The 144179-nt window shown below is 41.9% G+C and overlaps 2 long non-coding RNA genes across 3 annotated transcripts; both read right to left on the bottom strand.

The window, feature by feature from the left end:
* Positions 1–28073: 28073 nt before the first annotated feature.
* Positions 28074–35507, bottom strand: LOC135443227 (uncharacterized). The gene is made up of 3 exons (XR_010438898.1): positions 34972–35507; positions 28772–28819; positions 28074–28195 (listed from the first exon to the last, which is right to left on the bottom strand). It is a non-coding gene; the product is annotated as an uncharacterized LOC135443227 (long non-coding RNA).
* Positions 35508–64835: 29328 nt separating this feature from the next.
* On the bottom strand, positions 64836–143918 carry LOC135444238 (uncharacterized). 2 transcript variants are annotated; one of them, XR_010439185.1, is made up of 6 exons: positions 143651–143918; positions 126510–126633; positions 78130–78302; positions 73256–73544; positions 71496–72534; positions 64836–70910 (listed from the first exon to the last, which is right to left on the bottom strand). It is a non-coding gene; the product is annotated as an uncharacterized LOC135444238 (long non-coding RNA). The 2 variants fall into 2 exon arrangements; XR_010439184.1 differs by having other exon boundaries at positions 64836–72534.
* Positions 143919–144179: the final 261 nt, after the last annotated feature.

The following is a 144179-nucleotide window of genomic DNA, read 5'->3' as shown; positions in this document are numbered from 1 at the left end:
ACGCAGTAGTATTTTTCAATGATTAAACTGACTTTACCCAAGCCAGTCTCTGCACATCTGTCCACTAGGCTCTTGGCTGTGCTTTGAAGCATGGGGTGGGTTTTTGGAGAGATGTCCCTGCTCACTTCCTCCTTTGCACTGGGAAACCTCCTTTATACATATAAATATAGATATAGATATATAGATACATATATAGGAAGAAGAAAGGAAACTTGCTTCCTCTGTGTCTCAGTGGTGAGTTGGAGGTTTGCTTGCTGGGCCTTATGGAGGGTTAGCAGGCAGTGGGAGGGTGACAGCAAGGCAAAGTGCTTCCTGCATGGTGGTCATCAGCATCTGACAAATGAACGTGAAGGTTTCTAAGGTTTTATCTTGCTTCCATTTGGTTGCATGAAGTGAGATTGCATTTTTACTGCCTACAAAAATTTTTGGTTAATTAATAACTCTGCATTACTTTAAAATCTAATTTTAATTGGAACTTTTATAGAAGCTAAAATAATTTTTCTCCAGTTTTTCCCCATCTTTCCGTCAGTGATGTGAGTAGAAACTCCTCTGTATAATGCTGTACCCTATTCCCACACAGCTGAAAATGGTAGCATGACTCACTGGAGAAGAGGGATAAGCTGCAGTATCCCCCCTGAGGGTCACTGCATTGCTCCTATGCCTAGAATACTTTTGTGTCACTTGGCGTCTTCCCTCTGTTGCAGCTTGACTCCACCCTCTGAAATAGAAATGTTTTCCCTCCTAAGACAACTTGTTCCATTTGAAATCACAGTGTAACTGGAGCAGTGATGGGATTGTGTCCAGAGAAGACTCCTGCTCTCAGGCAGGTCAGGGACAAGGGCCAGAGCCAGCACAAGGACAGGAACAAACCTTCACAGAGCACTCTGAGTACCAAATGTGAGGTGCTCACCTGTGCAGCTGCTCCAGCAATAACATTTCTTCCTTGGGAATGCTGAGACTTTCAAACATAAACTAAAACTCGGTGACACAGTGCCTAAGAAGCAGCTTTGCATCTGACCTACAGCACTCAGAGCCAGGGGAGACTCAGCTATGTATATATAATGTCTTCAAGGGCAAAATATTTGCCTTGGGAAAGGCTCTCTTTTTTCCATCATGTTTGATAGAGGATAAATATAGCTTCCAGCTGTAGCCTTCTTGAGCAAAAGACCATCCTGAACACACAGATGCCTGTGCAGGTGTTTCAATTGATTTTGAAGGGCCAAGGCTTTCCCTCTTTGCCTGTTTAATTTGTCTGGGCAGGACTCCATGCACCCTTGGCACTAATTCAATGAGAAAGAGCAGCGTGCTTCACTAAAAGAGACTTTAGGAGGGTTTTGTCAATGCCAATGTGAAGGCAATTTAAGTTATTTTGACTCAAAAAATGGCGAACAACATTTTCACACACCAGTATGATGGTTTGGGAAAAGTTAGCAGTTTCAGAGTGATTAATAAAAACCCACCTCTCATTTGGATCTTAATTCTTCTGTTACAGGAACTACAGCTTTTGCTGTTAGCTGAAAGTGGCCTGACCTTCAAATAAAATGGCATGCACCTTGGAAGGAGAAATATTCCAGAGACTGTTGATATCGTGGCACCATCTCGACGTGCTTTTCAGGTGTTTGCACATTTCTCTACTGCCAGTTCTGATAAAGACCTTACTCTGAGCAAAATCTGTTCCTTAGCAGCTCTGGGTTATTCAGCAGTTGTCTTGTTCTGTAAGAAATGATGCAGCCCATAACAGTGGACATTGGCTCTGCTCTGGTCATTTTAAATTACTTTTTTTTGGTAAAGAGTTTAGGCTTACTTCTGATAAACTTTTCCAGTTTGGGATTAAAAGGCATTTTTTCAAAGCTTTTCAGTTCCCTAGAATTCTTTGCTTTATTAATGTAACATAATAAATGAAGAAATTCAGGACATCCCTTCTAACACCATCAAAGCATTTAATGAGGAATGAAAGAGGATTTCTTTTGTTTCTACAATTATGACTACTAAAGCAAGCTGTGGTTCTGAACATTATTTGGTTTTTGATAATTTTGTTACTTGAGAGCAGCTTAGACTACTGTGCATACGGTTACAACCCGTTATCGCAGGAGAACATAAGGCAGCGAATGCCACATGAGCAGCAGTCTCATGCAGGCGGGGAGGAAACTGATTTTTGTGGCTAAAGCATTCAATTAGGACATTAAAAATATCTGGCTTATGGGTTTTTTGGTCCTTGGAGCTGTTGTTTAGGGGCGAATCTTCAAAGACATTTAAGCATTCAGTCTCGTGATTAAGAGGGGCATCACTGATTTGATGAGCTTTGTCTTTCTGAAGCTGGTTTCCACCAGGTGATGATGCTTCCTTCATATCCTGTGTATTGCAATTGCAACCTTTGGGCAAAAAGCACTTCCTTTCAGTGTGTGTCATTTTATCAATTGCCAAAATAGAGCCAGGGACCGAATATATGGAGCCTGAGCAAGGATTATACTGTACTGCATGGGTGGGTCTGTGTGTGCATGTATTCATGTGCACACTGTCTCTCCAGTAACCTTTTTTGTGCCTTTCTAGCTTTGTTAGTGTCAAGGTAAAAATGTTTTTCTATCTTTCCTGTCTTCTTAAATGGCTTTCCTGACTTCCCGTTCTTCATTTTTCATCTGATTTAAATCTAAGCTATGAAGGAAGATGAACATCTGACTTGCTGGAGAGCATCACTCCTGTGAATAAGAACTATGTTGAAAGATGTTTCAATTATCCACAGAAACAAGTGCTTTTAAAGCAGTTAGATCTGTTTCCTTACAGATTTGACTTCTGGTTTTGCAATAGATTGCACTGAATAATGTGCAAAGCATACAAAGGGCAAATTGGAGTGCTATGAATATGCTTATGACTATGTGCAATCTACTGTATTATACAACATGAAATTTGTTAAAATGTTAAGACAAAAAATTATTTCAAATCAGGATGACGGAAGTGTCATATGACTATATGGAAAGGCCATGTCTGCATATTTTAATCATAGCTTTTCCCCAGCTTGCTTTTAAAAGGAAATTCTGGAAAATTTTAGGCAATTCCACACAGCCCTTTGGTTTTGATAGAACTGCTATAACAGAATCTGGTTCCATAAATCTTTTCTCAATGAAGTCTTTATAAAACCTTAATTAAAACACACTGTCTCTACTAGTGCAACAGGAAATCAGATAACAAAGCAATGGCACCCAATATGCTCCTCTAGATGAAATAATTTCCTATTTCATTTACAGCCTTAACGAATGCTTCACTTTCTCTTCATTAAGTCCACATGCATCTCTCTTTGTCCTGGAGATAATATAACTGCTGGCACCACAGGCTGTGCTTATGCAATTGTTATTTGTAAGACCATAAAGCACATGACGCAGTGTTATAGGAGCTGCTGTAATGAAATCAACGGCACTGTCACTGTGCTCACGATCATTTACACCACAGACTGATCCAACTGCTGGCAACAAGCAACATCTGCTTTGAAATTCAGAGGCAAGGCCACCAAATTCTTCCAGAATTTCACATCATGAAAGAAGAAGCCAGCAGTCACAATTATTTTATTTCTCCTGTATGTAATATTGGTCCCAGTATTTTAATTACTAGTGGAAGGAGAAAGTATGTCCAGCCCAACTTAAGTCTTAGTAGCCAGTGTACCATGGAAAAAAAAAAAGAAAAAATAGAGCCAAAGTTCATCAATCTGAATAAATTGTCAGCCTTAGTTCTCTTTGTATCCTGATCCTGTTTACACTCAATGTGTTCACATAGCAGTGAAAAGGAGATTTCAATCAACCGTTTATGCAGCTTGTCCAGTTTTCATGCATTCATGTGCGACCTTTTTTTTACTCTGCAGGTACAATTGGTTTCTCAGTGACATATACTTTTTTAACTTTTTCATGCTGAGATGGCATTGAAGTGATGCTGCTTTTGCCCCCAGGAGCCACATCAGGTGACAGGCTCTCGAACCGCAATTTACAGAAATGGTCTCCTGCAGATATTCTGAGGAGGATAAGGATCTCTTGGAGAGTGGAGATACCATCCCTGCCACTTAGAGAGGTGGTGTCTTATGGTTTGTGAGCAATATCAATCTCATGGGCCCTTTAAAGCAATTTCCATTCTTATACATTCTTCACCATTCTCATCTTTATTGTGCTTTTCAGCAGTTCTGCAGGGCTGTGAAGACCCAGGGATTTCTTTCTCAGTAGCAGCCATTTCAGCTTCACTGCTCTTCTGTAAAACTTTGTCTCTCCTCCTGGGAGTCAGCAAAAAGAGCATTTAGCAACCAGGAAGAGCAGCAGGGAAGATAGAGAGGTGAAGTAAAAGGCAGAAGGACCAGCCAAGCCAAGGAGCCAGAGCTTCTGTTCAGGCTGGTCAGAGGGCCAACTCTGAGGTGAGTGACAAAGGCAGAGGTTGATCAGCCTACGGCAAAAAAGAGCTAAATAGCAGCAACACCATTTTCATTAACTGGGGATCTGATCAAAAGCCTGCCTAGTTCAGTGGGAAAAGGCTTTCACTGATATCTGTAAATTTTAAATTTGTCCTCCAAATGTGTTCTATCTTTGGTAATTAAAATATCTTTTGCTGCTTCCTATTCATCTTAGCATCACAGATCCCATGATTATGTTACGGAAGAAGTGGACTTGCTCATGACTAACTGGTGGAATGGTGGCAAGGACACTTCTACTCTAGAATCTGGCCTTTAAAACTTCTATTTCTAGTAAAAGTATGAGGGGAAGAAAAAATCCAGAGTGGTTCTCAATCTCTTGGTGAGCTTCCAGAACAGCATGACACAGCAAATCCCCAGCTCAGTGGCTGCAAAAGAAGTTGTGTTCATTTGGAAACACCATGAAACAGGAGCCCAGAGCTTTATCATTGTCACTCAGTAAGACAAAATGATGAAAGGAACTGCCAGCTTTCATTGTCACTCCACCAATGCATTCCTGCAACTTCCATTTCCTTAACTTTCCTGTTAAGGAAATGGGAGTTTAGCATCCAAGTTCCCTTCTGAGATCTCATGAAATATTTTGTGCATTAAGAAAAAGGATTGCAGAATTGTAGCTATTCACTGCTACATACACAACTATTATTTCTAAACCCCCTGCTAAATCAGGGGTTTAGAAATGACAGCTGACCACCTACATGACCTTCTGCCAAGCAGTTCTATCGGTATTTAATATATTAGATTTTCCCAGCCATGTATGTTCCCTCATTTCTATGTTTCTTCAATCCAAACATCACCAGGAATATTATTTTTAAGGGGCATAATTTGAGACACAAGGTTTACATCCGACTCTAGCCTTCTGTGAGTAGGACCAAACATCAAAGCCCAGATCTGAGTCTCTCCAGCAGCTGTTGCAGTGTCCCAGACTGTGCTCACCCAGGGCTGGAGCTGTGCTCTTGAACCTTGCCCACCAACATCCAGCACATTTTTAATGTCGCTGTGATTCTGAGTAGTAACAATGCTCCCAATTACTAACAATAAAGGGTCAAGAGTGCTTGTTTTGGTGCTCTGTCCACATGCTTTTATGTACCCGGAGTTTTTATGTAGATACTGGCAGAAAGCTGAAGGAAACCCACAGGTCTTTTTCTACAAAGTGAGAAATTACAAAGAATATGTCTAGGGAGTACATAAAAAGAACATAAAATAGAACAAAACTCTATTACCAACAAAACACTGTCCATCTTTGTCCTGACCATAGAGAAGTGAAGCAAATCTCTCTCTTTTCTTCCAGCCATAGATGTTTTCATCATGATCAACAGCTAGCACTTTACAATGTTCAAAGATATAGCTGGGCATGGAACAGCTGGAGAAACCAAGGGAGAAATAGCTGGAGAAGCCAGGACTGCATTGCCATATCCCTGCAGGAGATTCCTATTGCATAAAATATTCCAGCAATCAAGCAGCAATTGCCAACCTGTCGGCCTGAGGGAGAGCCCTGAGAGTGAAAGGCAAGCTCTGCTCTCCTGGAAGCAAAGCTGCAGGTAAATAGGCCCTGCTGATCTGCCACCTGTGGCACTGCTGGGCTTGGTGTGATGCTGAACACAATGAGGTCATGCTTTTAGCTATTCATGGGCACTTTTACCCATATTTTAACATGTTTTTTCTTCCATTCTCCTACTTGTCTAGCCCTCCCTCACAGTAAACTACTGCTGCTTGGTGTATGTCAGAGGGAGCAGTCTGTTTCAATTACCATGGCAGCACTACACCTCTGCTCATAACAAATAGCCACTGTGCTCCTGGCCCCAGGAAAAGGCACTGTAGGGAATTGTGCCTCTGGTTTGCAGGCAACAGTTCAATTTCCTAATTGATTTGCATTATTTAAAATTTCACCTATGCCCTCTCAGTTTTCTCTGCCATCTACAGTCCAAAGAAGGTGTTGATCCTGCTTCTTTATGGATCCCAGCTTTTCAGGAGGTAAAAATGGGGTTTCACATGTTCCAAGATGAATAAGAGCACCCACATTTGGCCCACCTTCATATTAGTCAAACATACTAGCAGTTCACTGGAAGATTGTCTTTGGTGCAAGATGAGTGAAGCCTCACCATAACCTAGGAAGGAGAGAGATCTTCTGACTCCTCTGTGTACAGTCAGAACAGTAAGAGGTGAGGTGACCTGCCCAGGGCAGCAGGGCCAGAAATTGAAAGCCATCTCCTGACTGCCAGGCCCATATCTTTCTGCATGTAGGTCCTCCTTTTATCACCTCAGATTAAATGGTTGAGCACAACAGGTGAGCATGAGCAGAGGTATAAAATAACACAAGCAAATGTCTGTGCTAGGTTTACTGGCATGTGCTCAAATTCACCGTTACCAGATACTCTGTGTTAGGATTTCCCCGGATCACTGGCCATAATTTCCCATGTGCCAGCCTGTAATTTCTGAAAACACTACTTTTGCTTCTATTTTTAAGTCCTCTCTCCTATCATTTTCTTCATGGTTATCAGGGCTGGGTAGTTCTGTAAAAGCTAAGTCAGAGTGGGAGAAAACAGCAGCATAGGAGAAAAACGGCGGTGATGGCAAACTTCAAAAGGTTTGGAGGTTCAGGCGGAGGTTTGAGCTTATCTGAACCTCTTTGGTGTGGAAATTGATACAGAATTTCATGAAAAACCTCTACTTGCTTGTAAGACATCTGGCAGATCAGAGTCTCAGCTGGGTTTGAAATAACTTGAGAATGACCTTTGCTGCACTGTTTCCATATTTTGTCTTCCTGTCCACAGCAAACGAGAAGTGGCAGAAGCACATGATGGGGGTTGGTATGTGGGGCAGGCTCTCAGTCTCCCCATCCTCTGTCCTTTGTTGTCAACATGTTCAAGGGCCCAGCCTGCAAACAACAAAACTCCTAGCCAGCCAAAGTTTCCTTTCTAAGCTTTACAGGAATATGTTTGGAGTTTGGGAGAGGAAGTACACAAAGCTGAATAATTATTTTGTGTGAGCAGACTGATTTGTACAGGGGCCACTGGATCAACTGGAAGTCTCAAAATGCAGAGGTGATATCAGGATAAAAACTAATGTGAAACTTTGCAGCATAAATTCCCCCTGACATACATCCCATGCCACTTCAGAGGAATTGATAGTTTGAATGGATTGTTAAAAGAGTACACATTTTGGGGTCTTGTTTTTATGCATGGCTACAAATTCCTGACACTGTGATTGTTGCCCTTGATATGAAAGTTACATGTTATGATTCAGTGGTTTTAGCTCTCCTAGAAAAAGCTCATTAATCACTGATTTTATATGTGTATAATTATTCTGCGAGAAATCTCAATCCATTTCTTTTAATGTGAGAGTCAATAGTTAGAGGGCTGTCAAGTCTATTCATTATAAAACGCTGTTGTCAAGAGTATATAACCAGGCTGCAAACACTTGTTCTAATCTAAAAAAATTTGCACAGAGTCTGATAAAGGAGGTGGATTTCAATAATGGAAAAAAAAGAAGAGAAAAAATCCATATGGTTGTTTTAAGTTACGTGTCCCTTACTGCAGGAAGTATGAGGCACCCAGCTCTGAAGGCTCAGGGTGAGCACAAAGCTACAGTGCTCCTCTCCTTTCTGCCAGCAGAGGGAAAGAAAAGGCTGCTATTATTCCCTCCTTCCTCAGACACTGCAGATGGTTTGCTGTCCCAGGCAAACAGCAGTGCAGCTCCTGATGCCAAAGTCTGCACTCCAGGCAGAGGCTTCTGTGCCACGAATGCCTGTCCAGACCTCTGTCTTTAATCAAATCAAATCCAGGTCTACTCTCTATTTTGTACAAAAAGTGTCATTTTGACACATGAGCGGTTCCATTAAACAATGCCATAGCTCCTTCTGCTCTGAAACTTTGCAGTAAGGTAACCCAAACCAAGCCCTGTACCAGGTTCTGGCAGGGAGACAGCTGCAGCAGGAAAAGCCATGGATTTGTGCCAGAGCTGGCACTGGAGCCTCCCTTGCTGTTCCTTGTGGATGGTTTGGTTGGAGGAGCCCAGTGTACTTCCCAGATCACTGTCCTCATCTGTCTGGGCAGGCAGCCTGTGGCTGCATGCACAGATAAAACAGGAGCATGAGTTTGGATGGGGAGAGTGCCTCTTTAAAGCATGTTGGTATGTGCATGGATCTGCCTACAATCTGGGCAATTTTCGAAGTCCTCATGACTGTCTCCACAGCTCTGGGGCTTACATTAATTTTCTAGCAGAGGGTTGTGTGTTGCTATGTGGAGAAACTGTTTCTTGGATGGATAAGGAGGCCAGGATGATAAAACATTTGAGTCCCATCCAGCAGTGGGAATATGGAAGAGCTCAGTCCCTAAGCCCTGAACACCTCCACCTCCACTGCCTTGTATGACAGAGACTAGTCATGCTGAAAATAACTTTCCCAATTTAGACAGAGAAGTCTCTGGTGTGTCCCCTTACTTTCAGAAAGTAGGCACAAGAGGAACAAGTCAAGTGAGGGGATAACTCTGCCTTCTCAGCATGCTGCATCTGACAGGTGTGGGGCTGTGTGTGTCTGCTCAGTAACCACAAAAATGGTTTTGTGCAAATCATTAGACATTCCAATACAGCGTTGAGAAGCACCTTTTGCGGAACTGGATGGCTGCAATTGCATGAGCAGTTAATAATAGTATTCTTAAATGGGCAGTGGTTCCAAACAGAGCAATAAAGCACATCAACAAATAGCTAGGGAAACGGCTGCATTTTTGAGCCCCAGCTAGAGACCTAGCTGCATATCCCCGTGGCACACCGTGCTCCAGGAGCTGTGCAAATGGAAAACAGGACAAGGCAGCCCTCTGTAGCAAGGCACTGAATTAAAATCTTCCTGAACGTTTCCTGCTTCTTTCTGTGGATGTTTCTGCTTTATGAAACACAATATGAGGATCAAAATAATTCAGACTCATCCAGGATATCTAAAGGATTGGCTTGGATGCAGCGTCATTACATTAGGTCGTTAATACTATGGGCTATATTAATGCTCCAGAGCTTGAAGACAGTGTTTCTTGGAACTCCAAGATGTGCAGAAAAAGAGGAGGGAGGCCTTCAATGCCTCCTCCAAGTCCTTGGGCTTCACCAAGATAATCAGTGTATAATCACCACAGGCTGTGGCCACAATGTGGATCAGTTTGAGCAATGAGATCAGTGCCTGGGAGAACTGCAGAACCATATAGTCTGGAGAGAAGGGCTTTAGGGAGATCCCACCTCCAGCAGAGCTTGCTGAAGCCAGAGCTGGCTTCTCTGGGATTGTCCAGTCAGGCACTGGAAACCTTCAAGGATAGAGCCTGCACAACCTTTTTTGGATAATCTGCACCAAAGTCTCTCTGTCTCACTGGGGAAAAGTTTCTCCTTACATCCTGTCTGGGTGTACCCTTATTCATCTTTTGGCCACAGTCCTGTTCTATGATCACACATCTCAGTGAAGAGCCTGCTCCCATCTCTTCAATAACATCTTGGCAAGTACTGGCAGCTTGCTAGTAGATTGTGGCTGTTTTTTCTTGTAGCATGACAGAGCCTTGTTTCCTCAACCTTATATCACATAGCACAAAGGATCTTGGTGGCCCTCTGCTTAGTTTATTCTGTTGGTCAACTTCTTTGTGTCTGGGGACACAAAACTGCACAGAATAATTACCATGTAGCCTGACCAGTGCCAGCTATAGAGGAGTGAAATTGAATTGTTACTCACCATTCTAAATTTAAGAAAGTCTAGTAGGAAATATTTTTAGTCCTTTGTGATTTAACATTTAACTCAACCCCAAAATCAGAGCGAAGCCCAAAAGAATCCATGAACTACTTTTTTTTAATTTTTAAATGTTCCTCAAAGCGGTGCTAATAAAAAAATGCTGAAGATGTAAAAAGGGTTCAAAATCCTAGTAGCTCATCGACTGCAATTAAAAAATTCTTATCTTTCATTTCAGCACTGCTGGTTCGTTTGTGCATCAGAGACCGTGGGGCTGAGCAAGCATTGCAGGTAAAGATGTCAGCTCTGAGCTATTTTGGGGAGCAGGCATTCTTGCCTCAGGACATCTGAGGGAAGGCAGCAGCCAGCTCAGAGAGGCATGAAGAAATAGGATGGCCTAGGGATTTCCAGACTAGGACTCTGAAGGGGTTCCTGAGTGCTATGTTGCTAACAGAATTGTGCCTTTCCAAGGGCGATATTAAACACGGTGCTGCTAGGCTTCTAATTCACCTTGATGAGTTGGAAGGTTTCCTTGTGTAGCTGCTGAAGCCTGTCACTGGCACCTAAAACTGCTTCCTCAGGAACGGCTGAGACTGTGGCAGAGTCAGTAATCCCTCACAGACCAGTAGAAATATTAATATATTTTAATACATGTGTATTTGAAAAATGCCACCGGTGAACAGCCAAAGCTGAAAGACTCTGACTTTATTACCCAGACTTTCAGTGAGTTTTTTTCCTTTTAATCCTCCAGGCAATAATTCCCCCATCTCTTTGCTCCTAAAATCAGATTTAATTTTAATTTTTTTGAGAATAAATTGCTGTAAATCTTTGGAGAGTCCTCAGAAATGTGATAGCTGCTGTGTCAGGCATTTTGGTTGAAGACATTCTTCAGCTGAGTTGATGGAAAATAACATATTGCTTGCTTTTATTAACCATTGCCTCATTATTTTTTTTTCCTAAGAGGCTGGAACTATAACTGGTCACAAGTTAGTGTTTCATCTAGGCAGAGATTAAGCCAAAAAAGTGTCAAAAGTAAATAGGTAACCCCCAGGGATAATGCTACCTTAATATTGTTGAAGGATTTGAATGTATTATTTTGCGAGATGGCGTTTTTGTATTTCTTCCCATTCTCACTCCTTTGTTTTGAATGCAGACAGGTTATACGAGCATTTCTGTATCTCACATCAGCTTTCTGAATCTAAAATGAAGCATTTCAAAATTAAAAAAAGGCAAAGTCAGAAAGACTGAGACAGCGAGCAGCCCTCTCAGAGAATGTTGTTTGGAAGTCGTATTATTAGAGATGCTGGAGCTGAGAAAGGAGACTGTGTGCACAAATTCCCTGCGTCACTAAATATGACTTTCAGAACCTCATCATGTCTTCTGTAAAAGCTACCATCCTGTCAAACATTTTTGTAGTTGATCTCTTTGTGGCTGAAACTATAAAGAAAGCTCAAATAAAGTCTCAACTATTTTTGCTATAAAAAAAAGCCACATTCTTTTTCTTTTGTCTCCTTGTTCTAAACCCTGGCTGTACAGCATTTGATCAAGCCTTCAAAAAGACAAAACAAAATTTTCCCTCAGGCGTAGAGCAGTCTTGGGAAGTTTTGGCTCAAGATACAGATATTTCTGCAAAAATGAAAATAAGATCTTGGAAACAAAATCCTACAGCAGCTATAACTTTGCATGGCTATGGTGGCTTTAGTTATATCTAGAAAAGCTGGGGGATTGATAACATTACTGGAAGACTGAAATGGGGCTGGAAGTTGTGATAAAGACAGGGGACCCTGAAGAAGCACAGCTCCTTTTCCACTTCCATGTCAGGATACAGCCATGCAGCAGCAGGCAGGCAGGCAAAAGGATGTGCTTTTGAGTCTTTAGTAGCCTCCCTGGCAAATCCTGTTCCAAAGGGAAATGGCAGAGAGCAAATGCAGCTAGAGTGCTCTTTCTCAAAATCATTCAGGTACAGCTCGCAGTCCTGAATTCTGAGCTGATGTTTAGCCATCAAAAAGATATTTCATACCCATCTCGACCTGTTAGCAGTAGGTAATCAGGCAGCCTAGGCAATCAGCTGTTCTCTGTGTGTGTATGTGAGCCCACACCTCTTCTGGACAGTTACCTGCTAATAATCAGACCTGAACTGACAGCACGAGATCATTAATGGTTATTAAGTTTTTTGTCAACTCTGGCCTGCCTGATTTAAATCAGGGGTTTAGAAATGATAGTTGACCACCTACATGACCTCTGCCAAGCAGTTATATCAGTATTTAATATATCAGATTTTTCCAGCCACATATGTTCCCTCATTTCTATGTTATTCTGACATTATTTTCTCACCATTGTCTACCTATAATTTTCTTCAATAAACTGGCAGAATTACTATATTGCTCTTTACACAATAAACTCAGAATTACTCTGTCAGGCTTGAATATGCATTCTCCAAACAGATATCAAGCATTAAAAATAGCAAGGAGTAATGATAAATAATTGGGATAATCTGAATAAGAGATGGCAAAGAATAATGGAAATAATTTAAGGGGAAAAAATCTATTACCATCAGTAAGAAAAAGTAAAGTTAGAAAATAATTGCAGAACCAGTGCTTAGTATTCTTGAGGGACCCCCAACCCTGAACCCTCATACTAGGAATACACCTGATGTGCTGTTAACATCCGTCTCAGGTAAGGCTGTAGAGATTATATAGTCCACAGGTCAATCTCAAAGGTAATTTTGTTTCATGTTTATAAAATTTTGGAGTCATTCAGGTCTAGAAGCCGGAATGCATGCCTCAAATCTGAGTCACTCCCCTTTTCTCTAAGCTATGACATCTGATCTTTGCTTTTGCAAGAAGCATAACAAAATCTCACTCTTTACCTTTCCATTTTGTGTGGAGGTGTTTGGGTAGTAGTAAACTCATAATTTTTGTCTTTGTGCCAGAAATGGAGCTACAGACATCAGAAAAAGAGATTGTATGTGAGCAGCTCTCAGACACCATTCTGCAATTTTCTCTGTATAGGACATGCAGTGGATGGCATTATTGAAGTCTTGTAACACAGCAAAGCTGTATAATGAAACTTTAATGTCATAGTCTCTCCTCAAACTCTGTACCTTCACACCTTATTAATTTTTTGCCTTTTTTCCTTTGGACCCTCTACAGTTTTTCTAATTAGGTTTTCTGCTACCTAAAGAGGGCTCTCTCTGTGAGTTCCCCTGCCCCAGCATGAGGCAGGTGAGAAAGTCCATCACCCCTCTTCACTATGATCTTCTGGCTTTAGCCATAATTTCAAGCAGTGAACAATTTGCTGTCCAGTTTTGTTCTTCCTGAGTGCCTGACATTGTTTAATTTTTGTTTTTCCTTCTTGAAACCTCTTGCTTTGTGTTGTGTTAGTAGGGTTTAGTGCAGGTTTTGTTTTACATTGGATTTCCTTTTGTTACTTCTCACTTGCAATTCTCTAGATACATATGTATTGCTGTATTTTTGTCCTTTCCCCTCTGTTCCTGAGTGTGCACTTTGCAACATCTTTTGCATTTCTAATGAAGGTATTACTCACAGTCAAAACTGGAAGGAACCCTGTGAACATCTTGCTCCTGCCACCTCATCAGTCTCTCTGCTGCAGTTTTGTGCAGGGCTTCTTATCACTCTCCCTTCTGCTGCTGCTCTTCCTGTAGGCCTTTTTTAAGCAAATTGTTTATGCTCCTTGGTGAACTTTGTGAATGCAAACAAGCCTGTCCTTTCATGCAATGCTTGCTCAAAACTGACTTGGAAAGATTTAAGCATGTGCTTAAGTGTTGCTGAAGGGAGGCTTCTGTTCCTATTTAATTACTTTTATCCCTTACCTTTTGATTCTAGTCTTCTATGTATAAAACATCGATAACTCCCTCTAGAATGGATTCTTTCTTTATCCCACATCACTTGTTGCTCATGTTTCCAATGCCCTCTTGAAGTTTTCTAATAGCTCTTTTTGTACTGCTGGGTCGATTATTTTACTGGAGATTGAAGATAAAAGTGCTGGGCAGTAATTGCCAAGATCATTCTTCCTTCTGTGTAAATCAATACTATATTTGCTTTATTTCCAGCCTTTGGGACTTCCATAGTTCTCCATGACTTTCAAAAATAATTGCCAATGGTTCAGTAACTTAATTGGCTAATTCCCTCATCACCTGAGGATGAGTGCAACCAGACCAGTTGATCTGTATGGTGGATATTCAAAATTTCCAACTGTTCCTGCAAGCTGCACTACATTAATGGCTATTTAGATAGGATTTTCATTACTTCTCAATTGTTAGATCCTTTTTTTTTCTGTTTTATTTGGAAAAAAAAAAATAGGGGTTGATTTGGCCCAGGAAGAAATACTGGTTTTTTATCTTCCTCTCACTTATTAATGAAACTACTTTCTGGCTGGCTTTCCTTTCCCCTACAGGACATTTGTGAAAGCCATTCTTATTCCCCAGTACTGCTTGGGTTAGCATAAATTCAGCTAGATTTCTCCTGTCCTTGTCATTTCTCTTTCCTCCTATTTTCTCCAATTTCTTTTCTATTTGCTGCTGCTCATTTCTGGGTTCTGTTACCTCTGAGCAAAGCAGCTGGCACCGCTGTCACTGACCTATTCCTGCAAATAATTGGAAACATAGCTGGGCCAGAAGGATCCAATCCATTACCAAACTCTCTCCCATTTCCCCCTTGCTGACCTGGTATCCTCTCACACCTGAAATTTTCACTGTCTTTTATTTATCAGCAACGAAAAAGGAATAGCTTTAGGGAGATATTTATGGTTATCTTTCCAAGATACTTCTCTTCCCAAGAGAGATGTAATAGGCAGGTGTCAAGATTAAGCAAGCCCTGTGTTTCTGGTTCCCCTGAGGTCACAGCAGAGACCCTCCCTGGAGGTGGCTGCCCATTTTTGCTGTAATTTGTCACTTCAGCCTCAGCCAGTGTGTGATGTTCGAGCCCAGAGCGCTTTTGTTGTTGTGCCTCTCTCTCATGCACTTGTAAGGGCACTGACTTACATGACCTAGCAGGACTTTTCCATCTTTAACTTTTTAAAATGGTTTACCTTTCACAGCAGCGCTCTCTGACTCTTTTATTTCTTGGTCCTTTCTTTTTCCCAGAGGCTCAGTTTTATATCTCCCAGGTCTCAAAATGTCCTCGCTTTAATAAATGATGGCAGTTTACAAGCTGTGCTTTGGACGCTATTCTTGTTGTGCTTGAAGTATTTCTGAATAGATAATTGTCAAAAACTCTTCCCAGATTTAGGGCAGATTTTTTTTTTCCTGTCATTGTGGCACCAGCTCTCAAATTCATCTCTGCAGCTTTTAGAGTGGGTCACCATGCTGTCCTCAGAGTAATGTAATGTAATGTGGTATGTCAGGCAGCTCACACAACCTGTTTCTTGTTTGAAGCTGCTGCTACCCTAAAAATGAACTGATTTTTAGGAGGAAAATTGTTTATTCTCTTCTTTGATGTTGTTTCATGTTCATATGCCTCTAGTTTACCCATTTTCCTCATGGTGGAGTCTGACTTTTTTGCTCCATTGACCAGATACTTGGACATGAAAACATGCTACCACCTATTGCCTTAGAGAGAGTGCAGAAAACAGGTCTGGAGGAGACCACTATTATTTTCTTTATTAGCTTTTCTACCACAGGCATTTATTCTCATGTTCCTGGCTTCCCACTGATTGTCTATGATACAGTCTTCTGAAAACATATGGATAGGACCTTAGAAACATATTACAGGAAATATTAAAAGTACTATCTTGCTACTAAATTCATAATTATCCTTCTTTTCAGAGTACCTTATAAAGACCAAACATGATACCACAGATGGTGTAGTTGGAAACAAGGTGGTTAATTAAAATTAAAAAAAAAAGAAAAAAAAAGAGAAAAAACAGCAAATAACCCCTCACCATTTAATCTGTACACTGTCTAGATTTTTCTGCTTAACCACTATCACCCTGCTGCTCCAGGAGCCTCATGCTTTCCTCACCATATTTCTGCATAATGCACGTTGTGCATCTTGCTCTGACAGAAGCTGTTCTTGTCCCCAGCTTTCCATGCTCACTCACAGATGTTTCAATTCAGGTTGTTTAAATTCCATCATTACTCGAAAGAGGAAGCTGAGTGTTTCAGGATCCTGGAAAAGGGATGTCAGTGATTGTCCCTGGTCATACTGCCCCATCTCTGCTCTTCAACTCTTTTGTGAGCAGGGCTCTGTTTCCATTAGATGGGCATTTTTGTTGCCCTGAAAAAAAAAGCGGATGAAGTTGGCCTTTTCTTCCTTGCATGATTGAAAATATTTTTATGTGTGAAGGAAATTCATACTAAACCCTAAAAACATTAATGAAGGTCCAGCTTGTTAACACAGTAGGTGACTTGCTGTAGTCAGTGGCAGCATCTTTTTTTTTTAGGCAATTTGCTCGCTGTGACTTTGTTCTTTATTCCCTGCTGTCTTTTAGCATATCAAGAATAGAGTCCCAATTAATATTTGCCACGTTGCCTCACACTCAGCCATCAGTTAGGGCTTGAAAACTCCCCATTCTTTAGGTACTCCCACTTGAAATGCACGAGATGCTGTGGAGGATGGCCAAGGGAAAGGAAGGTCCTCAGAAGCTAACAGCAAAGAGAGAACAAGCAAACACTGGTTTTGGATAAATACCCAGGAGGATGCACACCATTGTCATGGAGGCTGAAGTTTGCCTCCATGTGCAGAGCTGTTGAAGACATCCCTGGCATTTGTTTCTAGTACTGGTGTCTGATGCTAGAATGATGAAAGGATGATGAAAAGATGCAAAGAAATTTTAAAAACAAGCCAAAAAAAGAGGACAATACGAACACAAAGGATGTCATCCTCCAGGAGTTCTGTTATCCAAGAGAAGGCTAGGAGGTGGCTTGAACATGTTCCCTCAATAACCATTTGAGAAGGCTGATAGCAGAGGACTCTTAAATTCAGCACACAGTACAGTAAAGCTGTCCCCTCAGGCATGGGAAGTGATGGCTGGAGCCTGTGTCTCAGTCTTGGCTAGGCTGGTGGCTCACAGGAGGGCTGTGGAGGCCCCAAAGGGACTGCTCCTGGTCACACTGCACCTGGCAGGCAGGTGTGCACCCTCCTGAGGTCATGGTGTGCTGAAGGCAGCAGAGGAGGTGCTGTGTCCTGCCAGCACCAAGCTGGTTATTGACTGCTTTCCCTTAGATGTTGCCATCCGTTTCAAAGTCCCTCCACAACCAACCAAACCTGCAGCTCAGAGGGATGCATTCATTCAACATTTACTCACTGATGCTGGGTCTGTTTGCCTCTCAGTCTATAACACACAGAAGTGTGTCATATTTAATTTTGTCACACTTATGCCCACATTCCTAAATCTTGTAGCTATGGGATGCCTGCAAGATAACAATTCCATACCAGATGTAGGAGTTTTGCTAAGTTTAACGATGAGGCAAAGTGTATAAAATTCAAGAAAAGCAGGCAAGCCCTGGTTGTTCAGACTTTGCTCTAGTCTTGTTATTTAATGAGAAAGTTCCTTTTTAGCTGCTCAGAAATTATTTTCTGCTGCAACACTGTTCAGAAATAATTTCTTACACGTTCTCTCCCACAGCAGGTTATATGGCTGCATTTGTTTTCTGTCTCAGTCTGATTGCAGATCTAAAATATGGTTCTTTGTTCTTTTCAAACAAAGAAAAAGTCCCTCTGAGCAGTATTTGAAGAAAGAGGTCTGTCTTCTTTTAAAGGTGGTTTTGAAATGTTTTCCAGGTTTTGAACTGTATAGGAAATGTTAACAGGAAAGTTCCTTTTGTACTGGCTCTAGAACCTTGGCAGGAGCTTGGGGCTCCTATTAGTCTAGGTAATGAACAATGATAATAGTGATAATGACACTTTTGGATGTTTAAAATATATATTCTGTGACAATGTGCTGGTCAAATGTGACACAATACAGTCTTAATTTTCAAGGTGTATAAAAATGCAGTCTTGAGATGACATGCCAGTCTTAAATAATCTTTCTGCATAATGAGTTAAGAAATTTAGGCTTTTATAAATTTCTGAATTTACTGAATTTATAATTTTGTCTTGGATTTTGGACCCATCAGAAGAGTAACAAATAAGAGCATGCTCCCCAAGAACATAGGACCTGCTAGCATGTAATTTTAGGTGCTTAAAACAGCAGACATTAGAGACAGAGCTTCCCATACTTGAAATTTAATATTTTCTAATTTATCCAAATCATATGCTTGGGATCCTACTTAAACAACCAGAATATGTAGACCTCTGCAGAAACTCTGTCTTCCAGGCCTGGGACAAATATTGTGGTTTTGTTTAAACAGCATGGCAATTTCTGGCATGCACTTACAACAAACCCAATGCATAAACGTCCAATTTTTTTTTTATTTCTTGGCCTAGCAGTTTCAGATATGCCCAGCAGAGAGCTCTTTGTCTCTAAAACTCTCTAAGGAATATGCCCCACAAAACTCCAACATGAAGAAAGCCTGCATGAGATAGGAAAGGCAAGCTATGATATAACCATGTCCCAGATCTGGCTTAAGCCAGCAAAAAGGATCTCCCTGAGTTAGCATGCTCTCACTCCGATCTAGGCTCCATACCTGGGACAATTAGAACTTTACATAGACAGGAGCCACTGAAATCTGGAGTTTCAAGGATAATAAAGGATATTTACTGAAGTCAGATGAAACTCTATCTAGTGAATTCTCTGTTACTAAATTTTCCTTTTCTTGTTGTTTTTCTTTTTTTAATATCACCACAGGGCTCAGGTCTTGGTAATTCACATTTATAAGGAATTCTCATTTTATTTATGGAACACGTTCTGAGGAACACATTCTGAGGAATATCTTGGAACTTTGCTGCAGGGATTCCTTCCTGGCTGCCAATACAAAGCTGCAGGTAATGAAAAATGCCTGGCCAAACTTTCTATAAAAAATGAAATGAAAGAAAAATATTCAAGTTGTGGAACTTTACATGTAAAGTACAACTCTAATCTTAAATATTTCTCCTAATCTCCTCATAATTCCTGGATTTAATTTGCTTAGCTTGCAAAAAAAGGATTAGATGTTTCCCTGCAAATAAACATGAATTATTCACTTCTCTTCTTGCTTATAAGTTGTTCACCTATATTTATGAAGTAATTTGTAGTCTCTAGCAATCTCTAGCTATCTCCTTGGTGGGAAGCCCAACCCAATATTACTCAGCAGATTTTCTGCAGACTTCATCGATCCACTCTTCTTGCCGAGCAGGCCATGAGTGGTCACCTAAATTTCAATGTGTGATCTCATATCACTGAATGGGTAATGGCTGGTTTTGATCGTGTGATAAAGGAAAACTCTTAGGGAAAGACATTTCTCATGTGCAAGCATTCTGGCTCCTAAACACACACAGGATTTGCAAAAAGCAGCTCAAACCTCTCTTAGCATCCACATGCCAAAGCCCAGTCATTCAGAGGCTGCTGTAGAGTAGACAGAAAGCTGCAGGGAGTTGAAAAATTCCCTGAGTTCACTCTCATTGGGCTCTAGCTCTGTTCTCCATTTCTGGCCAAGGAAGAAACCCAGGAGAGAAAATGGAGGCTCAGTCAGTCTCTTTCTGCTTGCTTGCTCTGGAGCTTGTTGGGAAGTGATTCAGCTGAATGCTGCCATGACAATGCTCATTATCAACTTTACACAGTACACTAGCAAGTTAGTTTTCTTATGGAAAACCTTACTTCTCTACTTTTTATCCGTCTCACCCACGGTCTCTGCCTGAAGGCTGTGATTCTCTCTGAAACATATCAGTTTGGTTCCCTGGCCAACTGAGAAAGTTAATTAGCTGTTTTCTGCTTTTCTGTGCTTATGTCTTTCTCTGTGACAGAGTGAACAAATCTGCAGCCGGAATTGGGATGCCTAAGTGATAACATGAGCATCACCATGCTGCCAGCCATCCCTGAAATAATGCTTCTCCACACATAAGCAGGTTGGACACTGAAACATTTGTCTTATTGCCCCCTTGATCCCACCCAAACTTTAAAAGCTGCAGAAGACCCTGGAAAACAGTTCTCCACAGTCTGGAGTCATGCAGAGCTCCCTGTGCACATCCCTGCCATTTTCTGGTGTTGAGGCACTCGCTGTCCCAGCCTGGGCGTGTGTGGGGTTTGATCCTTATTCCAGGAATGCTGCAGCCAAGAAGGCTGAGGAGCAGGATAAGCAGAGAGCAGGTGAGAACAGGAAGGGACTACTAGCCTGATGTGAGGGTTTCATACTCTACTGAGGAGGAACATGAGGAACACATATCTGCCACAGCTGCAGAATTCTGGCAATTTCCAGTGAATTTGTGAAGTTACTAAGAAAAAACAGTAGTTAGCAAAGAACTGAATAGTTTTTCAAGCCTCTGAATTTGCTCAGAATCTGAATTTGATCCCTGCCAACAAAGGTAAAATCTACCTGGTATTAGTGTGGGATGTCATTAATATCTGAGGAGAGTTTAATAACACTAGAACATATTCATAAACTGATCCTTAGAGATTTGTGCTGGCATATCTCTGTCTAACATATCCTTCTGCCTTTCCATTCTAGGCAGGCTCTTCCTCTGTGCTTTGTGAACACATCTTGCAGGTGGCCAACAGCCCCCTTTTTCAGTACCCAGAAGGAAAAACTACACTTGGAAAAGTTTATATTCCAATTCCTGATTTCATGGATTATTCTGAAAGTTGTATTATCTATTCTGCCTGAGTGGCAGCTGTTTCTAAGCCTTGAGGGAGAAATAATAAATATCACTTTCTCTTTTGTAAGAAAGATGATCTTATTCATCTCATCTGGATTTTATTCTGTGCTTTTTATATGTCCTAAAGCACCAAACATAATTTCAGTGCTCCAGAAGTGTTCTGCCCCATGCCTTGGAATCAGCCCACCCCGCCAGGCTTGCCACACATCTGACATTTCAAGAGCATTTTGTTCTTACAATTGTAATTGAGATCTTCAACGTTCCCTAACAGAACACGGCCCACCTTCATCCCCTGTAAAAATGATTGACAGTCCCAGTGATACTCTAGCTGCTCCTCACAACATTCCTGTAGGATGTGTAGTATTCCCATGGAGCAGGTCAGAAATACAAGATTTAAAGCACAAATATTCAAAATGTTCTCATATCAGGCATTCAAGCTGACCTGAGTGTTTCAGTGTCAAAGCTGTTGCATGTGTTCTCTCCATTATTCTCAAACACATGATAGAATGAAAGAGAATGGTGTCACTAATTTTTTCACAGTCATGAACTTATTTGGTTACAATTTACAATGAAAACCATCTCCCAGAGAAGAGCATAGGCCATAAGAGAGCTGAAAGAAAAAAAAAAAAGGTTTGATCTATGTTTTAAAGGTGGGCCACTTGTATGACTGTCCTTGCTGTGCAAGTACACTTGGTTTGTTCTGGTTCCTGATCCTGCCATCAGCTGAGAGAAGTAGGAGTAAGAGATGTCAGCAAGCCCCAGGCTACCCAGCACATCAATATCTGAGTCAAGATGAGAATACAGCTCTTACCTCCTGGGGCTGAGGTTGGACACAACTGCCTCTTCTGTGCTATCAGAAAAGCCCATTAACTGCAACTCGTTTATACCAGGACACACAGATTTAATTCCTTCTTTCTTTTAAGTCCTTTCCAGTTCTGTTACCAAACACTGATTTAAAAATGGACATTTATCTTCCTTGGGCAGAACACTCTCAGGTATTTGCGACCCTCTGAACTTGCTCTCTGTCATGGTTTAGGCCTGGCACAGAGCCAGTGCCCCCATGAGAACACCCTCTCCCCGGTATCTGCTGTCAGATGTGACCAGGAATAAGCAAAGGAGGCTCCTGCTTAGAAATAAAGAAAACTTTATTAACTAAACTACAAGAAAAGAAGAAAAAAAAAAAAAAACATAAGGGAAAAAATGAAAACCTTACAAAAGCATTTTCCTTCTCCCCCCCACCAAATTTCCCAATGCAATACATTCCCCCAAATCACCAACTCTCAGTCCGGCACCACCCTTTAGAATACTCAATCCTCAGTTAATGAAGAGGAGAGGAGTCCTTGCACCATAGGCTTCCCCTGGAAACACGCTGAAACCTTGTGTGCTTCCATGTCACTCGGCACCGCCCGGAAAAAAGTCCTTTTGCCATTTGTAACATCTTCCTTCCATGCCCAGTGCTCTCACCACTGTGCATGGACCGGAACTGCTTCTAGGGCTGTCTTTTAAGGATGCCTTGTCTCACTCCAAAAAGGCACAGTCTCTGCTTTGGGACATCTGTCCCCCCCATTTTTTCCAACCCCCTGGGGCCGAGGGGTCCCCACGATGAACCCTCCTGGTTCTGAGGCACTGCCTCCCCCTAAATGCAGTCTCTGTGTCGCAGGAATAAAAATGGTTCAGTCTATGGCCACAAGAAAAGTCCAGCCAAAAGGCCACTCCAATCATCTCTCCCCCCAATCAAGAGTCTTCTCCACTTCACTCGTGGCCTATTCCTTCTTATCTCATCTCTTATCTCTCTTCTCATTCAGCTTCAGGAGAATCAGCATTTTCAAGGTTTCAATCATGCAGGAAAAGGGTTAAAAATTTCACTCTCTGTCTGTCCCAGAGCTCTGGCACTCCCACGCTGCCCTCCCGGGCACCTTCTCGCTGCACCCTCCCCTTCTCCTCCTGGGCCGGCCGCTATCAAATTCAGACGCCGGCTCTCCTCTCTCTCTCCTGGGGGGGATGGCTGCCCGATGTCTCTTGGGGCTCCTCCACCCTTCCGTCCTCAAGGGCCTCCTCACCCCCCATCTCTGTCCAGGCCCAGGCCTACCACATGGCTGGTAGCATGGCAGCAGCTGGACTGGGGAGGCAGATCCCACCTCTTTGCCTCGAAGTCCCAAGAGAGCTTGCCAGGGCCGCAGCTCTGGTTTTTAACCCCTGTGTGTTCTCAGAGGCGGATCTAATCCTCAGTGGTCGTACCAAATGCCAATCTTAAAATCTGAGCATCCATTGGTGGCCTGATGGTAGTGACCACAGCATCCCAGAAATCTCATTTATGGTCCAACCACCACACTCTCTAACACTGGAAAATGGTAATGCTGGTGAATTGAAGACAATGATAGAGTTTTTATTAGGCAAATATTACCACCAGATTTACCTGCCGACAGTGAAGTCGATTTTAATGGCAAGTGGTATGAACTAGGAGAACTTTGGGGTCTATTTTAATGCTAAAAGCCTGAAGCATGTAGGTTTTTAATTTACAAGCTCCACTTACCATCTACTTATTGGGAGCCTGAGGCTTGCAAATGGGCAAAAATGGATAAAGCAGTTAAAGAGGTGCTGAAGTATTATTAGGTGTGAAGTTCTGAGTGCAATTGCTGCGTGCAATTGCTGCACTGGCTGGGCACAGAGGTGGAGGAGGCAGTCACTGCTAGCTGGTGACAATGTGCTTAGTGGGACACCCACACCTACTTGAGCGTGTGTTATCGGGGAATAGAGGATGGCAGCCTTAGGATTAGAAGCCAGGAGAACCCAGCAGCAATCAGGAAGCCATTCTTAATAAGATTGGGCTTATGTATATTTTACATTTTGTCACTGGTTTCTCTCAGGAAGGCAAACTCAGAGCAGACACACTAGAAATACTGCTGGGCTGCACCAGGTGGCTGAAGCCTTCAGTTGCACCACTGCTGTGAAATGTCAGGTGGGAGGAACTGTGCTCCCCTTTTTCTGCTTGCAAACAGCAGGAAAATTCACTGTCTCTCTCCCTGGGGGTTGGCACGATGTGCAATGAGGGGCAGATCTGCGTGCAGATAGAACATGTTTTGTTTTTCTTTGATCCTGATTTTCCTGGGAGACGTGAAAGAAAAGGGGAGATGGTAGTATGTGTCTAATTTAACAGAAACTATTTGGCTTCTTACATGAAAGGCACTCTTGAAAACAGGAACATCAGTGTAAGGGGGAAGGCAACTTGACAAGAGGGGAGCACTTAAAGTAATGTGATTGCTTCACAGTGAACAGTGAGGTCAGGGTTATGAAGAAGCCCAAACTGTGTCAGAGCTCCTCATTTCAAACTAATGAACCCCTTGATGACAGGAGCTGGAGTTCCTTGACAAAGGGGATGGACTGTTTGCAGCAAAGTGATGTCAGTGTCAGTAGGAGCACCAAGAGGTTAAAGACAGCAATTTAATTCACATGGACAAGCATGTGACACCTTTCTGGTCAGGAGGGTCTACACAAATTCCTCTTCTAGGGTCAAGTTCAACACTTTATCTTCAAACTATCAAGGCCAAACAGAGTTCAGTTTTACATGCTCACGTTGAAGTTCACCTTTTATTCACCAGAAATATCTTGTTTCATGGCTCATAAATATTAAACTAATATAAATGTAACCTCTGTGATCTCAGGGCTGATCACAAGTGAATGAATTTAAGAACTAAAATTTCCATGCTGCAGTCTCTCTCCCTATTGTTAGCACTCTGATAGAGGCTGAACAAAAGCACCAAGAATTGTGGCCAGCTCAAATGCAGAAAGGACTCTCACCTTCATTCCCACCTCCTCCCACCCTGACTACCCACTTAACTATCACAAATACTCCAGCCTGACTTTGTGGGCTTTGAAAATAACAATAAAACCACAAATGTTTCCAATGTGCCATTCACAAATCCATGTCCCATGGTGTGAGGGTATGTAGGTTTCTGTGGCACTGTCATATCAGTGCTGTCATATCAGGTCATATCAGTCAGTCATATCAGGTCATATCAGTGCTGTTGTGTCCTTCTTCACTTATTTGTTGTTGCGCCAGCACAGCCTAGAAGCCACCAGTAACAGAAATATCCAAGGGATTTTCTGCTGTAACTTCTGAGATTAAAAACTTGGCTGGGAAAAAAACAGAAGTCATAAGTCTATTTGCCTCACCTACTTACTGTGTGATTATCTGGAACAGCTTGTGAAATTATTTGGAAACCTAACATGTTTAGCAGGTAGGGATGAAGACTCTCTGTAAGCTTGCCAAAAGCAAGCTTTAATTCTTGGGTTTGATATCAGGGGAGAGCTATACTTCAAGGGGTCTGATGTAAGGGTTTTCTGATGTTTATATTGTGAAATACAACTCAGTCCCATATTTAAAGGAAGAATAAAACAGTCAGAATAAGAAAATCTCTTATGAAAGCCTTAAGGCCAATGGCCAAAATTCAAAAGTTACCCTGACCACTTCTTTGGGTCTCTATATATATAGTTAACTTTGAATCTCTAAAGATCAAATATTTCTGGATGCTTGGATGCTTAATGCCCTCAGCTCCTGCTGTTTCTGTCTCACATTATACAGCACCTAAGAAATGGTAGACGTGCTTCTGAGTATTTCTGCCACCACATATTCAAACTAAAATAGCTGTGTTAGCTCTAAGGCTACTCTTACTCCTCTCACTTCCTTCTTGCCTTGCCTCTTGTGCCAAGTCCCTTCCTCAGTCTTGTCTGCTCTTTGCAGAGGCAGGACACAGATCCTGCTTCTGCTTTAGGTTTCAAATAGGATGTTCATTTAATGCCTAGAGAAGGCCAAAAAGATGGTCTGAGTAGATGAGCAGAGTGATAGAAAGTGAAATTAGCAATAAAAAAATGATTAAAAGTCCATTCTGTAAATCTGCAGTGGCATAAAAAAAGTCCTGGCAGGGGTTGATGATGTCCTTTGCTGGAAATGGTGCCTGGGGCATCATTAGGCTCTCACACTGATGATGACAGATGCAGAAACCAGACAGGGATGGGAGTTTGAGGCAGCTTTGGTCCGTCCTCCAGTCAAGCCACCAAACCTCTCCAGCTGGAAAAGAAGACCTGGTGCTGTAGTTGTGCCTCACATAGGATGTTATCTCCTGTCAAAGAAGGTGAGTGGGGTTGAGTATCTTTCTGAAGCAGGTCAGCTGCTGTGGGTGGCACAGAAATGGGGTGAGAAGGAAAAGTAGATGTCCCAGAAAAGGCATAGGTGAATATGTTGGTACTCCAGTCACAATCAGATTTCACACAGGGAGTAATCCTGAAGTCTGTGTGGAATACCCAGGCTCTCAGAAGATTAGAGCCTCTTCCTGTGCTGTCCTGATGGCCTTTCAGCTTTCCTGGATGAGAACAGTACCAGAAGTCTGACATGACTGGAGGGTCTATTTTTCTTATAAAGCAGAAGGTGAAATCCTGACTGCCCGTACTTATTCAAGAGCTGATGGCACTTTCTGCACAGAGAGAGCAAAGGAGTTTTGCCCTGTGTGAACACATAATGTCCCACTTCAGTTTCCATGGCACTTTGCTGTTCTTGGCCCAAATAATTGTTCAGTTCTTGTACTGAGTAGCAAATGGTTTCAGCTCAGACACAGCGGTATGACAAGGCCTGTGACAAGATGTAGCTTAGTGCTGACTTAACAAAGGACTTGTGTCTCTGAGGAGCCTCCATGGCTGTGGTTTGTATCCAAAGCCTCACAGTATGCTGAGAAAAGCTCCATCAGGCTAGACCTGAAAAGGTACCAGTGTGTCTGAAAGTCAGGGGCTGCAACATGTGATAATGAAATGAGCAATCCAGAGCCTGGAACCCTGCACTGGACACCTGTATGCCTGGGCAGTCCCCTGCTCCTGACTGGGGCTTCCGAGCCAGCATCTGAGCATGTGGCCAGTGCTAAGCAGAGCAGTAACCTGGGCTAGGCATGACTTGTGAGGCAGTAAGAGGGTACTTTCATCCTTCAGGAATGACAGTGTTCTTGGGCCAGAAGCTGCTTCCCTGTGTTTTCCTTGAAACCAATGAGCAGAGGTCCTGGAGGCAAAGTCTAGAGTTGTTTCCCCCAGAGGCAAAAAAAAGTAAGATTTCATTTCCTCATTTGTCTTGAAAGAACCAAATCCACACTAATTAGGAGGTGTAGACTAGAGGTGAGATGTTTTCTCTGTGGGCCTGCCTCACTCTCAGCTGAGGTCTCCTGCTTCCCAGGGCAGTGCTGAGGGGAAGATGGGCTTTGGCCACCTGCTGTCCCTGTCTTCCTCTTGTAGCTTGGTTTGCAAAGAGAGTGATGTCTGAGGATGTGGCATGAGTTAAGCGTGTTCTGAAACCACCTCTCAGATCAGCTGTTTTGTGGATCACAGATAAATGTCCAGTTCCCATGAGCCAGCAATGTGCACTCACAGCCCAGAAAGCCAATGGAATCCTGGGCTGCATCCAAAGCAGCGTGACCAGCAGCGTGAGGGAGGTGTTTCTGCTCTGCTGAGACCCCACCTCCAGTGCTGCATCCAGCTCTGGGGTCCCCAGCACAGGAAGGACACTGACCTGTTGGGGCAGGTGCAGAGGAGGCCACCAAAATTATTGGAGGGATGGAGCACCTCTCCTGTGAGGGAGGGTTAGAGAATTGTGATTGTTCAGCCAGGAAAAGAGAAGGCTTCAGGGTGACCTAATTCTGGCCTTCCAGTATGTGAAGGGAGCCTCCAAGAAAGATAGAGACAGACTATTTGTAAGAGCATCTAGTGACTGAACAAAGGTGAAAGGACTCAGACTAAAAGAGAGTAGGTTTAGATTAGACATTAAGAAAAATAATCTTTAATGTGAGGATCATGAGGTACTGGAACAGGTAGCCCAGAGACACTGTAGGCGCCCCATCCCTAAAAGTGTTTACAGCCAGGCTGGATGGGGCTTTGAGCACCCTGGTCCAGTGGAGGGTGCCCCTGCTCATGGCAGGGGTTTGGAACTGGATGATCTTTCAGGTCCCTCCCAATCAAAACCATTCTATGATTCTATGATCACAGTTGGACACAGATCAAGAGTTAAGCTCAAGGAAGGAGTATTTGCAAAAACTCAGCTCTAGACATCTGAAACACCCGATTGAGAAAGAAATTACACCTTGTAAGTCAGCAGTCTGGGTGCCCCCTGCCCAGACGAGGATTTTTCTAATGGCACCTTTAGATGCAATGCCATGCAGAGAGCTAGTGGTTATCCAGACTTTCAGGATTACCTTGATATGAGGCCTTCTGGTGTCTTTTGAAGCGTTTGCCTTTTCTTTATCACAGAAAGTGATATTTGATGAAAGTGATGGTCCTCATGATCTTTCAATCAAAGCAGCATGCATTACTGTTTAACGAAGCTTGTGACTTGAGTTTCTATAAAATATGGTAAGAGCCTGCATTACAAGATCCAGTAATAGAGGAATTAGCTTATAGTGTACACAGGAGAAAAGCTTTGCTCTGAGACAATTTACAGAGGTTCTGGGAAAGAATTGGCTATAATTTTGCTCTGAAACAATGCTGCTGCTTTTATAGCATTTTTTAATGGCAAGTTCATCCTCAAATGTGTTGTTTTATCATTACTTTTCTATTATTCACAGTGAAAAAATATCACCATAAAAATATTACTTGCTCCAGTACAAAACTTGGTTACTAAGGTTACTAGATGAGATCTGTTTAGAATGATTTACAGCCCCTAAACACACTTTTCTCCCCAACAAGCTGACTGAGAAGAAGAATCTGCCCTAATAAATTAACTATGGTAAATGCAGACTGACCTACAAATTAAGAAATACAAGGTTAAATACAAGCATCGATCAAAGGCAAGAACTATAAATAGATAATGAACTGGAGAAACAATGCCTGCAAAGCAAAAGGCTCCTGGAGTTTTCACGTTTGCTGGCAAATTCTACTTAAGTACCCTGCTCAGCAGAAGAGGAGGATACTGCTTACCTGCATTCAGAGGAAATGTTGTGCAGCAGGAAACCTCATCACATCTACCTAGAATAATTCAAGAAAAAATAAAAAACATTCCCCATGAAACTCTACAGGGAAGTTCTGCTTAACTTCTCCAGGACCAAGGCTACGACCTGACACACAGTATCACTGTCTTTACACAGATTGGAAATTGTTGCTTAGATTGTGCATTTTCTATCACTTGTTTTGCAGTTGGTGAAGTCCAAAGTTATATTTTACAGAGGGGCTACCTCCTATCTTTCAACTTATTGGTAGAACTGAAATCTGAAGAGCAAGTACAGTCACTAACAATGAACCATGGATCATACAGGCAAACAAACATCCCTGTGTGGCACCACAGGTCTATTGCCTCCAGTGCAGTCATGCAGACATTCTGTGAATGAGGATCCAGAGTCACAGGAATGGACTCTCTTCAGGCATGTGTTTGATTTTTGCACTGTTGGCATCCCTGTTCTGAAAGGCAGGTCCTAACTAAAGCTCTCACCTGAAGTGGGATTATTTCTCTGGAGCCCTATGATACACCACCAAAGGTTTTGGGAACACCCTGCTTCATTGAAAGTATGATACCTGCTGGAGGTCCCTGAGCCTTCGTGGTGGTAAATAATGGATAGACAGATGCCCTTAGAGATGCAGGATAGGCCCTAGGGAGGTGAGGAGACTAGGAAATGTTCTCTGCTAATACAGTGCTGTTTTCATGCAGCTGCCTCTGGCAACAGGGAATATTGTAGGTAGCACTGGAGGGGATGTAGGAGCAGATTTAGGACTAGAATGGCACTAGTCAGATGAGAACATTGTCTTTGATAACCAGGGAGGAAAAACTGAAATGGAAAGGATATGGTTTAATTAGGCCACCAGTGTAATAACTCAGCTGGGAGTGCCACTTGGAAGCGTGCTGTAGCAAACAAGCACCTTTTTTTACCCTTAAGCCTTTCTTCTTTGGAAGGCTCTGTCAGCTTTCCCACTGTCAAGGCCCTGAGGAAACAGGAGCAGCATGATTGAGGCTGGAAGAAGCCCCTGGAGATTGTCTAGTGCAATGCTCCATGCTCAGTGCAGCATCAGCTGGACAGGTTGCTCAGGATCAAGCCTGTTAGCAGGATGCTCAAGACTGTGTCCAGTCAGATTTGCATTACCTCCAAGAACACAGACTTCACAGTGTCTTTGGGCAACTTGTCCCAGTATTTTACCAGCTTAACAGTAAAAATGTTTTATTTCTTATGTTTAAATTGAATTTTTAAAAATTTCAATTAATACTCATTGCTTCTTGTACTATCACCAGGCACCACTAAGAGCTTGTCTCCATCTTCTTTACTGCCTCCAATCAGGTATTTATACACAATTATAAGATCTTCCTGGCCATCTCTTTTCCAAGCTGAACAGCCCCTCCTCTCTCAGCCTCTCCTCAGGCCCCACATGGGTTTGCCACAGATTTTACTTTCAATTCCTGGCAACTAAATGTACTTATGAAGGAACAGATTTTGCCCTAGAAGTTTCCCACAAGGTGATGCTGCTAGTTAAATCTATTTCTCCCACACCCCACCTCTCAGACCCAGATCTTAGAGATTTCATTTCCTTGCTGTTATCAGCTAAAGGCACATCTGCTTTCCGATTCACTTTGGATGATTTTTAAATCAAGCTGGTGCTGCACTTGATATTTTGTAATTGGTACACTCTGACTTATCACCTTGGAGAAGTCCTAGCCATGCCCTAAATCCTGATGATTAAGTCAGCCTTTTAATAATATCCCAAATCATTTCTGTACAGGTGTGCAATAATAATTTCATGAGGCAGTTTCTTGGCTGTAGAAAGGTGTAGGAGAGCCTGTCTCGGAGCATATTGCTCTTTTTGATGCCAGCTAAGAACCATTTTGTCATTGAGGCATTGCTGTATGTGGTCTGCCTTCCTATCCCTCCTCTGCCAGCTGCTAACATTCCTTTCTTCTTGTCACTCCATTCTAGCCAATTTGGTGACCTTCCCCAGGAAATCAGCTGTGCCCTGGGCACACCGTGTTATGCTTGTGTACCTGGGCACTGCTCCCTTGGCTTGTTCACAGCATCTTGGAGTGGGATTTGGAAAATCACTGAATGTGCCACAGCTCCTCTGTATGCACGGAGGCAATGGCATCTCATCTCTCCTTGACTTGACACTGTTCTGGATGGCAGAGCTGAGAAGGGAGGGTTTTTCCTTTTATCAGGGGAACAGAGTAAGCTCTCTCTTGCATGCTGCCACAACAGAGTTCATCTCTGAGATAATACTCTGACCCATGAGGAGAGGCTGAGAAGTGTCTCCCTGTGGCATTGTCCATCCAATCCTTCTGTTTTCTGTTACCCATCACCCCACTGTGAAGCTTTCTATCAGCTGGGGAGGGGCACAGAGGCAGGGGGTGAAGGGACAGGCAAAGATACTCTGACTGCTCTTTGGTCTTTCCTGTTGTGGGTGCTGTGGGCCAAGGTTCCATGTAAATCCCTTCCTGTTGAACCCAGCCCTACCTGCCACTGGTCAAGCTGTTTTAGACTAGGACAGCTCTTCTTGAGGAGCCGCTGGAATGATCACAAAGAAACAACAATACAACAAACACAAAATAACAACCCAGCAGGGAAAACAGTAGTCCCACATACTGGAAACCTAAATGTTGTTAAATGTTCCTCCTCTTCTACTCCCAGTCCCAAAATGGCAGTTTAGTGGGAGCAAATTGAGGACTACACGTGATAAATGCCCATACACACACACAGAGACAGCTGAGCTTGTGGCTGGCTCTCGGGATGTGCTTGTTGCTGGCTTGCAGCCTAGGAAAAGCTGGAGGAAGCAGTGACAGCTAACAGGAAGCAGTGCTTTCAGAGCAGGCTATTTGGATGCTGCTCTGGTGCCCTCTCACAAAGGCTTTACTTTTTGCTAATGAAAGATTTTCTGAAGGGGGTAAATCCCTTTCTAAACCTACTCCCACATTCTCATAAATTCACGACAGCTGATGAGCATAATTTGTTTTAATTACTTTGGTCCTTAGATGACATCTCTACCCACGTGTCCTTTGAATTTAAACTACAATAATCAAGAGTGTTACTTGCCTGCATATCAGTCAGCTATCATGTGTTTTAGCTAAGGAATAGCACAGGGGTGCTTGAGGTCACATATTTGTTGAATGAGTTAGGAAACTTATGAACAGGTGTTCAGATAACCTTAATGAATTGTATTACCACAGCACTAATAATTCAGAGCTTTGACTGAAAGAGACAGTTTCTCTAGGCACCGTCAACCTAATCCTCTTTGGTCATGGGACAGAGTGCAACAACCTGCTCCTGCCTCACCCTGAGGAGGGAAAGGAAACCATGGTTGGACAGGTGCATAACCCTTGTGTGGAAACACATGCCCAGATCTCAGTTTGGCTCTGCTGGCAATGGCTTTCTCATCAGCCTAGGTCTAGATAATGGGTCAGCCAAGGAATATCTACCTACTTCCACCTCTCTGTTTTTTTTAGAAAGGGGGGGGTTTTGTGCAGAGTTGCTTTATTCTGGTCAACAGACATTCATCAGCAAAGAGAAGGTCATGTACCTCTGACAGCACAGCCTTGCATCAGTAGAGCAGTGCCCAGCCTTGTTCCTCGCAAAGGGCAAGGTCAGCACAGTAAGAGTGCAGGCTTTGTGCTGTCAGGAGTCAGGAGTCCTGGGATGAGTCCACTTCCATGTCTGGTTCCTTTCTCCTGGCTCATCATGGCGCAGACATGGTCATAACATCTGATCTCTGATAAAAACATGTCAAAATGAGCAGGTGGGAAGATGTCCACCTCTGTTTTCAGGGTGAACCTAAAATGCTGTGTGTAACAAATACAATGGTGAGGAGATATTTAAAACATAAATGTTCTGAGGCAACAAGATATAAAGTCTGGGTCCTGACCAGATATGATGTAAGCAGCACAGGAAGACTCTGTATTAAAAGCAAACCCTTTTTAGCTGAATGATCAGAGAGTACTCATCTTCTGTAGTCTATAAAAGTAAATTTATATACAGGGAAAGCCTCTATAAAGTATAAACAAGATCAAAATGCAGCCTCATTACCAGTTACCCTGGTAAGTGCTGCACTGCACTGAGCTCTACAGGAGAGACTTTCTGAGGAGAAGAAATGAGCCAGCCAAAATATTATCTTCTAGGCTCATAGCCCACTGCTTCCTGTCAGTCACTAGATAAATTCTTCCTCAGGATGATTTTCTTTGCCAAAGGGAGCACAGTGCTGCTGTCTGCGATACACAGTCTCAAAAACACGGGTTTCTGTTTATCGGCTCAAGCTGTACTTGGGCTTCTGTCCCTTCACTTGGGTTATCATGTCTAGTTGCTGGCTTGCAGCTGCAAATCAGGTGCCAGAGGAGAGTCAAATTCGATTTGATGCTGTAATTAATTCTGTAGGAATAAAAATGCTTGCAGGAATACAACAGCTCCTTCTGTCTGTAAGCAGTGATGTTAGGTTCCAGCCAGGCTAAAAATACATCATATTTACTCAAATGTAAAGCGTTGGATTAATTTTCAAGCATATTTGTTAACAGCCAAAAGTCTCTGCCTATCACAGTGGAAAAACACATCCTATATCTGAATGCCCAGGTCCTGCTGAATTCCTTCAAGCCCTGTGAATCAGCATCAAAGGAGGAAATTGGCAGCCACTCTGTGGGGTTTTGTGTCCTTTCTCCAGCTAATGCAGAGGTTCTTTTATCAATGAGCCTAGAGGAACCCAGCAGGATTTGCATTCTCATGATGGGGTGAAGGACCAAGGCATGAGGTCAGGGTGCAAAAAATGGGAAGCATTGGGTGGAAATGTCATAGGAAGGACTGTGGTTTGGAAATACAGGATGATGTGGAAAGAGGAAAAAGAAGGCATAGAAGTGACATATAGGCAAATTATAGCTTATTATTGTAGCTCATTAATTTATCTGTGTTGAATAATGAGCAAAAAATTTCTCACTTTACCCAAATTTTAGGTAAGCTGTTTTTGTATGTATAATATATGTCTAAGAAGCAGAATTTTGTGCTGTTCTCATTCATGAACAGGGTGTGGGATTCTCTTTTTTCAGTTGCTCTTCCAATCATAAGCCAAGGACTAAGGACTGCTTGTCCCTCACACATAAGATGTTGCCATTGGGTCTGCTCTGCTGTTGACTTCACTCTGCTCACATGAGTTAAACAAAGCTGACATGGATCAGGGCATAGAGAGTTTCTTTGTGAGCCTGCCCTAAATCCTGAGTTTCCATTCCCAGTGAAACTGGACTTGTTCACACACTTGAGAAAAGTTCAATACCAAGTAGAGCCCCTTTTCTCTGCAGCCCTCAGCTGCCCAAAATCTGCAGGCCACCCTGCTGAGCCTTGAAAGCAGCAGAGATGCTAAGGACACACACATTGATGTGGCTGTGATATGTGCCATCCACCGAGGGTGAGGAATGCACTGCTCTCCACATGAAGTTTTTAAGGGTAAAATGCTCAGTGTTGATAAGTAAAACAAATAGTAACTGTGTTATCTCAGTCACCCACTGTGTGGAGAATTGCTTGTGATGGTGTCCCATCACTCCACCACTCAGCTTCACCATGCTTTTCAAGATAACCTTGTTTTTTAAAAAACCTAAAAATACTTTTCCTTTAATCTAGTTTGTTTTTTCAGCAATGTAATGTAATCCATGGGTCACTGTATTAGCTTTGACATGAAAAATTCGTGGCTGCAATGCCTTCCTCAAGAAATAGGATAATGTAGATATTTGTCACTGTGAAGGTACTAACATACTGATGATTTTGATTTAAAATGGTGATATTTCAAATACCTCATGTGTTTGAAAAACAGAAGAGAAATGGTGTAGGAAGGAAGCTGCTCTTCTCGAAGAATTGGATGTTTTGCAGGAAAAGCTCCTTTGAATTTAGAATTTAGAAACCTCAGTGCTAACAACAGCTAAAATTTAGCCATGTGCAATCTAATTATTTTTCCTGGGGTCTATGGCTTAGCGACATGCTTAAGATTTGAAGAAAGACAGTAGAGGGAGAAAACCATGCTTTGTTGAGCCATCCCATGATAAAGATGTGCTAAAAAATTAAGTTTTTTCTCATCAGCTACATATAGACTCCATTGCCCTTTCAGCGTGGAAAGTAGAGTCATTAAACAGCACCTTGCTCCATTTTTCTTTTTCACTTTGTTGTGTCAGTTTGTCTTACCTGTACCTGTTATGTGCTGTTTGTACTGCTTTTCTGCTTCCCTGCATCCCTTCTCTTCCATGGATTTTGTCTCTTCTCCTGAAGGGCTCCTCATAAAACTGGAAGTTCAGCATGGAATTGTTCAGGTCACTCATTTAACTTGTTTTCCTCTATAAGTTCTTGCCCACTTTCCCTCAGCATGTCCTGATAAAGACAGCAGCTGTATGGCAAAGGCATCCCGTCTGTTTCATCCTGCTCCAGCCCTGTCCTCATCCCTGACCTCCCCTGTGCTCCACTCCTCTCTGCCCTGTCTCAGTGCTCCTTTCCAGGCTGTCCCTCGCTCCCTGGGGGCATCCAACACCCACTGATTGTTGCAGCACACAATGCCTTCCCTCTTTGGAAGGCAGTTTTAGAGGTCAAAGCCGCTGTAGTTTTTGTGCCCCTGCAGCTCACCAGGGGCAAAGCCCAGCCAAGAGCCCACTGCCAAGGACCTGTGCCAGACAGACCTGGGAGGGGCTGGAGTGGGAGTCCCCTTTCCTTGGAATCTCACCTCTGAAAAGAACTGCCTTTGGTTAAGACTGGACTTTGCCTAGAGAAACAGGGACTGTAAATAACAGCACTCATTGGTAATTTTCCTTGACACACCCAGGTGCAGGGGCCACCTGGATGACCAACATGGATGCAACTTTACTGGGGCTGTTAGTGCCCAGCAGGCACCTGAGAGAGGCTCAGGTTTCTCTGGGAAGGTTTCTCCTGTTGCGTTTTAGCAGAGTTGTGTTTGGCACTCATGTTGAGTTTTGTTGGGTTTTTTTCCAGGAAAAGTGTAAAAAAACCACATTGGTGTATTTTCCTGTGAAATGCTTCTATCCAGCACAGAACAGAATGTCTTCCTATCACTAGGATGTGCCTGGTAACCCCTCCTTGTCAGGGGGTTGTAATGTCAGTGTGGAATGGGAGCAAAAGAGCTGTAATGTTTTATTTTAGTCAGAGCACTCTGCAAGCTTCTGCCACTGCAGGGTCCTGCCTCCAACCTGCCTCATTCTGAGTGCTCCTGGAGTCACACTCCTTGAGCTTGCACCCAGCCCTGGGTCTCTCTGCTCCCTGCATCCTTATTCTTCTTGAACAGAAGTATATTCTGTTCAGGCACCTTGTCTTTGTGTGCTGTCTTACCTCTCTTCTCCTACAATAACTCCAGCTCTTCCCATGCTCCCTTCCTTCTCTGCTCTATTTATCTACATCTGTCCATTCTCATGGCCCCTGCTTCATTGTTCCTCTTTATGCTATAATTAGGATGTCCAGCACAGCTTTAGTTCATTTAATTTAATCATCTTTTATCTTGCTCTTCATTCCTCTTTCTCAGAACCTCACTTCTTTCTGTATTAAGTTAGTTCTTCTTGTTGGTTATTCAGCTGTTAATGAAATGAAATATAATGACCATCTATCAAGATCCATTTTCCATTTACCCATGAAAGTGTTATGATCACTTTTGTTTAAAATGCAGATGGGCCTGAATGGATCTGAGCAAAAACTAAAATGAAAGAAAACTCACCTCAAGGCTTGTTTAAAACTTCATCTGATTCCAAATCTGTATTTCTGTAACTTCACCCCAGGGCTACATTCTGTGCTCTCTTATAATACACGATTTCTTTGGTGTTAGGAGGTCACAGCTCATTTGTCTTACATTACCTGTAGTGCTCGCACAAAGCTGAACTATGTAAGCCTCCATTTACCTCCCTAAAACTGAAAATTAGTCACCTGTAAGCAGTCAGTTGTGCTGATTACAGTGATTACTAAACCAGCCACATCCTTACCTTACTTGATCTGTTTTAGGACTGGAAATGGTTGCATCAACTTCATTTCTGCTACACATTCCTGCGCTCTGTCTCTCTGCCTTTTTTCCTTCTAATTCACATTTGTTTTGAACTGAAAATGAAGCATCACAAATTATCTATAAAATTCAGCTACTAAATATAAGGTACAGACCTTGGGGAAACAAGCTTGCTGAACACAAACAGTTTCTCCTCTCTGGGTTTGGGTTAGAGTACCCAAACCAAAGAGAATCATTATAACTCCTTGATGGAAAGGTTTGCATCCTCCCCTTTGCTCATTTTCCTTCTGATTATTTTCCCCACCCCAGATGCAACGCAATCCATCCATTGCATCCTGGGCAGATCATCACCTTTTAAGGATGACTCCCCGACTACACTTAGTGACAGGTGGAGTCATTTCCTTGCATCTATACATCTGAGAGGCAGAGGAATAAGAGAGATTGGAGTGAGGGCTCCAAACTGCAGGTGTTTGTCTTTTATGTCAGACATGGTAAATATGTGGCACACTCGCTGACGCCCAACGTTTGTGCCAGCTTTGATTCTCTTTGGAAATTTCATATTAAATTACTTGTCAAATGTATAATGGAGAGCTGGTAACTTGTTTCTGAGAGGGCAAGGCTTCTTTATTCTGCCTGCTCTGCCCTGTAGCATCCATGTAATACCATTAAAAATTCCCTTCCTCTAAACTCTGAACAAGAAGAAACTGGACATGTTTAACACATCCTTCCTTCTTTGGCTCCCAATTTTCAGACCAAAAATAAATCTTTTCCCTTATTTAAACTGCAGCTGCAAGTGTATATCAGATCACTGGAACCAAGGGATCCATGATCCCAGTATTCCCATGTTCCCATGTGATTCTGGCTGTCAAAGCTGCTAAGCATGAATGATATTGAGCAGTCCAGGTTTGCAGGTAAACTTTGCCTCTGGCTTTCTTCACTTGAGATTCTGCAAACCCTCTCTGCTTGTAGACCTGTGCCATGAGGAATCTGATTTCCAGCATCTGCTCGAAATGAAATAATTTTTTTTCTTTCCTACATAGCTTTATGTAGAATACCTCCTCAAAAATCACATTCCCCTCTAAGTTTTTTTCCCTGTATTATACCTAGAAATTAATTTGATTAATTAATTGATTGCTCCCTGATTTCTAGGGAGCAATCAATTAATTAATTGATTTGCTGTGATGACAGAAACACTGGGTAATATGGAGTGTGTCTGCTGAGCACTGGCAATTGTGGCACCCTTTCTGTGTCTGTAGGTTCATGGAGGTTGTGTCCCCAGTTCACTTGCTGATGATATTTGTCAGATGACTTGTGGTTATACTTGACAGGTAAATCCTGAGCTCATAGATTTAGATGCCACAACTCATTCCCAAAGATCCTGACTGCTGTAGGCTACAGAGAAACTTTTGTTAGGAGGTGCTGCAGCCTTGGGACATGAGAAAGACTTGGGAACTGTAAAACTGAAGGACTGGGTGTCTGAGCTCTGCTCTGATATTTGTGGCCACAAATATGGCCAGACACAGACATGACGCACGGCTCTCTCTCACTCGGCTCCCGCAGCACACGAAGGAGAGAGAGTGTCTGCGTGGAGGGAGGACAGAGGGCTGGCTGAAGGCTTGCCTCAGGAGCTGTGCTGCCCTTGGCCTGCCCCAGCACACAGGCAGGGTGTCTGCAGCCCAGCTTTGTCCATTTCAGAGGTCACTGCCTGGTCCTGGCACCTTCTCTCGGGGATGTGCTGCAGGGATCAGCCCTGCCCTGCCCTGCAGGAGCAGGACAGGTTCCCAGCAGCTGGCTGAGCCCAGGTCTGTCCCAGCATCTCTCACTGTCCTCCTCGTAGGGCATGGGAGGTACCAGCTCTGCTGTTGGGGAATGCAATTCCCTGATTCTTTCTGTGCTCATCATCAGGGCACAGATTATTTCTGCCTGCAGCTTTAATGAAGGAACGATGTCAAGAGGCAGCAGTAGCAAAGCCAAACCAGCAGCATCACCTTGCAGGTAAGGGCTAAACCAGCTATACTGCCATGCCAGCATTTAGCTAAGCAGCGTCCATTCAGAGTGAAGGCAGTGTGACTGAGCAGCAGGTTCACCATTTAAAGTGAAAATCAACACTTCCCAGCAGTGAGGCAGATCATTAAACATTTTGTTGCATGAGCCAGCATCACTTTTCTAAAAAAAGTGTCAGGGTGTTCAGCCAAATGAGCAATTCAGTTGGCTTAACTTTCCTGACCGCTTTCTAATTTGGTTTTAATGAAGATATAATTAAGAGGTAATGTCAGTAGAGCTGAACATTGTCACACAATAATGGTCTCCTGCTGCTGCATAAATGGTAAATGCAGTAAATAGAGAAGGGAAGCTGGGATGTTTATTTTCAAAGCAGGAGGCATTGATCCTGGGACACTCTTCTGTTTTGATACCTTTATTTCCATTTTGTTAGAAAAATGAGCAGCAGCAGATATAATCCCCTTTGGCCTGCAGCCGCTTCACACGAGTAGGAGGACAACTTTCAAGGTGGCTCTGCTGCAGCTGGGACGTGCTGCTGCTGGATGGTGGCCTATGGGTTAGACTAAAATTCCTCACTTTAACCTGATTGTCCAGTGGTATTCCTGCTGCCAGAGGGAATGCAATTGAGAGCCTCAGTCAGCCAGCACTACAGAATAACTCGGCCATTACAGAGCTGTTTATGAAAGAAAACCACCTTGAGAGACCAGTCCTTTTATTTTTTGACTGGCTGGACTTATGATCTTCGTCTCCTCTAGTGAATAACGTCTGCCTTCCAGCATTGCAATAGCAGAAATAAGGATTTTATGTTCTAGCCCATACCGTTCACCTCCACTGCAATTCAGGCTGCAAAATTATTTCCATTCTGAACTTCAGTTCCCATTTTTCTTTTAAGTTTTCGCAAAACTTCTTTGGGGAGAAATTCTCTTCCAAGGCATTTAAGCCAAGTAATGGCTTTAACAGTTCTTGCATTATGAAGGCTGACAAGATATACTATCTCCTAAAGCTAAGACTGTTTTTTCAAGCAGAAAACTGCATGAAATAACTGCAAATGAGACTTATGCTAAAATATGGATAAGTCTTGGAAGTTAAAACTTCCTGGGAAATTAGTACTTGCTGAAGAGCACTGCCTTTGTTCTGTCTGAAATATTTGGTGTTTTGAATACACAAACTAATGACAATTTTAGAGCACATGGAGTAAATCTTAAATGTTCCAGGACACTTGAGAAATAATACCTCTTATACAGTGCTCTTAATCGATAACTCTCAAGGCATTTCATGCTGATCAGAATAAGGGCTAACCAGATATGGGTTCATTTAAAAAAAAAATCCTGGGTTTTTCCATTCTGAAGTAGAAGCAAATCCAGCCTTTCTAAAATGCTAATAAAAACCAGAGGACAGTTAGCACACCATATGTTAAGCACATCCAAGCTGAGGGGGATTTGCCTTCAAGCCCAGAGTAGGCCTTGCATTTAAATGTGCCCTGACTACTCTGTTGCTTGCAGTCATTTTTCTGCTGTGGTGGGAGATGTTCACACTGACAGGGATGAGCCAGGCTCCACACTTTTGTGACCAAGCAGTTGGCTAGAAGATGGAAACAGCCAAATTTCCAAATCCCCATCTTGGTTCATGCAGCTTTGGTTTGGGTCTGCCATCTTCTATAGGAGGAAATGCTGCCCTTTCTTCTGTTCCAGTGACATGGTAAAGGGGTAAAGGACAGAGGCTCTTCACCTATTTCTCCTTTGTGAATTGCAACTTGTGCCAGCTCCCTGTTGCCTTACATGGAGCACTAAGATGTTGTTTTCCATTTACTCCTCTGCAGCTGAGGTAGAGCACTCTGATGAAATGGGACACCTCCCCCTGGACCAAAGAAACTTGCCTGCCACACAGAAATTGTTATGACATGTATATTCCTAGGGAAGACTTGTTTTGTCATATCACAGCTTTACAGACAGAAAAAATTATTTTACCAACCAGCCCCCAAGTCAGCATCGTAGCATCATCTTCTCAGAGAGGAAAGACAAGATGTCACAAGCATGAAACCTGTAGCAGAGCTGGATGTAAGACATAAGCTCCCAGCGTTTTACACATTCAGCACTTTGCCTTAGACTTGGCTGTGGAGAGCAACTGCAGTATTAACAGCAGTGAGTGTTTTCCCATCCAGTGTTGTGAATCTGGACGGCTGCATGATTTTAAGTGTCAGGGGGCTGCAATTACATTAGGACAACCCAGTCAGAATTTGGTTAGCATTGTGGGAGCAATTTTGTGTCTCTGTAGGCTGTGGCCAAATCACATGCAGGAGTTGTGTTTAGATAAAGTAAACACTTGTCTAGGCAAAGCAAATATTAGGAAGTGGAAGGGATGCAGTGTAATAGGATCACTTTGCCCTAAGCCTGCTTCTGCTGAGACCTGGGAAACCATCAGCTTCCCCATGCAGAGCCACTCCTACAGCAGCTCAATTTACAAGCTCCTGGGAGCAGCGAGAGGCTGTTGTCCAGCTGGAAGACTCTAGTGGGCTACCTATGTTCTTCCAAAAAAAATGGCCTTTACAGCTTACCTATGGTTTCAGGAGCTGAAGGAAATAATGTAGGACTTCCCTGGGCTTTCATGCCTTGGATGCTGCTTGTACCCTTTGATGAGGAAGTCACCCTTCTCCCCAAAACACATCCTCTGGCAGTGCTCCAGAGGGCACCAGGAGCCAGTGCTCTGGACCACCCTTTCACAAGAACATGTGCATGCTTGCCCAGCTGAGAGGGGAGGATGGTGGGTCCAGCAGGAGAAATTTCTGCCTGAGGCACTGTGCAAGCAGCAGGGAGATGTCAGTGTCTGTAACACAGAGGGCACCTGAGGCTCCTCTCCCGCTTTTACTCAGGCCCAAGCAGAGAGGTGACCATGGCACACTGGGGGCAGGTAGGGAGAGCTGCTATGCTGTGGTGCTGGGTGCACCCCAAGAGATCCAGCAGCTCAGAGAGCCGAGGAATTGGCCATAGAAACTGCCTGGGCTGAACTCAGCCAACATGGGGGAAAAACTTTAGACAATGGCAAGGACAGAGGAAGCCCTGCCTGAACAGCAAGGGGTAAGATCTGCCTATCCCTAAACCACTGTGACTTGGGAATATGCTCTCTGCTTCTCCTCAACACCAAAGGGCTGTCACCAAAATGGATGCACTTGTCTGGCTGCTGGAAGTAAATCTGGGGAGGGAAGAGCAAGGAGCACCAATTCCCCCTTGAAAAGGAAACTCTCAGGATTTCCCCTCACCCTGTGGGAGCATTTCACTGTCCAGTAAGCCACACTATAAATTTCACCTATTGGTAGAAATAAAGATGTTTTATGGTTGTCCAGACTAAGCTATGATTGACTTAAAGTCTAACAAATCATTCCTTTAAAGTCTAACAAATCAATCTCCTCCCACTGTCCCCTTAACCACGCTACTCAGAGTGCCAGCTCTTCTTTTAAAGATTACAGGAGAGGGAGGGAACAGCTGTCACCAGCACCTAATGAATGAATGAATGTTGAGCCATCCTATAATTTCCCTCTGCTTGGCTATAAGAACGGGGGAAAACAAGCAGAGCAGAAATCCTCTGGCAAGGAGCAGTCAGAGCTCCTGAGCATCGCATCACACCTGTGCTGTCAGGAACCAGAGCAGTCCCTCTGGAGCAGCTTCTGCCTCAGAAAGGTGTCAGGTACTGAGGGAGGGATGAGGAGTCAGTGGGAGCCTCACCACAAAGGGCTTTTTGTTGAAAGGTGCTGCACAACACTGCACATTGTGGTGGAGGGGACAAGGTGGAGCATTTCCAGTGGGAGATGGTGCATTTGTACAAATCAGAATGCATGCTCTTTTCTCTGTTGGAATATTGTCATTGTCCTTTATTACATTAAAGGGGAACATCTTTATCTCATGGTGATTTGGGTGGGATATGGCATTGCCTAATGTAAAGGGGGACTGTAATATCAAGGAGACAACCGTGAAATAACACATTACACACTGAATTGAACAGCAGGCTCATTTACATTCCTTTAATTTGGAAATATGAACATTCAGAAAAGCTCTTCTCCGCTTGCATTCCCTTATTTGGGAAACATGTAAATTACATTTATGATAATTTAGTATTTAACTGGTACAAGCATCGTGAATTCCAGAAGCAAACATTTTAAAATAGGCAGGAGCTGTGCCAGCCTTCTTTGGAAATGCGTGAGGTAAAAGCCACCTCTGCAGAGGGCTCTGACTGCAGCAATTCCAGCTTCTGGATCCACACTTGCAAATGCTTGTAAAGCAGATGGGACAGTGATGGTGAGGTTGCAGGGCTGGGCCTTTTGTCCCAATCACAGTCCAGGCTTATCACATATGGCAGATGGATTTAATTAATAAAGCTCTTCTGTTGTGTGTAGAGTCATTTTTTGCAGCCTATGGGATTCCAGAATGGCAAATGAAAATGACAGCAGAGGAGCTTTTAGATCAGCCGTGCTCAGATGATGCTGAGAAGCCTCTTCTATGGCAATCCCACTGCTGCATTTTCCAGCCTCTCCTTGGAAACCTTCTGCCAATTGTGAGTCATGTTCAGCTGCTCATCAGTCAGCTCATTCTATTGCATGTGTAATAGCCCTTATTATGAAGTCATTTCTCTCGTATCTAAATGGGATTGTTCCACTTTTAATCCAAAACCCTTCTCCCATCTCTGCTGCAGGGAAGGTCCATCCTGCAGCAGACAAATACAGGTGTTTGTCCCAGAGCTAGCTGGGGCTCCCTCCTGCCCTGTGAATTGCTTTCTGCTGCCCTCCCTCCCACCTGTGGTTCCCTTCACCATTCCTGCTGCCCATCCTCAGGTTTTTTTGTGAAAGGACACTTTTCACTGTCCTTTCTGGAAAGGGAGGCTTCAAAATATGTGCTGTGTTCCAGCCTTACCCAGACTGCAAAATGCTGCATCCATCACTCCCTTTATGTCACATGGCAGATCTCTCTTTATACCCCCTGGGTCAGTGATTACTTTCCTCACAATGGGTACTCTTTTCATTACCTGCTATAACCCCAAGGTATTTTCCTATAATAATATTTTCTAAATATTTGTGTTGATTATTGTTATTTCTCTCCAGGTGCAGTACTGTCACATTCATCAGTATTAAGTAAATTTTATTTTTTAACATCTTCCTATGACTCAGAACATGCTAGGCAATTCTGCAATTGGGATGTTCTGTCCCTTTTCACCTATCCATTTCATATTTTATTGCTTTCAGTGCTAGTAAGTTTAAACACAGCATTGCCTCATATAAACAAAATGACCTGAGAACAGAGAGGAATAAAAATATTTGGAAAACTAATTGGAAGCTAAAATAGAATTAAAAAAACAAACAAAAAAGAAGAATACACTCTTTTCTCATTAAATATAAGCATTGGATTTTAAATTTTTCCCCTTGCCCAAGCTTGAATAAAAAGAAGATGGGAAAAAAAAAAAAAAAAAAGAAAAAAGAAAAACCTAATATTTTCTTTTAAAAAAACGTTGGAACTATTTGCCAGACCTAAACTTTTATGTAACATTTTCATCAGAGTTATGCATCCATTGGGAGCAAAGGTGTTCTGAGTAATTCTGACAGGGGATGTGAGAAGGCAATATCTGCTTTTTTTTCTGCCTGTTTCACAGAAGTGACGGTATAGAAATCATTGCTCTGAAAAAGAGTTCATCCCCTTTCAGGATAGATCTGGAACATTTGCCTGCAGTTAATCAGGAGCCATGGCTCAATGGGATTCCATGTGTCTGCTGTGCAGAGCAGGGACTGAAGCAAGAACATGCTGCAAACTTCAGTCATCAGCCCTCCCCTGAGCAAAGTTTTATTCAAACAAACAAACAAGATCACCATAATAAAAAAAAAGAACCACCCAAAATATATCTGAAAATGATATGAAATGTTTGCATACCTATTTCTTGACATTGTGCATAGCCTTTTATATATTCATAAGCAATTTCCTACACAAACTTGTATAGATCAAGGAGAAAGGACAAGCTGGAGGGAATCCCATCTGTAATAAGAAAGGCCCAGCTAAAGAGAGGTCTAACTGATGAAAAAAGACATTTCTTCTCAGACACCCAATACCATGGACTGAGCTCAGAGGAGGAAATGAGAGTCTCATGCCCATTCCTCAGCAATATGCATTTTTTAAATTAGCTCTCACGCACTGTGCACTGAAGCCCTGCCAGAAGAAGTTCCTGCTATTCCATGGAGGTGTAAGAAGTTTAGGACATGGGCTGTCCACAAGGGGCTGCTGGTACTTCTGAAAATGGCATCAGGTTATGCCTGCTGCTTGGCACTAAAACAGCCCTGATTCTTTCAATGGCCATGCAAAGACATGCCCTGTGAATGGCTGACCCCCACATGCCATTATCAGCTTGTGGCCCATGTTTTAAAGTTTCAACTTTCCTAGTAAGTCTGCCTTGTACTGTGTTGCTTATTCCCATCGGGTTTGAGGAACATTGGTTTAGGTTATCCCTAAAGCAAAGAAGGGTACAGGAGAGGAGCCCAATCAGGATTCTTTGATTACCTGAGATTTGCTCTGACAGATTCATTTTCAGTAATTGTGCCTGCACACCTGATTTAGGGCTCTTCATCAGACAGCAGTGGAAGCTGATTTCTTTGAAAGTAAGTACCCAGCAGCCAAGACCATAACAGATGTTATGGATGGGACAAGTAATTCACTTAGCTCTGTCTCAAAAGCCCTCTTTTCTATACATTTCACCTCAGTATTCTCCTGGGCAATCACTAGCCCTGCTGAATTTGTGGTTCTCATTTAATTCCCTGACATGTTCTTTTTTAAGGCTTTATTTTCAGCTATTGAAGTACAAGAAGTTGCCTGGAGCCTTGCTTTCCAGAAAGGCAACAAGAGACTTCACCCTTGGTAACTAAAAGGGAATGCTTTCCATTTCAGCATGAGCATCTCAGAGAGCCTTTCTGATCCCACTTGCACTTTTCCACAATGTTCTGTGTTTCCAGTGGATGCAAATCCTTTCCTGCTCTGACAGTGGAGGGCACAGCGCTCAAACCAAGCCCTGTCAATAACGTAGCTTACTCTGTCCTGGATTAGGGACAGTGAACACATCCCTCTGCCCTAGGGTTTCTTAATTTACCTTCCATCAGGGGCTCCCCTGGGCAGGGGATGCAGGGAGCCAGGGTCAGGGACAGCCCGAGCAGGAGTAACCCAGGGGACACCAGTGCATCCCCTGTGGGAAAACAGGCCACAGTCACACAGGCTGTGGTCACACAGCCCATGGTCACACAGTCACAGAGCCCATGGTCCCGCAGTGCCTGGTCACACAGTCACAGTCACACAGCCCATGGTCACACAGTCACACAGTCACAGAGCCCATGGTCACGCAGCCCATGGTCACACAGTCACACAGTCACACAGCCCATGGTCACACAGTCACACAGTCACAGAGCCCATGGTCACACAGTTACAGAACCCATGGTCACGCAGCCCATGGCCACATGGTCACACAGCCCATGGTCACACGGTCACACAGTCACACAGCCCATGGTGACACAGCCCATGGTCACAGAGCCCATGGTCACACAGCCCATGGTCACACAGTCACAGAGCCCATGGTCACACAGTCACACAGCCCATGGTGACACAGCCCATAGTCACACAGTCACAGAGCCCATGGTCACACAGCCCATGGTCACACAGTCACAGAGTCCATGGTCACACAATCACACAGCCCATGGTGACACAGCCCATGGTCACAGAGCCCATGGTCACACAGTCACACAGCCCATGGTGACACAGCCCATAGTCACACAGTCACAGAGCCCATGGTCACACAATCACACAGCCCATGGTGACACAATCACACAGCCCATGGTGACACAGCCCATAGTCACACAGTCACACAGCCCATGGTCACACAGTCACACAGCCCATGGTCACACAGCCCATGGTCACACAGTCACCGAGCCCATGGTCACACAATCACACAGCCCATGGTGACACAGCCCATAGTCACACAGTCACAGAGCCCATGGTGACACAGCCCATAGTCACACAGTCACAGAGCCCATGGTCACACAATCACACAGCCCATGGTGACACAATCACACAGCCCATGGTCACAGAGCCCATGGTCACACAATCACACAGCCCATGGTGACACAATCACACAGCCCATGGTGACACAGCCCATAGTCACACAGTCACACAGCCCATGGTCACACAGTCACACAGCCCATGGTCACACAGCCCATGGTCACACAGTCACAGAGCCCATGGTCACACAATCACACAGCCCATGGTCACACAGCCCATAGTCACACAGTCACAGAGCCCATGGTCACACAGCCCATGGTCACACAGTCACACAGCCCACGGTGACACTGCCCAGGGTCACACAGTTTGTGACATCGCTCAGGTTAAGATGCAAGTGCTGCCGATGGCACCTCAGCGAGGCAGGCTGTAAATGCATGTAAAGATGCCATAAACAGGTAATCACTCATTTCATGGCATTGCGTCAGAAATGTTACTGAAATCACTACAAATTATGCCTGCTGTATAATCTTTTTTCCTTTACCTAGTCTATAATTATAGCAGCTCCAAACAAAAAAAATCAAAAACCAAAAATCCAAACAGTATTGGATTTTTCTGTCATGATCCGTGTTTAGGTTTTGGCAGGATTCAATTTTAATTTCAACTTCAATGATAACACCTCATTACCTGTGTTCTTTATTTATAGTTACACACTGCTCATTTAAACTGATGTAAATATTTTTCAACTTGCATCTAGGAAAGTGCTACTATCATTGGTTGAAAGAAAAGCATCTTCTCTCTTTTGAATAGCTGCTGTGATTTCAAAGAGATGGGGTCTACAAATGCATCTACCATCAAAATATTTAGCCCTTAATCTATACAGAATAGAAATGACAAATACATTACAAAACCCTTCCTGACACAGCCCGTCCATTCTCTGTTTTCTAAGAATATTGCACAAGGTGATAACATGAATCACAAATAGCATTCAGCATGAGTTTGAGCAAGCTAAAAAATGTTCTTTTTTTCCTTTGGAGGAGGGAGAAATAAATTGTGTTATTAAAAACAGAGATGAGCTGAGAAAAAAAAATATTGTTTTAAGTATTTTGTGCATTTAGATAGCCCAAGAAGATCCCAGATGGAATATGAGCAAGTGTTAACAGAAAGATCATTAATCAAGAAATACGCCTACTGGAGACAAATCCCACAACAGCTTAGGAAAACAACAGACAAAAAGTTATCCCGTGGTTAGATAAGTAAATGGATGTCAGTGTGGGAGCATTATGGCAGAGAGGAAGCAGCGTGAGACCGTGAGCAGCTAAGGGTTAGGCATTTCATCATTGACTCTCCAGTGCCCCAGGAGTCCTGTCCCAATCAGCTGGTATCCAACCAGGGGAAGAAGCTTCCTCAGTGGAGGCTGCTTGCTAGAGAGCATGACAGTGCCCACCAGGAGGAAACCTCTGCTTTATCCATGAGAAGCGATCCCCGGGACTGCAGGGGCACCTGTGTGGGCACAGACACGAGGTTTCCTCTGACTCCAGTCAGGCTGAAGGAAAGCCATGGGATGCTGGGCATGTCCCACCCAGAGCTGTGACCTCCTGTCCAAGGTTTCCAGGTAGGGAGCTCCTTCCCCACCTTCTTCTCCCCACAAGCAGGGCAGTCCAAAGCACTGTTGCTGGGAACTCCAGTTGTTGCTCAGTAATGCTGAAACCTGCAAAATATTATGCCGAAATTTTCATGCACAAAGGAGAAGGCCTAATTTTGAAAGAATTTATAATAGCATGGAATAATTGGTCCCTACACACAAGAAAGATGGGAGTTATTAGTTCAGGGCTGCAGAGTGGGGGAATAGGAGATGCTGCTGTCTTGATGATTTTTTTTTTTAATTTCTTTTTTTCTGAGTGATTTGGCAGAGCTAGCCAAAAAAAGGCAAGGCTGTAACTGTTTTCTCTCATCACCCTAATAATCCTTAGTGCTCTGAGGAAATTACCACCACTGAGCATTTTGCACAAAGTATTTGTGGAACAGACCTTAAGAATTACTGTCAGTAAGAAAACAACAGATATTAATGAGCATCTTCCTCCAGCTAGTGTACCAGTGGAGAACTTACGAGTCCTAATGTGCACTAAATTTGAAAAGCACTATTTTAATTACATCCCGAAGAGTATTTAGATCTAAAAGAAAATTCCCAGCTAACTAACTAGGGGATCTGAAGAACAATTGTCAGAGCTGAAATGTCCTTGCTTCCCCCCACAAAAGCAACCTAGTCCGTCACTCTCAAAGCTTTTATTCAATACTCCATTGCCAGGAAATGTTTTTAAATTCAGATGAAGGGAACAAAAATAATAGCAATCCTAAATATATCATTAAAAGCTTTATGCAGCAAACAAGACAGACTCTAGGTCACCAGGACCTTAGAGTCCTTGATTTATGCCAGGGATGCAGCCACACAGCAGTACCAGAGAGATTCACAGAATCACAGAATTCACAGAATCACGAGGTTGGAAGAGACCTTCAGGATCATCAAGTCCAGCCCATGGCCCAATACCTCAACTAAATCATGGCACTGAGTGCCATGATGAGTGAGATGACTGCCTCAGGACTTGTGTAACAAGATATTGTATTTTTCCACATGCTGGATGAACAGCTCTATACAAAGTCAGAGGAGAAAACAATCCTCCAAAGCCTCTTCACTTCACAGTTTGGGCAGAGATGCTTCTGTGATGAAGTTCAGTTCTTGGATAGGTCCAAATTAATAGCATTTTTGGTCTACCCTGAAATTTGATGCACCTCACAGAGAGAGGGAGGCTGAGGTTGTGGACTGAGGGAAGCAGACAGGATGCACCAGTTTGCAGAGATGGTTCTCCCAATAACAGGGTCTCCTCTAGCTCTGTGTGCATGCATGAATAAGTACAGATGTGTGTGAAGATTGGGGAAAGCAAACCATGGCTTCTGAACAGGCTCAGTCTCTCAGCACGTCATGTGCTGTGTTTTGACACCAGTTCACCTTTGATGGTTCAATATTGGCAACAAACCTCAGGGAGCATCTGTTTGCCTTGGTAGGTAAATGAGCAGCAGCTGGGAAAAATAGAGTTCATGTGGGGACAGAGGCATTGAAGGGCTTTCTGAGCTATTGATTTTTGCATGTTCTCAAGGGAGCACAATAGGGAAACAGATTTTGTGTCAGCCCTGGTTACCCAGAAATTTCTATATCATGCCATCCAGCCCAATTTATAGATTGACTGAACCTGGTTAACACCACTTAACAACCATCACAAATGGTTTAAGCAAATTATTAAATATTTTAGAAAAATCTGTTCCAAATCCTTGCTGAAGGGTTTGTGAATCTTAGGCTGCTGCACAAAACATTTTGTGTGAATCATAGAATAACTCTAATTGGAAAGGACCCTTAATTGGATAAGGACCATTGAAGTCTAAGTCCTGACCTTGCACAGGACACCCCAAGAATCACACCACATGCCTGAGAGCAGTGTCCAAACACTTCTTGAACTCTGTCAACCTTGGTGCTGTAACCACTCCTCTGGGGAGCCTGTTCCAGTGCCCAGCCACACTCTGAGGGGAAAAAAAAGCCTTTTTCTAATATCCAACCTAAATCTCCCCTGACACAGCTTCAGGCCATTCCCATGGGTCCTGTCACTGGTCACCACAGAGAAGCCATGAATGTCTGCCCCTCCTCTTCTCCTCACAAGGAAATTACAGACTGCATTGGGGTCTCCCTTCAGTCTCCTCCAGGCTGAACAGACCAAGTGACCTCAGCTGCTTCTCATTTGGCTTCCTCTCAAGGTCTTCACCATCCTTGTGGCCCTCCTTTGGATGCTCTCCAATAGTTTAATGTCTTTCTCATATTGTGGCACCCAAAACTGCCCCTAGTTCTGGAGGTGAGGCTGTCCCAGTGCAGAGCAGAGCAGGGCAATCCCCTCCCTTGCCTGGCTGGTGATGCTGTGCCTGATGCCCTCCAGGACACTTGGCCCTCAGCTGCCAGGGCACTGCCGACTCATGGTCAATTTGCCTTTGATCAGGACCCCCACGTCCCTTTCCATGGCACTGCTTCCCAGCATCTCCTTCCCCAGTCTGTCCATGCATCCAGGGTTGCTCCATCCCAGGTGCAGAATCCAGCACTTAACTTTGTTGTACTTCACACAGTTGGTGATTACTCAGTTCTCTGATGCGTCAAGGTCTCTCTGCAGGGTCTCTCTGCCTCTGAGGGAATCAACAGCTGCTCCCAATTTACTTTCATCAGCAAACATGCTTGTTATACTTCCAAGTCCTATGTCCGAGTTTATGGAGATGTTGAAGAGACAACATGTGGAAGACAATGCTCTATCACAGGAGCAAACCAGTGGTGACCATCAGCTGGGATGGCAATTGCCACCTGCATGGCCCAGCTATCCCTTCCTACAGGTGGCTGTTGTTATCAACAGGGTGCAGGGGTTGTCCTTGTCCAGTTTCCCGCTCTGCCCTCAGGTATCCTGAACCATTCAGCTGCCACGTGGACAGAGGACACAGATCACAGCATCTCTTTCCCCATAACCCATAGGTTTTTTGCTCCTGTCCAACCTCATCCTGCACATAAAGGCATTGCAGTTTTACTATAATTTTGCAATAATTCCCATGATGCAGTTCCAAAGCCCCGTATTCCTTGGATTCCTTACATCTTTCCTTGCAAGGACATGCAGGCAGTGCACAGGCTGCACTTGCCTTAGGACTGTAGCTGCTTCTGCACGTGGTGCTGTGCTCATTCCCTGCTGACACTTCTGAACCAAAGGTTCCCTCAAAATACTTCACACGGAGGCGGGGTGTGCAGGATGGCAGCTAATAGCCATTTTCACACAACTGTCTGAGAAATATCTGCACCCAGGGCCAGCTCAAAGCACAGCTCTGCCTTTCAGTGCATCTCTCTCTGCATCTCTCTCACTCTGCTGCTCGCTCAGCTCTAATCATTAGGACCTGATCACTTCAGCAACGATGAATGCATTCACGAGGTCTTTTTTGCATCCTGTTGTTCATGAATCATTGCTCCTGTCACACAATAACTATAATTACTGCTTTTCTAGACCTTTGGCTGATTGTCTTTGCAGAAGAAAAAAACAGAGCCGGCAGAAAAGGGAGGGTGAGAAATCAGACATCTTGGAAATAAAAATAACCTCCTGCTCTTGTTATGAAAGTTGTTCCCTTTAGGTCAGAGCCCATATGCACACACATGTGCACACATTACTTCCACGGTGCCTGGGGTAGTTGGGTAGTTTGTCTAGTTTTAAATTGGCCAAAGTAGATGAAGGGTGGCAGAAGGTTATTTTCAATCTGTTAATGTGTTATGGGAGACTTGCAGCAAGGAAGCGTAGAAGATGGGGAAAGGCAGAGGGAAAATGTGAAACAAGTTTGTTTGAACTGAGGGAGCACATGATGTGAGAATTTCAAAGCTCCTTGTACTAGACTTTTATAGCACCAAATAAAAAGAACTTCCTCCCCTCCCCCCCTGCCTTTTTCTTATTCCCTGAGAGGACATGTCCTTATGTAGAACACAGAAATTGTGGCTTGACTGAGTCTGTGGTAAAGGGACCACCTCACAACTGGACTTTTCCAGAAAGCTTTTGGCTGGTTACATAGCTCAGCATAACAAGAAGTGTCACCACTAATACACCCAGGAGCTATGGATTTTGCATCACACTGTTAGCCTGCCTGACCCTGGGAGATGGTGGGACCTGACCAGACAGGCAATCAGAGGACATCCTCTTCCCTTGGCAGCTGTCAGGTCCCTGCTATTCCCACTCCTTCCCCTATGAAATATCAATTTATTCCTGCTTCTTATGCTTATTCTGTCTTTTTCTCCCTTTTTTTCCTTCACTTTATATAAGAGAATTCTTAGCAATTTCAGACAGGTCCAGCTGTGGTTAATTTGTCATGGAGAAAATAATATCAAGTGGAGCAGTGCTGGGGAAACAAACAGCCCAGTGCAAGGCCTGCCCCTAATTGATTGATGAAAAGAAAATTAGGGCTGCCTCCAGAAACAATTTCCATAGCAATGGGAATAGAGAGGAAGCTGTGCTGCAGATTGTGGGCGACCCACTGCGGCTCTTTGGCCTCTGAATCGCAGCGGCAGCACGGGGCCGGCCAGCGTGCCTGGGACTCCATCCACAGCCCCTCTGGCTGCACCAGGATGGAGTTTGGCTTCCTCCTCCCACTCTGCTCCCCCTCAAAAGAAACAGATGCCATATTTTGTGGGCTTTTCTCTTCCCTTTGGATTTCTTTCAGGAAAATAAAAAAGATTCTGCCTTAGCTTAAGTACTGATTGCTACCACTTCAAATGGACTGACTTCCTTTTATTTTCTTTAACAAAGTCATCCAGGAGACTTCCCAGTAGGAATTTTTCCTCTTCAGGAGGAAAAGTTCTGAAGGTGCCCACAGCAACTGAGGCACAGTGGCAATTGTTAGGATTATGTTCTTCATTTTTTATGGTTAAGTGGTGTACATTAAAATTTACTAATGATATAAGGAATGCCTTTTGTTTGCTTGATTGGAAATATCTTAAGGAAGGCCTGATTTCAGGGAAGGAAGTTCACTGTAGGAGTCTCAGGGTGGGGAAACACAGTCGCCCACATTGCCAACTGGTTTTGAAAACCTTGGTCATGCAAATTTGTGTGTGCCTTTTGTTTGTCAGGCAGGCCACAGAAAGCAAAATCAAGTTCCTGGCAGCTAAATCATGAACAAATGTTACTCTTAATTTGCTGTAGTACAAAAATAACAGTTTACAAATTTTAATAGACCTTAGAGAAAAAACAGCTCAAATAGGGAAAAAAAGCTCCTGGACTTGGAGCTTTAAAAAACAAACAAATCCATTTCCATAGTTGTCCATTGGGCACACCTCTCCCAAGCCTTAGACTTACCAGAGCTTAGTTCCTGCTCTGTAACGGCTCAATCCTGACGGGAATTCAGCACCTGGATAGGAGGAGCCATTTCTCAGAGCGCAGGTGCCATGAGTGGCTTCACCTCTATGTTTTAAAGCCATGCCGTTTTCAAAGCCAGAATGCACACTGCTGCGTTTGGCAACATTTTGGTTGCTGGTTGTGACCATGACAGCACCAGCAGAAAAGACAAGGCTGATGTGATTTTCTGTGTGCTGCCTTTGTCTGGCTCACCTTTTTTCCACAGCCATTCGTGAAGTAAATGGAAAGGCTGTCACTAAACAGCCTCTCTCCTAATGAGTGGCCTCTTTGTTATTGTTGTCAGTACCTGCAGTCTGGAGAACATGTAGAAGAAACTGGCAGAAAGGAAACAGAGAAACAAAGGTCTTTTCCAACCTAAATGATTGTACAATTCTATGATTCTATGACATGTAATGCACCAATTGACCTGAAGATGGATTTCTCTCAAAGCAACATGGAATATTTTTATCTGCCTGCATTTATAGAAATAAATTTTACAGCACTGCTTTTTGGGCAGACAAAAATTAGCAGGCTCTGAGGAGCATCCATATTTCAGCAATTTGTAAAAATTTAAAGTCAGTGTATCAAAGACATGACTTAAGGGACAGCTGGAGGGATAAGAAGTGGAAACAGACCAGTGCTGAGAATGAAGTTGGGCATTGGCAAAAATATCTACTGTTTTGCTAAATACCCTTTCAACAGCATCAGCTTTCTGGGGAAAGCCAGAGTTTTCTATTGAAATGCTATTGAACTAATGTTATGTTTGGAGCATTTTCTGATACTCGGCCTTCTAGTCGGGTAATTAAAATTTCCCACAGAGGGAGAACATGCTCTGTTGTTGTTGCTGTTGTCAATTTTTAGTAAGAAATCTCTCCTTCTCTACCTTCACTGGGGAATGAAAAGTTTGCACTTGATGCAGAGCTAAAGCAAAAGACAAACAAGGAGAATGACAAAATTAGACAAGTCAAAGCACCATGATTTTTTTATCTACTCTTCTGTACTTTTTCTTCTTAGCTTCTTCTCACATTTTTTTACTTTTCAGGGCTCCTCTTTTAGGCTATCAGCTTTTTGTACAGGGATTGCTATTGAGTTTTCACGCAGGCTAGCATGTTGTGGTCTTGATTGGCAGAGGGTTAAGGGTTACAGCGTATGCCAGTCACTGCCAAAAGACAGCTGGAAGGAAAGGTCATCTGGACAGCCCTTTGCTATAGTAAACACTAGAGGAACCCAAACAAGAAGATTGAAGTATTCCAGGCAAAAAAATAAAAAAAAAAGCAAACAAAATTACTCAAAACTGAGTGATTAGAGTGGTTCTTCTGAAAGAGACATAGGCAAGCAACCAGCTGAAAACCATCACAACCAGCACTCCTGCTGTTTGACCATTTGTCAGGCCCTGGAAAGTGTTGTTGCTGAAGGCTGGTAGTTTTGCTACGTGCTGTATTTAGCTCCAGTTTACAGTCTTACGTGCCATCAGCCCCAAGGCAAGCCTAGACATTTGCTGGGTGTACTTGAGCAGTGCTCCTTAGCCTGAGCTCAAGCACTTGTTTTATGACCCTACTAGGTCTGGCTTGGCAAGGCTCTAGTTCTTGCTCACGTGTATTTGTAAGGTAGGCTTGATGCTCAGATGGAAGTGGAATTGTTTCTAGAGAAAACAATAGGGACTAATTGGGTAAGGACAGATCAAGCACGACACTGTAAGCAAGAAACAAGAGCTGATACCACTAGGGTGGCATTTTAAATATATTCTTACATGGTTTATTTACAAAGAATGAAGATAATGCTCCAAGAGATGAAGAACTCCACCTGCTTTAGAGATGTAGCTATAGCAACCTCCACATGATTACATTGCTAATCTGCAGGTGTTGAAGAGGCATAGATAGATGCTGTTGAGTAATTCATCTTCAAATAGATACTTTGATCTGCATAACAGCTTGCATTCATGTCCCAAATATGGATCATTTCCAGTTCTGCAATTCTTTCTTGTAAAAGCAACATTTCTATCCTTTATTTTATAGGAGTCCTAAAGCTTGCCACTGTTATCTAACAAGGTAATCAGCTCCTTTACTCTTCGATGAGGCAGGAGCAGGGGAAAAGAAACCTTTCCATTGCCTAAAATGCCCAAACTTTTTGTTGCATGTTTTTTCCAAGTGACTCCTCAATGGGAACAAAACCAAACAGAAGAAAAAACTTGTTCTACTTTCCTGTATACATGATGTACAGATGAATCACTTGCATCTTCACATTAAAGACAGTCTATTCCACTGCAGACTCTGGAAGTGGTACCAGATCAGGTCATGCTTCATTAGCAGCCCCAACACTGCTAAGAACATCAAGCCAAAGTCTGTCCTGCTTTACTCTCCACAAGATGCCATTGAACTTGGTGGGTTGCCTGGCATGGAAGTCAAGGCAGAATATGGCTCACCATCAAACAGCTCCAAAGGAACCTGGACCTTTGATAAGCAAAATCTGCAATTCACTGATTCAACAAAAGGAAGGAATTAAAGAGCTCCAAGAGAAAAATGACCCTTCATTTTATTCCCCTCCAATCTTCTGGAGCACTCCTGTGAAAGGGTAGTTCAGCCACACACTCATCATATCATGAAAGATGGTTAAGGGCATTTGATGAGGCCTCTAAAGTCTATGTGACATGCCCCTTTCCTCCCCTTTCCTGCTTTTCCTTTTTTCATTCTTTTGCCAAGTGAACATCCCACAGCCCAGTTGTTCCCCTCACTCCCTGAAGCACCTACACTGCCCTGCTTCCTGCCCCCAGTTCATTTTCGGCTTCACAAGTTTCTGCACAACCACCTTATCTATTTACCTCAATGACTATTCTGTGTTAAAGACCAAAAAATTAAAACAGAAAAGCCATTTGAGATTTGCTGCTTGTGGCATTCACATTTTCTGAAAAAAGTCCTTCACCTGGGATTTTTCTCCTGGGAAGCTGAAAAGCCTCAGAGAAAAGGAAAACAATTCATATTGCATTTGCTTCTCCTGTTTTGCTCATGTGGAATGTATTTGGAGATTGTTTACCCACGGGTGACTGTTTCATTGGATTCTCGTGTGAGTTGTTTGACTCATTGGCCAATTGGGGCCAAGCTGTGTCGGGACTCAGGAGGAGTCACAAGTTTTCATTATTAGCTTTTATCATTCAGTAAGTATCCTTTCTGTATTCTTTAGTATAGTATAGTATTCTTTAATACAATGTAGTATCATAAAGAAATCAAATAGCCTTCTGAGAACATGGAGTCAGATGCATAATTCCTGCCTTTGTCGGGGCATTCCCTGCAAATACAATAGCTGGTCAATGTTGATAGCTTGCCTTTCTTATGAAGACCATGCATGTGACATGTGACAGTGAAGGCACAAGACCTGTGGTTCTGTCCACGGGAGCCTGTCTCATCTCTTTCCCAGGATGCAGCTCTTTCAGAAAATGCTCTCTTTTTGATGAATTCAGACTTTCTTCATTCCTCCCCACAGCTCCCACTGCCTTTCTGTTGCCTTTACTCCTGCCTCAATGACCCCCTGTCTCTATCTTGGTGTCCTGCATTTTGTTACAGCCCAGCCCTCTTGCATCCACTGCCCTGGCCATCTGGGCTACCCCTGCCACCAAGAGCCACCAGGCTCCTCCATCTTCCACTCTGGAAGTCATTTCAGACTCTGTCCCTGACTCCTGTGGCTTTTCCTTCGTGCCATCTACCACTGTGTGACCCTGGCTGAGGGGGTTACTCAGCCCTTGCAGGGCTGGGGGTCAGCTGGAGAGGGGAATCACAAAATCTATCTTGGATGATGGGAAGGAGCACATTGTTTTCTTGTTGTGCTGGTCCTGGGTCTCCTGCATGCTGGAGCCTTTTGCACTGAACAGATTGGTCCTGCCTGGTCACCCTCTAGTAACCACACTTCCCACCTCAGGTGGTCAGGATGAAACCACAAACTCCTTCCCAGTATGGCCATGTTAATTATCCACCTCTCTTATCACTTCTTATTAATTAAATTTTCCATTAGTTCTCTGCCTGATATTTATAACAAGTAAACTGGACTATATTTACCTGCATGTTTTCATTTATGTCTGAATTTTTGCATAGTATTGACACTGAACTATGAGAATGTCCCTATTATTCAAATTATTAATATTAATATTAAGAATTTACACACACAAGCTAAAAATATCCTGCATTGACTCATGTGGGCCATTTTTTGTGGACCTTACAACTTAAAAAATGGGTTAACCCTAGTGAAAATTGTTCAATATCTTTCCTAATTAGTAATGTGTCAGCAAATGCATTATTCCAAATAGAGAGCAGAAACAAATGTTGAACAGTTTGGGAGTTTTCTTCATTGTTATTAATGACTGGGCTGTCTTTAGCTAGTAATGAGTCTATGGCATTGATAGTTTTTCGGCTAATATTTATATGTTTTCAAGAAAATCCTTTTTCTAAAACAAAATCTGACCAGCCAGGAAGTTTTTTCTGATGTCTTTATTATCCCTTATCAATTTTCTACACTTCATAAACTCTTATTTATATGGATTTTTATGACTTTCCCCTTTTTTCCATATGTTGCATATTGCTTTTTAATTCATTATTCCTGCCTTCACTCTTCCACTGAAAGAGAATGTACTTTTCAACAATATTATTCAGCTCCTTTACTGTGAAGTAATGGCTTTTTGGCCATTTAATATGTGCTTCTGCCTAACAATTTTTTACACCCAGTTTCACTTGCAACTTTTTTCCCAGTTTGGGAAACTAGTGTCTTTAACTATTGAGTGTATGTGGCACTTGGAGCTACACAGCTTGTCAGGGCAGTGATGGCAGCAATCCCTAGGCAGCCTGTTCTCCCTGTTTCAGCAGGAAATTTTCCTTGCTGAAGGAGGACACCAATCTGCACCAGGACTGGGGCTGCAAAGGGTCTCTTCTCCCTGAAGGACACTATTTTCGTTTCATAGGTGTGTGCAGTTTACGAAGCATTCCCTGACACAGAGACACAGCAGCTTTGCTGTCCCTGGTGTGCCCTGCCTGTCATACCCAAGGCAGCAATGGTGGGGAATGTGCCACCTTCTCCCTCGCAGCCTGTCCCTGCCTAGGCAGGTTTCACCCAGCACTGTGAGCATCATACAGAGCCTCCCAGGTGTTCCAGCAGGCCTCTTACATTGGATTTCTTCCCATCAAGGATTACTTTCATTTTCTCCTGCTTGCTTTCCAAATTCCTCTTAGCTGTGTATAAATGCATGGAAAAGAAGGAGTCTGATGACACAGAGGATGGGAAGGGTCTCTGGTCAGTAGAAATTCCTGACCCACAGAAACTCAGGGGAATGGGAAGCTTGGAGGGAGAAAGAGGCTGGCTCAGAGGTCAGGACAGGGTTGAACTGAACTCTCCTTTTTAATCCTTCACCTTGACTGCAAGACTTATCCTTCCTCCAGAATTGCTTTTGAGCTGTATTGCTCCCAGATGTGCAGAAGTGTTTTTAGTGAGCCCAAATAGCCTCTCAGTTATCTAGCTGAGAGGGAAATGTCATATATTGCTGTAGGAAAATCTTAACTTTCTCTCTGTATGTGCATGCTAGTCCATAGCAGAAATAGTTCCATCTACAAAAACATTATTTTGGGAATCAAAATCAGCACTTTTTCTTGTTTGAATGTGCTATTTTTCACTTTGGTTGGCACTTCAAGTGCAAGGTCATGTGGCAAGTCATTACACAAGCAATGTTTATCTCTGTTTGAAGAAGTCTGTCAAGAATTGATTTGGAAAAGGTTTCAGTAGTGCCTTTTTTTACTTGCCAACAGTTCCATTATTCAAAGGCTATTTATGCAAAATCATTTGTTCTACAGGTATTTTCATTTTAATTGTAGAAAGAAGCCTTGGGGCAGGGGGAAAAGAAAAATGAATATTTTTGAAGCAGGAATAGCAATTTTTAAAATTGTAATGCTAAATTGTGTCACATCCAGTCCCATGGATTCTATTGGAAATTCAGGAAAATGTTTAGGGATCACCTGGGGATCACTTGGGCGATCCTTGGTGTTGAAGCTGGGACAGCATCAACCCAGGTCAATCCAGTCTGTGCACTCACATACACCATGAACACACACACACACCCCTCTGTCTCTGTGTGCATGCACATACACACCAAATGACAACATTTATTTGCCTTCACTATTTTTAGTAGTATTTAAAGCCTTACACAGGTTGCTGCATCTTAGAAATACAGCTTTTAACACCAGCTGGCTTGAGTCTGCTAAGTGTTTTATCCAGCAGATTAGATTACACACCCCAGGGAAGAGAGTGACTTAACCACATTGTACAGCAGGTAAAGTGCTTTGGGGTCTGTGTTGTGTCATTAAGACCAATATGAGGAAGCAGCAAGACTTATCTTAATCTTGCTGATTGCCTCAATTAACACAGTCCCTATAGTGTCCTCCTTGATATCTAATCCCTGCAGTTTCTTGTTCTGTATTTTGCTCTGACAATGTTATCAGATCATTGCTAAGGGTATAAAAGTACATATTAAGTGAGTGAGGATGTGGTAGTTATTTAGAGAAGCCACACGCTTAATTAGCATGGAAATCAAGCAATGAACTATTAAGACTTTCGTGTAAGGCAAGAAATGTACTAGATACTGAGCCTAAAAATAAAAATTTAAAAAAATAAATAAAAGGAAGGAAAAAATGTACAGGAAGAAGGGTAATTATAAGCAGAATTCAAAAGCTATGTCACTCACAACAACCTGTCTACTGCTGGCAAACACTTTCATCATTTGGAAATAACTCACACAGCAACATAAGCAAGCAGCAAAAAAAGGGGGGTTGTCCTCCCACATGTCACACATCCAAGATGTAGTGAAATTATCTCTTACACTCATGGGACTTTGCCTTATTCCTGGGGCAGCCTCTACTCCCAGAGCAGCCCTGAGTGCATTCCTCAGTCATGCAAAGACAAATAAACATGAAGATTCAGATCTAGGGAACTTGATGGAATGATAATCTATATCTTTCCAGCCAATTCTGCAAGTGATGCCGAGCATAAAGATTGCTATGTTAAGGAAAAAAACCAACAACCACCCTAGCTGAGAATAAAAGTCAGTTTAGGAGGCTGACAACCTTGAACTGGCAATGAGTGCTGCTACCAGAAGCAATCCCGTGGCTGAAATTGCTTTCTGCTCTCTCATGTGCCATCTGATGCTCTGGATGGCTTTCAAGCAGTGTCCCAGGGCCAGGATGCTGTGGTGAGTGAGCACAACCATCACAGCAAGAGCACCTGCAGGCCCTTCCCTGGGGCAGCAGGGAGGCAGGCAGCACTCCCTCTCCCTGCAGGTACCCTGCATTGAAACCTCATTTTGACGATTACATCCCCATCAACACAAATGCTTTTCCCTCTGAAGGCTCAAAACAAGAGGATCCAGTTAAGAGATTTTCCTTATTTTTCCTTTTTTCCCCCATGCCATCTTACCCACAGTGTGCAGTATGGGATCATGGTTTGGGGAAGAACAGTGGAGAGTGAAATGTTCATTTCAAACCCTGCATATTTAATCATGTTCATCCCTAAATATTTTATCTGGATCAATCTTTTATATCAGTTCATCACTCACTGGCTCGCTGGGCAGCTGCCATGAAAGAACACTCTGATGGTGAACAACTGCTGCAAAGACTTTTTCCTCCCTTCTTTCCTCTGCCAAAATTTTAAGCAATGCCCACCTCTTTTCTGAGCCAGGAAACCCACTTTGTCTTTTGTATTGCTTTTCCTAACCAAATACCTGACTGTATGTTGCAGTGAGATGCCAGGGCAGCAACAAAAAGAAATATTTCTGGAAGAGAAACAGATCTCTACTAGTGTAGAAATATCCCATCCTTGCAGTTCACAATGCAAACAACACCTCATTTGCATGTCTGCAGTTTAAATGTAAATGGTCTAAGATAAGTCATTGTCAGACCCCTGTAAATATTGATGACTGCTCCAGGACTTGGTTTGTAACCATTTCTTTCTCTTCTGTCACCATCTGAGGGTGACATGTTAGCAGAGATGTGGATGGAGCTTCTGGGAGGGAAAAGAATAGCTTTGCTTAGTGGGTGACAGCAAAAGAAAAGAAGGAAGTTAGGGAGGAAAATTTCCAGATGAATAATGAATTGAGCCAGGTTGGAGACTGGTGAATCTTAATTAGAAATCTGACACATCATCGGCCTCCCGCCTTTGTGCTCGCTGCACTCAAAGGGATGCTTGGTAGCAGCTGCATGTCCCTGTGCTCCCCACCTCTTGGAGACTGCAGTGCCACTGAGGGAGCCTCTTGTGAGACCAGGTGAGCTGCAGCCACCCAGGCTGGGGACAACACTACTGCTTCTCTCAGACAGATGAAGGGACAGAGAATGTGCCGGCAAAAATGGTGGGAAAAGGTGACTCAGTGGCCACCCCACCTCCCTCCTGAGATTATCAGCAGGTCTGGTGAATTGTATTCAGCTTGTCTATTGTGAATAGACCCTGACACTTCTTCTTTCTGCTTTTTTTTTTTTTTTTTCTAATGACAGTTTCAATACTCCTATCTGAGATGTCTTGGTGAAGTGCCTGAAGTTACAAAGGAGGGAGGGAGAACATCAATCTGCATCTGCTCTCTCCTGCAGAGTTGTCATCAGTCATCTTGTCTGGACTAGCAGGTGAGGGACAGTATGAGCCAAAGAGCAGCCCCAGAACAAGGAGATAGGTGAGGTTCCCCCAGACTGTGCTATGAGAAGGTCACGTCCTTGGGCCTCGGTTTCTCCAACTCTAAAATGAGAAAAACACTTATTGTTCCAATTTATTCCATGTCTTAGAGGAAAAGTACTCACTAAGTGCTACGGTTTATTATTCTAATGTTACTGTAAAATCATGATGTCTTTATTGCAAAATGATCTTTAAAACATGAAGCATTAGGATGGTGACTGAAATCATTACTATCAAATTGTTCTGCTTTTGCCCTGTCACATTGATACTTCAAAGTAAAATTGTCCTGTGGGCGTTTGTAAGATTTTATGAGGACAACTTGTCTTTTCAAACCTTATTCAGGAGGGCAAAAAAGTCTCCAGATGTTTTCTTAATGAAAAAGGGCTAAGGTTTCTGCCTGCCTACTTCTGAAGCTGCCCTTTAATATTTAAATTCCCATTCCCACTAATAATTAATGTGATGAACAATCAACAAAATGAGTCTCCAATTGTTCAGAAGAGGTTCAGGCAGATTGTACCCACTCCTTGGTCCCACCCAAGGCTGCTGCTCTCACTGAGACATTGAAGGGGGAATGCCGTGGTGTCCCATCCCTCCCTCTGCCTGCAGAAAGGGACTGAAGGTGTCTCTGCTCTCTGGTGTGAGTGCCTGCTGGCAGGAGCCACGTTTCTCTGCTGCTTTGGGGTGCCTGACACCTAGCACAAAGAAGTCACACTCATGCCACAGCTCTCTTGGGTACCACCACAGCAGAAATACAGTACAAACAAGATAGCACCATGCACTGTGCAGCTGCTGGGCTTGTAGAGTGTCTTGTTCTCCAGAACTGCCCTATTTTCTCTGTCCCACAGGCTATGCTATCACCAGGTTAACAAAGGTCCTGTCCCTCCATCTTCTTCCAGACTGGGCTGCATTACAAAATCATGTTTCCTCTTCTGACAGAAAGTGCAAAGGTGTTTCAGCGGTCTCGGTGAGTGCGCTCTGTTTTGTGGGGACACACAAGGAGCAATCTCTTTCTCCATCAACAGCTCCACTGCAGCAACTTTCTCACTCTCCTTCAACTTGTCACTCCCAGATCTTTCATTTCCTTGCACACATATTTTGTGGATCATGAACATGCTTGTGGATATCTATGGTTGTCCTGTTTTGACCCAATCCACAAGTACCAGGAGGGAAGCTTTCTTCACCTTTTTTTTTTTTTCCCAGCCTAGCTATTTAGCAAAAACTGCTACTGGCAAATGTGTTTATTTGCTTTTTCACTCTCTTTTTTTTCCCCTGCCAGTTCTACTAAATGACCTTGGGATTTGCTAGGCAGTTTCCAAACAATTTTGATCAAATGAAAGTGCCTTCAAATGCCACAAATACAACAATGAATTAAATATGTCTGGAGTTATTTCACTGGCACAGAACAGTTCTTTCTTGCCTACATGATTCAACAGCTTTTTCCCAACACTGTGTATTTGGAATGATCCTGAGCTTGACTCTTCTATCATGTCCAGGAATTGCTGGATGAGTGCTGGTCAGCACAGGCCAAAAGGGGCCACCACAATCTTGTGCTTGTGTATACATGACAGTGTGTCCGTAGCCACATCTTGTTTTCTCAGATGGATGTATCCAATGGGTATGCCTGAAAATCAAACAGAGATGAAATCCAGACAGCAGAGAGCCAGAAATCTACACCAAGCAATCTCCTGACATTGGAGAGCCTGAACACAGGAGACCGCCTCAAAACAAACTTGATTTCATCAGCTCAGGAATGAGTTGGTGGTGATTGTGAATGGGGATGCTCCAGGTCTGTGTGGCTGGCCTGACCCAGGGCCATTTGCTTCCACAGCCCTGCTCATGACTGCTTCAGGAAATGTGTGAGAATGTGCTGCTCCCAGGCCCTCACATCAGAATTTCAAGGTCACTGGTTGTGTCCTTGGCAAAGGAGCCACATCACCATCCTCTCTGTCACACGGTCTGGGACCCAGCCCTAGATGCTGTCACAGAGGTCACAGAATGTGCTGTTCAATAGCAATGATGCAGCTGGTCCTGATTTAAATGGAAAGAGTCTAATGGGCTGCTACCCCACCACCACCCAGAGTGGAAGTGCCTGTGGTCCCCAAAAAGTGCAGCCCAAAGGAACTGCACAAAGCTGGCAGAGGAATCCAGTTTTGAAGTGTGTGAACTATAGAGGACATCCCACATGCAAACCTGGTGACCGCAGCAAGTCACCAAGTACAGGGCAGGAAGACACAAGTACTTCTGTCTTTAATTCTTAGGATTCATGTCTGGCTCTACAATCAGATTTTCAAAGTCCACATGAGCAATTTCAGGTTTTGAGAAGTTGCTTCTGCAGGGTTTCAGAAAACCACCCCTCCCTCCCCCTGCCCCCCCTCCCCTTTTGCATAGGTCTATGATACACAGCAACATCTCTAAATTTAATGTCACAAGTGAAGTCCAGTGAAGGGAAGACCCATACTATGGCTCTGAAGCAGCTATTGAGTGTGACTATTGCCTAGTTTTATGGCAAACAAGTCCATTAGCATTTAAATTGATTCTTAAATATTTTCATAGAAATTCACAGCAATATAAGCCTTAAATCCAGGACTGGTAATATTGTGATTTTTATGTCTAATTTCAGATTTCGTTTTCAGTACGATAGATTGTAATTATAAAGACATGAAATTTCAGAGAGCTGCTTAAAAATGCACAGATTTGTGTTTCACCTTTAATGAGTAAAAGAAAAAAAGGAAAAAAGGAAGTAAGCATTATCCCACATCCCTGTGCAAAACTGTTGCCTAATCCTGATATTCTTGGACATAACTCATACAAGTCTTGTTACAGGGGTTACAAATTAAACACTTAGACTAAAGATGTCTTTTAATTTTGTAAAGGATACAAAATATAAATCTCTAGCACTTGGACAATCCTGTAAACTGAATGACACAGATGTCTGTCAGTGGATACCTATATTCATAGAATCATTAGGGTTGGAAATGACCTCCAAGATCATCGAGTCCAAGATTTGGCTGAAAACCAGCATATCGATTAAACCACATTGTTCCAAACTTGGTGTAAAATACAGGTGAATAAGCTCCATCCAGCCTCTGGACACTTTCAACAGGGCTCAGCCATCATGATGCTCTCCATTTGACAGCACCTGCTCCACCAGTGCCTCTGGGGGAAGATTGCAGGAGGTAAGTCACACTGAAAATATGCTGATATTGATGCTGTGTGGACATAAGCACAGTCTTTCCCTGCTTCAGCAGTGTACTTCAGGCCATTAGTTGCTTTGACGAATTTATCCTCTGGAAAGCATTAAAAAATGTTTCGTATGGGTACAAAAAGGCAGAACTCAGCATAAGCCAAACCTGAGTGGCTTTTCAGTGACCTTTGTGATTGGGAGTATGTTTTCAGTACATTTATTTGACCCTAGTAGTTAATGTCATCCCATGTAAATCCTTAAGAGCTCTGTGATTTTGAGAGGTGGGATTTCTCCAGATGTGGTTTCCATGGCTGAGAACTCTGCTGCCACTTAGGTTGAAATGTGAGAATCTTCAGAGACCAGCAAGTTAACAAAAGGACACTTAGCAATATTGCTCCTCTGCTTGAATCTGAATTTAATTAGCTTGAGGAAGATATAAAGGCTGCTTTTTCAGGTGTGAGCTGCTACAAGACCTGGGGGAAGAGAAAGAAACTATTTAAGGGAAGGAAGTGCTTGTGCTATTGCAGCCACAGCAGGCTGAGTTCACTCAGTCCTGCACTGTTGACAAGTGCTGATAATGTCATATATCAAACACCCCTTCTCAGGCTTCTTTGGGAGCTCTAATGTGGAAACAATTTTAGGTGATGAAGTACCACAACACTGACAATCCCACATCTTCAGTATTGCATTAAAAATAGAAATAATTAAAATAAAAATTTTAAAAAGTTGAAAAATATCCTGGTTGAGTATTACTGAAGACATCTGGTTTGGGTGTAAAAAAGGTTAAGTCAAGCTCTACATGTTTCTTATCCATGTAACAAACATTGCTGCAGGGAGTGTAAGGGTGGAGAGAAATTTCTGTCACCAGATTTTATTTTACTGAGCTAAATCTTCAATACAAAGGGTGTGTTTCTCTTCACCAATAAAAGTTTGACTGTGAACTGAATGTCAACAGTTCAGCAGAGTGCATTTCACTAAGTGCTAAAATCACTTCTTTGCCAAGGGCATGTATCTGTTGATTAAAACATCAGGCTACTTGCACTGTGTTTGATACTGTACCACAGGGGACACCACACATTTCCCCTCCCACAATTCTACAAAACACACTGAACTTGTAAAAATCACATTTTAACACCTCACAAAGTTATGTGAAGAAACAAGTATAAATCAAGAACTTACAATCAAATCATCTTGATGTGATTTAAACTCAAGGTTACACCCAGGTGTTCCAGGCCATTCGATGCAATCAATGACTCTGAACCTTTGGAAAGGAGCTGATCCAAATGGGCCTATGAACCTTGCATCTTTGACTATCTATCTTGTTTATGATAAAATAGAATTCATTTATTTCCATGAACCTAATCCAAACTTCAGTATAGCCAACAGAAACCTCTCCACTGACTCCAAAACCAAAACCTATCACATTACATCCCTCCCGCCCCAAAAAAAAAAATCCAAACAAAACAAATCAAACGCATGATGGATTGTTCTGTCTCCACAAAGTACAAAGTGGCTTCACTTTTAATGCTCACACTTCAGCTCTAACTCCCAAAGCTGTCTGTTTTGTGCTTGTTGTGGAATGTCATATTTATTAAATCATTTTTCATAGGTGTGCCAGGGCAACAATGTAAAAAAACCACCAAGTTTAAGTTTATGAAAAACTGACACCACAGTTCTGGTTCTATGCTCAGGGCTTCATACAGACTGGTGCAGGGACCAAGAGATTCCACATTCCTTCCATGATTTTAACCAGGGTCAGATTAGGTCTTTCACTTTGAGAAGTCCTTTGTCAAAGAGTTCCTAAAATCAGACAGCTGAGGTCTTTCAGCACTAACTTTTTCCTCATCCAGAGATGTCTGACACTGGTTGGAGAACACTTCCTTCTCTCGCAGCCCATGAGAGGGCTGGGAAACAATTAAATGCGTCAGAAGGAAAACTTATGGAGGTGCTTGTGCACCCCAAACTAAGATGAAGTGGTCCCCTTCCTAAACATAGCCAGAATGATTTGACCATAAAAGAGCTGCTACTATCTACCTAAATGATCTTGCAAATATCTCTCTCTTTCAGTGACTACATCCTTTTATATCTTATATAGCTGGTGAACCAAACACATAAACCTTTTCTCCTGATAGCCCATTAGGTATGCTTTTGAGGTACAACCTCAGTAATTACTTCCTTCCAATGTAATTGTATTTTAATTACACATTTAAGGCCAAATTCTTTCTTCATCTATCCCAACTAAAACTCTCTGAAACCTTATTAATTTTAATTAAGTTGGAGTTGATGCAAAATTTCTAAGTGCTCAATTTTGCATTAAAAGTTTCAAATTCATTTAAACATGGATTTAATTTCCACAAGCATTTCAATTGGAAATGTGCTCCTGCATTTAGTCTTTCAGAGCAATAACATGAAATATATGAAACATAAAGTCCTTTCCAACAGATGATATTAGGACATAGCTCACCTTTAAATATTTCCTCATTTGCTGCAGCTACCTGAGGGATGTTTGCTACAGACTCAAACAGGATTTCTCTCTTATTAACATCAGTATCAGTGCTGTTCCAAAGGGATGAGCTGCAGCTGGAGATAAACTGTCCCTTTCTGAGAGGTGGGACAGAGTTTATGTCATCAGCCAGTGCAGTAAACACAAAAAGACACTCTGGGAATGGAGCAGATGAACTGCCAGAAGGGACTTGAGCCACTGAGAGCTCAAAAAGCCAGTTTGAAGTGTTTACATGAGCAGGGAATTGATACGTGTAGTTGGCCATGAAAGAGTGAGAAAACATGGAAGTAAAACTTTTCACTGTCTCACTGCACTAAAAGGACAAGAAGTGGCTTGAGAGAGTCACTTATTATTTTCAAAATAATACATGGAGCAATTGAACCATCAAGAAAGTTATTTGAAGACCTGACCTGGACACAATAAGACTGTAGAGGGACTCAGTAATTGTGCTCAAAACCAAAAATAAAAATATGAGGCAATTGAGCCTTATGTTTCAGATGTAAGATCTCTGACACTACACATATCTTTGGAGACATTATGGAGCCCCTGATTAAAAACAAGAGCTGCTTGTGGGATTCCAGAGTGCAAGCGAAATTATTGAGAGAAACAGATCCAGCCCTGGAGAGATCAGCCAGCATCACAAAGAGGTCACTGCTGAGCTCTCAGACAAGTGTAACACATGTCACTGGGCCTCCAAAGCTCTCAGGTGAGGCGAGGGTTGTGCCCAGCAATGTCTCTGGAATACAGCAAGCCAGATGTGCTGCACAGAGAACCACACAGAAGGGCTGTTTGCAAAACCTTTACAGCCCAGAAGGGAGGCTCTGGCATCACTACAGCCCACAGTGGGCACTGCAGGGTGTGCCTGTGCTGACTCCCAGCATCTCTCTCAGGGAGCCACCCAGTAGCTCCAGCAGAGGTCTGATATTCTTCACACAACATACCCCAAACATGTGGGAGACAGGCTTGCCTGAGCAGAGCCATGGAGCATATCCTCTGGCCAAGCATGACTGCCCACAGCAAACACTGTCAGACAGGGAAAACAGTGAACTGGCAGGGAGATAGCCCAGCCAAATCCCTGGGGGGAGGGAATGAAAAGCGCGGACAGGTCTGTTTGCTTTCAATAACAGGAACGTGTTCAGCCACCCCAGCTCATTGCCCCAGCTCCACAGAGACCAGCTTCCTCAGAAGCTTTCCAGGCTTTTGGGAGGCCTAAGTGCAAAGGGGGTGAGGCTACAGGCTTTGATGTGGAAAAAACAGTGGTGAAAAGTGATTTGAGTCTGAATAATGGAAGAAAAGACTGCCTAAGAGAAATTCCTGGGAGAGAAGTTAAAAAAAGCAGGAGACAGAGCTGGATGTGAGTAAGACAGAAGACATTACAGTCATGTTGGATATGACATACTGCATAAAATAGTGTGTGACAACAGGTCAGAAGCTTGGTGTGAGTCTCAGGGCTACATCTGTAATTGCCAATTGTGTACAAAAGTCCCATGACACAGAGGAAAGCAGGGTTGTATGGATGTCTGTCTGACCCTTCTGTACCCTCTCCACTTTCAGTTCATACACAGAGAGAATGTGACACTCCCAGGCCCAGAGGGTCAGGGCAGCCTCTTACCAGCCTCAGCACCAGCTTCACATGAATCCTTCATGTCAAAATCACTAGGATTGTCATTTTGAAAGCATTATAGACAGATACGGGGCACAGGAAGCCTGAGAGATTAGAGACTGAAGTTGGAGAAAGCCCTGGAGATGTTTGTTGTGTGTGGTGTCATTTATTGCTATAACCCATGGCATCAGCCAGATGTTACAAGCTCTGCAGTGTGAAAGAGCCCCAGCACCTGATGCCACCCCCAAGCCCAGGAGGAGGTTACAAAGGCATTCAGCTTGCGAGCTCTTGAGCAGACAGGAAGCTCTGCTAGTCAAGACCTCCTATCTGAGACTGTACAGCACCTGCCATACCAGATCACCACAGCCTCAAAAAATCATCTCTTTTCCTCAGAAAAGGGCAGCCAGGAGCAGTCACACTAGGAGAGAACAGCACCAGATGCTACAGGCAGGGCAAAGCCAGAACTGAAAGATCTCCCACCATGAAACAGCAGAGCTGCAGATGAGTCAGGAAAGAACTGGAGGTCAAAACAGTGCAGGGTGGGGCTCTCTTGATTTAGTGGACTGTGAACAATTAAATAGGTATATTTCATCACTGCTTGTTTCATGCAAATGTTTGCTGTTAGTGTGTGTTGTTTGTGCAATGGAGAAAGGTAGGATGCGCTGGCACAGGACAGCTGGACCTATCCTTGTTATACAGCTTACCTACTGACACTGCTGAAAGCTGGTCCCTGGTAGGCACTGCCTGATGGCTGAGAAGAGTGGCTACAGCATCATCCACAGCTGCAATGCCTCTGAAAAGAGCTGTTTTCCAACAAGGTGTTTGTTTCATTTTTACAAGCAAGAAAGGCTTTTTGGCTCTTGCTCAGCGTGTGTTACCTGACATGCCAGGCATTCCCAGAAGCCATGAGGAGAGTCAGGCAGTGAGGAACTGCTCTGTGTACTGAGCTGAACTTGCTTGCTCGTTTTTCCAAGTCTTGGCAGACAGGTAAATTTTTTAAAGGTACTTGTTTCTAAATACAACGTGTAACTCGTTTTGCTGCAGTCTATCCATCTAGTGTTCTGTGCTTGTGGGTACAAAGTCACCAGTACCAGTTAACATGATTGAGAATTAAAAAGGAAATACGTGTTTTTCTATCAGAGACAGAATGTTTGAAGTTAAAAGATTTCAAGGTATCCTGCAGTTTTGAAGCTCACTGTTCCTTGCCTGCTGAAATAAAACAAAGTGGAGCTAAATGATACATAATTGAAAATGCACAAACACAGAGAGAGAGACAAAAAGAGAGAAAACTAACTGGAAGCAATCTCCCAAACAAGTTACTTGATCTTGGCCAACAGAACCTGCAGTTTCAAGCCATTTAGGCACTCAGGAAAATTTGCTCTGGATATGAAACACATTTACTCAGCACCCATCAATTCTGTGCTGCAGCCAGCCCTGGGGAAAGAGAGGTCTCTCGGCGGCTGCAGCCAGCACTCTGGGCAGCTTCCAGCCCTCCTCTCCAGCCAACAGTAAATAAAAGCATAATGAAATAAGAACAGCTAATGCTAAAGCCCTAGAGCTGATGCTGGAACGAGGAGCGTGAGACCGGAGAATTGCAAGCAGACTCTCCTCACTACTGCAAAGCACTTGCAGCCCAGACACACCCCAAGCCAGGCTGATTTTCTGTGTGTTCAGTAGCTTTGAGAGGGTCCTCTCCTCCATTAATTCATTCAGCCTTCTCTCAGACTGTCCTACCGATTGGTGTTTTCTACACAGGCAGCCACACCAAGGAAAAAGAGAATCAATACTCACTTTGGTCACGGCCTCTCCAGTCCTCAGCCATTCCCACATGCGTCCTTGTGTTAACAACCACATGTAAGGGATAGGAATGAGATCAGCAGCTGCCAGCACGGCCCTGTGCCACAGAAATTTCCAAATAATGTTCTTTCTCTGTCTCTTAGAAGCACATAAAGCAGCTGATACTTCTGCCCTTTTGTTACACCTTTTTCTGTGCATGCAATTCATCTGGCAAATGTATATCGAAGTAAATGTAAGAAAACAAAATAAAATTAAAACCTTACAAATGAGCTCAAAAAACCAAATCAGTGTGAAAACTGGTTTCCTGAAATTTTGTTCCATGCACATAGTATGTGTTAGTATTTAGTAACATGCAGAAATTAGATGTGTGATTTAAGCCTTCTAAGTCTTTATGTTAGCTTTTCCCTCGGCAAAATTAAAGTCTCTGTGGAAGAAGCATGGCATGAAAGAACTAAGAATTGTGATGACAAGATGGTCAGGATCATTGACATTTTCCTTCCATATTTTAATTGATAGAATTAGGTAAACACCTTTCCTAAAAGAATGAACCCAAATTGAATTCAGTTGAGTTACTGAGCGAAAGAATGAATTATTTTCTTAATTTCCCTTAGGAAAGAAAAGTCTCTGCATTACTCGTACATGCCATCAAATTAAAATGGTGTGAAGGAGTACAAGTTACTCAGAAATGAAATGTTGTGGAGTAAATGAAAGGCAAATGTTAAAAATCCTCCTCTGAGCAGCCAAGAAGAAAATTCCTTCATGATACATGTAGGTGACATAATCTTGGGACAGCCTTTCCGTAGGTGTGGGCCTTCTTTGCATGTTCCCCAGGAGAAATCTGCACATCATTTGTCAAAATGGCTGTAGATTTATGTCTTTGTTTTCTTAGAAATATGAATCTTTGTATATTCATTGATTTTCAGTCTAGAATTAAACTTTACAATTGTGTTGTACATCAGTCCTTATAGGCTTGCCACAGACTTTCAAGCTCTTTCCTAAGTTCCTGTTTTCTAGCTGAATTGAAGCATGTCTTCTGCAATTAAAAAAAAAAAAGGGCAAAAATCAAGCATTGATTAAAACACACCAGGTGTTAGAAAACTGTCAGACAGAATCTGATTCCTGGTCTAAGTTGTCTCATGGTTTTGCTCGTGTGGTTCATTGGTCCCTGGGCATCTGTGTACTCCTTCTAATGCAATTATGAAATGTGATTGAGGAAATGAAGTTCTTCGTCTCTACATAGCAATTGACCAAGTGTAAAATATTCTTGAAACTTACATTTCCATTGAAAGAAGTTGGAGAATCTATACATTTTAAAAATTACTTACCTAGTATCTAAAAGTGCCCAGACTAGACCCTTCAGAGAAAGATGCAAGCAGTTTCACATTGCATAGTTATAAAGTAAGGTGTCAGAAAGGGATATTGTTCCTATCCCAACCTCTCATGTAGTTTGTTTATGACTTGAAATACAAGTTTATTTCACTTACTTTTGGAGACAACTTTTATTCCAGGCTGTAAATCAGGGTGGCTTATTGGAAAACACTAGATTAGCCATCAGTTTTTTAAACTCCAGCACTGACAGTATCTGACATCACTTTCTTCAGAATTATCCTTCAAAAAACTATTCATTCCAGCCCATAGTCATGTGTAAGCTGGAAACATTACATAAATATATTGCTTCATAGGTACAAGAAAGTTTCTGTGTGTAAAAAGAAGTCAATATTTGCCCAGTTTTCATACTGATATCCCAGCCTTACCTGATGAGTCAAAGATAGGATGTGTCATGCTGGAAGCTGCCTCCACAGGCACTGGGGAGAAGAGGCTGAGCTGTGACACAGTTTCAAATGCACTTTGGTGGGCTTTTAATCAGACATCTGTGTGGGGACCTCAACAACTTCCCTTCTCCTCCTTTGTCTGAGGTCCAGTCACTTTTGGTTTTTATCTTTGTACTGGCATGTTTCACTTCTGGGTATGAGACAACTCATTCTCCTCATGTCCTTACTCCTGGTGACATTATTAGGCATGCTGGTGAGGCCCAGGCCCAGCCTTTGGGAGGGAAACAAAAATTAAAGGTAAAATAGATTTTTAAGTAGGAAGCACTTTTCCCATGTTGAAGAGCCACAACAGTTCCAAAATGAGAAGGCATATTTTTAGTGATTAGCTGCAGTTAATCCTAAGAATGCTTTAGGCTTTGTAATAAGTCAAACACAATATCCTCTCCTCCATGGAGAAGTGAGTCGTGGGGTTTCAGAGTGGGAGAACAAAAGGATTACAAATGAGGTATTTGCAATAATTCCTCCACAGCGGCTATACACGCTACATAATATTTCCCCCTAAACCAGAAATCTGCCTTGAATAAAAGGAAGAAAATGACATTAGGAGAAAGAAGTCATATCTACAAACTGCATGTAAATCAGAAGTTCATTAGGGGAGTATGCAGAGAAGCTTTTGGAATGTAATTTTGCTACCAACTAGTTTTCACAAGAGTGAAGTAAGGCTTTCAAAAGCATCATTGCCCTAAGTAATTCAAATTACCTGCCCTACCTGATACTATCTCTTCCCACAGAGATTACAAAGCACTTAAATTTTTACCCACTTTGTTACAGAAATCCCCATGGAAGATTTCAATCCATTTGCAAGCACTGCTGTGAGAAGAAAAGAAAAGATATCAGAAGTTTTCAAAATGACCGCCAGCACACCTAGAGTTAAAAGCTTCTTACAAGCATTGTCTCTGTATTATGAAGTTCTTTGTTCAGAAATTTACCACTGTGTCACACAAAACCACCCCACTCAGGACCAAAACTCAGTCTACAAGAGTTCAGCTAAGAAACAATAATTCCTGGTGCTTTGTCCCCTTCTTTTTTCTAACACTGAAATAGAAAAGATCCTACGTGTTCTACTCTTTCCAAGAATGAGTGTACTCCTATTATTCAGAATATTACTTTAAAACATAAAGGCGTGGGCTTATAGATGAGATTGCTGACGATGTTTGATGCGTCAGGTGATCTCTGCAGCGCGGGTGGCCATAGATAGCTCATCCCTCATTCAGAGGCATGCACCCTCTTCTAGGACATCTCCTGGTTTTTAGCCGTCCAAAGCCTTGCTTTTATTTAGGCTGACCTCCCTCTGGCACCCACAGGGGTGTGTTATAGCAGGGGTCATTAGGGAAGGTATTGCTCGGTTTCTGTCCCTCCCCATGGCAAGCAAGATCCACACTTTGCAGTGTGCAAATGTACTCTGTACAGACACAAAACTGCTGGGACATCTTATCCCTCTCACAGCCCAGAGGGGAATTGAGGAGTGTGGCTGTGCTTTATTCTGGCTTGCCACGGAGCTGTGCCAGACTCAGGGGCTTGCAGAGTTTTCCAGCAAGGTCGCCCCTCAGGGGTGCTGAAAGAGTGTGGGACTGGGACAGGTGAGAGCTGGCCTGGCTTCAATCAAAACCATTTCTAGCAAGGGTTTTGTACTGACATATGAGGGGCTCACTATATTCTGCTTTGTGTGCTAAAGTTGGAGCAACTCCAAACTAAAAAAAAAATTTAAAAGAAGATGAAGAGGAGGAAGACTGTGTGGAATAAAAAAGCCCAAAGAATTAAACTTCCTGTAAGTGCTACTGCCTGCTGTGCTTTAAAACCCACAGGTGCAAATCCAGGATTCTTTGAACCAGGAGAGCTTTGCCTTGAGCTTTGGTGTACCTACGCTTCCAGGTAAGGCCACTTCTTTGCTGTCTTTACAGGTCCTGCAGCTTGGCATGCTTGCAAATTTCCTGCAGGTCACAGCAGCTGCATGAGGAACATGTGCCATCCTGAACAGAGCAGGAGGGAAGGTGCAGCAGGGAAGTTTGCCAGAAAATGGTCCAGTGGAAGGTGTCCCGCCCATGGAACCAGATGATGTCCATGGGTGTTGGAATTGAATAGTCTTTAAGGGGTCTCCCAGCCTAAGCCATTCTACCATTCTATAAAAAGACACCATTGTGGTAAAGTGGGTAATGTTGTATTATTGTGTCTGGCTCCTTCCTGTCCTAGCTGCACCTTGCTGCCTGCATGAGCACACAGCTAAATCAAAGCTAACTATGCAACTCCCCAGCAGCAGACCAGCAGACAAGGTGACATAATTGGGGTCTCCTGGTGGCTGAAAGACTTCTGAGAGAGCAACTTGCTCACCAGCTTCTCTGGGGCTGGGTCATGACGGAGTTTCTCAATGCAAAACATGGCCTTCAGAAAGACCTGGAGCTTCTGAAAATGGCTGTGTTGTATCAATAACTGAGGGAATCACAGAGCTAGAGGGCAAATACACAAATCCCTTAAGATATAGCATCCATGAAAAAAAAAAAAAAAGAAAGAAAGCAAGAAAGTAAAACAATTTTAGTGTTCTTTCAGCACTGCCTCTTGCATTTACTCCAGCACACTATATTTGGTATGGCTGTTTCTGTAGGAGAGCTAGTCTCTGACAAGTTCTCATGTAGAAGTACCAAACCTCCAGGGAGTTTAAGGCAGCTTTTATTTAGATCCACGCTTTGTTATGATACCAAGTTTAGCCTCAGTCATGCTGCTTACTGATATTCCAGTGTCTGTGGCTGCTCACAAGCTCAGGGTCCACATTTCTTGGGTTTCATTGATTTCACAGCATCACTGCCCATGCAAAACTCTGCTCCTGTTAATCCAAATCTTTCACTGTAGCTCAGATGCCTGGAGATGGAGAGAGGGTGGTGGCAATGACAGCATGCAATGTGCACTGATGGGGACAGGAACATTGTGTAGCTGTCAGCACAAAGAAAGGGAGGCTCATCTTGCTGCAGCAATATTTGGGACAGAAGGCTGGAAGATCAATTTAACTCCTTTGATGTGTCATATCTTGCTAGTAAAGGTTTAAATGCTATTTCTGTCTGCCACATTGATTTTCATTATCATGGATCCTCTTCCTGAGGTAAAGAATTTCTCTCACAGAAGTTTCCTAAACCTGTTTAGCTTGTGGTGATGTTATGTTTTAAATTACAACACAAATACCTGCATGCGTATATGCACCAGCTCTTATTATTCATAAGAAATCTGTTTATGGCACTGTGTAATTTTAGTATTCCATGACAGCAGCATTTAAATTATGTTTTTTCTTAAAAAAAAAAAGGAAAAAGAAAACAAATCATAATTCATCCAGCTTGCAAGTACAACATCCTGTCTGTTTGCCCCTCTTCCATTAATCTGGAGACTGGGAGGCATTAAGTGACGCAAGACCTTTGAATCTGCCCCCTCAGAAAGTCTGACAGCTCAGAAGACTGTACGTTCTCCATTATTGTTCCAAAATATCAGCTTGCACACTCCAAAACTATTTAAGAAATACTGATTTAATCATATACTCCCCCACATTTTTGCAACTGCCATCACTACTGTGGGTGTTAATATGCTGAGTGGGACAATTGTGGTGTTTTGCTGCTCTAAAGAAATTTTTTTTCCTCATAAATTCCAGGAATGGGTTCTTTCTGCTGTTTTAGCTACTTCATGTAACAAATAACCTTTGCAATAGGAGAATTTGGCTCATCATGCAGATTTGTGTTCTTTATAAGTGGAAAATAATAGCAGACAGTGTTCCTCCTGTGTCACTGCTTTTATTCCAGTCAAGATTGATAAAATATTTCTTGGAGAGAAACACACAAATCAGTCTGCATGGGAACCCTGACGATGATGATGACAATGACAATGATGACGATGATGATGAAGAAGATGATGATAAGCACAAGTTTGGGGCTGACATTTTGGTGCAGTGCAGTTCCTTCCCTATGGCACTTGGGATTTGGCAGGTGAGGCTTGATAGGAGACCAGTGAAAGTCCTTAAGGCTGAGATGAAAACCCTGCATGGTGTTTCTGCTGGAAGAGCTGGAAGAGCCTGAGTGTTCCCAGAATAGTACAGTTCCTCTAACATAGCTACAAGCAACACATCAAGCTCCAAAGAGATTCTTTTTTTAGGCTTGGATCTAAGGAGGTGGGGAGGGGACGAACAGTAGAAGGCTGACAATGACAAGCAGGCATTCATTTGAAGGAAAGTAATACATCTACTAAACTCTTAAAGACTAACAGCATAAAGCCTTGTCAATCCCATCACTTTCCCCAAATATAATAATGTCAGGATTTTGGTGTTCTTAGGGAAAAAAAGAAACAGCATAATGTTTAAGACTATAACGTAGCATTTTGCAGCCTTATAGTAATAACAAATGCAACACAATCTGAAAATATATAAAATAAGATCACTTTTTTTGCCTTTTTTATGGGCTGAGGTGTTGCAGTCACTCCTGCATAGTCATATACATCAGGCATGTGGTAGCATATGGAGGCCCTGGCAGTGTAAAAAAGCCACTGGATTTTGCAATAATTGCACTGTAACTTTATGAAATGTCCCATACAATTAGCATCCTACAACATACTTATTGTTTTGTATAGTCACATGATTTAATGCCTCTGGACAGCATTTTTGAAGGGATTATTTGAGTGTTCATGTTTTCCACTGCTCCTTGAAGAGCTCACCTTCCTAAGCAGTCTGGTGAATGCAGTTCAGCATGTCCCAGATCCTCCATGGAAAGAAAGGAAAGATCTTGTGGTTAGACCCAGACATTTCATTTTCTTAGGCATCACTTACTTACTCTCTAGACAGCTTGGTTCTCTGGCTTACAGCTGTGGGTTTCCCTGCTGTCTTGGTCGTGTGCAGAAAATACAATCCAATTACTTCTTCCATGTGGAGAAGATGCAGAGAGTCAGCAGTGATAGATAGATCCCTGCAGGGCAGAAAGACCCATCCTCTGAAAAATAATGAACCCTGTAGCAAAGGAAAAAGACAAAGAAAAAAAAAGCTTGGAAAAACACAGCTTACAACTGAAGACCCCACGGCCCTGAGTGAACTGAAGTTGAAAGTTCATGTAGTTTTGAATCATTGCTTGAGGCTCTCTTTAGAGTCAAAGGGATCTCACTTCACACACACTGGTTACACATTTAATCCTGCTTTAGCAGCTGCAATCAAGTCAAAAGTTTTTACTGTTTGGGAGGGTTTTGAGTGAAAGCTGATACCTCGTGTGGTGAGAGAGAACTTTCTTCAATTCCACAGACCTGAAATAATCAGTGCCACAGTGTGAGCTCCACTTCATTCTGATGCAGTGTAGGCCAAAACCTCTTTCCTAGTCCTGGATATTCTTCACAGAGGTGTGAGCCTGAACATTCCTGAAGCAAACACTGGCATTATCAATCACAGCAGCGCCTGAACAAGTGATCTGATTTAAAGAGTGATGAAATGGAAACTGTTGGTGCTTTTTCACCTCTGAACATCAGACAGTATGTTCACAGCTTTCTCTGGATGGAGGCATTTGATATTAGCCACTGTTTTGCAATTTTCCCTCTCTTCCATTAAGAAAGTAGGTGCAAAAACCTGGGTACCACTATTGGTTGCAATAAAAAGCAGTAAATACTCATTCATCACTGCTACACCAAGATCACATTAATTATAAACACAGGTAATGGGCTGTCTTTGATGTCATTGCATTCATTATTAGAATTTCTTTACCTAGTGTGGAAATCAGTATATTTGGGGATCTTCTTAATGGAAACAGTTCATTTGGATATGTATAAAATGGTTGATCTTGCAAAACAATGTCTGACTATATATTACTGAACTTCTCCCTCCTCCCCAAAACAAATTTTGCTAGTTATGTTTGTGGGGAAAAAAAATCATTCATTGTGTGGCAGAACACAGCTTGGAAAACCTTCCCAATGCTCGTTGCCAAACTTATAGATACGGTGATGTTCACTTTCTCTGCTTGCCCAGAACCCTGAACAGACACTATAAATTCAAGGACCCTCTCCATAGTGCATGTGCACTGGTGTAAATCACAAGCAGCAGCACACACTGTGCCCTCAGCAAAGCCTGGGCTGGGTGATGGCAGCCTTGCCCCCACAGAGGAGCAACTGCATCTGCAGATGGTTTCAGAGAAATCAGAAGGTGGCAGAAGAATAAGACTCTGTGACTGTGGTCACATCTTCCCAGATGTCCTGTATATCAAAATTTTTTTTCCTGGAGAAGCTGGCAAATTTGAAACACACACAGAGATATTTTTCAGCCAGTTTAAGCCATAGAGGGGAAGATTTGTAGGCTATGGAATAGGTGAGTGCAGCTTCAAAAACCTTTACCCTCTTTTTGTAGTCTGATGCCTAATGATGGTGAATTTGTTAGCATAAGCTTATTAGGCATAAGCATCTGTTTCCATCCATGATGGACCAACTGAATTGCCTCCAAGACTGCTGACATTCTCCTCTTAAAAGTCATTGGCAGCAACTGAGCAGAATCAAACTATGGTGTGGGATTTGTGGAAAGAGCAACCCACCATACATACATCCTTGCCCAGACAAGTTGCATTGCATAGATCTCATTTCTCTAGGAATTCAAACTTTAAACGATTTTATTTTTGCCCGCTTTATTCTATGCATTTCATTCAGCTGTGCTTCAATCACTCTCTGCCAGCCTTTCTTGCTCTTGTGAGGCTGGAGAAGTCATAAATATGGCAGGTCCCTTTGAGTGTTAATGCTGGATGCTGTCCATGACTGCTGAGCTGCAATATGTGAGCCAGCGATACCACAAAGACAGAGTTTATATTCCTTCCCTGTTACATATTTGTACTGTGTAAATCTGCAGAGCAGAAGAAATTTATAGCGAAATGAGTGGTCGTGGGGAAAGCAATCTCCATATAAAGCAGTGCCAGATACCTCTCTGTTTGGGACTCCTTCTACTGGGAAGTTCCCCACCAGGCTGAATGAAGCCTTCAGCCACTGCTGTTCTTTTTTATTGTGCCTCAGTTTTGTGCCTCAGTGACAGGGGGGTCACTGACATTGTTTATCCATTATTCATTTAGCAATGCCTCTGGGAAGCAACTTAATGTCATGTATTTTTCACTTACATGAATTGCAATAAACTGCCCTCTTCAAGCTTGCCTGCACTGGGAAAATTTTCTAAGTTCTTTTACAACCAGCATAGTTTAAACTGTTTGGAGGCTGCAGCAAGGACCTGGTAATAGACAGCAAGAGGTGAGTGATTGTTTTTTACCAATGTGGCTTCAGACTGTGGCACGAGCTACACTTACTAAAACATGAACTATTAAGACTACATAAACAGAAATATTTTGGCTTTGTTGAAATACACAGTATCTGTCTCCCTTGGACTGGAAATGCTTCTATTACACAAACTGCTCATTCTCCCTTGAAAGGCCTGGCTTTCAGTGGAAGACTTGAGTTTTTCTTGCTTTGCTTTCCTAGCCTTCTTCAAAGCAGGGTATTTTAAGTCAATATATCACTAACAAGCCCAGATGAGATTTCAGTGCAGCCTTTACTGTCAGAATCAAAATTACATGAAGTACTGAATTTTGAGGCAGTGATATGTGTGCCATCAAGAGGAGGCAGATTCTGATCTGGCCGGGTGAAATGCTCCCAGTTAAATCCCATCACGTGCAGGCCTCTGTTGGCACACACAGCCAACACATTCGTGCACTAATAAAACTGAGGGGTTGTAAAGAGAAAAAAAAATCTCTGGGTCTAATAAGAGGGATGTGAATAAACCATGGCTGAAAACATGGAGTGGAAAAGTTTGGTGGATACCCAAGAGATGGAGATGGTAGATCCTTTGTTGAAAGAAGGCAGCTGAGGATAAAGAGGAGGTGCTACACAGAAGGGAATACTCATGTCTGTCCTCAAGAACTCCTAATATGAGCAGCACATGGGTCATTGGATGTGGTGGATTAAAATTTATCCTGTAGTTGCAAAGATACGTTTTCTGAAGAAGCAAAATTTGCTGAATTTCAGCTGGAGTCAGATGCACGCGCTTCACTCCTTTAGACAGTCTCCAAATATAGGAGAAGCAAGGTGGGTTGTTACAGCATGAGTCCAAGTCCCTGTGTGAAAACACCTCCCTTGGCATGGGAGGCATTTCTACCTCAGGATAAGGCATGGCCAGAGTAGCAGAGGCCATGCCCAGGGAACCAAAATCAGTGAGAAGTGCTCAGCCTGTCCTGGGAGCAGCAGAAAGCCCTGCTTTTCCCACAGCTGCTGTATCCCCTCCATACTGGGCTTCTGGCATGAGGATACAGGGGCTGTGCTCTGCAATGTGCCAGGAATGAGGACACAGGGAAGAGGAGAAGGCAGGAAAATGTGGTTGTCTCTGAGCCTTTACCAAGCCATTTTCTTCCTGAGAACTAATCCAGGGCTCCCTGTGAAATCAGGAAGCACGTGGCCATACAAAGAGGCACTAGGACCATCCCAAGGGAGGCAGAGAGCCTCTTCCAAAGCAGAAATCATCTGTATTTCCCTTTGGTATTCCCACACCTTCTCAGATGGGCTATGCTCCCATCTCAGGCTACCCCTGGAGTGGGTTTGGCTTCCAGGGTTCCCACAGCTTTGGAAGACAGTAAAAGGCAACTGCAACTGTTCACTGACCTCTGCAAAGGGGCTGATTGGTCACTTTCCCTCCCCCTTTTCTTTCCAGGGCCAGCCATAAAGGAGATTTAGTAGTCTGTTGGCAAGGGTGCAAACCCAGGTATAATTTAGCTCATGAGGCCCTCTCTGTGCACTGAGAGGAACCAGCTTGTTCACATCTCCATGTCTTCTTCCTGACCAGGAGAATGCCTGATTCCCAAGCTGGAATTTCTGCCTGGCCAAGTGTCCCAACACAGGACTGTGGCCTGCTATGGAATGCCCCTGGAGGGAAGTGCCTGCCTCTCTTCTCTGCTCTCCTGTCCCACAGCCAAAGCAACCTTACACCTCAGGGTCAAAGCGTGGGGCTCAAAGTTAGGCTGACATGCACAGTCTCCCTTGAGCTCTGCACTGAGTGCAAAGGATGCCTGAGGGCACACAGCACCTTTCCATCATCCCAGAATTAGTTTCTCTGCAAAACACTTCTGAACTTGCAGACTATTGAGGGTGTCATGTCCCTCCTTCTTCTTGCCTCCAAGAAGCTAAGATTCTCACATAAAATTCAAATGAAGATGGTTTTTGGTGGGATACTCAGTAAAAAAAAGCATGTTGAATGGTAAGACAACAAATTCTTTCTGTCTATGTGAAACAAGTTTATGTGGTCCTCAGTGCTAGACTGCCCAGATTGCCTGCTATCTAATGAACCCTTATCTTGCCTCTACCAAACACTTGATATAATCAAGGCTTTACACATTTGCTTTAGTCTATTCTTACCTCAGCTGACAGGGTGGTGAGAACTGCCTTACTAATTCTCTTGAGGCATTCCTGGTGGCTCTCCAGGTTGCTAAATCATCATCCCTGCAGATCCTTTCTGAATTGGTGGCTTAAACCCAAATTCCATTCCCTCCCTCAGTTGGATTACAGGATGGGGGGCCAAGGAGTTACTCTGAACACCATGATAAAGGCAGCAGGCCCCTGTCATCCTTGCACAGCCACTGCTGAGGCACAGGTTTGCAGTGGGTTCAGTTCTCCCTATGCAGTCATGAAGCTTATGGGCAGCACAACACAGACCATGAAGTCAGAAAACTTCCCTACATTTTCTCCATGGAAGACAGATGTGTAGGTGGATTGTATTTTTTTTTTTTTTTTTTTTTTTTGTCTCGGAAGCCTGCAGCTTGATGATTCACCAGCACAAGCTTTGATGACTCCTACCCTCCAGTGCTGTTTCCTGCTCTATGGTTACACTGGCTGCCCAGCTGGCAAGCTGAGGGGGAACCTGCAGCTTGCAGAAAGAGAGGGTGTGTGAGCTAAAGGAGCCTTGCAGTGAGCAGAGCAGGCTGTCACTGGTGTGTCATCCACTTTTAATATGATCAGGTGTCCCTTTGGACAGTGTGTCTCCCATGTGTACTGCATGCTAGGCAGTGTATTCCTGTGGGATGCAGAAATATGGGAAAGCAAAACCCTTCTGAGGCTTTTTTGGAAGCTGCTTGTCAGTATCCTCCCATCCTGGCCACAGGGGCTGTAGTCCCAGGTGGAATCAAAGATCAAGGTTTTTCCCAGCATGTGGACCGTGCCACCCCAGCTTCCTGCTGTGTCCTAACTGGAGGTACAGCTCCAGCCATAGCCCTGTGAGAAAGGGGGAGCAGGGGATCCTGCTCTGCCACAAGCAGGCATCCATCCAGGCAAAGCAGGGAACAGCAGCAGCACTCCAGCGTCAGCCCCCTGGAAAAGGGGCAGGTCCTCCCTAGAGGGAAGGCAGGCTGCAATGCCCTTTTAAGTGGGAATTTGAAGCACCTGTATTATATCCACAAAATATCCACACAATAATAATGGATAACATAATATCAGCTGTGGACTACTGAGGAGAAAACAGCAACATTCCTTCCCACAGATGCAAGGTTGATATTTTTTATCCAATTTATTTGCTGTACTTAATTTACAATCTTTTTCATGTGGCTGTGAGAATACTCACCTAAGTGCGAATTACAAATTCCATTTAAATACCTGTATTTATTTTCATTCTTCCCCTTTCAGTAAAATTTTTGGTGGCAGACAAGCTTCTGATGGAAAATTTTCATACACATCTCTGGGTTTTATTTTATCTGTTATAAATTATTCCATAGCCAGATATTGCCTTAATTGTTTACATACTAACTGGGGACAGATAATGTGTAGCCTGGGCTTTATTTAGCAACTTAAACTAAAATGTTACTGAGTAGCTGGTAGACAAAACATTACATTGTAAGGGTTTGGTTTTTTTCCCCTTCTCCTATATTTTACTTTGATTAAAGCTGTACTGAGGTAAAATTGCACATCTCACGCAAAAAGCAATTTACCTCAGCTCTTATTGAAGTTAACCGTACTTATTTGTCCTAGCATAATGTATTTTTCTAGCTGCATTCTAACTGCAGTGCTTTATCATATGAACCAAGCTAGATTTAATCAAATTCAGTTTGTGTTGTGAATTTTAAGACATTTGTTCAATTAGTTGGAATAAAAGCAAAACATTTGGAAGAAAGATTAAAGCTTAAAAATGAGGTTGCTAAGCTGGGCATCCAATGCTCCTTCTGCACCTTTCTCATCTCAAGATACTTCTCATGCTTGAAAAGGCTCCCCAGTCTTTTTATTGTCCTTTCTGTTCCTCAGATTGGTGATGATGCTCATGGGATGGGGAAGATAAGAGTTATTTTCAGGTTTCAACAGTTATTTTCAGGTTTCAACAACCAAGGCTAAGACCTGGTTGTTACTCCTCCTGTTTTGCCTGCCATGAGCTTTTTCTGGGCTATGATGGATGGGACCAGATTCAAACTGGGACCTTTCCTAATGTGTTGGAGTCCATCGGGAAGCCACAGTGCTGCTACCCAGTTCCTCTCTTAGACTTTCCAGTGCCCCTCAACTGCTTTCCTATTGCTCTCCTTGTTGCCACCTTGTGGAAAATTGCCATTATTCACTCATGTCAGCCCTTCAGACCTGGGTGTGCAGCCCAGTGAGACCAGCACAGGAGCTGAGGGACATTGGGGAGAAAGGTCAGACCCTAACACACCTTCCCAGCAAGCAAATTACTTTCTCCTCTCACCTCTCTATTTCTTCCCCTTGTTTGCACCCAGACAAGGGGAAGAAATAGAGAGGTGAGGTTATCATAATGGTTTTTGGGCTATCAGAATGATTTTTGCTGTGTTGTCCTGCCACTGAAATACAACATCCTTTAATTATTATTGTATTACTTTTGTCAAGAAAATGTTATGCTTTTTGTTACTATGCCTTATTTTCCTCTTACCTAACTTAGCTTAGGCTCTCAGTTTGAGTGATTGGAAAAGGCCATGGTAAAAAAACGGCGAGAAATAAAAATGTCTTAGTGAAGTCAGAGTCCACTCTCACAACAGAGAAGTGCAGTGTTTTCATATTTTGAGACAGTTTCTCAGACAGCCAGACAAGGTGACATTAAACAAATCACACTAATTACAACACAATTTATGTAGAGAGATTTTACTGGCCTGCTAATGCTTGGCAGGAGCTGTCAACTACTAATATTTCAAAAAAGAGCATTTCCAGCATTCACTTTTTTTGGGTCCTTAGGGAAATGGTGCAGCCTGTTGAGCTCCCTTGTTTGTGCCAAGGGAAGCAGAGCCCAGCCCAAGTGCAGATTTAGGGAGGGCTCAGAGACCACAGTTCAGGCCATGGCTTTCAGACAGAGTTACACAGACTGTGCTGCCACCCCAGGCAGATCACTCCTGAATGCACCCCATGCCAAACAAAATCAGCAAGAATTTCTGTGATCCCTGAAGGCTTTGCACCTCTCTGTCTTCACAGATGTCCTGCTGTGTGTGTATTGTGCCCAGAGGTGCAGACAAGACCCTGCCAGTCTGGGCTGGAGACACTTTACATGGCTGATGCCACATTATATGACTGAGGAAAACATCGTGCATTAGCTGCCTTATTAACAGACCAAGGATTAATCACTTAGCTATAAAACCTGACAGCAGCACCATGAAATTTGTTTCTCAGGAGCCTGTAAAGAGCTTTAAGCTTAAACCTGAGAGATATGCAGGGCTTTACCACCAATTCACTTAGTTTGTGCTCCTGTAAGATGGTATCTCCCCTCATCCAACCCCAGCTGGTGGTTACCCTCACATTCACAGAACCAACACAAGGGTATGGGGCACCCACTCCTCACCCACATTGGTGCTTACACCAAAGCTTAAACACTACAGTTTACAAGAAGCCTAAGAAGTGCTCAGGTGCATCATGCTGATTTTGCTGCAGGGACAACAGCAGCCTGGAAACAGCAAATGGCAGGAGGGGGAGAAGGCTGGTAATGGGCTCTCACTGTGAGGGTTTTCTGAATGAGTCTCAGGCATCACTATCTGGACAGGCCTCCACTCCATGGCCACTGATCACACACAGACATGGGAGACAGAGAATATTCTGAGTTGGAGGGGACTCACAAGGACCATTGAGTCCAACTCCTACATGAAGGACCAGTGTGTGGGAAAGCAAAGCTCTGGGTTAGACCTCTGACTCAGAGGAGAGTGAAGTGCAATGGGGAAGGGTCCTCAAAACCCTGCTGCTTAGAGCTAAATGAGCCCAGACCCTCCCTCTGCTTCTCTGGGACAGCTGGAAATAGATTCCAATTAGATAATCATCTCACTCTCTGGAAAACTAGAAATGCTCTGGCAAGATTTTCCTCATGTGCTCAAAGGAAGATGGTGTCAATCAGTGTGAGCTGGAAATTCTCAAATAGGCTGAGGGGTGACATGTCTTGCTCAGGAGGTGTGTTCAGATCCTTCTCTAAAGTGGACTGAACTCAGCTCTGTGAATTGGTAGTTGAATGCAGGGGTCCCCACACTCAGCCAAGTTGCTCTCATTCTCATTCCACAGTCATTCATGTAGCCCATGCCTGGTTTTGGTATCATTTGGAAATGTCTGCAAGCATGGGCATACCTCTGCAGAGCTTGGGCACCTTCTTTCTGGGCTTCTTATGTTTTGCCCTGAGCTAGATTTGCAAGCAACTCTGCATCTGTGCTTCCAAGGTTTCATGCTGCCCATTGGAATTTATCTCTGGTGAGTCCTGGATACTTGTGGAAGTTGCTCAGGAGGTAAGCTGTATTTTTGATATATAAAGGTCATAAGTACTCTAAATGGTGTATTTAACATCAGCTGGAGACAGGAACACCTTAAGGGGCCTTGGTGGAGGTGGCACTTTTTGCATGCATCAAGGAAATGCAAACTCCTGCCAACCATAATAGCACCATTAAGTCCTGCAGGACTTGTACACCCAGTGAGCATTTAAATGACTTACAAAAAAGAGATTTGAGGGGAAGGGGCAGGGTACTGCAAGGGACAAAGCCTCCATGGGGAATGAATCCTCCTGGCCTCACCAGGAAAAGCAGTTCCTGGGAACTGAAGATGATCAGCACCTTGTCTCAGCAACCTCTGGAACTCATACCTGACTACCATCACACACTCTCCTGCAGCAGCCACACAGAGAGCTCTTTTCCTCTACAGCTGTACCTGGTGCCACATGTGATTGTCACTTACTGAGTCTGGGCACCTTTCCACGCTTGACTCACAGTTAGTGCAGTGCTACAAGCCAACACAGCCCTCAGTCACACGAAAATTCAGCAGGACTGAGAATGTGTATAGCAGGGGAGAGAAATGGGTCAGAAGAGTTATTTCAAGCAGATGTCAAGAGGTGATAGATGCTGCTAGCAACACTAAGTTATCAAAAGGAAACACATATATATATCTTTTCAGAATAAAAAATGAGCATCTGCACTTCAACAGGGTTTAGTGATTGCTAAATAGCTCCATTGTCAAGTGAGAAGCTTTATGAACAGAAGGGTTTACATGAAGCAGTTGTTGTTTACACCTGAAACTAGTGTACAAATAAAGCCATCATTCTTTGCTGCCAATTCTCCTCTGCTCTGAGCCAGAGCAGCCTGTGGAGGCCCATGACAGCCCTCCCTGCAATTGTTCCTTGCAGGTGTAGCTTTTATGTGTGTTTGCTAATGGTTGTCCAGGTCAACTCACACACTGAGTCCCATTTAATTCAACAAAGAAATGTGTTAAGAAAAGCACGGAAGGCATTATTCACAAAAGGGAACTTTGGCCTTGGACAGAAAAAGGAGAACATGGAGTTAATTTTCTGCTTTGAATTGCCCTGCAGAGAAGCTTAGCTTTTTCCGGTGAGTGTCAAGAGAGACCAGGGACAGAGGACACCACGGACAGAAGTTTCCTTGTGCACCAGCCTCCCTTGCATGCCTTCCACAGACAGTAATCACAGCCCCACACACTAAACTTCAACTGGATAAAAACAAAGCCTAAATTGCAAACCACTAAAACATTAGTCTGAAATCCAATCTTCTTCTCCCTCCCCATTTCTGTACCTTTTATACAACCACCACCATCATCTCTTAAGGACACATGAGGTGCCTTCACCTTTAGAAGATCAGTCCTGGGAGTTGTGACCCTCTGGTACATCTTGCTGCAGCTGCACACCTCCTATAGTGGCAGACCTCAGCTGCCACAGCAGTGCTGGGGAGCCCTATGGACTTCAGCACCAAAATTGTCCTCTGCCAGGTGTAGAAGGAGGCAGCAAGCTCTGAGTGATTGTGACCCTTAAAGCCACCAGGAGCCTGGGGTGGAAAAGTGCCACTGATGGAAGGGATGAGAACGGAACCAAGGGACTAAAACCCTTCCAATGCTCACTGGGGGCTTGCATGACCAGAAGGAGCACAGGGAGGTGGTGGGGAGGGAGGAAAGTCTGAGAAGGGCAATAAAGAGGGGAGATGGGGGCTGGAGTAACCCTAGGAAGAAGGAAATGGAGGAGCAGAAAGAATTAGCAAAGCAAAGAGATATTGATGGCAGTAGGAAGCATCCTTATACTGTGCTGCATAATTGTAACACAGTGTTGTCACAGCTACACATAAAAAACCCCACAAGCTGGATCATAGAAAAACTTAAAATGTGCTGCTTAAAACAACAAGTTTGGCCCTTTTTCTTTTCAATTCTCATTGAGGAAAGAGGACTTTGGTCATGTCTTCAGGACTTTTTTTCTAGAAATTAACATTTAAGAAAACAATTCTCACCAAGCTGTGTGACTCAAAGAACTGGGGCACTGGGGAAAACATCAGCTTACACAAACCTTACCACTGAACAGCAAGCACTAACGAGGGGAGGATTAGGTTTTCCCTGGATCTGCCTCTTTAAGTTCCTGGTGGCTTTGATCTAGCAGCAGAGAATTGACGTGGGAGGACAGATCACATACTCCCTCCTGGATACTTTCCTTTTGTAGTTGCATGTGATGCTGTCATTTAATCTTGACTAGAAATGGGAACTGATGGTTTCTTTTTTTGTGGGGAGCATGGATAGGTCCCATGCAGGCATTCTCAGGCATCCACAGTTTTGAAGAGGCAGTGGGAAACTGGGTCCAGCCCCCAGCTATTGTGGCATCAGGAGACAGTTTCCAAGCAGAGTTATGCTGGGGCTCACTGCTGCCTAGGCACACATCTGTGTTGGTAGCAAAAAGCCAAGACACAGATCCATACCCCACCTGTGAAACACTACAAGGTACAGTGTTGCCTCCCTGGCAAGCTTTGGTTAGAACTCAGAAACTACTGACAAACCATGAAAGTCCTCAAACTGTGTCTGGGAAAAGTTTCCAAATGGACAAAGAGCATCTATCTTAGAGAAATGTGGGCTCTATCCAAAGCCAAAAAAATCCAGTTTCCCATTCACACACCAAGTGAGGGTCAGCCCCAGCCTTCAGATTCACAAAGGAAAATCCAGATCTCTGCATCCCTTTAGACAATGAAAACTAATTTGGTCATTTAAAGATAATCCAGATAAAATCAAGCTCATCCTAATCTTTCATCCAGTGAGACATTTGATGTATTTGAAAGTTTATATCATCTTTTAAAATCACTGTGGCTTACTTGTAAAGTCTGAAATCATCACATATATAACAAATCCCTCCATGGAAGTTCAGTTTCTTAGAATTAAATTAGAATAGGAGGTATCTGTAGAGACAGATACACAAAATAAAACAGGCAGGGTGGCTTACAGTGATGTATATTGTCTGTAAGGGAATACATCAGTAGTTCCCCATATAAAAAACGCCTTTCTATAACTATGACATGCATTAAATGACACTTTTTAATGCATTTTTTTCTTCTCCAGTAAGAAAAAGTGATTTCCCTGGATATCACATTTTCCTGAGCCAAAGCCCATGGGTGGCATTGTCATCTGTCCCACTGTAAATATTTCTGTTAGATCTCTTTCTGAGGACTCTTTCTCCAAGCTGACATGATCAAAAGCAACAAATACAATATGTCTTCAGTTTGCTTCCTTGCTTACAGGTGTTCTGTCTCCTAAAACATATCTGACAATCATGATGAGTATGAGCTGGAAGACATCATCTTTAAATTCATTAAGGAATGCATTTTTATTATAAATTAGACTACAGATCTTTCTGTTAAAGGTAAACCATCCACTTTTCCATTTTACTTTATACAATACTGAATATTTTCTGAGATTTGATAGATCACCCAAAGCCACAGATACTCACATCAACTCTCAAACAAGTCTTCATTATTCCTTAGAATTCTACTTTTTCCCAAGAAAAAAGCCAAAGCAATAATTTTTGCCAACTATGTTCAACTACATTTAAACTATTGATTACTCAAAAGTTTAGACAGTTAAGACACCACTAGAAGTGAAGCAGCTCCTGATGACACCAAGCACCACTCTCTAGAGTCATGCTGGCTCTGTTCAACTTTTTCACCCCAGGAAGACAAAATACCCCCCTCCAAGAGATAGCACTACTCAGTTAGAAAGATTTTCCATCAAACACTGTTGGCAGAGATTCGGCAGAGGCCCTTGTTGGTACAGTCCCCTGTTCAGGAGCTCTCATGGGCTTGTGTTGAGGCCCTGTGGGGCTCTCCATCACACCCCCCATCGCTGAGAGCTCCCTTTCCCTCTGCTCCAGCTCCACTGGGTGACACTGCTTGTCCTCTGTCTTCTTCCACCTAGGCTTGTATCCAGCATCTGAGAACATTCTGCTGACTGAGTTTCATCTGCACATCGACAGGGGATTTATGGCTGCCTCTGCATGGCTTCCTAGCTGTACCAGCTCTGGTTTCCCACTCAGCATCTTCTTCTCCTTGACTGTGGATGGCAAGAGAAGCCAGTCAGCAAGCCCTTTCCTTTTTCAGCTGTTTCCCAGCAAAAGAAACATTAGCATGTCAGACTGCCAGACAACACACCACAGAGATTCTCCCACATATTGCTTCTTTCTTCCTTTTTTCACATCAAGAGCTAAAGAGGTGGGTGACAGTTTTCCAATGGAGGAGGGGGGAAATTATGCTGAGCACTGCTATTGTGACCTCTCTGTCTTTTACACTTGAGCGGGAAGGGGCCCTGCAGTGAGGCACTAAAACCACCAGCCTATTCACAAAGCCCCTAGGTAATTAGTCATTAAAAATAAAATAAAAAAAAAAAAGAAAAATAATTGCAATCTGCCAAGAGAGGAGAGAGGGCTTTAAAAGAGTACACCTTTATAGCCATAAATCACTAAAGAAGAAGAATTACAGGATAATGTACAAAAGGTCAATGCAATAAAAGCAGTGAAAGAGACACCTGAGTTTCCTTGAAGTCACCAGGGAAGCACCTGTGCTCGGTGTGCTTGCTGCATATACATGTAGCTGGATAATTGCTTGGTTAGGAACTGAAATAGCAGCATGTGGGCTTCATCCAAAGGAGCAAGTAGACACACAGAAAAAAAAATCACCAGTCCAGCCTTGGGCAAAGTTTTGTTGCATGCAGAGTAGATCAACAATTTATTTCTGAAATTTACATTTTGTAAAGCATAAATAAGCAGGGAGGATCAGCGTGCACTCCAGCAATGTACATACCCTCTGACAGACACTGTGTTTGGCTCACTGTAATGAGGGCAGCCCCAGAAACAAGACTACAGTACCTGCAGGAGCTGTGTGCTCTCACTTTGCTTTTTTTTTTAACACACAGCTCGATTAATCTGAAGGTTAACTTAATTAAGTAAAGCTCACCTCCTTATCAGGCTCTTCTAGGCTTTAACAGCACACCGGGTACTCTGAGGCCATTCATTAGGCCCTACAATGTGCCTCTCAGCTTGGTAAATATGTGCTAATTGCATTTCACTGAAGGGTTCAGAAAAAGGCAGATCAGTTAAGGCCAAAGTTTTGAATGTCTGGACTTGGAAGTTGTGTAGGGAACTCAAAGAAAATCTGGGTCAGAGAATGAATTCCAATTCCACAGCACCTGTGGGACCATGGGAGGAGAAGGTGACCAGAAATGAATCCTTGCACAAAACACCAATTTGTGTGCTGCACCAAGCTCTTGGGGCTGAGGCTGACTGCAGAAAAAGCACAGCCATGCTGCCCTGCAGCTGGGAGGCCCCAGGGAGCCAAGGGCTCTGGGACACTGTGATAATTGATACATATTGTTTCTGACCCATTTAAGGTCCTGCTTTCCTCTTAGAAAAAAAAGGAGTGCTCACACCCATCAGCTTGTGTCACCTCTGGCAGGGTGGTCACAGTGCAAAGCCCCATGGAAGCTCTATGTGCCAACACGCCAAGTGACAACAGGCCTGTGCCCCTCTTGCATGCCAGTGCGTTGTTGACAGTGCAACATGGAACCCAGGGCCGGGATGCATGCATGTGAACACTGGAGACTGGAGGGAACCATCTCTTGTTCTTACATGAGGGAGAGTTTGTGCTGCTGTCCTACAGTCATATATACTGCAGCAAAAGAAACCTGAATGAACTGGACAAGGTCACCAAAAGAGAAAAACAAATCTGAAAGAGGGTTTTCAAGGCATCCTGTCTTGAATCCATGGCCCAGTTACAGTCTCCCTGACTGTCTGCACATTGCTTACCTCCATTTTATTTCCCTTTAAAAGACAAATGTAGCACTTATTATTGCAAGGAGTGCAATGCCATAATCAGGTTAAGGAAACAATTGACTGAATGCTGACGTATAGTCCTAAAAACTTAATTCTGAAAAGCTTCAGTTTCCCATTAGGGACACTTGTCTTGTTTACAATGTCACTTCTGTTACAAGTGCTTTTAAGAACAAATACTTCTGGGAATGAGAGGAGCCTGACAGTCTTATGAATTTGGCATGCAAATTTGCCAGGCAGATTCAGCCTTTGTTCCCTTCCCTATCGGTGCTAATAAAAAAAGAAAGTGCATTGGCCTTGTTTGAAGAAAGAAAAAGAAACAAGGGAAAGAAAAACATGGAGAGAGGAGAGGGGAGGAGAAAAAATGGACCTAGAGCGGTAAGAGGAGTTAGCAGCAGAGGTAAGAAGAGGTGTTTTTATATCACTAGTACACTGTCTCTGTTAGCATTATGCCAGTTCTGCACCTGCCTTGAAAATATATTCCTTGGTGCTGCTTAATTACTGCAGTTGCTGAAATTTCAGAGACAGAAACATCTCATAATAATCCTATTTTCATCTTCTCTTCAGCATTTTCAAGAATGCACCATCTCCCACCCCAGCCAAACCAGTCATATTAACCTTTTCCAGCTTACTTCAGAGCTTCCTTGGGAATTTTATACTGATTTACATGAATCAAAATGGTTGCTTTGAAAGCTGATTTTCCCCATATGCTGCTGCTTTGGACTTAACCTCAGGAGTTGGTTAGGATTTTCACTTTCACATACTAGAACAGAATCCATGTTTTAAGGACACCTTTCTCTCGCTGTCATGCTCATATTTACCTAATTTTTAAACAAGAAAACGTTTCTTTTGAAAAAATGAAATTTGTGGTAGTCCCAATCTCTCCAAATTTGTCGTAGAGGAGCAGCTACATGCACCCTGACACTGGAGAACAGCAGCCAATAATTGTGGAAGTGAAAGTGTCTCTTCACTGCCTCATCTTAGAGGTCTTGGGAACACATGGATTTGCAACTCTATGGAGTCTCTCCAATCTTAACCATTTATGAGGGACTTTAGATGATGTCCATTTCAGTACCTCTGCCCTCAAACTAAATCATGTGTATTGAGCAGCCTAACACAAGTAGCAGAGCTCTGCATGGAGTGCTGACTCTTTTTCTAAAGTGGAGCCTTTGGCACGTGAGGTCTCATTCAGCCAACAACATAGCAGAGGTCAATGATTCAAAAGTGTCCTCTATAAAACAAGAAGGACCCATTTTATTGGCAAATCACCAGCAGCAAGAGATTAAGTTAAGCCTGCAAATAATGAAAGCATGACAAAAGCATGTGTTTTCTACCCTTGATCCCTTTATTATGTTTCCTGGTATAAAAACGAAAACCTGCATCCTTCCAGTATTATCCTTATTTTTAGAAGAGCTAGAGTTCTGCCCTGAATTTTGAGAGGATGACTTCACAGTAAAGAGCCACAGGGTTTTATGCAGACCTCTTGTGGCTCACTGGAAAGGTCAGGAGGAGAAGTCTGCGTAAACCCATGTAGCTCAGGGTGGTATGCCAGCAAGCTGGAGCTGAGAAGTACATACTGAGGTAGTCATGTAAACAATCCTGTAAAGCAAAACAAAACAGGAGCAGAGCTGGAGTCACTTTGTTGAAAGAAGTGTAAGTGGAAATATTTTGCCAAGCTGTGTGGGACTGCCAAACCCACAAATGATTTGAGACTCCCTCCCGCTGCAGGGCTTGGAAAATGTTTTCTGTGTTAAGAGCTACATGTGCTCCTGGAAGCCCATAGTTTAGCCTAAAAATCAGTCTGATTAATTCATACACAGGCTAGATGGGAGCAACAGACTAGAGATGGGGGAAAAAAGAAACTAATTAAGGTAAAATACACTTGGGACTTCTGTGGTGGTGAAGATACTGGGTGCTATTAACAGTCAGTGAGATTGATACTGGGGCGCCTTTAGAAAAGTCAGCAGATAATAAGAAACAGCATTAAGAACAAATTGAGGTGGGTAAAATTTACTGCTGTCTCCACTGAGACTGTAAATGGAAAACTTGGAGAGAGCTGGTGAAAATGCTAAAAGAGGCCAAACAAACAAATTCCACTAGCACCAGCAGAGTGGTTTTAAATCATGTCCTTTAATAATCTACCATTCGCATTACTGTAACATGTCATTGCATTATTCTGGTCTGCAAACAATTGTTGAGTTCCCAACTTCTGCTGCTGGAAAAAATGATGACCTGGGGGAAGGAATTTTTGTAGTAAATACCTCAGCATGAATAATAAGATGAGGTTATTTGAGCGACTGCTCCTTGAAAAATTAGCCTAACTTCCTAATAACTGTACTACATAGCTTAAAGAAATCTAATTTTATCTCTGCCTCCCACACAGCAAATCTCCCTATCACATTCTTTCCTTGCTTCATTGCTATTTCTTTGCTTTATAATCACCTACTTAAAAGATCGGGGATAATATTAATAATGGGCAAATTAGATACACAGAAAAACAATGTTTTCTGTACTTCCAGAGATATCCAGCATGACTGTCATTAAACCAAAACCAAGGCTTCAGGAAGGAGCACAGAATCGTAGGCAGGCAGCAGTGGAACAGGGCAAGGACTCTGGCTAACTTAGTGTTGAGCAGACAACATTAGTCAGCGTTGCAATGCTGAAATATTTAACAACGGGAGCGGCTCTCCCCTTCAGCATTTTTCTCCCATAAACTAATTAGGCTATAATATTATGAGCACTTCCTTTGAGGCTAGGCTTTCCTCTTAGCATGACTCTTGGCAGGCTGGGCAAAGCTGGGTTATCGCTGTGATGAAAAAACTGGCACTACATTTTGCCTCAGTCTCCTTTATTATTTTTTTCAAAGTTCTATACAAAGCCACTCACATGCCCAATGGCTCAATCTCACTTCCAATTAAGTCAATGATAAAACTCACATTGACTTAAATGGAAGCAGGTTTGCATCCCAAAGGCTAACAGTCAAGGCTTTTAACAGTCAGACGACTAATAGGGAAAGTAGAAAGAGTTAGAAAATGTCATCATCTTCTCTTTTCTTAGGAGCAGTAATTCAAAGTGAATAGAGTAGGCATGTTCGATTTGAAATTATTTTCAGGGAAAAAAAGTATGTGGTGAGTCTATTTATAATGCAGTGATTCAGCTCTTCTTATAATACTTGGGGATGGTTCCATGGCAGAGAAGAAGGCAGCACATAAGAATTATTGACTCTCCCTTTAAATAGTTTGCAAGGACTTTCTTAGCCCTTACTATATTCAGCCCTTACTATATCACCTAGCCTGTGCACTGCTAATAAAAGGTTTTGGCCAATTAACTTGGTTATATTGGAGTCCACTGCCGAAAAAAGAGCAAAAGACCTGGAGCGCCCCAGATGCTTCCTCAGCACTGGCTTCTGCTATGGACAGAGACCATACGAGGCCAGGGAAAAAGAAAATTTTGTTTTTCTTTTTATAACATTGGCAAAATTAAGCAAAAGAAAGAGATTAGATTAACAATGGCTGCATTAATGTTAATTTTCTTGCTTGAACAAACATACTTTTGGAGCAGGAAAGGTAATCCATAAGTAAAAAAGCCTTTGAAGACAGCCAGGCAGAGACACCCAGCATTTAAATTTCCCATCAACCTTTCACAGACAGATAATTCCACTCAACCTCCCCAGCCTCAGTGTGATTCCCACTCCTCACAGAGGGCACAGGCACCCACACAGAAGCGCAGCCCTCAGGGAGCAGTGTTTTAGGTGGTGATACCAATTTCTCATGCCTTCTCCCTTCTCCTCTGTCCTGCAGAGGACAGGGATGCAGGGGTCAGAGTGACTGAGCTGCAGTCCCCAGCACACAGGGGCTTTTGCTGGCAGGGAGTGACGAGGGAGGACATTGCCACCAGGTCAGGGTGCTGCAGCGAGTCAGCCCTGATGGAGACTCAGCTCAATTCCAGCGTGCACACAGCTGGACAGCTGCCACAGGAGCCCTGCAACTCCCTGCCTGGCACTGCCCCAGTACACACAATGGAGGCATGCTGGGGAGGATGACACCATGGAAGGTTTGGAACCTTCTGCCAGCTGGATTTGGCATTTCTTTAGGACACCCATGACAGCCACAGTTGTATCTGCACACTGTGTGCTGGAACAGGGAAGCCTGGCCTGGCCTGCCACAGTGTTGCAGGTATTTTCTCATTATTCTGGGTATTGTTTGTTTGTCAGCTGGTGGATGCGTTCCGTAGTTATGTCTTTCATCTCAGAGCCTCTTCTACCCCTTTCTTTTCCCCTGCTAGCAGAGTAGAAGGAAATGTGTTTGCCTTTTGCAATGTTTATTATCAAATTCAAACAGAAAACACTGAACTGTGGCACTGCCTGAATAACCTGGTGTGATACACCCACGCAGGAGGGAGAGGTAAAGAGAACAGCATTTGTGAATGACATTCAGGTTCAGCTTGCAGGTTTGTAACTCTTCAGAAAAACAGAAATGACTCCTGCAGCAAAGACAGTGAGCAAAGTTTCATGACCCATTCCTTTACAGGGAAGCCAGGTGGCTCAGCAGAATTTGATGGAGTTGCTCTGGAGGAACACGAGGGAAACAGGTGTCTCTGACATCGGCTCCCAAATATTTGCACCTCTTCTCTCCTCAGCCCATGATCTGGAGAGTACACCTGCACACACCCACACATACTCTGTTTTTGTCTCCTTTTCTGCACCACTCTCTACTTCAAACCCTTTTTCATTGTCATGGCTTCAAAATAGTACCAGCCCCCTTCTGCAAATAAAGCAGAGATTGTGGCTTTGCATTTCTGTGCCAAATGCTAAGGGCCAACGGCATTTCAAACATCCATAAAGTTGAAATAGTAGGTCAGTACAAGTACACACTGCAAAATCTGGAAGAGGAGGCAGTGCAGTCTTGCAGGATGTGGGTTTGGATTTCCTCCTCTTCCTCTGTCCCTCCATCAGCCCCTGACTCTTCCTCCTTCCCTCCCAGCCCCCTTAGAACAGAAAGACTGACACTGGTGGCCTTTGCCCACTCACATGCTGCCCTAATGGGATACCCTAATCCCAGCCTGATTCTATCTTGCTCCAGCTACACCACATAACCTACAGACCCCCTCTGGGTCCATACAGCTCAGAGCTCTTCTCAGCACAGTGATGGTGAGGAAAACGTACCAATGGCATTGTGTAGAAAACCCCAATTCTCCCTTCTGCTGCTGGCTCCCCCAGCAGTTTCTTTCTCTTTGTAGAGCAGAATCAAGGGAGAAAAGCATCAAAAGTGCAGTGGGGCCAGACAGGAGCCTGTGCTTGAGGTGAGAGCACCCAGCGATTGGCACAGCCTGGTACCGAGTGCATGAAGATCAGCAATGCTATCACAGCGTCACTGTGTCAGCCAGGAGCAGGGTGCATGAGGGTTCAGGACATGGCCTGTACTGCCACCAGAGCCACTCTGCCTTTAAAAAGGTAGGCAACTTTGAAGAATGGCCTCTCACAGCTAACTGGCTTTGCAGGCCAGTGTGAAGAGAAGAAAAAAACCCTCCTCATTTTCCTACTGCCACAGGCACCACTCACCCCATCACTCCCACTGGGATTCTGTGTCAACCCTCTGTAGGATTTTCAGCATTGGTCTGGCAGATCTTGCCTTGCTGCCTTCCTTTGCCTGCAGGGAGGAGGCAAATACCCACAAGTGGCCTGCCTTGCCTGGCCTGGCCCCATTCAAGGAGCACCACATGATTGCCATGCCTCCTCTGCAAAGCTTAATTTACAGGGACAATCTCTTTTCTGACTACTGCAAGTTCACCCAAGGCTCTTAATGGATGTTTCCCCTGAATCATGACTACTGGTAAACATTTTTCATTAAAGTACTAAATTAATCTCTGCTGAATATATTTGATGCAGCCTGAAGCCCACCTCAATCTCCATTAGCCGCGTTGTTCTTGCAGCTGAGAGAAATAAGATTTATTTTAGTCAGTAAAGTGAACAAACACCACCTGTGAACCACTCAGGAAGCTGACCTGAGCTAGAAGGTGACATTTTTACTGTTCCTTTTTGACTATAACGAAGGCTAATGGTGCATAGATTATTATATTTCCAGCAAAGCTGCCTTTTTCAGTTGAAAATGAGGTTTTTGTCAATTAAATACTCAGTGCATCAAAGACATGTAGACCATACATATGATAATTCAATTTTAAAATACTGAAAGGAGCTTTAAAGAATGGCACTGTAAATGACAGATAAGATTTTTTTGTGGTTTGAGAATTTGCCACTTTTGTTCTCATGCTCTATATAGTGATCACAGACTGATTCAGCCTGCAACTATAAACAGGCTCCTTTGCTTTCCAGGAAAGTCACTGGCTGAAGTAACTTATACAGTGCCACTGCTTTACAGATAAACAGGCTAAGTCAGTTCCTTATCCTGTCAGTATGGAGCTCTGACAATCACTAAGTTCCATGTTTTGAAGACAGATGGAGAAACTCTTTCAGTGAACTACATGGGACTTTCAAAGCATAAGTAGAGCTCAAATGAAGACAAGGGTGGCTCTTTATTACATCTTTTTTTCATAGGAGTTGCATTTTTTCACAGTAAATGCAACTCCTGGAAAGTTCAGAGCCTGTTAGAGTGCAGGCCTTTTCCATGTATGCTACCAAGCAGGTTTCTGCCAGCAAAGTCAAACATACATGTGCCAAGGAGACAATGCCTTCCCACTTTGTCCTTTGAGATGTGCTCTAATGGATTTCCTGCACATGGATGACAGTTAAAAATATAGTCAAGAATTATGTACTAGACCTTGCATTCTGCTATGTCCTCTGTCCTGGGACTGTCTGAGTATTTGAGCCTTAACAGAGCTTAATGACTGTAGCACTCATTAAATCAGAGTATTCTGAGAGTATTCAGAGAAAGAGGAGAAGAGGAATCAGAGAGCAGATGAAATCACAAAAGGTTCAGGCATGGATAGGATAGGATAGGATAGGATAGGATAGGATAGGATAGGATAGGATAGGATAGGATAGGATAGGATAGGATAGGATAGGACAGGATAGGATAGGATAGGATAGGATAAACCTTTGGATTTTATGTTCCTCACTCGGTCTCCTTCTCTCTCACTGCCTGAGAGCACAAGATGAAATCAGAGCCATATGGGGAGAATTAGGATGATCTTGTTCTGACTTGTACTGATCTGTGCAAGAAGTCAAACCAGACAGAAATCATGTGCAGAGATTCAGAACCCAAAGGATGGATAAGAGGAGAGGAGAGGAGAGGAGAGGAGAGGAGAGGAGAGGAGAGGAGAGGAGAGGAGAGGAGAGGAGGGAGAGGAGAGGAGAGGAGAGGAGAGGAGAGGAGAGGAGAGGAGAGGAGAGGAGAGGAGAGGAGAGGGAGAGGAGAGGAGAGGAGAGGAGAGGGAGAGGAGAGGAGAGGAGAGGAGAGGAGAGGAGAGGAGAGGAGAGGAGAGGAGAGGAGAGGAGAGGAGAGGAGAGGAGAGGAGAGGAGAGGAGAGGAGAGGAGAGGAGAGGAGAGGAGAGGCTTTTAAAAGAGGTACTTTAGGTCTGTGCAGGAATAACAAACCTTGTGAAGCAGATAAATTACAGACAGTAAGATTAATGCTGTAGTGATTATTGCTGTCAAAGGCACCTAACTCCTTCAGATTCCCTGGAAAATCCCTGCACTGCTTCATGTTTCACTGATGGAACTGAGTATGGGCTCTGACTAGTACAGGAAGAAATAGCTGCCACCATTTTCACGCTTCATCCATGGTTTCCATAGCAGATTTGGCAACATCTCAAAGCTCCCTCAGCCCTATACCTATTATCAGTTACGTTATGTTACAGTGCTGCATTTTAATTGCTGGTTTTTCTGAGACAGAGGGAGCTGAATCTAAATATATCTCAAGCGCCAGCAGTGATATTTAGCACAGCTCCTGTAATCAAGCATTCAGCCACTGCCAACAAATAAAACTTCTCACTTGAGCAAATAGGTTCTCTGAAAAACACCTGAATGTTAGACAAAATTTCTTTTTCTGTTATTTTAATATCATTAGGAGGCTTCAGCTTTCTTGATTGGCAGGGTGTGCATGTAAACTGCCAAGAAATTACCTATTTTCGATCACAGCTCTTTTCCTTTTCTGAATGCAGATACTGACAGCTCTAACAAAGATGCTCAGCTAGGAAGCTTTTTCTCCAGTAAGAGAAATGAAATATTGCTGAGTTAAACCCACTAATTACAGTTTATAATAGCAATACTTCCTGGGGGAAAAAATTAAACTATACTTAACTGCTGGGCTTTTTCTTTAAACTAGGAGTTTGGCTACAGTCTGATGGCTAGCTACTTGTAAAACTCTACTCAGCTGGTACAGTCTAGCTGCCACACTCCAGAGCAAAAAACTACACCTCTCCCACAGTATAGGCATATTTTTCTGTCAAACCATTTGCTTTGTAATTCAAGTGCAAACCGTAATGTATGCAATAGTAAGCAAAGTATTTGAGTAAAGATCATGAAAAAACCCTGAAGTACATCCTTTGTTTTGAGTATTTTAAGAAGCTCTTGGAATTTTTGCAAGCCCCTGTGGGACATTTTAGAAAGGGAAAAAACACTAGGTAAAGTGCTTAGGCTGTAGTAAACTTTGCAATTGCAGAAATTTACACCCAGTTCTCTTCTTCTATTCAAGTGCATGAGTTCCTGTTTTCTCCTGAAGTGTTTACACCTCCCAAGGCCTTCCACTGGGACAGGAAAGTTTTTCTCACTCCTTTTCCCCTCAGAAGATGTCCAAACATGACTTGCATTTAAGAATATGGAAAGATGGAGCTCCCCTAGCAAAATTTTTCTATTTTATCAGGTTTCATCCTTCAGGGCTGAAAGAAGTGCTGGAGACAGAGATGCACACAGAGATGCAACAACTGGGCTTTTCAATGCACTGGGAATCAGTGGGATAATAGATGGCATTGGACTATCAGTCTCTTGTGGGTTATTTTGCTAATTCATTCTGCTGACTTGCACCAAAGCTAAGGAGATCAAACAGAAAAGTATAAATGGCATTGAAAAGTCAGCCAGTGACTCAGGAGGCTACTTTCTTAATGAAAGCACTGTCTCTCATTTAAATGATAACAACACAAAATGTGCAGGAAACACTGAGCCTAATCAGAAAAGTGAAGGTGAGAATATTTATTTACATTTCTTAAAAGTACCTTTTTTTTTTTTTCCTCCCCAGGAAATGTAATCCAAAATGGTGTACAAAAATAGAGTATTTGCCTGGTAAGGCAGTCTTCAAAAACTCTCTCATGTGATGACCCAAGATTTACCTCCTGCTATTCTTAACTCCTTGATCAGAGCTTTATTTTGTGTGTCTTGCCACTGATATCAGTGAATAGAGAATGGGGCAAAGTCTGAGTGATCAGAGATGTTCTGGAAACATATTCTAAATTATTCAGCTTTTACATCAAAATCTAAATGTGTCTATTGACACATGAGGAGATATATCTTTGCAGCTTCCTAAAAGATGTCAAAATGGAAGGACTGGAACATGAATATTTTTAATCACCCTTATTATGTTATTTTAATAACTCAAAATACAAATCCATACTCCTCTTCTGAGTATTTCAGTATTTCAATATATTTTTAATCCATATATTTAAAACATTATATCCCAGAGTGTCCAATATAATGCAGCATTAAAAAGGAAGATTTCAGTTGAGTACACTTTATTGCATGGGACAAAAAGGCATGCAATGTTTTAAACAAGTGGTAAGGTTAAGCCAAAACAAACAAATTTTGTTGCAGCTCCTATCCAAGATAAGGCACACTCTGAAGTCAGCTGCTGAAAAAAGTGAAAAATTTGTCCCAGTGAGAAACAAAAAGTTCAGTGCTAATCATAGGCATGCTCTCTGCTTAAAACATGTGAGGATACTTATTCTAGCTCTATTTCTATGGAAAGCTCATACCTACAACAGCTGAAGTACAGAGGCAAGACAGCTGAGTCTCAAAAGGACAGATCATGAGATAATTGCAAACTGTTTAGTGTTTAATTCAGCGATCCCAGTGAAATTTGAAGAAAAAAAGCCCAAAAATAGAAATGACAGGGCATTGCAAATACTGTAACTTTTACTACCTGATTCAGAACTTTCAATCTGCATTCAAGATCAGCCAGAAATCTGACATCTCCTCTGGATCCAGGAGAAAGCTTCAAAGGTTAATGCCAAGGATAACATTCCTGTGTCTGCTTCTTTAGATGTTCAGTGAAGTCCCACGCCTGTACCCGCCTCTCACTTTCTCTTTACATCTCTTTCACGTTGGTTTCTTCTCCTTATCTCAGACTCTGCTGAAAAGATGTGCCCCTCTGGCTGCAACACAAGACACGAGGGTTCAGAAAAGCTCCCATGTCCTGTGTTGTAGCCGGAGGTCTCACAATAGTTTAGAGCAAACCCTCTGGTGTGCAGGTTCCTTTCGCAGCCAAAGCTCTTTTCCTGCACTTTTGAATTCAACCTGTGTCAATCTGTGAAAGAAAAGTGGAGAAGAATGGAAATCAGGTGCACAGATAACACTGTGTGCTGTTGGTACTGTTAACACAGCAAATGGAAAAAGCAGCCGAGCAGCTGCCAAGCTGAGGCAGAAAAGCCAAGTTCTGACCTGGAATCTAAAGCTACCATTTAGTTGACCTCAGCAAAGACACACCAGCTCACAGCAGTTGGAATCAGCCCTACTGACTTTGCAGCATGATCTCCAGATCTTGATGGCTGAAAGTATTTCTTTGGCAACTTCGCCAGCACCTGCTCTTTCAATAGTAGATAAAGCTAAGTGAATAATTAGCAACTAATTATGTAGAAACAAATGCTGCCTTTTGTTTCTTGTTTGCAAATTGCCCTTACACGGATCACAACATTTCCAAATTTGTTATGCAGAATTATTTATGAATGCCTTCATAATTAATAATTCCAGGTCTGCAGATCACTCATAAGGAGTTGTGAACATTTGTAAATCACACTGCATTTCTAAATTATATAAGCCATATAAACCTTATTCCTGATGAGGTTAGTTGTCTAATTAACTAACTGACATTGTGGATATGCAGCTCAAGAAACCCCTTTTGATGAATATTCAAACTTATGAATTTAAAGGGTAGGCATTTCTGAGAGCAGTTTCTGCTAATAAAGTTCAGTACCAAATATCCACAGAAAACAGCCCCTTGAAATGGTTCAAAGAGTTAAATTGAAATTCACTTGTGAATCCAAGTGGATATTCACAGGACAGCATCTTTTTTTACTGTTTGCTCAACTCAAGTCATAAATTAATGCTAAGGAAAATATTCAGAGCTGTTGTTGAATTTCTTATGAGCACAGTATTTACTTCTATGTGTTCTTTTCCCTGTGGACTTACATTTTGTTCCCAGCTGAAATAGTTTGAAAAGTAGAGCTTGAAAATCCCTTCATATACTTATATCTGTATCTATATCTATATCTATCTATCTATCTATCTATCTACCTGTGTGCGTGCATGTGTGTGTGTGTGTGTGTGTGTGTGTGAACCCAATACAATATACTGCTATGCATTTTAATAAAGATCAGCACTTTTAAGCCAGGTGCACAAGACAACATTATTTCTATCTCAGTTCAGAAAAATCTTTGGCAGATTTATTGGTTTTGTGTGTCTGACTCTCCACATATTACTTTTATGCTGTTGCTACTTTAATTGGTACTTTTGCTTCTCCAAACAAACTCAGAGAAGCGGGAGAGGAAATGAAGGGTACTTGGCTGCTATTTTTATGAAGATGACCGACTGAATGCCTGTTCAGGCACTCTGTTGATAAGTACTCACATTAACAGAATTAAGCAAATTACATAAGCTGTTTGCTCTAAAATGTCAAACTTCTGTTCAAAAGATTTTCATTTTTTTTAAGCTTTCCTATCTACTTCAAATAAAAGTATAAAAGTCACAGCTATCAGTTTGTTCATTTCCAGATTTATCTTGCATGGAATAAAGCACAGTTCAACTGGTCAGACCTCAGATTAGGCAAAGGACAAAGCTATGAATTAAAAGGTCTTTCCCTAGGAGGGCATCAAAAGGAATGCCATCAGTATTTTTGACAGTAACATGACTTTTAATGTTGCCTAATGATGAGTGCAACAGTTTTTAGCTATTAGTATGCAACTTGAAGAATCCCCGAATTTTTTCATGTACGTATTCTAAGATTTTTTCCTACAAGTTATATAGTTTATCCAGAAATTATTTATTTCCAGCCATTTGCCTTTCATATCTCAGCTGCATAGTAAAAAAAATACCCAACCACTTTTACATTCAGTGTGAAAAAAAAAATCATGTTAACCAAGCTCCATCTGTCTTACCAATTCCCTAAACTGTGCCTATATAGGCACTATAAGGAAATCAAAACACGGAGTACTAGAAACTTGGGACCCAGAATTAATCTGCTTTTTACAGAAAAAGCGTGTTCAGATAAAACTAAATGATTCACTCCATCCCATTTCTACAGCAAGGAAATTCAAGGTTAGAGCTGAAATTGCATCCTTAAAGATTTGCTGATGCCCTGTGGAAAAAGCATGAAAATATTCTGAGTTAGAGAAGATTCTGCTTAATTATTCTGCGCTTCCTCCTTTTGTGTCTCCTTGCTTTTGTTCACTGAAGACATTTCTGATAGAAGTTAGTCTGAGCCCACAAGGCTCTGTGGAAGGGTCTCATTGTCTGCTCTGTGTGACACCTCAGAGAGGAAGCAGGATGTATTAGCAAGCAACCTGCTGTACACAGAGCATCCTTTTACCTGTTTTATACCACCAACAAGGATAAGTTGATTTATGAATAAATGGGAAACCTGCTCATTCCTCAGGGTTCATTTCCCTAGTCTGACAGGGCAATCATCTTTCACTCCACGACTATAAACTTTGAGTCATGATGAATACTGACAGAATGGAGGCAGAGATTTGCAAATCACCTCTTGCCTGGTGTTTCACTCCCCTCTTCCCCAGTGTGAGAGGAAGCTGGAAGCTGCAGTGAATGATCATTGAAATCCGGCCTCTCAGCTAAGCTGGCCAGTGTAATCCTCACAGTGAGTCATTCAAGAGCCATCCCTGGCAGATATCATTAGCCAGACTGTCATTACTTCTGTGGTTTGCATAAGGAGCAAGAACATAATGCGTTCATATGACCTCAGAGGTGTCCAAGGGATTCTTTCCCCAGGATGAGGAGATGCCATTCCATACCTAGTCATCAAATCAAACCCCTAAACTGGAGGTCTGAGAGGAATTCTGATTTCCACCACCATGCCCACACATAAAATTCGGTGGCGTGGCTGGACCCAAAGTGAGAAGAGAATTATTTTCCAGTTTCAGAAACACATTACAGGAATACTGAAGCCACAGGATATGAATTTGAACTCAAGCCAGGATGATTTTTCCTCATCTTCAAGCCATTAAATGTAAACCAGCACTTTCCTTTGGATCTGGGTACTGTCTTTTCTGCCCATTACTATCATTAGATAAGAGAGAAACTTCTTGCCACTGTTGGAATCAAATTTTTTCCCAGCCTCCATGCTTTGTAACAATTTTTGGGTTTGTGACAAATACCCTTTAGTTCTAATTAAATTTCACATCTCTTTCACACCAATTCACGCTTTTCTTTGGAGAGGACATTTTTGCTGGGGCACACTAAAAAATTTTGGTCATTTTATAGAAAAACAGCTGTGAGTATGTGTTACAATTTATCTAACCACTGTGAATTAATTTGCTGTTTAGAGTGACACTGTGCTAATTACATATCAGCACATTAATGTAGCTGCAGGCTGTAATCATTTCCCTTTGAATGAACAGTACATGCTTCCAGCAAAGTCCTCAAGAACTGTTTTGGAATTCAAGAAAGTAATAATCAATTCTGTTATGCTGCTACTTCAATATAAAGCAAAGAACTGGCTAACTTTATTTTTAAGTAGATCAATCTCTATTTATTAGCAGTAAAATGATTTTGACAAACTCCGCCTTTTCATGAACACAAACCCTTGTGGTACTCAATAGTTACACATCACCTCAGACAGAATTTGGCCCTCAGGGATCTTAAGTGTTCCATTAGCCACATCTTCTTCTGATCTGTATCCACAGGGGGTTTCCCCTCATTCCAGACTCCAAAGTCTATAAGCATGCAGCTTGGGACATGGCTTCTGTGGGTCCTGCAGCAGTTGTGCTTTGACATGGTCATACAGCAGTATTTATCAGCGATGACTGTTAAACTTTAACTAGCATAATTTGAGAGAGCAAAAGAAAGGAATTTTCTTTTAAATGTGGAAAGCATTATATGATATTTTCTGAATTAAAGACCACAATTTAAAATAATCCTGTAAATTGAAAATCTATATCTGATGTGGCTGAAGAGGGACTTCTAAACCTAACTGTCTTAAATATAGATTTTAAATCAATATGAGTAGTTTTGGAGCATTACTGTTCAAGGATTTTGTGCCACTGCTGTTAAAGTATTATTAATTCATGCTCTTATCTTTTTCATTTCATAAAGTGTACGATGGGTTTTTTTCCTGCAAGTCTATTAATGTAGGAACTATAATCCATCTTTTTCTATTTCGCCTTGGTATTGTCTCCCCAGATCAAAGTTAGATTATAACACAGAGTGAATTTCATAAATTATTTTGAATTATTTTAGAGAAAAAGAAGGAAAGGGGAAAAAAAAAAGCAGGTTAAAGTCAGAAATACATCACATATCACACAATTTACCAAGAAGCAGTCAAGGCTGCTTGAGATAATCTGCTAAAACTCAGCAATAAAAAGTTTGTTTAATTTCTAAAGATGGCAGATGTCATAAAAAATAGGCTGATGCAAAAATAAAGCCTCCAGAGTCTGGCAGTTCTGTTTGGATGTCAATAAAAGATAATGTAACCTGTCAAATTTGCAAGCATGTTTTATCCAACCATCATATTCTACCCTCACCACTCAAGCATTACCTTCCAAGAAACATCCGCATCTGCCTGATTATCCTAAAGTAATTCTGATGAAGAGAGCAGGCTGCAAATTAAAAGTGTCTTCCTCTGACTAGTTTTCTCTTTCTCCCCTCTCCCCACTTTTTAATCCTTCATTTTTTCCAGTTCAGCTAATTTTTTCTTGAAAGGTTAAGGAGCTAGCAATTATTTCAATGGCTCTTGCAGCTTTAGGCTAAGTGTCTCATCTGGCCTTTATTTTAAGGAGCTTCCCTTCATTCTTCATACTCAATGTCTCTCAGTGAGCACTGAGATTATTCCAGAGTTGTGTAACTTGGAGCTAATCTGCCTGTTCTTAGCAGAGCATACAAACCATGGAATGGAGATGGCCTATTGTGCTTCACACTCCATTGAGCTGGGGTTGCACCACCAGTCAAAATTCTAGAAGCTTGTTCTTGTTTTATGCTGATTTAGACTTATTCTCTTTTGGGAAATATTTTTTTATCCCTATATCCACTATGAAGCCTCCAAATGTTTTAATTTGTCTTTTATTAGCCAGCCTTCACTTTCTTTTACCATCAGTTAATACACTGTGGCTTTGCAAAGTTGCAGAGGTTGCTTTTTCCACTATATATGTTCAGTTCTGGAAAGAGGCCCCAAAAAGGGCACAATCTCCATAAATCGAGTGTTTATTTTGAGGCTTCTGCTGCCAGTCCTCATCACTGAGCTGAGAAAGTTCATATCATATCCCCATGATATCGCCCCATGTTGTTATGATTGATGGATTCAATCACCCTGGCCACTGTATTTCTGGAGAATCTCTCCAAATTGTGCATCAATCTCCAAAGAAAGCCTGCAAGTCTAAAGCTCTGTTGCTTGTTTTCCAGCTGCACAGCAAACATGCATAAAATGTATGAATCAATTACAATCACAGCTATTTCAAGAGCTCAGAAGGATGGAGCACTGGGTCAAGGTGAAAACGTTTCACCTTGAATCATGTGCCATGATTCTCTGGCATCAGTTCTTAGCAACCCCATCCCTGTGCAAGCATTCCCTCCTCAGGCAGAGCTAGTTTATGCTGTGAGGGGCTGCAGTTCATTCTCTAGGAGCTTGGGTAGCACAGAGAAAACTCATCGCCACAGACAACACCAAAACTGAGTCAGGCGTTAATTCCTAAAGGAAAAGTGTGTTTTTCCCAAATTAAGGAAGAGAAGTGAAGCTAGCCCAGAACTTCCACTCAGCACAGAAGAAAACCCACTTCCACCCCAGGATGGCATCAGTTTGTGAGGAAGGCCACTGGCACAAGCTCTGTCTAGTCAGGCAGTGCTGCCCTCCCACAGCCTGCACAGCCATGCTCTCCTTGCTGGAAATCCACTGGCACATGCTGGCACAATCTGCAGTAGGGATGATGCTGCTTGCACAGTTCAGGCTCCTTTGCCTCTCTGTCCCTGTGGGGTAAGGATGTACAAGGAGACTGTCATGGTCATTATGACAGGCCATAATATTTTTTTTTCCCACTTCTTATTCAGCTGTGATTTCAGCTGTCCTTTTTCTATAGAAATGAGCTTGTGTAACACCATTTGTGTCCTGCTTGTGAGCACTTAACATCATCTTTTCACTGTTTTTCAGGCACCAATTTACAAAGCAGAGTCAGGCAGTTATTCAAATGGACCTAATTAATTAAATGAAATAGCACCAAGGGAAGGCCTGTGGACTGATATAAAAGTTTCACCCTTCAGAGGTTCAGTGACCCTCAGGCCAATGTCTCCCTGGGCTGGAGACAGTGCCCCTGAATGTTGCTTCCTGGAGAACTGAGCAGCTATTGCAGGTATTTTACATCCGGGAGCTCTGCCACTCCCTGACTTATCTACAGCTATATGGAAATTGTGGGCCAGAATTAACAGTGAAAACAAGATTTTAAAGGTGGAACTGAACAGGCATCTGCTGATATATGTAAAAATCCTTGGCAGGTTTAGAGCTGGTGTCCAGAGGGCACCAGAAAATGGGGTTGGACACAGTGTGACTGGTGTGTCACACTGACACAGAAACGAGCCTCCCAGACACCATCAGGCACACACAGCACTTGCCACGTAGCTCCTCCCAGCCAGCCCATGGAAAGCCTGTAACTTCAACTTTGCAGAAGCTGATTTCCATATTTACTGTTAAGCCGTCGTCAGTGTTGTCTGAGGTATGTAACTAAAACATGCCAGAGAATGGAGCTGATGATGGATTTAGAGATGATCTAAATTTGCCAGTCTGTAGGTGGTTTTGTCCACTGCTACTTCCTTCCAGTACTAAGAACTGCCTATTGCTTCCAGAATTAAACACTCTATGTGAAGAATTTTTTCTCACAGCATAACTGACAGAAATTTGAAATGAAATTATAATAATGTACAGTCCACTTGCTGTCTAATGTGTGTGTGGGATTGAATAGTACTTTGCAATACATTCCCTTCTTACTGAATTACTCTAACTTCAAACTGAATTAAAGCACTTAGCTTTCACTGAGTTGTCACTACATCATTGAACTTTGATAGCTGGATGCATTCCAAAAGCTGCGACTCCAGTTGCTTTTCTTGCAGAAATTCACAAATAAGGGGGAAAGAAAAGATTTATTTAAAAAGAAAAAAAAAAGAAAAAAAAAAAAAGAAGCTTATTCCTCTGCTTCATTCATCAGTCTAGAAAGTACAATTAGGGTGTGAAGCATGTATCAGGTGGAAGCACCCCATCCAGGTGAGGGTCTGCTGTGGATGTGTTCCCAGTCTCTTTCCCTGCAGTAGTACAGCTACAGCTCTGGCTGAAGCTGTGTGTTTAGCTGTGCACCAATCAATACACTCAAGAACAACACCCCCACTGGTAACTTCTGCAAAACCATGTGGATACCTGCTACTGAATTCAGTGCAACAGCCTCTCACACCCTTAGCTCGTGTCCCTCTCTCTTCCATTAGTACCAGTTATGTTGAATTGTGTGGGAACCCACCAAACAATGGATTATAAAAATTTATGCTAAATTAATGCACTATGCAAATATTGCACCTAGAATCTGACTTCCAGGGCACTTGTTAGCACCAGCTTAGCTGCTGCTTAGGCAATATAGGCTGTAGCTGTGCTGGTACTGAGTCATGCACTCTGGCACAGGCACTTAGTAAAGCATCTACACGATTTGCTTTTGAATGGGTCCCACTATACCACATGTGTGAAGGAGCAAGGTCAGTAAGAAACTGCACTGGCCAGGTCTGGTGCCTGTCTGCACAGCACAGACTTCCTGCTCTTGTTGCATTTGCCTGGTAGTGAACGAGGTAGGCAGATAGCCTGATGAAACTGGCTGCCAGGGAATCATCCTGCCATGTTCTAAATGTCTTTGATTACTCTTTAATTCTGGGAAAATTTTGTGCGAAGTCCTCCTGACTCTGAACAAGCATATGTATGCCCTTTCCAGTTCTTACACACATGAAAGACTATAAAAGATTATGTTACCATCCTGGCCACAAATGCCCTTCTGCTGCCCAGCCTCCACAGAGAACAAATGCTGTCACTTACGGAAGGAATAACACACAAGGCATTTTTTGAAGTTCAGACTATTGAAGTACAGTTTTTGAGCATTTCATATACTTCAATGACTATTCTTACAGCTAACTGGAAAAGAAAAAGGACAGACGCCCAAAAATAGTAAGTAACTAGTCTGAGGTCACACACACTGTGGCTACAGTGTCTGGCAAGGGTAGGATCAAAGCTTACATATTCTCCAAACACAACATGTCTGCTGTACAGGGGTGAGCCTGAAAGCACATTAGCTGCTACAGCTGAGGAACACCCTCTAGAGCGTGTGCCCTCTCAGGACCAGCACATCAGTGCACGGCGTTCACAGCCTGCTCACACACATCCCCACTTCCTGCCTCCAAGGATGTGAGGGAGGAGGCAAAGCACATCACCCTTGCACCTACTCTGGACACAATCTCTTCAAAGGGCTCTACATTTATCCAAGACACTGGACTTGAATATGGTTAAATGCTTTCCCTGTTTCCCCAGGGGCAAGGGTGCTTTAGGAAAATCGGAAATTTTGGGCAATTTCGGAGCATCATGTTCAACACTGGAAATGAAATGGAGAGATAACAGAACAGAAGGTTCCCACAGATAGCTGTGGGGGTGAAAATGGGAGGAGGGAAACAGAAAACAAAAGAATCTAGCATTTGTACATTTATTACAGGAATAATTTGGTAGTATAGCCTTTGGTTACTCCAGATGCCAACAGCCCTTCTGTAATGTTTTTCATGAAAAGCAGCATGCAAAAAGTACTTTGGCTGGATTTTGTATTTAATTAAAATGGCTTAGATTGATCAGCAAAATGCATTTACACAGAGTGCATGTGCCATCTGGGTAAGGTGTCTCTAAGTAAATCTAGATTTAGATTTTGGGTCTGATTTTAATTCAAGCGAATCATCTATAAATTAATTTAAATACAATAAATGGTGACTAGAACATGCTAAGGATACTTGGTCCAGTGTGCGTTGAGCTTCAGAAAAGATGTCCAGCAAACACAGCTGAGTTGAATGCCAAGGGACATCAGGGAAGTTTTCGGTGGGACGTGACATAATCTTGGAACGCTGAACAATTTCTAGTCAGGTGAGAGGAGAGAGCTGTAGAAGGTTCAAAGGCATGCACATATGATAGACAGTGAGAGTCACTGGCAGTTTTCAGTGAGATGCTTGCAGCAGTCCGGGCTCTCTGTGTGTGGGAAGCAGCACGAGAGGACCAGGGCAGGTTGTGGTACGTGAGGTACAGGAGGGGAATGTGGTGCTGAGACCTGATCCCTGTGATGGAGATGGCAGGGACCTGCACTGCCTTCGTTTTTGCCAGCACTTCAGTGCTAAAATCCACTGAGCACCAGCCTCCTGCCAGCTTCAGCAAAAGAATATGAGCTTAAATTATCTTTGAGGATTTGTGTATCAAATGGTATTACTGCTTTCATCTGTCAATCCATCCAGAGAATTCCTCATCTTCAGCTTGGAAAATGCTGATTAACAGAGGTGGGAGAAGGTGGAGGTCTGGGAAATTTGTAAAAGAATATATTTGTCTATGAAAAAAAAAAAAAAAAGGACTACTAGTATTCAGTAAATTAGTTTTCTGAGATTCTTAAGGAGAAGTTTATTTCTCCTTAAGAGGACACAGACAGGTAGAATTATCCCCTGTAGGTGTTTTAGTATTCAGACAGACAGATTACCTTTGTAGTCCCGCATAAAAGACTGCAGGTAAAGGAAAAATGAACTATTGAATAAAAACCTTTTCTGGTGTTCAAATGTTCAAAAATTTCTCCTCTGGTAAACACTGTTTTTGTAGCTCAACTCTAGGTCAAAAAAAAAAAAAAAAAGAAAAAAGAAAGAAAAGAAAGAAAAGCAATCTCTATCACTCCAAATTATGCTCATTTACAAAACATATACAGAGAACATGCTCTACAACAAATCTCTGTGTCTTGTTATAAGCAAGGAGGCATCAAAATCCATAGTAACAGCATTTATAAGAGAAAGATCAATATGGCATCTGGTATTTCAAAGGCAGAAAATGATTCTATTAAATTTCTACTGGTAGAAAATGCACTAACAAAATATCTAAAACCCATGGTGGGTTTTAGCCTCTCACACTGTGCCACTGGATAAATCATACGGAAACCATCAAAAATTCTTTGTAAAAGGTGCAGCAGGACCCGCTTTACCTGCTTCAGATTGAAACAGCAGCTCTCTAAGAGAATATTGTGGCTTAAGACATCACTGAAATTCTACAATGTGCATTTTCTCAGAGCATCTCTGTTGTTACTGGGATGTGGGGGTAAAACTTGAGATTTGGGGTGTTTTGCCTTAGGTGCCACTGTTCTAATATTGTCTCTGTGTGTGTGTGTGTGTAACTAATTCAAGTTGTGCTGCTGGAAAAACAATAAAAATAGTAACAAAGCGTGAAATACTTTTTAGATACATAAAAGCAAAACCTAAGAAAGACTACAGGAGGTTAGACCAAAGGTCTGTCCACTCCAGCAGAGTAGCCTGTTTTTACAGAATTGACATTAAGAGATGTCTGAGCACAGTTTTTGCTCCTGGGACTGTTGACAATGTCTTGTTCTGGTGTTTCAATTTCAATGCATAAATTATGGCCATAAGCGGATGGTTATGGAATCATAAGAACAGGACAACCATATGTTAAAATTTGCTAATCTCTCTGCCTTCAATGATTTTAGCTCAGGACCTTATTTCTCCGAATGTGGGCTCCAAGTATTTTGCAATGCTCGGTAGATTTATTTTCATGAGCTTCAGTCATCCCTTGTACATTTTTAGAATCTCCCATGTCCTTTGGTGAGGACTGTCACAAGTGATCTACCTGTCATGGGCACGGGAAGAAGGGAACGAGAGAGCCCTAGCCAGTGGGAAGTTACAGTGCCAGCCCACTGGCTGTCAGTGTTGTCCTGTACTCTGCTGGGGACTCACAAATGGATCTACAGAGCAAAAGAGTTCTCAAGCGTGATGATGAAGTAGATGTTGATGGATGTGTGCAGAGGGGAGTCCCTCAGCATGAGGGACATCAGAGGAGAAAGCATGAAAGAGGCTGCTCAGGTGGAGTGTAGGAAGGACCAGCCCAATGGATTTCCTGGAGGGAGATGGTGCTCATGGCAGCCTCAGAGTCTGCCAGAATGGGGGCTCTGTGAACATAGTGCTGAAGAAGAGCTCAGAAGAGCAATATAGAGTCACACTCTATTTAAAACACAAGACAGATACCAATAGGCCAGGAAGAAGTCTAGAGAGTTGGATCTTTGCTCCTTAACCTTTATATAAGTGATCAATCATACAGTTCCGCCATTCTTCACGTGAAATGACTGCATTCAGAGAGAGGAGGTTAGACCAAAGCACCTGCTCCCCTCTTCCCCTTGGAACCTGTGTGAAGGCCCATTTTGCTGCAATCACTGACCCTTTTTTCAGTCAAACATAAATACGACTATTCACGAGACCTGGAAATAGCTTCAGCTTAGAGTAACACTCAGTGCTGAAGAAGGTGACATTTAAATCAAGCTAGAGACTGCATTTTTAGATGCATCTGAGATAAAAGCATAGCAGCTGGTACAGAGCCTTAGGAATTTGTACATTGGTAGTAATTAATACCAGTCATTAACCTGGGAGCTACAAGGGTTGGTGGTGTCTGAAGGCCTCCAGTGGTTGCTAATAAATCCAAGCTTTTATAAAAGGAACACAGCAGTTATGGATAAAAGCAGTAGGATGGATGTGACAACCAGCAATTTTAACTTATCACCTTGTAGCTTCATTTTTGAAAGCTTTTACTTCCCACTGATTGCAGACTTCCAATTTTGTGTTGTCATGTAATAAATTACAAAATTTTTTTTGCATAGTTCTTCATAGGCAAAGTATAGAAAAAGCTTCTTTTTTCAACAAAATGAGTTAAGTATTGCTGCCATGGTGATTATAAGAAGAAATCCGTACCAAAAAGTAGCCTAGAAATCTAGATACAAATTTAAAATTCTCAGAAGCCAGGATATTTAGGTTTAGTCTTTTCTTACAGGAAGATTTTGCTGTGTGTATGAGGGGGATAGGCGTCATTTTGAAAAGCAGATTTTTAACCCTTTTCCTGAAAGCAGAGGACTGTCTAACTTAATGATATGTCTGTAGGAGACCTGAAGGATATCATAGCAGGGAAATGAACATCCTCCTCTCATCAGGGGTGTGAAGGAGAAGGCATCATCATCCCTGAGGTGGCTGTAAGGGTGGCACCACTGTGGTGATCACTTAAAAGCTGTCCTGTTTGATCAGGAACTGCCCTATTTAGCACTAGGGAAGTCTTGACTCTAACATTTATTAACATTCACTGCCACATTTACTGCTCACTGAATACAAATTCTAAATATGTATTCTAGACCAAAAGGTCTACTTGTCTCCTTTGCTGACAGTGCATATGCCTTGATCATAACCATCACAAAATGTCAGTAATGGATGCAAAGAGAAATTGTGAAGCTAGTAAATATGTTTTCAATATTTGAGTAATTATCTCCTATGCATTACCCACAAGAAAAGGACAAAGGTGTTGTGGGTTAATTAGAGACCTAAGAGCACAAAGAAATTTAAAAAATGCTTTACTCAAACCTGCAATTTTTCTAGAGCAGATGTAAAACCAAAAATAGGCTGTAAGCACCAGGCTAAAAGGTAAAGTGTTTGCATCAGAAAAGGGTACTGGAATCAAAGATGCAAAGGTTTTGCCATTAATGTCCCCCTGTCCCTGACATGCAAAGGGAGCCCAAGGACTGCCCGCTCAACAGATCTCTTCAGGGACACAGAGCTGGTCAATTCCATCTGCTCTGTTCCCTATCAGGTGTGGCATTTGAGAGAGGTCACATTTTACAGTCAGTGCCATTAAACCATTTCACAGTGATCCATGCGCTATAAGTTATAATATATTACTCAGAATATTTTAATCACCTAAAGTTCCGGGACCTCAAAGCACATATTAATTAATGCCTTTTTTAATTAGCTCTGCCTCAGAGAGAGGAAGAAGACAAAACTGTGCAGCCTTATTAGCACTACACTCCAGATCTGTAATTAAATACAGAACACACAACATAATAAGTGTAAGGACTTAAAGCAGTGGAATATTGGTCACCACCACAGCAGCCTCCCACTGTTATATTTTTTTTTCCTTAACATTATACTTCTTTCTTCCAGTTTCCACAAGGGAAAAGGCAAAAGAGTTCTGCTCCTTATGGGCCAAGCTCTGTTCTTGCAGTAACAACATCATCTTTTGTGCAATTATTCTGTATTCCATTGTACTCAGAAGAATAAACTATTATTATGAGGAAAAATCTTTTTGGCTACCAGCCACTGTGTATCTGTCTGCAGGCACAGAAACCTCTGTTTTGCTGCCTTCAAGCATTTTGCCTCTTTCACTGTCCAAGAACTGCTGAGGATGCTTTATTTTAAATTTCACAGCTGCTGGATTCTGAAAGGAAAAAAATGGATTCTTCTTATTTTCTGTCTCTTCACGATAAATTAACTGTGGGCTGAATGGGCAAGTCAGTGCTGAAAGGTCATCCAGCCAATCAGTGGAAAAGCATCAATACAACACCCAGCACTACCAATCTCTAGCCTCCTAGCCTTGCCAAATGACCAAGCCAGGAGATTCCAATTACTGCCATTCAAGCATCTTCTTATGTGCATTAAAGACACTAAAGACAAACAAAACTCCAATAAATTGACATTCTAAGTCCCTAAAAGTCAGTAATGGTATTCCTGTTGACTCCAAGTCTTTTAGGATAGGACCTTCAGAGCCTAATTACAATACTGGGGGAAAAAATTATCTAGTTCTGTACTGGCACTATCATATAGCATTAGTTTTCAACTTTGTTTTGCTTGCAGCTCCTTAAAATTTACCAAACAGGTTTGATTTTCTCAGCAAAGTTCTACAGACACCCTAAGAGTGGTTCTCACACTCTCAGATATGTATGGGTCATGCATTGGAAACATCTGCTAAAGGGAAGCAAATGACATTCATGTAAAAAATCCCAAAACCTTACCAGTAACTAAATACAGGCAAGTTTTGTTTTCTTTTTTTTTTATTTCATAGTAGTTAACAATATTTTTTACTTTAAATTGCAATAAATTCCCTCAATTTCACTCCTCCTGCTCCATTCCATGGAATTTCTCCAAAGAAATAATGAAGTTGAATAGTTATGCTTGCAGAAATTGCTATTACTTTATCAATGCCTGAGCCAACAAAAGAATTTTTCATGCACCTGCACAAAAGAGAAGGAACTGAACAGCTTTCAAGAAATGTGCTATATTTCAATATATCCTGGTGACATGCAGAAGTATATCTACAATTCTGAAAGGAATAGAGATGGAAGAATGAGTGGAGAGGGAAATCTTTACAATCATGCTTTTTTGTAATGAATTCACCAATATTAGAACAAATAATGCTGCCTTGCTCAGGAACAATTCTTGGCCAATAAATTTTGCATCCAATTCTAAAACATCATTTTAGTAATTTCTTAAATGCAAACCAATGTTAATGTCTCAGTATCTTTTACACTTAAATGTAATATTTCACTTTATTATTTCCTTCTTTGCATTTGCTCTTATTTTGATTTATTCTATTCTAATTTATTTAGCAATTTTAAGCAATTTTTGGATATATTTAGTGCTTCATGAATTCTGATGGTTTTGTTAACTGAACACGACAGCATGTTTAGTGGATTGTAGCAGGTTTCCATCTATTCCTCAGCATCAAACTGTAGAGATATTAATGTATGCCCAAATTAGACCAAAGCAGCAAGTGAGTTTAGACTGGTTTAACCTTCCCCAAAGTTTTAGAGGAGCTCATTAATGTTGCTCTGCACAGCATCTATAGTCTTATAATAAAGACATGATGCAATATTGCTTTGATACTTTCTTGTATCAAAGCACCTTGCAAGCAATTGACTTTTTATGCCCTGTTATTCTTACAGTTACCAGGTTTTTTCATCACAGTTTTTAACTTTGACTCCTCCTGAAGTCCTCCTTATATTTGCAGGTTTATTAGAAGGACCAAGAAGAAAGGAGTGGGAAACAAAAGGCCAAGGTGTCAGTACCCTTATTTATACCTATGAATAATGCTTTGCTCCATAAATAATGCACTGAACTCACAGCATGTGGTACAGGTGTTTGTTTGCCAGAGTTGATAGTATATTCATAATATATTTATGAATATTTGGGAATTGGGAGAAGACTTGCTTTTAATTTGAAGTTGAAAATAACAAAAGTCAACCAACATTTTATGAAAACTGTTTACAATGAAAAAATACGCAGTTATATTTGTGCTTCAGTAGCTGAATTCCAGCCTCAGGACTCAGCTTGAGACAAAATCCCATCTCAGAATGCCTTGAATTTGGACAGATGCAAAACTTAACAGGTTCATGGAGACATCTTTAAATAGAGCATAACAGAGTGTTCCGTTTACTGGGGGCAAATGTTACAGACAAATTTCATTGAAAACCCACTTCATTTTTTTGCCCAGCTTCTGCTTTCTTGTTAATGCATATCCATGAACAAATTGTGAAAGCCTAACGAAGATTTTAAGGAGAAAATCAAAGAGAAAACAAGACAAAACAAACAGGTTCAATTTCCTCTGCAGAGCATTTGCAGAAAGATATCAGACTAGATACTTTTCAGTTAGAGAAGAGTAGGGGAATGGACACAAAGACTGACTTGCCACAGAAGGCTGATAGTTGTTTTGGAAATACAGAAAAAAAAAAAAGTAATCATTTTTCCTCTCTGCCTCCAGCTTCTTCTTTTTATTCCTCAAGGAATTAACTTTTTTTTTTAACCATGAACCCAAGTGCATTGGGGTAACTTAACTTCAGTAAATTAAGCAATAGTTGTTCCTTTTAGAATTCCAGTTGTAAAAATTGATTAATTAACTATTAAATATTTCATCAATAAATTTACTTCCTGAATGTGTGCCTGCTGGAATGCAAAATGCTGGACCCACTTTTTTAGCTTTCTACATTCAGGTTAGAGCCAGAAGCGCAAAGCAAACGGAACATGCCAGATGGGTAGTCTGCTGCTGCAAAGAAGTCTCTGGAGCTGTAAAAGGTAATTCAGTCCAGCTTCTGTAAACTACACTTCAGGCAAGATGACTAATAGGAATAATCATGAAATCAGCAATATAAAGGAAAATACAACTTCCTGCAACAAAATTAGAAAGGCATTCAAAGATAGAGACAAACTGGGAGGTTGACTTTGCAACACCTTGTGGTAATGAGCAGTGATCAAGATTACAAAGAAGAGATTTGTGCCTGAAAACTGTCCTGCTTCTTTCAAGCTTAGCAGTTGATCTAATAAAAGATAGTATCTCCTCTAAAACCTTGCCTCTCTTAGATTTTTTGATCAATTCTTATTAGACAAAATAGTGCTATTTCATTTTTCATTGGGGATTTTAAAGAGCTTTACAAAGAGGTTTATAGATATCACTGGGATTCTTGATGCATGAAGTACAGTGTACTACATCCTCAGAGGCAGTTCTTGGTGCTTTGACACTCCGTATGATTCAGAGACTGATGCGCTGTTAGATGGGGACAGCCAGGTGCCTCAGCAGAGAGCACCTGGGAGGCCGATCTGATGAAGCTGGATGAGTGATTTTGGTGGAGATGGAAGTGCCTTTCTTTCTCCTCCACCCTCCCCAACACAGGTGCTGTCCTGAGCTGGGACTTGCACATTTCACCACTATGTACTGTCTCCTGAAGATGGATACTTGAGCCATCCCTTACTCACAAAATACAGACAACCTCCTCTCCAAACATTATGGAGCTCTCACTTGGAATATCAAATTCCAGTTTCAAACACTTTCAAAATCTGAAAATGTTTGGCCTCTTCTCCTCTATCTCTTAGTACAGTTCATAAATTCTCCTTCTGCACCCCCCCAACACAATGAACATTTAATCACCTCGTTGAAATTGGAACAGTTTGAAACAAGGGAAGGACAATCTTGACTCCCTGTCCCATCACCCTTTCTCAAAGCCTACTCTGAGCCTGTTGTTTAAGGTGCTTAAGGTGGGACTTGAAATGGGAAGAAGTGGGATCTCCCAACTGCCGGATGAATGCCACTAGACTAGAACTGAGTGTGTCAGTGCCACAACATTGAAACTTACATCCATTTCTAAGTTTGAAATCCTGACAGATCTGAGGTACAAGACATGCTGAAGTGCTCAGCAGTCTCCAGGCTGGAGACACACTGGGCATGTCGAGGATATAGGACACATCAGGAACATCTTAGCATTAGATGCTTATCCGATAGCCAGAGACAAGTGGTTCTGCCCCTATGTGATTCCAAGCCCTCTATATTTTCTTTTCTTGGAAATAAATACTTTTGCACTTCAGGAACACCCAAGCACCACCACCTTCCAAATCTAGAAAATAGAGCAGCAGACTATGAACAAAAGAGATATCTATAGTACAATAATTCCAGCTTTTTTAATCAATAGCTGACCTGCTCAAGGAGAGCTTGGATACTGTAGAAAGAGAGTGAAACTATGGTGGCATGAAGATGTGCTAGGACAAGAAAATGTGGACAAAGCTCTGTGTACCTGGGATCAAACTTTCCAAGCTGTCTCAGTTAAGTTCTGTTTTTTTCATATGGCAGTTTCACATGTGCACATTACCTGTGCAGTTAAGCACAGCTGGGAATGACTTCATTTGAATCCATTCCCATTCAAACTGCAGGCACAAACCCTGTGAAGACCATGAATTACACCCTGGACTTTGCACAAATTTCTCTGTGTGAGTAATTTTACATTCATACAAAAGCAGGCTTTTAATAACCTTTCCCAGAGAGCTACAGAAATTTCATGGGTGTATGAGATGGACACATTTTGTGACCCTTTAACTAATTATTGTGCTGTTACTACCCTTGGTGCTTTCTACGTTTGTTGACCTCAGACTAAACTTATATACCTCTCTTCACATGATTTCAGACTGAGTAGGACTTTCCTCTGATATCCATTTTTATTTAACTCTGATCTGTCCCTTTTATGAAATTCTGAGTTGGTTTTCATAGAAATCTTATCTGAAATCAAAGCTCTGTTTCTATGTAACACTTTGGCATACAGCCTTATCTTGTGCCATTATTAAAAACAGAAAGCTCTTTTATTCAGGTATATTTTTGACCTCTGCTCTTCTCTATTTGGAACAAAACCTTCAGCCTCATGGCCAAGAATAGAAGTAGCATCATTCAGTTCCCAATTCTATACCTTAACTGCTAGATGATGCTTCCTGTGAGTATATAAAATTTCATTTAAATGCAAAATCACATTATGTTTGCTTACACTAATGATGTGTTAATATTATTTTTTATATCCTGCCTTTCCTTATGACCTCCCTAGTCCTCCAGGGCTTAGCAGATTTTCAAGGTCCATTACAACAGTGGAAGAAGGTTTATGTGACTACTTGTCACTCAGCCTCTATGTTAAAGGTTCCCATAAAACAGCTGGGGACATTTATTACACCATAGTCAGCACTGTTTGAAAAAGCACTCCATGACTCTGTATGAACAAAATTTCTGACAATGAAGATATTTTAGGAAACAAGCAGAAAAAATTCTAGGATATTACCACCAGCCAGGCACTAGTATTATCCAAGAGTTCAGCACTTTCAATATGTGATGAAATATCCAAAAGTACATTTTTTTTGCAACCATGTGTATAGAATGAGATGCATTCCGCTTAAACAGAGGACACTACATTTGTATAAAATAGTGTTAAGACACTCAATCCCAGCCCATCATAATTACAGTAAAAGAAAAACAACATGTGGTTCTGTAGATAAAGTTACCAGGTAAGAGGATAAAGAGTTATTGTTAGTATATAGTGCTCTGCCAAGAAATTATGACTAAAAAGAAATTAAGAAACAAGTAGAATTTAATAAAAGGCTCAATAAAAGTGGCTATATTGCACAACAATCTATTGCAAAAGCTTTTAATAGTAAAAATATGACTTATTTGTGACTCTGGCTTATTATGTAGGTTGTGAAGATGTTTTCTGAGTGCAGAAGGAAGGTAGAAGAAACATTCTATGCTCTACAAAAGCTTGGGTTCTATTTAAAATCTTTTTCAATCAGAAATGGAGTATCTGAGGGAGAGCAATTGTAATAAGTCTCATTATCTTCTGAAAAACCAAGGAATCACAGACAATGTATTTGTCCAACAATATAACCATATGTTCATGTTCTTTTGATCAGCAGTAATATTAGCCAGCTAAGCTCCAAATTTGAACAGCACTTTAGAACCCATCTTTTCACTGAGTTGGCAAACAGTCACAGTGAATGAAATACTCACTGCACTGAGAGATGGTCAAAATTGGAATTTCTGTTCTGCAGGAAACTCTGACCCTTCAAAATTTGATGATGACCTAAATCAGAAAGAATGTCACTACTTCAAAATTTCCCATTAAACAAATGGCTTGAAGAAAAGAGATTCAGGATTCCAAAACAAAAGCATTTTGGTAATGACAAAACAATTTATTTTGACATGATTAATGGTTTTAGTTTGATATGGTAAAAAGCTTTGCATCAATTGTATCTAAATGCTGTCTAAACCATTTGGATTACATTTGACATCATCACAGTAACATGGTTAACATTAATACACAATGTAGAAGGACAAAATAAAGAACTGGAATTACTAAAACTGAAGATTTTTATGAAACTGAAATAATTATTTCTGACAGTTCTCCATGGATATCTCCACTGTATCTTTTATGAAATCTTAACATATGACTACCCTTCATTCACTGGTAATAAACAGAACAATCCTCCCTATCCTTGCCCCAAAACAACTGGATTGAAAAATGTGATTAGGTATGGCCTTTCTGAGGTGAGTGGGAGTTCTGGCACTGACATCAATTAAGTCAGAACTTTTTTCACTGATTTCAGAAGGACTACTTGTGTACTTGAAAACATGCGAACATAAATCCTGTATTGATCTGGAACCTTAACAACAAAACTTCAAAGGAAATGATCCCATCTAAATCCCAGCTGAGAGCATAGGGCAAAACTCTTAAACATAGTGCATAGACTCTCAAAAAGCAAAAGCATTGTCTAGCCAGATTCTGAGAACATTTTCCATTAATTTACATCATCTGGAACAACAGCAAAAATAGATTATTTCAAAATCAGTATGACCAGTCCACCAATTTTAAAGTGTCTTCAACCACAGGAAAAGAGTGGCACTATTTTTATCATACACTTAGAAAAAAAATCATTACTGTTACTGCATTATTAAAATCTGCATACTTATAAATAAGGTAGCGATTTCCAACATGAAGAAGATACTGTTCTCAACAGTCAATATAATAAAACTAAATCATGTGGTAAGATAGACAAGAGATTTCACCAAATGTGGGCAAATATGCCTCAGGCACCCTCTATTAAGTGCACATCTGCCCAGAGAGCAGATTGCTACCATCTAGCATTATCAAAAGGCTGCATGTATTTCTCAGAAAACAAGCACAAACATTCTCAATAAATCATGGCGCTAAATACATGTTCCTCTGTCAGTAAGACATCATCTTCCACCTTGGTTGTGCCTGAGAGAAAATGTTTCTTTTTTTGTGTGTGTGTGAATTCAGATAAAAAGAAGAGTTGATTCTCTTCTTCGCTCCACCCTAATCCCTTGAGCATGTGCTTTACTGCAGACTTGAAAGGCCTTGTGAGGTTCTTTTGTATTGGTACAGGCAGGGCCTCATTGCCAAGCCCATCTACATTGCCTGCCCCCTTTCTGATGGTGCCTAGGAGACAAATTTCTTTGGATGACTGCTGGCCTGGATATAAACATGAAGCTAGAGATCCTTACATCATTTTTTTCCCAGTGTAGTCCAAAGAACATCCCCCCTGCTGCAGCTGATGAAAGACTAACATCCATCTTCATCTACCTCCAAAATCAGCTGGTGCAAAGTAAAAGGTGTCCAACAATAGAGAAGCATATTTAAGGGCAAGTAGAAAACAATATTTCAAGCACAAATCATGCAACACAAATTATTGCAAAATGGCATTGAAATTTCAGAATGATCACTTAAAAGCCTCTTTGTTTTGTTTAGATGAATGTTTATTTTTGGTGCATTAACTCAGTATTTTTGGTATCAGTAGGTGGAATGCATACTTTAATTTAAACTTCATAAGGATACTAGCCAGAACTTTGCAACTGCATTCATCTAAATAGATGACAGTATTTAATATTGCAGTATAACCTTGCTTAGTTTTCAAAATAAATTTGCAAAGGGAGTGGACTACTCTGAGGATAATCAATGTGATAGGGAGGGTTTTTTTTTTAATCTCTATGCCATTATTTGAAACTGACTAAACCAAATTTTTTACGTTAAGTTACCTGGGAAACCAAATGGAATTTGTACTCTTCTTCCAGGTACAGCAACGTAGTTGGAAACAAAGCTGTGCCACGAAGCAGATTACCCAAAGAAAGTAGTTCTGTCAACCCTATTAAAACTGGCCAGAGGGACTGAATTGTGTTCCCAGAGTGAATACACCACAGAGATGGAAAAGGAGCAGTGATCTGCCAAGTACCAAGGTTTTTAGTACAAGTTCCAGCCATTACTATGGAAGAACCTGTGTGGATCCGATTGGATCTCTATTAGAACTATGGCAGCCAGCAACAAGACAAAACAGAGATGAGGAGCAAGTAGGCATCCCCTGAAACGCGAGGCTAAGGACCACCTCTCTGTGTTGACAGATGTGATACACCATTGTGACAATGCAATTCCACTGAGGTTCTCTAATCTCCATTTAAGTATTGTTGGATATTGTTAGTGAATTTTCCACATGTTTAAAGTGTTCAAGAAATGATCAAGCACCTTGCTCTATCAATGTAAATTTTTACCTATGTTTATTAATTATGTCTATCGACAGCAAAAGCATGTAAAGTGTTTAACAATGATGATAATTAATGGCTTGGCAGAATGTGCAAAAGGTTCACTAGAAACTCGTGGCTAATGGCCAGAAGTCAACATTACCACAAGCATAAAACCAGAGTAACTGCAAGAATGATTCCAGGCCAATTAAGGTTCAGTAAACATTCAGCATCTGTGGGTTCCTTATGGTTTTTATTAAGCCAGAATGAAAGCTTTATGCACATAATTTTGTACTATTTTTTTTCCTTTATGCTTAAAATAAGAAGTTTCTCCCTAAAGGTCTCCCAAGGTCTGAATCCTTCACTATATTTAATCACTTTTGTTGTCTTTCCTTCTTCTTGGCAGCAATTTTGCCTGAGTACTCCTGGGACTGGTGTTGCATTACAGATTCATCAATGATTTGCTGCTTACTCTACATTATCCCACGAGTGCTGAGGCAAACAGTTCCTTGCCAGGATCAAATGATCCTCTATATTCGCCTGCAGTTTAAAATCTTGTTAATGCTGACACTTCTGACGAAAGCTCCACTCTGACACCGGAATGTGTGAAACCTGCAGGCTTTGGTGACTGCCACATAAAGAGGTACCCAGGGCACAAAGTTTTTTCTAGGTCCTCTATTAGCCCACAGGGACATAATCAACTTAAGCAACATCCTTACCAGAAACAACGTCAAACAGAACAGCTCACACAGTCTGTCTGGAGGTGATGCTGCTGATGGGTGACACAGAGACTGCTTGCTAAACCAGCATGTCTGAGGATTTTGCTCTAAAGTCAATTAACTTTAATGGTAAAACTCCAAATTGCTTCAATGATCTTTGAACCAAGCTCAATAAGAACTAATTAGGTCTCCATTCCAAAGGTTAGTTGTCAGAATTATTAATGGATTTTTGTTTACTTGTTTTTAGTATTGGACAAGAGAGTCTTTTTTAGTTATTTAGAGGAACTGACATAATTCAGAAAGTCTTAAATTAAAATACAGGTACCAGTATTAAAAAAATTAATTTCCTGTAAACAGACAAGTAAAGAATTTTACACCCTGTACAAATGTGGTCCATTTCACAGGGACAAAGGAAACACAAACTAAAGTTAGTGACACCTGTAACTTAGTTCTGTGGTGTTTACTACACTCCACAGCCTTACCAAACCTTGTATGTGTTTAACATGAGTACAGCTAGGTTTACTATCTATAGCTTCCAGTTCTGACAACAAAGTCTAGGACCTGGGCTGGACTTTTCAGAACTCATCTCATTCCCTCTGCTGAAAACTCTTGACACAGGAGAAGATTGTATGTCTGAAACACTTACCCCAGGAGAGAACATACTTGAAGAAAGACTGTGACGAAGGTTTCTCATGTAGGAATACCACAGCAAATGCCTGTGCAGTCTTGGCACTTTCTATGATTTATTTATTCTGTCAGCAGATCATCACCTGCAAATCAAATTAAGAGATACTCAAAATCTGAAAGTTACAAATTAGACCAAAGTCATTTATGTCATGATTTTTCTCCTACTTTTCCTTCCTTTCTTTTCCTGGAAACTGCAGGAAATATTTGAAGTTCAAAGTACAATAAATATAATCTAATCAAGTTGCATTTATAGCATACAAGACAGGAAACAGAGATGTAGTTCTTCACTATGAATTGGTCAGAAAACGATTTAACTTGAAATGCAGTACTCAAAAAAAGACCTAAATTCAGTCTTTGGATCCTGGAGTCCAATTCTCTCTGGCACTAACAAAATGTCATGTCATTTTCTAGAAGAACAAGGTCTGCACTTTTGCTGCTGAGCTCTGAAAACCTAGTTATACAAGGAGAGGAGAGTCTGTCTTCATGGTATGGTGGAGGAGATGAGAGAAAAGTCATACCCTCACATGGTGCATACAAAGGTAGAGACCCAAAAAACTCTTCCTGGTGACAGGGACTGCCCTTCTTTCTCCCTGATAGGGACTAACTCCCTGAAATACAAGGGAATAAAGGAGGACGGTAGCTCCGCTCTCCTCCATCTCCCATCCACCTTGCAGTCACGAAAAGAATAAGTTCAAATGAATTCTGGCACAGAGGTTTTGCACAGGCTTCCCCACCTGCCCCTTTGCCAGAGGCCTTGTCAGCTGAAACACGTGCGTGCTCTGTAGCTGCTCCAAGTCAAGGTCACTCGCTGTCTTAAGGCACATGAGACTCCAGGATACAATTACGATGTGCTGAAGGTTACTGGATGGAAGTCAGGGTGGGCACAGAAATATGCACACACATCACTTGTTCTGCGCTTGGACACAAACCCTTGGCAGCCAGGTTTGGTCTGATGTGATGGGCCTGAGGGCTGGGCTGCAGTTCAGTCTCTTTCAGAGATTTAGGTTGACTGTGTACCACTGGTGTTTAGAAGCAGCAACACTTGACTTGAGCTGAAGACAATGTGGGCAAACAGCTTTTCTGAAAATCAGTTTCTCAACAGTCACAGAGTCATAGAACTACAGAATGGTTTGGGTTGGAAGGGACCTTAAAATCGAGTTTCAATCCCTCGGACATGGGCAGAGACATCTTCCAGTAGATTAGGTTTCTCTAAGCCCCCATCTAACCTGGCTTTGAACTTTTTCAGGAATGGGGCATTCAAAACTTCTCTGGGCAAGGTCTTGTAATAGCACTGAGCAACAGTTACTCAGATTTCAAATTAACAGAGAGAAAATAAACATATTTTGGATTAATATGAAGAAAAATTGGAAGAGCTTAGATGCACTATAGCTCTGTGCCAAGTCCAGACTAAAGTCTCAATTAGGATGTGTAAGCATCTTTGCAACCTGTATGAAAAATAATCGCAAAACTGGTATTAAACTATGCCCAGTCAATCAGAATGATCCATAATGTGGAAGTTTTTAACAAGCTGCTGCCCAACATTTTTGACATGTTTTAAAACAAGCCATCCTGATCAGCCCTGTAGAGGCAAGTGATTCTAAACCTAATGATTCTCCAAAGAGAAGAAGGCATAAAGATTTAGCAACTCAGTAGACATGACTGCGCAGACCTCTGCTGCCAGCTTGGAAATGACAAATGACTTGTTAATAGAGAAGCTTTCTTTTTGTATTATTTTTTGCCAATGAAGTGAAAACAGAGCATTGATTAAGCAATCCAAGCTGAGAAAATACCATCCAAATTGGATGAGAGCTTTCAGACCAGCAGCTTCAGACCAGGTTTCAAGGCTTTGAAATACAACTTCTGCTTGTTGCTTGATGCTTAAAGATACCTATCCTGGAGCCACAGACAGTAATTGATGTCAAGCTGACACTGTAGTTCACAGATGAATTTCAGTTGTGTGGGCCATGCTACATGCACAACGCTTGTGTGAAAAAATGCTTTCTGTGTCAAATGCTACAAACGGAGAGAGAGGATTAATAGAGACATCAACAAAAAAGTTCTCTGCACAAATAGAGTATGGCTGAAGAATACCAATAGCCCAGCATGCCTCTGACTTAAAATCACCCTTCTCTTCCACCTGTCAGATGAAATCATTTGTACAAAAATTCAGTCTGAGCCTTTCACTCACAGTATTAGTTTTCTGCACAGCTAAAATACTAACTTATATCCTGTGGAATAATTTTACCACAGTCACCATATGTATTCAATAGTAAACAAAAATTAGCTGTCTAGAGGTAATTAAAAATATTTTCAGGTTTTTCCTCTTGCAGAAAAGAATTAAGTTTTCCGGGGGAGCTTTAAATACAAGCTTTAGCACTCACAGATATTAAAGTTTGAGTGACTCATATTCTCATTCCCTTGTATAGCTACACTACTAGACTGTATTTCCCCCAATTCATCACAGAATAGGCTATGTCCACAGCCATAAAGCAGAGACAGTGGCATGTCATGGAGCACTAAGTCCAAACAGTAAAACAGGCCCCTAAGTAGAATAGGAGAAATAAGCATCTAAATTGTCATCCTCAGAAGGCACTATAGAGACTTATTTAAATTAAAATATGTAATAAATATTTAAGTTGACTGTTTGGTGCCTGGGGAGGGTGGGGGGGTTTTTAAAATAAACCTGCACAAAAACATGCCCTTTCACTAAAAATATCCTAACACCCATAGAAAACTGCTGCAATGAAAAATTTTCACCTTAATCAGGTCAGTTTGTCTGGACAACTGCTGGGTAAATAGCTATGCCATTCTATTTGTATTGCAGCTCATGCTCCAGAGCTCGGAAAAATCAACATAGGCTTATAAGCAAAGTCAAAAATATCCTTCATTTTTAACAGACAAGCATTGAAAGAAATGGTATGGGGTTTCTTTTCAACTAGCAATCTGAATATTTTATGCATCCAAAAATTAAACCAGTTATTTTTGTGTCTCTGAATTTTAAATCAACACCCATTATTTTACAGCCTGTTAACAAACAGAATGTCTCTGATATAGCAGAATTGCTTTCCTGAAAAGTTCATGCACGACTACAAATTGTAAGGCTAAGATCCTTTTTTCTGAAAGTATTGTTCAGAAAACAAGCACAGAGCAGACTTTCCTTACCATGAATTATCAGCCCTATTTAACCTATTATCTCCACATTCTTGATTGAAAAGTTTCCAATTGTTTGAACACCTTCTTCCCTGAAAAGAAAACAAAAAGAAAACAAAAAAAAAAAACCCTCAAAACATGAAGAATAAGAGAACAAAGATTTGTGTTGATTGTTTTAGAAAAGAAACTGAGGAAAAAACATTATTAGTGATAAAATTATTTGTATTTTTTTGTTGCTGTTGAAATGAATTACTGAGCACAAGATTTGCTAGGTGAGTAACTGCAACACTGGTGCCAGAGGAGACCTTCTTGTAGGACTCTTTGCAACACTGTGATGGTGCTTGAAATTCTATTCATAGTCTGAGTACCATCTTGATCAGATTTTCCTTGAAATTCCTTAATATAACATTATGCAAGCACTTCTACGGGATTTGTTGTTCTTTTTGGAAATCACAGAACCATAGAATGAATCATAGAATGGTCTGTGTTGGACGGGATCTTAAAGATCATCTAGTCCCAACCCTGCCTTGCCCTGGACAGGAACACCTCTCACTAGACAAGGCTGCTGAAGGCCTTGAACACTGCCAGGTTTGTACCTCCATGGACAGCCTGTTCCAGTGTCTCACCACCCTGACAGAAAGGAATTTCTTCATAATTACAGTTGTACAAAAAACTCTTTCTTTCTAAATAGAGTACATAGTTTCACTGCCTGAGAGGGAAATAATAGCTGTGTACATACGTGAAATGACACACTTCAAAACAGAATTCTGCTTCCATGATTTTCTATGGCTCAGAATCCTGCTTTGATGGGAAGATGACATATTGGGGAAGTACTGAAACACACACAGATTCCTCACTAACCTCTCCTGAATCTTTCTGACACACACTCACAGAAGTGACATTCCAGCTGACTTTTGTTGGTCAAACTTAGATTCACTGATGCTGCTGAAGTAAATGAATGTAGTTACATACAAAAGAGATTTGAAGAAGGTTTTTTTTCATTCTCACAGCAAAAAGTTACACTACTCAAAGTAGTTGTGTCCATTAAAAAAACCCTCTTTTTTTCATTAACTCATTATTTTAAATATATTTCAAAATTTATTTGTAGTGGAAAAAGGATTTATAAGTAGGAACCACAGGAGAGTCATAATTCAGGTCACATTTGTGCAGTTCACCAGCTAATCTGAAAATCTAAATCTGCAGAGACTTTTTGATATCTTCTCAGAACTCTGCATCATATTACTTATGAATGGACTCCATTCAAAAGAAAGGTTTTAAAATGCCAAAAAATGTTTTCTGCATTGTCATCTACTTCTTTGTTCAGCCTGTTCATCTCTTTTGCTCAATATTTGCAAATTAACAGACAAATTGTGTTCTGACCCATCCACATCCTCCTCCCTGTAACAGATTAATGGCTAATGCATATTCCCTCTGGAGTGGCTACAAAATGCAATGGCTGCAGTGGAGAACATACCACACTTTCTACTTTTACCAATTGCTTTGCGTATGGTGACAGATTATTAAAGTGAAACAGCAGGAAGATAAATGAAATTTTGTCTCCTTTTATTCCCAGTATCCTACTGAAATTTCCTACTCCTACTAACAACTGTAGTGGATGAAAATAGGAAAAAACATTCCTGCAATTGAGAGACTGAGAAATCAATCGGATTGGGTGCAGCTACTGGTTGTGCCCCAGATGAGCGACACTGGCTTCTTTCCCACCTTTCACAGTAACCATGAAAATTATGTTTACTTAGGTGCTGAATGTATTTTACATATTTCAGTTGCAAGCTCTTTGGGGCACAGTCAGATGCTAAATATGCTTTTCTACTGTTAGTGCAACACAGCCATGACATATCTTGAGACTTAACAAAAGTCCAAGCAATAAGTAGTTACCAAAGATTTTTTTCAGGCAACAATTTAGTTCTGTGAAAGACCATTTTCCCAAGCACTCAGAACAGTACTTGTACATTTGCAAATCACCAGCGTGCCAAAAGAAAATCTAATAATACTTAAAAGACAGAAATAAAACACGAGTCGATTGGCAAAAACGCTATTAGAGAAATACTGGGCACCTGAACAAATCCCTGCATTCTTCAGTTTCCAAGCAGTTTCATCCTCCAAAACATTTTGCATTTCTTTTGATACTGCATGTGTATCTCTTAAACAGCTTTTACAGCACAGCTAAAAAAGCCACTGCTGTGAAAAAATGCTGTACCTGGTGAAAGTACTTCAAGGAATGTAGACCCTAATCTGCAAACCTTTTCTCTCACAAATAATCTTCATAGCTTTGATTCTGACATGAGGAGGATTATTCATATAAGAGAGAAGAAAGGTAGGCATGGGAACTTAAGAATTGCACTAACACAGTAAAGTATTGTAAAATGACAATAAAAATGGCATTTAAACTCTCTCGAGTTTTGCCTATTCTGTAGTACAGAAAAGAGACAGTAAATTGAACAAGTAGCTTTTACAAAACTGCAGCCAGAAACCAAAAAAATGGAGGTACTGGAAATAAGCAAAGTTCACACAATGCCAAAAGTACTGTCCACAAGCTAGAAACTTCAGAGAAGTCAGGAAGTACAAAGATAAAGTTTGAACTCCCACGAACTTAACTGACTTCTGTCCTGCAAAGAATATCAAAGCACATAGTAAAAACTGTGCCACTGTGGAGGAAGGATGAAAAAGAGATTAAAGACAACACAAGGAAGGCCTCAAGTAAGTATATTCCCCCAGTTTTCAATCAGAAAATTTTAGGTTAAATTTACAGACAAAGATAAGGTGAATAATAAGAACGTGGATATACAAATAGAAACTACCAAAGCTAGCAAAAAAACCAATTCAAAGAGTTAAATGCTTGAAGTCTGATTAATCACCATCTCACACTTCTAAAAATTCCTCTCACATGTAATGCTGGTCCAGTGACAAATATTTTTAATAGCACCATCTAGTTGGGAGTGAAACTGAAAAATAGTAGATATGGTTTCTTTACTTACAAAAAAATCAGAGAAGAAAAATAAGAGGAGATGGCAGTTGGGAAATTACAAGCTATTTCGTTGGACCTCATTAGTATGAAAGGCTTTAAAATACATTTTGAGAGAGACAATATATAAAGACACAGAGGTAAATGAAAAATGAGATAAAGTGCAACAGCAATTTAGCAAGAGGACACCATATAAATTATCCATATAGTTTTCTTAGATGAGGTAAAAGATATTGTGAACAAATTAGGTGTAATAGGTCTCATCTTTCAGGACTTTAGTAAGGCATTTGACATTGTGTTTTATGCTATTAAGGAATCTGAGGACTAAGACATTTTGCATAGTTAAAAAACAGCTAAAGGAGAAATAATAGCAAGTAAGTGCCATTAAGAAGGGATGCATCAAATCAATTAAGATTAGCAGTGGGTCTTCAGGATCCATTCCGGGGCTACTCTTGTCCTTCCATAACTCTTGATCACTGTGACCAAGGTAGAAGAGTACCTGCACATTCTAATGTCAGTGGAGTAGTGAAGCGATACATGCAGCTTGAAGATGTGAGCCAAAGAAATGGGGTCAGCAACAAGGTCTGGGGCAGAAAATTAAAATGTAACATGGGAGATGACCCGGTAAGGACAAATGACGACTACAATGAGAGAGTGACAAAACAAGTAACATGATGAAAAAGGCAAATGAGGCCATAGAACATAAGAGTGGGGATTTCCAGTAGAACATGGGAGACAAAGAGATTTCCCATCCGAAGACACTACCAGAGCTGACCTGTTTAGCACAGCAAGAGAAAAGCTAACTAAGCACGTAACTGCTGCCTAGCTAGCTTGAGGAAGATGCCTGCAGGTAGAAGTAAGTTAGTATCATCTAATTAAAGGAGCAACAAGAGCAAGGCAGGGAAGGCAGTGTACATGCCACACACTCATCTAGGCTGTACAGAATGAAAGCAGCTATGAGTTTTTCAAACACTGTTCCAGATAGGAGAGTGGGGGCAAAATTACAGCCTTGGAGTTAGAGGTTAATACACAGCTGGAAGTATCAAGGTGCTGTAACACCCTCTAGAACTGCCTGGACCCACTGCTTGCACCCACTGGTCACAGAGTGTCCTTTAGCTCTTCCATCATTAGTGTGGTACTGACATTATCACTGCTTTGATGTTAGTGGTTTCATTTTGGGGGACATATCCAGCACACCATTCCTTTTTGCACATACACTTTTCATTACAAAATCCATGTAAAACTAATTACACAGATAAAGGCTTTTGCGATAATGCAGGCTACTTGCAAGTAAAAATACATAGAAGAATGTAGAGCCCAAGATTATTTAAACAGCTAGGGCTCACACAAATATGATGTTAATAATAATTAAGTATTTTGTTAAATAATTAATTAATAAGGATTATTTTGTGAAATAATTCAGGGCAAACTGGAGAATTCTTCTTAAATTATTAGCTGCTTAAAAGAAGTATGTCAGATGGGTGCTCTAAAGAGAAATTTAACAGAAACTGTATTTTTAGAACTTGTGCAGAGATGCATTTCTCCTGAAGAGAGTGAAAATTTGGCACTTCATATGAGCAGAGATGATCTGGCCCAAACATTTCTGTTTGCAGATGATGACTACTATATTATTCACTTTGTCTTGGCACAGTCCGTCAATAGAGGGAGTGCAGCAGAATAAAAAAGTCTTTTCTCTATTTGCTGATAACATTTTTAGCACATTTAAGGAGAAATCTGAAGAACCATAGTAATTTCTAAACCCTAGAAAATGTGTTGAGCAGAGAGAAAAGGACAGAGAGGACATCAGTAGTTGCAAAATACAAAACAAAACAGAGAAAAATGTCTCCAAAAAGGGAAGGCAAAGTAATAACACTTAAAATATATTATAGGAATGTATTTGAAAGAACCTTTCCAGGAAATAGCATCTGTTTATACCCATTAAGTTTACACTTACTTGAAAACAAATCAGTGGATACTATACTAGGGATGAATCTAATCCTTGTATCCAAAATAATAAATTCAAGGGATTAGCCAGGACAGCAGCATTTTTATCAAACAGAATTCATTTGCATCCATCCTCACATTACCAGAAAAGTAGCTCTCTTCTAATTAGCAGATCTTGAACATTAACCTTTTGTCTTGACTGCAATCACTTCGATTAGTGGTAATGTTCAGCCTCCTCAAAACTTCTTCTTTCATAAATTGACTATTCCCATGGTAACAGCTGTGACTTTCATTCTACAAACACCAAGAAAATGTGATTTCCTTTATATCAGTTGGCCAGGCTGGGGGTGCAACTTTGGCCTTTGTCAATGTTTTTTTCAGATAAAACTGTTTATTCCAGAAGAAGGGGAAACAGCTGCAAGCACAATTCAGGAAACAGTTGTTGACTAATCCACGAAGCAGGTTTGGCAATGCTTTGAAAGGAAGCTGTCAGACAGCCTACCTGCAATGCCAATGTGTTCTGTGGCTGCATGAGGGAACGATGAGCACATTCAACAGCAGCCACCAAACTTAAATCAATATTTTCCATGGGTTGTTGTTTGGATGGCATTTTTTCCCTTTTTGCTTCTTTCTTTGGTGGCTCCACAAACAGTAGCAAGACATCAGCTTAATAGCCCCGCATGAAGAGTTGAGAAATGTAAATCAAGGATTTTCATTCAAAGAACATTGAATTTAGCCAAAAAGAACATCAATTCATTGCTGAGACGCTGACACAGCTTTAATGATTGGTGTCTTCATCTTCAGTGCTCACACAGGTCTATAAAAAAAGTCCTAATCTCAGCTGAAGTGAATCCATCCCCAAAGTAGCATCAGCTTTAGTGGGACCAGCAAATATTCACAACAAAGATACTTTTCCCCCAGCAAGTCATGCAAAATTTTTCTGAAAGTTTATCAAATCTGAGACTTTTTCCAGAAAACCCATCTGCTGCATATGAACTCATCTGATACCTTTACCTTCTTTGAAACTCATGGTTTCCAAGTCAATCTGTCAGGGTGAGAATGGATAAAGTGAGATTCACATGTACTTCTCTAGCAATTCACTGAAATAATCAAGTTTTCCCTTAGTCACAAATGCAAGATTCTGTCAGAAAATATAAGTGCAATTTTCCAAACTTAGAATTGCAAGTTCAGTTTCTTAAATTGGTCTATAAAATGCATTTTTAATTTTTTTATGAAATTTTTAGCATTCACATAAAGGACTAGCAGACAGCAAAGAGACTGAAAAATTAAACACAACTCTAGAAGCCTTTATTTTTTCCTTCTCCTTAATTCCTCATTAACCCTTTCAGCATTGGACCAAGTGATTTCTTTCCTTGCCTTACATAATTTTTATTCCAGGCATAACCAATCCCTGTTGTTAATTAGACACTTTGAAAACCTGAACACATTTTGGCAGCAGGCCTACTTTTTTAGCCAAAACTATCAAGTGTTTGAGGACAGAAAAATCATGGGTCTGCTTTTATGAAAGTGAACAGTGGCTGAAATTGCACAACCCACATAAACTCTGCTCATTCTAGCAGATGTTAAGATTGCTCAGAAATGGACTAATTTCTCACCTTCATGCCTGAGCATTTATCATACTTCTATATCTGCAGGTTTTGTTGCCATCAGAAGGTACCAAACACAATTCCAACAGTAAAGGCCACAGCTTCTCCTGCTGTAGCCGAAAAGGAAAATGTCACTAGGAATTAATAGGAGGCTGTAAATATATTACAAGCACTAAGCTGCTGTATTTATATTTACATGAGTATCACACTGCATGCCATCCTAACTAAAAACCTCACTCTGACACAGGATTATAATCTAAAAGGGGCCAAATTAATTAAATCTCAGTTCTGGGCACACACAGGGGAAGTCTGGGTTTGAGCTGGTACCCATCATTTCAAGCTCATGTTTATTTTCACTCCAGCTCCAAAAAAATATTGGTGAATAATCCAGAACTGCTCATCCAGGAAAGATTCCAAAGGCTTGCCAAGTTCCAGACTACAGTCCATGGAAAGAACCAAGTGCACAGATTTGTTGGCAAGAGATGTCTCTATCCACACTCAATTTGGATTTGTTCTAGAGTGGTTCTCAAAAATGGAATAACCTTGGGAAAAGAAGTACAAAGGAATTAATTGAACCCAACCTGTGAATGCTACGAATACCCTCAACTTTAACGCAAAGGAACACCAAAAATAATTCAAGGTAAGCAAAGAAACCAAAAGTATTTAAAGTAACCAAAAAAGTAACCAAAAAATTACTGCAGATCAATGAGAAGGAGGAAATGGTTGGCAGGAAGAGTTGCCTGTAGGACTGGCAATATCATGGTAGCAAAATCATTTTAGAGGACAACTCATGTTCTGATGCCACAGCCCAGTTTTGCAGTCATGCTACAGGCACCAGGATTTTTAAGACATTACACCATTACATCCACAGTAATAGTCTACACCCTGTTTGGTGCCTTCCTCTGCAGTTTGGCCCATCTTCCTCCAGGAAGAGGGATGTGACTGTTCCTATCATTGGCCCTGGAGTCAGGAGAGGCAGAGGAAGCAAGCAGCGCTCATTTTCCGCTGTCCTCAAGGCTTGTTCTTTCTCTGCAGCAAAGCACCGGAGCAGAGCAGCTGGACCTGTACGTTTTACAAGGATTTGTGGATTGTAGAGAGTTTAAGGACTGGATAGCCCTAAGCTGGAAAGTCCCATACTGCAGAAGGATGGATAGATAGATAGATAGATAGATAGATAGATAGATAGATAGATAGATAGATAGATAGATAGAGGAGGGAATCCCAACTACAAGGCTTTCCAAATTAAATCCTTAGAGGGTAAGTCCTGGCTTCTCTCCCATCACCCTTGCAACAACATCAGCTCAGATCTCACAGGAAGCAGGCTAGAGAAGCGACCACTGTCCTGACCCACAAGGCCTATAAATCTCACCCACTCTTTGGTTCAGGAATATTAATATGATTGCCATATTTAGTGTCTTTACTATTCTTAAAAAAAATAAATCAGTAATATGGGGCATTCAGTATGTTGGTTTGTCTTCCCACTTCTTTTAAGTGTCTCCAACTCCTGCAAAGCAGTGCACCACAGGCCCTTCCTACCTCATGCCAGGGAAAGACAAAGAGCATCCCTGCATCGCTCTTTGAGTTTTGAGGCTTTCTGCATGCTTTCACCATCTAATAATGAAACTTGTCCTACACCAATTGGTGAGCTAATTGCTGTTGAAGTAGATGGTAAGACATGCCTGAAAAAATATTTGGCATCTTTATTTCATGTGAGGGGAATGTAAGAGTAATATTATCTATTTTCCATTTCCTGACAGCTGAAACAAAAGTTAAAGCAAGCTTTTACAACCAGCAGAGTTTGAGGAACAATTACCCAGCTCCAGTGGATGCATACCTTGCATCTAGCTCTATTTCCCTCTTCTGTGGTTTATTTGCCTCGTGGGCATGCCACGTGCTGGGGGCTCATTGACTGACAGCATGATATCGAATCTGCTCCAGCCACCAGTGCTCAGAGAGCAGCATTGTGAAGAAATTCAAGATACCAAAACCAGGAGCAAACTCATAAGGTACTCATGATAAGGAGGCAATATTTTTTTCTATATTTCCTGCAGTTATCTTGGAGGGATGCTGGCACAGTAACATCCTCAGTGGGAAACTGCTCCTCAGTGCTGACTTCCCAGTGTTGGCCACCTTACATATTCAAACAGAGATATAAATAGTACAGCATTATAAAAATTAACAACAGCACCAGAGGTCTGTGTGAGGATCAGACCTCAAAACCTGACACTGCGGAAGAGATGCTGCATTGGAGCTATTCAGGCAGAAGGCTCCGCATTTGGAGAAGGAAGAAGAGCTTGCCAATTGGCATTCCAGCAGTTAGTTGCTGGCCAAGATTTTCAAGGTTGAACTTTATACCCGTAGCTTCACAAAGGTCACACTTAGCAAACTGTTGGGGCTTAACAGAGCAAGGATGCATTTGGCTCTTATTCCAAGGGCCTTTCCTTGATATGAATATTGATGACAGTGGAACAAACATCTCAATAGCTGCACAGAAAGGCCAATGCACAAATGTGCTATACTCAACATATGGAAAAAGTCTGAAGCCTTTCAAACTACTTAATGAGAAAGCTGGGGATATCAACAGCAGAAGGAAAAATCTAAAATGGGAGGAAGAAGCCTGTATCTTTTCATGCTAATTTATATTGTTAGAGAGGAAAGTACACGGCAATGTTAGCTATGCCGAGGATTTTCAAAAGTTGTATTTATTTTTGGTTTTATTTCAAAAATAGTGTTTCAATGAATATGCATCATGCTGGGTTTGTGGCAGTGGTAGTGTGTTGATCACCATGGTACCTGAGCACTCAAGCCAATGATTAACCAGCAGAGCAAATGAAACAGAAGCTGAGAGCCAAAATGCACAGTGACAAGCTCTTCACAGACCTTATGTATGCCACAGCATCTCTGTCTAGAATTCCTTCAGGCTTTACACTGTCTTCCCTGCTCTTAGGATAACCAGATCTTTTTTTCTAAACAGTGCTAAGGGATATAGAGATCTCAGACTGTCTCAGGAGAAAGGAGGAGATTAAAAAATCCCAAAAAACAAACAAACAAAAATACATAAATATTTTCATCAGGAAAACATTGCTTAAGCACACAGTAAGGAAAAAATAATTTTCATTTCCATAAATTGATTATGAATTGACAAACTTTGTTGTGTCTGCCCAGCTATCAACTTAGTCTTTAAAACTATTGTCCTGAAGAAAGGCAACAAGTCTTTGCTCGCTAAGGAAATGACCTTTCAAGGGATTGATGCAGACTATACTTGAACACCACTGTCAGCTTTATCTAATAATAATGAAAAGAATACACAAAAACATATGGCTATGTGCCTTCTTGAAAAAGACCAGAGATTGCATCAGCCCCTCTCCACATTCCAAATAAGCAACAAGTTAACATAACTCTGATGATGTTTGCTTAAGATATGTGCATACAACTAGTGTGAGCTTTTAATAGTTTGGGATGCTTAAGCAGAGGCCTCTGGATTTTAGAAAAAGAAATCTTCTGTTGAATTATCTACCCCTTGCTGTTTTGTTTTGTGCACAAAGTCTCTGAGGGGCACAGGAAAGCCGAGGGCCTTGCATGCAGGCCAACTTGACAAAGGTTAAATCCTTTCCCTACTGTGGAATTGTGCAGCTATAACACAATCCTCACTGAAGAAGTTTCCTGTTTTCCATCACTAATCAAGGCAATGATACTGCATTCTAATTAAATTGATGTCACGTGGAGTTTTTCCTCTTCACTGTAGCTGCTTCACCCTTCGGAGGTGGTTACATCCAGTTTATCCTTTAAAAGAGGAGCAGGTTTTGGGGACAAGGCCCCATTACCAGCAATGAAAACCCAAGTGCTCACTTCCTAGTGCAGTTACAATATGTTGTGCCTCAGCAGCAGTTTTGAAGCAGATACGAAGCACTGCACCATCCACCTATATTTGACTGTGAAACTCTGGATTAATGCTCACTCTAAGCATCAGCCTTATTCTCTTACCTCTCTTGTGTCTAAATCATATCCATCACTGTCATCTCTAAAGATTTAGATCCTCTGTGCACTTCATCAGGCATTATAATCGAAGCTAATGAAAGACATGTTTGTTTAGCTGTTGTAAATGGCTTTGAAGATCTTGGTTTCAGCCAGGGTGATGAATTAAGGATGTCAGCTGGGCAAACAGCATAATTTGGAATGAATTTAGCTAAAATGCATTACTGAAAAAGCAATATGGATTTTTAAAATTAATATTGTTTCACATACTTTAGCAGTAAATATTTCACTCCTTCTTACCACATGAGTCACCAGGCATAGAACTGGAAGAATCAGCAATGACACCAGCTTTTCAAACACAAGACCAACTTAGGATACTATAAACAGGTGTGAAAAGCCACTTTTCAACTGCAGCAGGGAATACAGCCCTCAAACAGTTTACCCCTCAGCTGACTACATTTCTGCCTAATACCAATTCTGCAAAGCAGCCTGAACACGGTAATTAAAGCATTTTACAACAAAACTCATAAACCAACAACTGCAAAGAACTATTCCATAACACTGTTATTTATTAGAAGTACCCAGCTTTTATTTTCCCTGGTGCATTTTCAAATGAATAAAAATAATAACTTAAGGGGAAAGAAAATTATCTTTAAACAGTGGTGGTTTTTTTTCCCTCTCCCAGGTAATTTGGAGTCAGGAGGAATCCAAAATAACAGCATGACTGTTGAAAATTATAGGGTAAGGTTGGAAACCTTTAGAGGTCATCTAGTCCGGCCTCATGCTCAAACTAGTGCCACCTTAAAACAGATCATTCAGACTTAGAAGGAAAAGGAACTAATTTAAAGTAAAAGGAAAGGAGAAAATTAAGTCTTCCTCTACCCCCTTTTGCATCACAAGGAAAAAAAAATGCAAGGAAATATTTTCTTGAAACATGTAGTTCCACCTTTTGTTGACCTAGTTCCCTTTCTGCCTTGATGCAGGGAACATTTAGCACAACGTGTGGCAAACTCTGTCTCAGTTGCCAGCACTGCTCTGCCACACTGCTGGCCAGAAAAGGCTGGGAACGCTGCATGTTCAGCTCCAGTGACAGGGAAAACGCTCCATATCATTCATTAGCAGTCTGCTCCAAGTTAATTAAGGAATGGAGCTGACGGCTGCTGAAGCAGGTTCCACCCCATCTTTTCCTGAGAAAGCAAGGCCTCCAGGGCAGGGCCTGGACTGCACAGCAAAGAAGAATAGGGTGGGGGAACCTTGCAAGATCTCAGCGAAACCCAGATGACTCATCAGAAAGTAAAACGTTTCTATTTTGGCAAGAGGCTGAAATAGCAGCCCTGGGTTGTGCTGCAGCACAGCAGTAAATGACCCTAAGTGCCCGGGACAAACTCCTATGCACACTGATATTCCTAACAGCAGGGGCTATTTCACATCTCATTAAGCAAAGGGGTTTACATGACAATTAACACATTAATTAGCAGCATCTTTTTCACAGGTGAAACTTTGGCTTGAGATTTCAACATTTGTAGACAACTGTTCTGTGAGTGAAAATTAAGGAATGGTTTATCATGACTCAAGGCAGCAAGGATTTACAGGCAGAACTGGCATAGGAGTATGTTTGTCTGTGTACTGTAGAACACTGCAACCTGGCAAGGGCCTTTCCCATAACCTGCATGAAAGGAAGGCCTCCTTGTACCATCTGCACCCTGCCACTCAAAGCCCAGACTTTGGCATGGGCAAGGTGCCAGGCTGGCCACTTCATGAGCTGACCATAAGCAAGCCTAATGTACCAAAAGTCACAGAGAGACAAAGCAAGGCCTGGACATGCAGGAGCACAGCTCCCATTCCTCAGCCCCAGCCGCTGGCCTGTGTGGCTCCCCACTACAAAAATCCCTTTGACTGTATTTGTATGGACAAAACACCACACAACAACCCTGCTAATTTCACTGAAAATAGGCATCAGTTATAAGGGAACGTTTACTGCCCTACAGCTTCACATCCTAGATACAGAGTTAATAATTTCTACCAGAGACCACTTTAAAGAAGAGTTGGCACTATTAAGCTGCATGAATATTTCTCTCTGAGGTTTTTGTTCAACACCATCTTTAATTTCTATTATCTTTTGAGATAATGGATTTACAAGTATACAAGATGTAGAGTACTGGAAATTGAATGAAAGGAAGAAAAAATAGGAAACTAAAACTTGTAGCTTTCAAGATCAGATGGATTCTGATAGTCATTTGGTATATTCCCTATCAAATGGATGCTGCCAGCCCACAGGACACAGTGGCATGCTTTGTATACGTTACCTTTCACCTCCCTCACGCACATACTGCAAGGAAGCTGTGTTCTAAACAATGTATAAACTAACAAAAGCCACACTAATCTTTTACATGTTTTTGGCACTCAAAGCATAGATAAATCACTGTGTCATAGCCTCACCTATAATACCACTTACAAAATAAATCCAAGCTCAGGAGGAACACCAGATAACTTGTCCCTTAATTACCTTTTAAAAGCTGATGGTTTCTTTCAGAATATGATTTATTTACTTTATTTTTCAGCCTGCCTTGTTTCAAATGGGTACTCTCTGACTGACCTCTAGGTACCCTTGCATTTGGTCTGTGATATCCCCAGAATGTCAATGCTTTGATTCTTCATCTTTCATTTCCCTAACATTTCTTATTGGTCACTTCTGGTAGTGGTGGCAGCTGAAGTGGAAGTTTATCTTCTGATAATCTGTACTGCTTTAATGGTTCCCGGCATGCTGAGGATATTTTCCAAGTGTTATGGTGACACCAGCTGAGATCTTGGCAATAGAAAAGTGTTTCACATGTTTATTTCCTAACTTAGTCTCTTGTGGTTTTTTCTGCTTTCCCAACCCTCTGCATCCCTTGATTTCTATGGCTTAACACCTTTTGTTATTACTGTGTTCTTAGTTATCACTTCTCAATATCTTTCTGATTAAAAAGCCTTTGAGAAACCTGAGGGCATTCCCATTATGCATCCAAAAATCTCTTGATAAATTTCTCCAAACCTCCAAATCACATTTGTCTAAAAGCTGAGCAAAAATCCCCTCTAAAAGGAGAAACAATAGTCACATTTTTTATATATATATTTCTCTGTAAACTAGAGTCTAGGAACTATGGCACATAAAGCTTGTAAAATGATGAGCACGTTTCAAACAATTCTAATACAAAATATGACACATAAAACAGGTCACTGGTTTTAGCATGCCTTCAAAATAACATATGCTTGGAAATGCTTTTCCTTGTAGCATCACTATTCTCTTTTTTCAGTGAGAAAATGAATCATGCAGTAGCATGCCTGAAAAAGCAAAATTCTCATATAATTTCTATCACTCACTCAGTGTGTTCATGACTTTTATACAGCTGACTGAACATTTATTATCTCACGTGAAAGAGAAGCTGTGAGTTTGCTCACCTTTGTCACCTGCAGGATCTTTGAAATGCCTCCTCTCCTGTTTCTTCCAAAGAGTACGTTTCCGCATCTCCCAGTCCATCCCCGAGTCCACTGAACATGCAGACATCAATAAGTTCTGGCTAAGTTATCCTACGTAACTCTGAAGAAAAAAGGACAGACTTGCAGATGCTGCAGAAGGTCTTCTCTACTCTCTTTGAAAATTTTGTTTTCTTGGTGGTCTGTCACAGTCAGGTCTCCGGTAGTAAACTGAACAACCTATCCTCCTGGCTCTTCTTTTCTTCTTTTTCTTTTCTGTAAACACATAATCAGGGCTTCAAATCCTTTAGGCATCACAAACTGTATTTCTCTATTGCCCTCTACTGACTGCCGGCTCACGCCGCCTTCCCGGAGAAGCGGCGAGCAACAGATCCGCGCTACGCGCTCCCCGCCGCCCTCCCCCGGATCGATAATGATACACGATGACCAAAAGTCAACACAAATCATTCTATTTTTTCCTTTGTTACAAAACACCAGTCACGATTTACAGCCT

The sequence above is a fragment of the Zonotrichia leucophrys genome, chromosome 2 (genome assembly GCF_028769735.1).
Source record: "Zonotrichia leucophrys gambelii isolate GWCS_2022_RI chromosome 2, RI_Zleu_2.0, whole genome shotgun sequence".
NCBI classification, from domain to species: domain Eukaryota; kingdom Metazoa; phylum Chordata; class Aves; order Passeriformes; family Passerellidae; genus Zonotrichia; species Zonotrichia leucophrys.
Note: the sequence above shows the minus strand (reverse complement) of the source record. Positions and strands in the feature narration are given on the sequence as shown.